The sequence below is a fragment of the Sturnira hondurensis genome, unplaced genomic scaffold (assembly GCF_014824575.4).
Source record: "Sturnira hondurensis isolate 20B ecotype Veracruz unplaced genomic scaffold, ASM1482457v3 Scaffold0020601, whole genome shotgun sequence".
NCBI classification, from domain to species: Eukaryota; Metazoa; Chordata; class Mammalia; order Chiroptera; family Phyllostomidae; genus Sturnira; species Sturnira hondurensis.
Genome location: NW_028093232.1, coordinates 2,746,694 through 2,882,481, shown reverse-complemented (window position 1 = coordinate 2,882,481; position 135,788 = coordinate 2,746,694). Strand labels below are relative to the sequence as shown.

At 56.8% G+C, this 135,788-nt stretch overlaps 5 protein-coding genes and 1 pseudogene across 11 annotated transcripts in view; 3 read left to right on the top strand and 3 right to left on the bottom strand.

Annotated features, from left to right (window-relative positions):
* The window catches only part of STAT6 (signal transducer and activator of transcription 6), a 14,376-nt gene extending 788 nt beyond the window's left edge, over positions 1-13,588 (bottom strand). Inside the window, exons 1-22 of one of the 7 annotated variants that reach the window (XM_037029997.1) lie at positions 13,395-13,588; positions 9,851-9,987; positions 9,311-9,449; positions 8,916-8,999; positions 8,370-8,508; positions 8,191-8,243; positions 7,831-8,033; positions 7,106-7,237; positions 6,804-6,992; positions 6,414-6,501; positions 6,164-6,286; positions 5,203-5,295; positions 4,671-4,877; positions 3,119-3,213; positions 2,886-3,022; positions 2,420-2,566; positions 2,148-2,211; positions 1,937-2,044; positions 1,650-1,742; positions 793-858; positions 571-699; positions 1-480 (exon numbers count right to left, since the gene is read on the bottom strand). The exon at positions 1-480 is cut by the window's left edge and continues 788 nt beyond it. In XM_037029997.1, coding sequence (XP_036885892.1) covers positions 291-480; positions 571-699; positions 793-858; positions 1,650-1,742; positions 1,937-2,044; positions 2,148-2,211; positions 2,420-2,566; positions 2,886-3,022; positions 3,119-3,213; positions 4,671-4,877; positions 5,203-5,295; positions 6,164-6,286; positions 6,414-6,501; positions 6,804-6,992; positions 7,106-7,237; positions 7,831-8,033; positions 8,191-8,243; positions 8,370-8,508; positions 8,916-8,999; positions 9,311-9,449; positions 9,851-9,987 — 2,616 coding nt within the window. In that variant the 5' untranslated portion in view covers positions 13,395-13,588 and the 3' untranslated portion in view covers positions 1-290. The other 6 variants (XM_037029994.1, XM_037029991.1, XM_037029992.1 and 3 more) reach the window with 6 other exon arrangements.
* A 10,049-nt stretch (positions 13,589-23,637) lies between these two features.
* Positions 23,638-25,261, bottom strand: LOC118975857 (ubiquitin-40S ribosomal protein S27a-like; annotated as a pseudogene).
* A 3,566-nt stretch (positions 25,262-28,827) lies between these two features.
* On the top strand, positions 28,828-108,395 carry LRP1 (LDL receptor related protein 1). The gene is made up of 89 exons (XM_037030030.1): positions 28,828-28,894; positions 37,428-37,550; positions 40,192-40,329; positions 42,048-42,167; positions 43,558-43,686; positions 43,810-44,073; positions 52,640-52,802; positions 52,912-53,134; positions 54,996-55,185; positions 55,636-55,779; positions 56,907-57,143; positions 58,814-58,994; positions 59,849-60,071; positions 61,002-61,203; positions 61,598-61,723; positions 64,159-64,299; positions 64,395-64,520; positions 64,978-65,094; positions 65,840-65,920; positions 67,602-67,769; positions 70,755-70,937; positions 71,346-71,546; positions 72,688-72,933; positions 73,813-74,010; positions 75,381-75,585; positions 75,766-75,930; positions 76,567-76,811; positions 77,060-77,191; positions 77,453-77,680; positions 77,904-78,078; positions 78,170-78,264; positions 78,409-78,558; positions 78,733-78,873; positions 79,224-79,358; positions 81,079-81,210; positions 81,425-81,559; positions 81,750-81,879; positions 82,018-82,144; positions 82,487-82,638; positions 82,733-82,857; positions 83,191-83,568; positions 85,209-85,398; positions 87,347-87,551; positions 87,948-88,140; positions 88,669-88,794; positions 88,997-89,125; positions 89,425-89,544; positions 89,714-89,827; positions 90,155-90,304; positions 90,381-90,503; positions 90,832-90,948; positions 91,095-91,223; positions 91,465-91,587; positions 91,678-91,818; positions 91,900-92,090; positions 92,851-93,034; positions 93,163-93,248; positions 93,443-93,562; positions 94,035-94,222; positions 94,323-94,528; positions 94,996-95,184; positions 95,804-95,952; positions 96,391-96,484; positions 96,612-96,728; positions 96,960-97,079; positions 97,627-97,749; positions 97,952-98,077; positions 98,337-98,453; positions 99,070-99,176; positions 99,262-99,394; positions 99,931-100,050; positions 100,154-100,276; positions 100,584-100,724; positions 100,816-100,950; positions 101,043-101,162; positions 102,235-102,503; positions 103,068-103,246; positions 103,927-104,033; positions 104,229-104,345; positions 104,729-104,905; positions 105,025-105,165; positions 105,275-105,448; positions 105,702-105,863; positions 106,236-106,410; positions 106,573-106,674; positions 106,791-106,855; positions 106,957-107,047; positions 107,141-107,285; positions 107,452-108,395. The coding sequence occupies exons 1-89, from the start codon at positions 28,828-28,830 to the stop codon at positions 107,590-107,592; spliced, it is 13,635 nt and encodes a 4,544-aa protein (XP_036885925.1). The 3' UTR covers positions 107,593-108,395.
* A 3,515-nt stretch (positions 108,396-111,910) lies between these two features.
* Positions 111,911-121,582, top strand: NXPH4 (neurexophilin 4). Its single transcript, XM_037030093.1, has 2 exons — positions 111,911-111,990; positions 120,040-121,582. Exons 1-2 carry the CDS (start codon positions 111,934-111,936, stop codon positions 120,901-120,903), a joined length of 921 nt encoding a protein of 306 aa, XP_036885988.1. The 5' UTR covers positions 111,911-111,933; the 3' UTR covers positions 120,904-121,582.
* Positions 121,583-124,324: 2,742 nt separating this feature from the next.
* SHMT2 (serine hydroxymethyltransferase 2) lies at positions 124,325-129,318 on the top strand. Its single transcript, XM_037030153.1, has 12 exons — positions 124,325-124,446; positions 125,448-125,645; positions 126,144-126,223; positions 126,402-126,602; positions 126,909-126,990; positions 127,143-127,265; positions 127,393-127,532; positions 127,872-128,037; positions 128,218-128,317; positions 128,402-128,557; positions 128,640-128,747; positions 128,846-129,318. Exons 1-12 carry the CDS (start codon positions 124,414-124,416, stop codon positions 128,971-128,973), a joined length of 1,515 nt encoding a protein of 504 aa, XP_036886048.1. The 5' UTR covers positions 124,325-124,413; the 3' UTR covers positions 128,974-129,318.
* A 167-nt stretch (positions 129,319-129,485) lies between these two features.
* Positions 129,486-131,857, bottom strand: COXFA4L2 (cytochrome c oxidase hypoxia associated subunit FA4L2). The gene is made up of 4 exons (XM_037030154.1): positions 131,727-131,857; positions 131,262-131,350; positions 130,357-130,417; positions 129,486-130,239 (listed from the first exon to the last, which is right to left on the bottom strand). The coding sequence occupies exons 1-4, from the start codon at positions 131,781-131,783 to the stop codon at positions 130,183-130,185; spliced, it is 264 nt and encodes an 87-aa protein (XP_036886049.1). The 5' UTR covers positions 131,784-131,857; the 3' UTR covers positions 129,486-130,182.
* Positions 131,858-135,788: the final 3,931 nt, after the last annotated feature.

Here is a 135,788-nt window from a genome sequence, read left to right as displayed (position 1 = left end):
GCTATGTGTGCATTCTGTGTGTTCGGGCATGCTGGGGCGTGTCTCACTTTGGAACCCGAATTTCTCTTCCAGTACTGGAAGGGAGAGGGAAGGGGTGTGTGGCAGGAGAAGGAGTGGATAGGCTCCACCCACTGTGCCTTCTCCTGGCGAAGTCTTCCTCTTCATGAGGGAGCAGGTGGGGGTAGCAGGACACCCTCCCCAACCGCTGCTTGGCAGCAGCACAGGCAAGCTCCAGAGCAGGTCCATTGGGGTAGAAAAGCTGACTCGCTGAGCTCCCCCTCCAGCTGGGATTACCAACTGGGGTTGGGCCTTAGGTCCAGATGGGACATGGAGATCACAGACTGCCCATAGGGGGAGGGCTGTGGGAGGGGCTGGGCTCCCAGAGACTCTCTTCCTGATTCTACCTGCCCCTCCAGGATAAGCTTAGTGAGGTCCTGTTCAGTGGGAGGCAGCAGAGGCGGGAACATGTCTTCACCGACCCTGCCAGGAGGAAGGAGGGAAGCTGTGGGATAGGCTGGGCACCCACCCCTGTAGCCCACCCTCAACCGCCACCTCCAGGCTGCTGCTCACCAGGTGCCTTGAGGGAACCCTCCCACTTGCTGGCTCAAGCAGCTGTCCTCCATGGTCACATCCGGGCAGAGCAGGGGCTCAGGGCTGGACATGGCATGCTCCTGAGGCTGGCACAGCAGCAGGCCCCTGCTGGGACCAGGAAAGCAAATAAGATGTTGGTGGGTGGAGGTGAAGCTGGGAGTGAGCAGGGCCCAGGGGGTCAGGATGGGGAATGCCACTTACTGGGGGTGAGGCTGGTCAAAGGGCAGGTGTATCCGGTTCTGGTTGGAGGACATCGGCAGGCAAGGTCTGCAAACGGGAAGGAAGGCAGTCTGAGAAAGGAAGGCTGGGCAAGAGCTGGGTGTTGCAAAGTCAAGACCACTGAACAAGGGAACAAAACTTTCAGCTACTCATCTCGACTGCATAGCCTAGTGCAAGCCATGTCTATGGCGGCGTAAGCTAGGTCTTCCATCCGTAAAGTGTGTGTTGGGGACTGGGAAGGGATGGGGACTGGATTAGCTAATTTCTGATGTTTATTTGGACTCTGAACTTTGGTGGCTCTAAGTCCCCCACCTCAACTCCTGGGAGGGAGTTGTCACACCTGGCTTAAGAGTTAATAAGTGCTTGAGTGTTACCCAGGAAACAGAAGTGTCTATATCGCTTCAAGGCCGAAACAGATGAATAAATGAAAGTGAAGACAGCAGATAAGTGACTGTGGATACCAGGGGCAGGAGAGAGAATACTGATCCTTACATACATAGCTCTTGCTATAAGCCAGGACTTCACTCAGCTTTACACATATTATTAACTTAAGTTAGCCTTCATAGTAATCCTGTGAGGAAGATATTCTTCTTCTCCATTTCACAGATGAGGCACCAGAGTTAAGTAACTTGCCCTAAGTCAGTTTAGTAGCAGAGCTGGAAGCTGAGCCCAGGGAAGTCTGGGTCTTAACCCCTGAGCCTCAGTGAAGAGAACAAAAGAGACAAAGAAAGCTTTTTGCTGCCCATTTCTCACAGTAAAGGCTCTCCTAACAAATTTGAATGCCCATCCCCCTTGCAGCTGAGCATTCCAACCCCATTCCCAAGAGGTTCTTCACTTACTCTTGGAAGGCTGGCAACACGTTGACTGATTCTTCCCGGGGGAGGGCTTGAAATGAGGGGATGGAGTGAGAGTGTGGTGGGTACACCTGGGGCCTGGGGAAAGAAAGCAGAACCCTCTGATGCCAGCCCTTCTCCTGGACACCCCCACCCCCTGCCTAAGAATGAAGACTCCCTTTTATGGAAGGGAAAATTCCCTCTTTCAGCCCCCAGCGCCAGCTCTCTCAGCTGCCCGTGCTGAAAGCCCGCCTGCACAGACCGTTCCCATGCCCGTCTCTCATGCTCCTTACACCATGTCTGGGCTGAGCTGCATGTTCATGGAGTCAGGGGCTATTCTAAGGTCGTAAGAGGGCACCATGGTAGGCATTTGGGGCTCTGGGGTGGACAGTGGCTGGTCCCTGGAGGAGGGAAGGAGATATGTGTGACTGACCCATCGTTAATGCCACCACCCCTACTTGCAAGTAAGTACCGGGCCTGGCCCGTCATCCTCACCACACTTACCTTTCCACAGTCATCTTGATGGTAGCTGGGACGTAACCCCTGCCGTCCTTACCTATCTGTTCATCTGTCGTAGAGAAGAAAGGAGAGCTATGGAGTGCTCCAGGGTGAGGGAGGAGGGGAGGTGGGAATAGCGAGCATGGCAAGTAGGAGAAGTGGGGCTACAAAAATGGGGGGAGAAGACAGGGATGGTGCACAGTGGGCAGGGGGCAGCAACAGGGACCAGGGAGGAGGTGGGCAGCAGGAGGGAGTCAGAATGGCCAGCTCCAGCTCACGCTTGTAGTGGCTCCGGAAAGCTTCATCCTTGGGCTTCTTGGGGTAGAGGTTTTTCAGCTGAGAAAGGTCCCGGATTCGGTCCCCCAGGGAGCGAATGGACAGGTCTTTGGCAGAGAATGGCTGGATGTTCTCTATCTGTGGGGAGCCTACAACAAGAATGAGACCCTGAGTCCCCTCTGTCCAGATGTCCCTTCCCTTTCCCAGCCCCCACACAGAACTCATTCTCAATCTATCAAGCAAGGAGGAGAGAACCTCGGGTGGGGTTCTGGGGAGGGGGACCTACTGGTCTCCATCCCCACAGAGCTTACAGTGAGAAAGTGGAAATTTATACCACAGAAGGGAAAAGTTAGACCTAAGAAAGGACTTTCTGAAGATCAGAGTTGGCACCAAGGAAGCCAAAATATTTCCTTCCCAAAAGAAACCTCAAAGGGCACAGGCACAGAGTCAGAGGACTGCCTGCCTCACCATCCTGGCCCCGGATGACATGGGCAATGGTGATGCCTCCGATCTCGGAGTCGCTGAAGCGAAGAAGGAATGTTCCATCGGGCTCATTGAGAAGAAGGTTGGTGACGTACTGTTTGCTGATGAAGCCAATGATCAGCCTGGCCAGGATGAAGAAGAGGATGGTGATGGAGGCTTTGGACGTGGTGAGGGAGCTGGAGGTACAGCTGCTCACGCCACCTGGGGCAGGGACTCACCTGTCTGACCAGTAGCTCTTGAGACAGCGTTTGGTGAGGTCCAGGACACCATCAAACCACTGCCAAAAGGTGAAGCCACGACCCAGCAGGATCTCCTGTGGGGGGTGGGGGCAGAGTGAGTGTGAAAGGGCCAGAGCTGGAGCCAGGACGGGGCAGGCACTGGGCTGTGAGTACCCACAGGACAGAGTCACAAGGCAGAAGGACCAAACTGGACCTAAGACCCTATCGATGAAAACAGCCAACACTCATTTACCACGCACCAAGCATTATTCTAAGCCCTTTCCATAAATGAAGTTATCTGATGTTCACAAGGCCACAAAGGGAGGTCTTATAACTATCCCACCTTACAGATAAAGAATGGAAGCCCCAAAAGTCAAGTAAGTTGCCCAGGTCCACACAGCTGATGAGAGGCAAAGCTGGGATTTATCTCAAGAAGTCTGGGCCAGAGGCCCTCATAACCACTGTGCCCCATCGCCTCCAGCCCTCCCCCACAGTGAGGCCTGAGGCCTGGTGGAGGAGGAGTCCAGAGAAGGCGTCCGCCTGGTGGGAGTGTCCTGCTCGCTTTGCTAACACATCCCCTGGTCGTGTGGGCTTTTCCTTCTTCCTTTTTTTCTAAGAGAGCGGCACATGACTGCATTTACCCAGCAGGTGGTCAACCAAAACACCCAGATCTTTTTCCCTGTTCTTTTAACACACTCAGTTCTGAGCCATTTTATTTTGAAGGGCATAAAATATGGTAGCTAAGAGCAAGAGTCAGAAATATGGGGTTGCATCCCAGCCATGACACTCTCCCACTGGGAGGCCTTAGACAAAGTAAGTACTTAACCCCTCGGAGCATCAGATTCCTGGTCTACAAAGCAATAATAATAATACCCACCTCGGATGTTGGGAGAAATAAATGAGGTAAATATGTAAGGTGCTAAGCACAGTGCCCCACACATAGTAACTAACCTATCAACATACGGGTGCTGATATTATTATCGCATGTCCCTGCGGGATTTCATCCCGGTTTTTTCTTTTTCCTCTTCACCTGAGGACATGCCCATGATTTTAGAGAGAGGGGAAGGGAGGGAGAGGGACAGGGAGAGAAACATCACCCCAACCAGGGACCAAACCCACAACCTAGGCATGTTCCCTGACTGGGAATCGAACCCATGACCTTTTGGTCTGTGGGATGACACTCTAACCAACTGAGCCACACTGGCCACAGCTCACCCTGGTTTTTGCAATAGGAACTATTTTCCCAATGGAGCAAAGTTATTTTGAGCTGTGTTTACACACAATCTGGGTGAGTCATGCAAGGCACTGGTAAAGAGAGGGAAGACAGAGGCCGCCATTCCAAAACCTGAGAGATGCCAGAGAACGCATCCCCTGGGCTGACCCCTGAGCTGAGGGGCTTTCCTGCCTGGGCCATGACAAGGCCCTCCTGATGGACATGATGGGGCATGGTGCAGATCCCAGCAATCAGTCCCCAGGCAGAGAGTGAGGAGTCCCCGAGTACCCCAGGGATGAACCGTTTGGGGGTAGGCAGTCCAAAGGGCAGGGGAATGACCTTGTTGAACTGTGACCAGGACACAGAACGGTGCTGGAAGGCCTCTATACTGAGGCTGTTGTCATTGAAGATCTTCTGGGCCAGGAATAGGAAGTGCTCTGGTAGTAGTCCCTGGTTGGTTCCCACCTCAGCCATGAACTTGAGGTTCAGAGTCTCACACATCTTCTCCCAAGGCACCCGCTCGGCCACCACAAAGGGTACACGGTCCTGGGGGGAAGGAGAAAGGAAAAGGTTCCTCAGACTATCACTGCCATTCTCCCTCAGGAGGGGCCTTTATTCTTCCCACCTTCCCAAGGCTGCCCCTTCTGGACATGGTTCCCCAGAGCTCGCTCACAAAGATGGTGCTTCTCCAGTAGTTTAGGGTGCTACAACATGGTAGTCAAGACTGGTATGAAAAGAGGCTAGAAGTACGAGAGCGGGTCCATAAGAAGGTAAGGGTACTCCATTTGAACATGCCTGTTAACCCACCAGCCTGTACTTCACCCCCCATTAGAGCCCACCCTGCCTCCCCTTGATTCCAGGTCTTTCTCACCATCTCAGAGAAGGCATTGTCCCACAAGATGGTGGCTTTGGCATTGTTGTCTTGGTTGCCATGGACGATGACCACCAGGGGCAGAGATAGAGCCTAAAGTGGATGAGGAGCAGAGGTTCTTCTCAGTGCGGCCACGGGCTTCCTTAGGGGGCTGACTCTGAGGGGGAAACTGTGGGACTCACACAACATAGTTAAAAGCTCATGGTATGTTATCAAACGCTTTATTTTTTTGATTTTTTAAAAACTTTTAATTTATTTATCTTTAGAGGGGAAGAGAAGGAGAGAGGGAGAGAAATATTAATATATGGTTGCCTCTCATGCATCCCCTGCTGGGAACTGGCCTGCAACCCAGGTCCTGGTCCTGACCAGGTAGCTGTTGGTTAGAGCATTGTCCCAATAAGCCAAGGTTGTAGGTTCGATCCCTGGTCAGGGCACACATAAGACTCAACCAATGAATGTACAAATAAGCGGTACAACAAACTGATGTTTCTCTGTCTTTCTCTGACTCTCTCTCTCTAATAAAAATAAATTAAAAAGTCCAGCCCTGGCTGGTGTGGCTGGTTGAGCACCAGCCTGAAAATCAAAGGGTCGCTGATTCAATTCCCACTCAGGACACATGCCTGGGTTGTGGGCCAGGTCCCCACTAGGCAACCACACACTGATGTTTCTATCTCTCTCTTTTTTCCGTCCCTTCCCCTCTAAAAAAATAAATAAATAAAATATTTTAAAAATTTAAATAATAAATAAAACTGTGCCCCGGCCTATAAAAAGGTGCTAAGTGCTTCCCCCCATCGCTCCCTGCATGTGCACTCTTGCTTTTGCTTCTCCCTGCTCATCCTGGCATGAGCGCCAGGCACAAACGGTGTGGGGCCATCACGAAGGAGGGAGGACCCAGGGCCCCGTGTGTGGCACGGGGAGGCCCTGGGGCCCCAGACTGGGCAGAAGTGGGGCCTGGGTTCACCTGGAGCTGGATGGGGAGTTTGTTGGGGCCGAGCATGAAGCTGGTAGAGAAGAGCACAGCACACTTCTCCTCAGTGACTGATTCGGTGCCCTTCCGCTCACACCGCTTGATTTTCTTCAGAAGCTGCAGGATGGGGTGAGGGAGAGCAGGAGCGAGGACTGAAAACCCTGGGCTCCCAACACCCCTTCCAAGGAGAGCCCCGCAGTCTGAGGACCACTCCCGCCTGCCCAGTGCTCCCTGAAGCCCTCACCAGGTTCTTGAACAGGGCAGAGCAGCAGTTCCCGGAGCCCATGTTTTCGAAGGGCACAGTGTTGTTGGTGATTTCCCCAGTGCTTTCTCTGCGGGGGGAGGTCAGACAGTGAGTGGGCCCGGCCAGGTGTGGGGAGGAGCTCGAGTCCACAGGTCAGTGGCGTGGACGTCTGGCTCCACATCCCCATCTCCACTTTCCCTGCTGGGTTCTTAGGCGAGGCACCCACCTTGGCCAGGTCAAGATGTCCTGCCCACTCCAACACCGATGGGAGCCCCCCTTCTTCAGCCTTGATCACGCATCCCTCGGCCCTCCCTCCCTCCTGAAGGGGTCACTCCCCCAGGCTTCTTTGGCCTTCACCACCCCCAGAGGCCTTCTCCAGCCCCAGCTTACACTCCAGCCCCAGGCCCTTGGGGGCTGCTCAGCTCCCTCGCCTGCTTCTCGGTCACCATGTCAGCCCTGACCAGTGGAAACTTGGCTGGGGTCCCCAGGAATCGTGGGCCTAGCAGGAATCGAACTCCTGCCTGAAATTTGGTCTGAGTTTTCAGAACCTGGGGGGGCTGCTTCTCCACCAGGAAAGAGCTGAGAGTGAGGAAAACACAGGGGAATTAGTGGCTGGTGCCCTCCTCACAACTCTAACCCTCTTTCTCCTTTGGGATCTGCTCTGAGCCAGGCTGGGGGTTCACAGGGCATACCTTGTGACCAGGGTTTGCAGGACTTCATCCAGCCGGCTAATCAGGGTTGCCCGGGTCTTGGGCTCAAGCTCCCCACCAGCTGCCCCCACTTCCTGCTGCAGCTGGAAATAAATGTCCACCAGGCTTTCACACCTGGGGGCAAGACAGGGGTCAGGAGGCACAGGATTCAGGCTACCTGCTCTAGCCCAGATGCCCGGCCCTAGACCCAGGAAGAAAACAAGACAGTGTGTGTGGAAGGGTGGGATGGGCAGTGGGTGTGGCCACAAGGCACCTGGGCTGACAGGGTTCTGGGACGTGCCTTAGTTTTGGATGGGAGGTTCCTTCTCAGTGCCTGCTGTCCCTACGGAAACCCAGCTGCCTCTCCCCCTGGGCCTCTGACACGCAGGTCAGCTGCCAGTATGCAGCTGCCATGTATGCATGGTGCTTTTGCTCAAATTAAATGGTGCTCTGCCCAACGAGCCAAATAGAAACAGATTCCCATTCCTCTGGGTGTGGGGCTTGCAGAGAAAAGCGTGGGTTGGATGAACTCCCACTTGCACCCCCTTGGCCGGGCACCCTTGCACAAGACACGGCCTGAACAACGGTTCAGCTGGTACTGGCTTCTGAATTGTGGCCCACTGCAAGGTCCTATCTCCTGGCTTCTTCTCTCTCACTCCTGTGGGTCCTCCAGCAGAAACAGTGGGTGCCTCCCAGCCCATTCCCTTCCCTGTCAGCCCTGCCCCAACCTCTCCTGTAGTTGGGTCAGATTCTCATCAAACGGTGCGCCATTCCCTGCCAGTTGCTGCTGCCGTTTCCAAATCTGGATCCTCTTCAGCACCAGGGCCTGGGCCGCCTCCAGCTCTCCAACAGTCTCCTGCAGCAATGTGGCCAGGGCCTGCGGGCAGGGAAGGCCTGAGCCAGGGCCACACACTGCCTTCTCACCCAGCTCCTGGGGATAGGACTGTCTGTCTCCTCTCTGGCATTCCCTTACCACACCTCAGTCTGTCTCTCTGAGATCGAATCTCTATCACGGAGATTAGATTTTAGATCCCTTAAAGACTGCACTTTCAGCTCAGTCTCCACCTCTCTCTCAGTCCTTTACTCACCTCACTTGACCCAGTTCCATTGGCAGGAGTTTCTATCAAGCTGTGCAGAGACACTGAGGGTTGGAGCAGAAATCAGGAGTGAAGAAAGATTTGAGGTTCAGTCAAGGGTGAGACTCGAGAGGGAATCGCTCCCACATACTACCCAGAAACCTCTTAGGGCCCCAGGCCCAGGTCCCCACCTTGGCCGGCCTCGGCCTTCTGCTGCCACGCTTCTCGGAGAAGGCGGCTTTCCCCCACTCGGTGTCGTAGCCTCTGCAGGGCTGTGTTAAACTTGAGCTCCTCCTGTTTCCAGTGGAAGGACATTGGCAAGTGGCGGAACTGCACAAGAGGGACAGACATTAAGAGTTGTGACACTGCCCACTTCTCACTACTCCGCATCCACTCCCTAAAGGGGCGCCGGCTGCCACACTCCGCAGAAAAGGAGACAGGCCACTTGCCTTGCCTCCCCTTCAACAGTTCTTCCTCACCTTTTTGAATCTCCCAAAGACAAGCAGACTCAGCTTCCTACTCCCTGCTCTTCTCCTGAGGCCTCACTACCTCCAGTCCCTCATTTGAAGCTTCCCTGAGCTTGTCTTGGGTTTCACTCTGACCATAAGAACTACTTGAGTCGTCCTGAGCCTAGAACACTGAGGCTTTCCTGAAGTTCACATTCTTTCTAGTTTCTCATGGCTCAGGCTAAAGCTCCAGAGAATTGAGTTGGGGTGGGAAGTGGAATATCACAGTACCTGCTCCATAACAGCTTTTTTCTCCCCTTGAAGTATTTGTCTGAAAATCGCTACCAGCTTCAGAGGGTCCCTCTGATATATGCTCTATAGAAATGAAGGGTGATAGGCAGAGTTAGCCCGGTTCTTACCCACGTCAGTCTCCCCCTCCAAACCACTACCCCCAGACCAGGCCTCAGTTCACACGCACGCACACACTGAAAGGCAACACAACTGTAGACTCCAGTTTTCATGCATTTGCATGCTTTTAAAATCTAATTTGCATACTAGCTAACAGCTAACCACAGGAACACCAATTTGTTTCCCCGTGCCCAACCAATTTTCTTACAGCATCCAACGCTCACCCCAGCTCCACTCTAGCCCCACTGCAGCCTTGTCCCCTCTCCTCCTGCCCCCACCTCCAGGGTGTTGATGTGCTGCAAGATGGCACTGCCCTCCCCTGGCTTCCTGGCTGAGGCCTGAAGGTGCTGGACGGTGGCAGAAAGTAGAGTGCTGGCCATGTTGCAGCAGAAGGCATCTGAGCCAACCAGGAACTCCCTGTGGGAAAATCATGGTGGGCGGCTTTGGGTGAGGGCTTCACCAGCTCTACTAACTCTTCACCCCACAGTAAACAGCTCAGCGGCTCCTTTGTCTACAACTCTCCATCCAGGCTCTCTGCAGCCCTCATCTTGCCCCTTGTTCACCAATCTCCTGGCTGTGATGGGAAGTGCCCTTGCCCCAGCTCTGACCTCCCTCCTCTCTGGTTCAGCCTTCTAAAGGATAGGGGACTCCACATGTCAACACAAAATAGTCTGGTTACACAGACTCTCTGCTAAATCTAGGCTACTGCATGTCAAATAATGGGTCCCAAGTCCTGAAATAGTGCAGAGAAAATCTAATTAAAGGGAAAGTGGGTGGAGAAGGACCTGGGGGATTAGCATGGGGCAGAGGGAACTCACCAGGGTTGGTTCTCCAGCCAGTCACCCAGGAGATGCCGCAGGTGATGGGGAAAGTCAACATAGAGCCGCTGCAGTTTTTCTGGGGGCATCTGGGAGACCAGCCCCCACAGAGACATGATCTGGGGCTTGGAGGGCATCTGGAGGAAAGGAACAGGCCACTATGAGAGGTGCTCAAGAAAGGTGGCCTATGTTCTGGGGCAGCCAGGGACCTCCTGAGGACAATCCTCCCAGAGACTGTCCCCACCACTCACACCAGGGACATTTTGGGTCAGTGCCTGAAACAAAGTGAATCTTCAGTGGTAGACACGGGTGATAGAGTATGAAGAGCTGAGCTACAGTCAGAGGAGTGGGGAGGCAGGGGACGGGGGGGCACTGGGGAAAGCTCTCCGGAAAAAGGCAGAGGACTTGGGTTGCAGCTTGAGACCTGGCTCTGGTTCTGTGGGCAAGGAACCTCCGCTCTGTGGACCTCAATCTTTTCATCTATAAAATATGATGCTTGGAGAGGGGCAGAAATTTCCCAACTATTTATTTATTTATTTAAAAAGATTTTGGCCCTGGCTGGTGTGTCTCAGCAGATTGTGCACTGGCCTGCAAACCAAAGGGTCACTGGTTCGATTCCCACTCAGGGCACAGGCCTGGCTTGCAGGCCAGGATCCCAGTATGGGGTGGGGGGAGGGGAGTGTGAGAGGCAACCATGCATTGATGTTTCTCTCTCTCTCTTCCCCTCTCTAAAAATAAATAAATAAAGTCTAAAAATTTTATTTATTTATTTATTTATATTTAAAGAGAGGGGGTGGAGGGAGAAAGAAAAGGAGAGAAGCAGCCACTTGAGAAAAACACTGATAGGTCACCTTTTGTACACACCCCAACCAGAGACAGAATCTGCAAACCAGGCATGTGCCCTGACCAGGAATTGAACCACTGACATTTCACTTTGCAGGACGACGCCCAACCAACTGAGCTACACTGGTCAGGGCAACTTTCCAAACTTTTTAAAGCAATAGTGTTAATCTGTGGAATCCCAATTTACATAACAGGTATGAAATTGGAGTTTCTCCATCGAAAGCTAGTGTGGTAGACTTGTAATTCGACTGCTTCTATTTGCCTCTCTCCACCTCTGACCCCCCAGGTGTCCCTGAGAAATCTTTCAGAATTCCAGGATCACATGAGATAATTTCAAAACTAGCCAGCTAGATGGTGAAGAAGAGGCTGGCAGAGCAGTAACAGCTACCATTTATTGAGCACTTACCATGTACAAGGCGTTACACTAAGCACACGATCTCATAGAGCCTCACACAGTGTTTTAATATCATTATCTCCTTTCTGAGATGAAGAAACTGAGTCTCAGGGGGGGTTCTCTAACTTGCCAAGGCCACTCAGCAAGCAAGTTCAGAAACCAGGATTTGACTCCAAGTGGGGATTAACCACCCACTGTGCTCAGGAAGAAGGTGAGGGTGGGGGGCAGGGGAGTGGGGCTGATGAGCCTGTAGCAAAGAATCTAGAAGACAAGGAGACAGAGGCTTGACTACAAGGCCAAGGACAGAGAAGAAAATAGGGAGAGGGGAAATGAGGACATGGGAGAAGTAGGGCAGAAGGTTATGACCCCATTTCTGAGTGGGCTGCAGAGTGGGATAAGTAAAGCAGTGGTTTCCCAGGGGTCTCTCAGTTCATGTTTCTGGCAGTGTACTTCTCCCAGACAGGAGGGAGAGGAAGGTATGGAAACTCCCTGGGTCTCCCCCAACTCAGTAACCCCAAATCCTCCTGTTGGGCTTTTAGCATCTCCTTCCTCCTGGGACGAGAGCAGAGGGGCCCCTTCTGTTCTCCCCCCGCCCCCAGTCCTTTTCCCCCCAAATAGAATCCTCTTGCTTCTTGCCCCTAACCCCGCTCCCAACCCCCGCTATTTTCTCCCCAAAGCAGAATCCTCTTCCCTCCTGCTCAGTGTCTTCCAACAGGCCTTTTTAAACCCCACTTTGGGGTGGGGCACATTTGGGTCTGTGTTTCAAATTCAAGGGAGGACTCCATTCCTTCTCTCTCCCTCTCTTGTTTCCCACGGAGCTAAGAATTTGAGCCCCCACCCCATCCTACTGAGAACTGAGGCTATTCCTAAGTCATAGGCAGTCCCCTCTGGTTTATAACCCCGTGTTGCGTGACCAGCCTCCTAGCCCTCCCTGGTTTCGAACCGCCGCCCCCGCTCCGTCCCCAGACGTCAGGAGGCCACGCTTTCCCCCACCCCCACCCAACGACAAAGCTGGTCGATCGGCTGGTCGGTACAGGAGCACCGTCTGCGGAACGCACTCGAGAGACCTGCAAGGACGCGGGAGCCGCGGCGTGAGGGGGTGGGGCCCGTGCTCCCTTCCCTCCCGGGAAGAGAAAACCCAACGCGGAGTTCTCATCACCTGCTTCCCGGCCCAAACCTGATCTCCTCCGCCCCTCCATTCCCGCGTCCTCTGACCGGGGGACCAAAAGATCAAAAGTCAAAAGAGCTTCCCAGAGTTGCCCAACGTGTGCGTGTGTGCGGCCGTGGGGGCGGGAGGGGCGCGGGGAGGCGGAGCCAGCGGCACGCGGAGGGTTAACCCCGGGCCGCCGGGAAATCTCCGCGTCTGCAGCAGCCGAGCGCAGAGCAGTTTGGAGGGGGAAATTCCCCCTCTTCTGGGGCACCATGAGGTCTGCATCTGGAGCTCGCCCATCGCTCGGTTCCTGAGCAGGAACCTTCGCGGGAGAAAAGGGCAGGGGCTGGTCGGCCCACTTAGCCTCTGGCGGCAACCTTCTAGGGAGGGGCAGCCACTTCCCCTGACACAACACCCACCTCGCCCTCCTTCCCCAGTCTTTAGAGGCTCTGGGGGCACGGCGGTGTGGAAAAAGTGACCCAGGCAGGGGGGTGGAGGTGGTAGTGCTGGCCCTGTACCCATCACCCCCCCCCCATTCCTCTGAGATTCGAAACTGCCAAAACCCAGTAGGACCAGCTATCAACACCAGTTGAAACAGTTTCTGGGGGGCCATCTGCCCCACCATGGGAGGATCCCGAGAGGCCCCGGGCTAATCCCCCCCAACCCGTGGCGCACACACACCTGATAGTCAGGAGGCCCCCACCCTCCCATCCTCGGAGGTATCCCCTCACCTTGGCAACCCCTCTGCTGTCTTCTCCCTCTTTCAGCAAGCACTGCAAGGCCATGGGCTTGTAGCTCTGTCCAGTGAGTTCAGGGCTGAGGGGGAGCGCCCGCCCCCCAACACCACCACCACCAAAAAGAAAAAGTACACACACATACACACAATTCTCTCCCTGTCCTTCCTTCTCAGTGTAAGCAGTCGCGGCCCCAGCCCGCTGTTTCCGGCTTCTCTGTCTACCCAGGTCCCTCCCTGGAGCTCTGACGACACAGAGAAGAGAAAGTAGGCTGGAGGAGGAAGAGGAAGAAAGTGTGTCTCCTGTGCCAAGTGGTGGGGAGACAGGACTGGGGCTCAGAGCCCTGGGGCCTGGATGGAGGGGAGATTGATCCCCATCTACTCTTTTCCCCCAAAGTGATAAAACTTTTCTCCAGAAAGTCACCTAGCGCTTAACAGAGACGTGCAGTCCCTAACTGCCTTTCCCATACTCCAAATCCACAGAGGTCCCAGCATTTGGGCTCAAGAGAGGCCCGGGCTCCTTGGTAGCTCTAGGAAAGCAAATCCCTCTGGGCTCCGCACTCCCTCCAGCGGAGGACCCTGAAAAGTAGCTGGGGAGCTCGATGCCCTCTGGAATGCCTAGGTCCCCGTGTCCCTTCTTGGTAGGGAACGCCTTAGAGATCTCGTGACCACTGATGGGAGGGAGAGGGAGAGGGAGGGAGAGGGAGGGAGGGGATCCCGGGCTCGGATTTCTGGAAGACTGCAGGGTTCGTCAGAGCCTGTGGGAGTGGGTACTAGCTGGATGGAGTTTCTGCCTGCGGATTCCCAAGCGACAAGCTGGAATATGAATCTGCGAATCTGCCAGGCAGCCTTGGTGAAGTTCCTGTTTCTGGGGTAAACACTGAGACACACCCAGAAACAAACACACATGCACAACTTCCCCAGCCACAAGACCACACACACACACACACACACACACACACACACACACACACACTTACACATGTGCAGGCAAGCTCAGACGTGTCAGCACTCAGCCACATGCGGCCACAGGGAGACACATACACGTATAACAAGGCTTGCTCGCCTTCTGAATGATCATTGTAACTAATGAATAGTTTCTGCAGCTTTTTCTGGCGGAGGCCACGAGACCCAGAGAGGGCTTCATACCCCCTGAGAGACCTGGTGTGGGAAGGGTGGTTCCTGGGGGAACAGGGTGGTGGGAGGAGGTTTCTACTCTCCTCCGGTGTTCCTAAACAGGGCAGAGCTGAGGGGGCCAAAGCTAGGCCTATGCTGCCCTCTGGTGTCTGGACTGATTCCCAGAACCCAGTTCCTCCCCCTTCCCCCCACGTGGATGGACATGTGTGTGCAAGAATGCACGGATGTGTGGACCCAGCCAGACAACAGAGGGTAGTAATTAAGAACTGGGACTCTGGAGACAGGCTGCTTGGGTTCAAATCCTGCCAACACTACTAACTGCACGATCTGGGCAATTTATTCTTTGTGCTTCAGTTTTTGTCATCTGTAAAATGGAACAAATAATAGTCTTAATTAAGGTTATGTGAGTAAAATGTGATAATACATATGAAGGTTTAGAACAGTACCGGGCACATAGTAAACACTAGGCACTATTCTTATGGCCCAGAATAAACCAGAAGTAAGAAAAGCAGAAGAGCCTCCATTCTACATAGGAATCCCTGGTTTGGGGGGTAGTATTAGCCCCACTAAGACAAAACCTATTAGAGGTATGTGTGTTTATGCCTTTACTATGTCTGGAAGGCAGGGAATAGAAGAGGAGGGAAAGTGGGTGTGGAGATGGCCAGCAGGAAATCTGTCCTAGGGTTGCGGTGTGTGCACACAAGTACCCACAACACACACAGTTTGTATGTGCTCCCAGGTGCCCACACTGCCTGTAGACATTTACAGACAGTGGCTGAATTTGGGCTTCGTCATCTAAGGGTCTCAGAAGGTCCAAGTTCCCCTGAACTTTTGCAAGAGAAGGGGAGGAGTGAATGCAGTCTCAAATTTTGCCTCTTTTTAGGGATAGGTAGGTAAGGAACAAATACTGGTAGGAGAACAGTATTTATTGTCATCCTCTCCAACGGATTGCACTGATGGGGATGTTACAATGTCATGGAAAGAACCCAGAATTTATAGGCAAGTCTGGCTTGTGCCTGATTCTATTTTGTGTCCACCCCTTTAAATGGAGACAACAGTTACAAGTACTTTACACAACCTAGGCTAGGGAGGTATCTAGGGTGCAAAACTTATGGAGGTACTCATCTTCAGGCTGTGAAATTGCAGGGTTAGCTAGACTTTGAGTAACGACACCCCCACTCGCATGGCCCTGTGAGTGAGTGCCATGATCGCCTCGCCTCTTCCAGGTCCTACCATCCCACCAAGTGGCTGTTAAGATTGCGCAAGAGAAAGCGTAGGGAAAAGAGCCCCACTGCAGGCTGTAACCCAACTGAGTCACCAAACCAATTTGGTGAGTGTATTCGTTTGCTGGGGCTGCCGTAACAGAGCACCATAAGCTGGGTGGTTTAAGCAAAAGAAATTTAGTGTCTCACAGTACTAGAGGCTAGAAGTCCAAGATCGAGGTGTTAGCAGGGATGGTCTCATCAAAGGGCTGTGAGGGAGAGTCTGCTCCAGGCCTCCCCCCTTGGCTTGTGGATGGCTGTCTTCATGCTCACACGGTGCACCCCCTGTATCTGAGCTTCTCTCCAAATTTCCTCCTTTTTTCTAAGGGCACCAGTCAGATTGGATTAAGGCCCAACCTAACAACCTTATTTCAACTTAATTACCTCTGTAAAGACCCTATCTCCAAATAAGGTCACATTCTGATGTGCTGGGGGTACCTCATATAAATCTGAATTTTTGAGGAACATAAGAATTCAACATGTTAGTATATGAATGTTCAAGAGACACAGTTCAACCCCTAACAGTGAACATTGATCATAACTTCTTTATTTTTTATTATTTTATATATTTATTGATTTGAGAGAGAGAGAGAGAATCATTGATTGGTTGCCTCCCATACATGTCCTGACTGGAAACTGAACCCACAACCTAGGTGTGCATCCTGACTGGGAATCCAGCCTCCCACTTCTTGGCATATGGAACTGCGCTCTGACCACCTGAGTCACGCCAGCCAGGGCTGGGTTAAATGATCGCCACTGTTTAAAAACCAAGTAGAATAGAGCAGAATAGAATAGAATAGAACAGAACAGAATAGAATAAAAAATACCAGAAGGCATCACACAAAGAAGTAAGGATGAGTAATGTCTGAGTTCCAGGTCTTGATGTAAAAGACATTTTAGTGAAGGTTTGTGATTTTTTAAGGCATTATTTAGATGTTGGTTAACATCACAAATCACTTTGCATTTCTTTTGTAACTGTTTTAGGGGTTAACCCTTCTACTCCAACAGGAACATAAGCTCCCGGAGGACAGGGAGTCACATCACCCTGTAAACACTACTGTGGGGCTAGAAGAGACTTTTTTTCTTGCTAGTAAATACAAGAACTGCCATTTACTGAGTGTTTATTGTGTACCTGACACTGGGCTAAATATTTGTTTTTTAAAGGATTTTATGTATTTATTTTCATAGATAGGGGAAGGGAGGGAGAAAGAGAGGGAGAGAAACATCAGTATATGAGAGACACATCATCGATTGCCTCACACACACCCCTCAACCGGGGACCTGGTCTGAAAACCAGGCATGTGCCCTGATCAGGAATCAAACTGGTGACCTTTTGGTTCGCAGGCCAGTGCCCAGTCCCCTGAGCCACACGAGCCAGGGCTGGGCTAAAGGTTTCACATACACTAAACTCAGAGATCCATTGATGGCAGGCGCTCAGTACATTTCACAGACAAGAGACAAGATGAGTGGGCCATACTCAGGAACGCTAGGCAGTGGGCTGGGATTTGTGGAGGGCTGAGGGATACGAGGGAAAGGTCACAGAAATGTGGGAAGAGGCCATGGGCCCTGGCCAGTTTTGTCTCTCAGACCTTTGCCATTGTCCCAGAATTTCCATCCACCTTGACACCAACCCACCCACCACCAAGATCAGAGGAAAAAGAGGCCCTCAGTTGTAAACTCCCCAGTTTACTTCTAGTTTCCTTCTCCCTGAACCAACAGACATATTCATCCGCACCTGCACCCTCCCCCGTCAGGCTCAGAGGAGAGGATGTGTGTGTCTCTGCCCCGTACCCAAGGTATGTTCCTCCACCTGTGCTCAGGGACCCTCCATTCTACTTCCCCAGGCACTGTTCCATTTATTATGCCCTTGATCCCCCAGATCTGCAATATCTCATTTCTAATTATTACAGCTCTTAAACCTCAGCATTTAAACATGTTCAAATCTCCCCCACCTTCCAAAAAGTGAAGTCAAGTTGATATCAAACAAGCAAAACCAATCTGCCCATAATCTATGTCCAGTTAATTCTACAAAAATGTGTTGGGTGTCTGTTTTTAGGTCTTACAGCTGAGAGGGGAAGCCTGATTAGTTAACAAAAAATGATACTACAAGATAATCAGGGATATGACTCCAGTGAAGCACAAGATGCCATGAGAGTACACAGAAGAGGCATGTAGAGTAGGTAGAAGATAGGGGAGACCAGGGAGGTCTTCCTGGAGGAGGTGATGCCCAAACTAAATCTTGAAGGAAAAATATAAATTATTTAGGCAAAGAACAAGAGAAGAGCTAAACTAGAAAGAGGATCTAGTCTATGCAAAAGCATGTATACTATGGGATTATGGTACCTTCTGGAAATGGGTAGTAGTTGGCAATGGGAGCATTAGAAGATTTAGGCCTGGTGAATAGTATCACAAGATTTAGTAGAGAGCCCACCCTAGCTGTAGTTTAGAGGAGAAACTTAAGGTATAAGTCTGAAGCCAGGAAAAAAATTCAAATGGAGGAGGAGACCATTTGGTGGAGGAGTAGAGGTAAAGTAGTGTGGAATTGAGGCTGGTTTACAAAGAGAAATAAAGACATGAGGAGCCAGTGGACAAGGAAGAAATAGAGTCAAGGAACTGGAGGTCTCAATAGACCTAAAGACCAGCCTGCCTGGGAGCAAGAGAGAGAAAGAGCTCGAGAGCTGGAATGCTGTGGTCAGAGACAGGGGCTGAGGTTTCAGCCCAGCTCTCCTGGGAGGTGCAGGCTGTGGCTACCGGAGTGAGTGGCTACGGTAACATGGAGGTGAGTCATTAGAGTTCAGAAAGGCAAGAAACCATGGGGCCAAGGGGCTGCCAGACTACCTGCATGAACACTGAAGCTATCTGGCTTTGCAAAAGACCTGAAGGTAGACAGGAAAACAGTGAGTCCGACGCCGAAGTCCTCAAGGGGTGTGGGTAAGTGACCCGGACATCAGTGGATGACAGCAGAAAAAATAAGGAAGATTTAGTTAGGCTTGATGTATTACTTCAATTCCTACTTTAAAAACATCTAGGCTCTGTACATTTTATCATACAATACTATGAGATAAAACTATATGCCCAACGTGGTAGCCACTAACCATATGTGGCTATTTAATTTTAATTAAAAAATTCAATTTCTCAGCTGCACGAGCCACATTTCAAATGATCAATAGTCACATACGGCTAATGGCTACTATATTAGCACAGATACAGGACACTTCCATCTGCGCAGAAAGTTCTACTGCATAGTGCATTGGTGGTCCTCATTTTACAGATGAGTAGGCTGCAGTATGAAAAGATTAAGTTACCCACCCAAGACCAAAGACCTAGCAAGTAAACTGGGATTTGAATCCAGTTAATCTAACATAATCACGATTGCCCTTAAGCTGCACGCCACACATTTTCTCAATAGAAGGTGAAATAGCTGGTCCTTATAAAGGAAGAGGAATCTATATGACTATTGGGGCAAACACTGGTGGTACCTACTCAGCAGCAAGCCTTTCTCCCCTGTAGGCAAAGTCTAGATTTTACACAGGTGTTCCCTTCCATGAGGGAATGAATCTCACTGGTCTAACCAATCACAGTATTTCCATTCCCCTGGCCAATAGGACCATAAGGGGCTCTTCAGAAAGATTTTGTTCTTCTTTAATACCAAGTCCACCACAGGTGAGACTGGAACAGCTGCAACCATGTTGTAACTGTGAAGAGAGATACTACCAATACTGAGGACAGAGTAGCAGTGCAAAGAGGTAAAACATTCTCCAAGAATTAACCAGCCTTAACCTGCTTTGGACTTCCTCATTGTTCAATCTGCTTTAGTCAGGTTTTCTGTTACTTGCTGCTAGATGCATCCCTAACTGAACTCTTGGTCAAGCCATACTAATTATAGGAAATGGAGAGCCCAGAAAGGGCTGATTGCCCCAGCTTCCAACATCACTCACTTTGTGCACTTGGAAGAATAAGTGATATCTCTTTAAAGGAAGAGCGTCCTCAGACAAGCAAAGAAGAGTAAGGACAGTCTAAGTCAAAGGTGGCCCAAGGCTTTGTGCAAGGATAGGGGTAGGGAGGAATACAAGGGTGGTCAGGAAGAGGAAGCCCTGGGCTGAGTGGAGAGGCGTAGACGCCCAGTGAGGCCTGCCAAGGATGACAGGATGTGAGCAATGGCAGGGTCAGCTGATCTTAAGGTTCCAAATGAGGCCCTGGGCTGTCAGAGGCATGCTGTGGCCAACAGACCTTCACCTCCCAGAAGGACAAGTAGCCCTGGTGGGTGGGCAAAGTCAAACATCTCTGAATGGAGCTGACTGTGGTCAGGATTGAGCCTCTGCAAGGAAATTTCAGCCTTCTAACTAGCACTGTAATTACTGTCTTCCCTCCAACCCCCCAACCCCCCAACCTTCTCTTCCCCTGTACAGCCAAGGTTCTTGGGAAAGTTATCCACACTGGCTTCCCTCCCTTTCCTCCTTGGTACACTGCCAGCTGGCCCTTGTCTCTACCAGCCCAATGAAACTGTTCTGGCCTATGTCACCACACGCCCTCCTAAGGTCAAGGACAATGTCCTGCCCCTGCCCTTCCCCCACTGGACTCTCAGCAGTATTCCACATTGTTAGTCACTCTTGATTAAGCTCTACCCCTGTTGGGGTTTTTGTTGTTGTTGTTGTTTTTAAAGATTTTATTTATTTATCTTTAATCTTAGAGGGGAAGGGAAGGAGAGAGAGAGAAAGAGAGAGAAATATCAATGTATGGTTGCCTCTCATTCGTTCCCTGCCGGGAACCCGGAACTGGCCTGCAACCCAAGCATGTGCCCTGACTGGGAATCGAACCGTGATCGTGTGGTTCACAGGCCCACGCTCAATCCACTGAGCTACACCAGCCAGGGCCCCTGTTGGTTTTTATGATCCCTTTCTCCTGGTCTTCCTCCTTCCTCTCTGGGTGCCCCATCTCAGTCTCCTGTCTTCACAGACGACTCTTCCTGTGTAATCTCTTCCAGACCCAAGGCTGGAGCATCCTGGGGGCAAAGCAATGTAATATTGTTACAGAACAGACACACAGGGGCCCAGACTCTGGAGGACTGTATATAATACCGTCCAGACTCCCTACTGGACTCAACTGTCTGCTACCAATCTGCTAATCGGAAAGACATCTCTCAATGCCAGAGATTGGTGAAAAGGAAAGGAAAGGTTTATTTAAAGCTATACAGACTTAAAGTAGTGACCCAATGTCCCCCATTAAAATATCAAAGCCCTTTCAGATATCCACAGATGCCCACAGTGCTTCCTTCTCCCCCTGCCCTAATTCTGGGTGCCCTATCTCCAGGAAAGAAGCACATGTCCAGGATCCAGGCTCCTGCCACCATCCGGTGGCTCGCCATCCAGGAAGGATCTCTAATTAATCCAAAGCCATGTGGCACCTTCTCATGGTCTACTGGCAAGAGTTCTTTGTACCCATTTTTCTAGGCAAAGTCTCTTCTTTCCTTCACCAGAGCTGCAGGGGTCTGCACCCTGGCCAAAACCATGTGGCTCTCCCTGCAAAGCTGTGGAGAGGGTAGGATCACCACTCTGGCAAAGCCAAGTGGCAATTCTCTGCTAAAGCCACATGGTGATTCTCTCTACCCCCAGCTGCGGGGGTCCCCACTCTGTCCAAAAGCACGTGGCTCTCTCTCTGCACTGCCACAGCTGCATGGTTCATTCTCCCTACGTGGCTGCCATGTCTGGGTTTAAATCCCTGCACCAGTCCTCCTTTGCAGCCCCATTTCCGACTCCTCCTACAATCAGCTACACTTGCCAGCATTCCTATATTATTCCAAGTCTATTGGGCTGCCCCCATGAGTCTGGGCAGGTATGGCCCCATGTCCTGGAGCCAATCTTCTCCAAACTCTCATGCACGCAGGTGCTGCAACTCAGGGGACCTGCCCCCAGTTATGTCTTGGGTGGAAGTGACTTGCCTCCCCCTGGCTCCAAGCATGGCCACAGCTATTTAACACATTTAAGTGACCCGCCAAAGGCTATATATATGTTAAATGACCATGCCATGGGTTAGCTGCAAGGCTGTGGCTGTACAAAACAGCCCTGCATGTTCCTGCTTCATGTGTCCCTTCCCCCAACTCACACCTGTTGGGGGTGGGAACGGGTGAGGAGAGCTTAATATTTCCTGGACACCTTGAGTTCTGGATCNCAAGCATGGCCACAGCTATTTAACACATTTAAGTGACCCCAAAAGGCTATATATATGTTAAATGACCATGCCATGGGTTAGCTGCAAGGCTGTGGCTGTACAAAACAGCCCTGCATGTTCCTGCTTCATGTGTCCCTTCCCCCAACTCACACCTGTTGGGGGTGGGAACGGGTGAGGAGAGCTTAATATTTCCTGGACACCTTGAGTTCTGGATCCCACTCCAAATCCCTTTTGGGGGCTCCCCTCTTGGCTACACCCTGTTACAATATGGTGCATAAAACCATAGCCTCTGGGGTCAGGTCACCAGGTTCAAATCCCTGCCCTACTAATTGGTTGATGTCTGACATCCAAATCCCTATCAAGATAAAAATTATTATTTTTGCCAGCTCTCCCCACCCCAAGAGAACCACTGTTCTTATTTTTTCCCCACCATTAATTAGTTTTGTCTGAGAATTCATACAAACAGAATAAAACAATGTGCTTTTGTGTCTGGCTTCTTTTACTCACCATGTTTTGAGATTCATCCATGTTCTGTGTATCCATAGTTTGTCCATTTTTATTACTAAGCAATATTTCATTGTAGAAATATACCACAATTTGTTTATCCTTTTTCTTTTTTCTCTTAATTATAGACAATGGGGCTATAGCTAGTTTCTGGCTATTGTGGAGAAAACTGGTATGGACATTCTTCTTCCAATCTTTGTGTGATTATGTTTTCATTTCTCTTGAATAACTAGTATAATTGCTGGGTAATAGGGTAGGTATAGGCTTAGTTTTAGAAGGAACTTCTACATGTTGCTCTAAATAGAGAGCACATTTTACATTCCCAACACTGTATGAGAGTTCCAGTTGCCCTACATTTTTAGTTACATTTGGTGTTGTCAGTTATTTAAAGTTTAACCATTTAGTGAGTGTGAATAATTATCTCATTGTGGTCTTAACTTGCATTTTCTTTTTTAAAAATATTTATTTTTTAGAGAGAGAGGAAGGGAGGAAGAATGAGAGGGAGAGAAACATTGGTGTGAGAGAGAAATGTTGATTGACCACCTCTCACACATCCCCGATGGGGATCAAACCTCACCCAGGCATGCACCCCAGAGGAGAATTGAACCTGGAGAACTTTCACTTTGCAAGAGGATGCCCAGCCAACTGAGCCATGTGGGTCAGGGCTTAATTTGCATTTTCTGGATGACTAAAAATACTGAACACTTTTTATAGGTTTATTGGTCATTAATATATGTTCTTTTGTGAAGTATCTGCTCAGGTCTTTTGTCCGTTTGTTTTTAAAAATTTGAATCTTTTTATTACTGTGTTATAGGAACTATACACACACACACACACACACACACACACACTCTGGATACCAGTCCTTTTTCTTAATGGTGTCTTTTGATGAGCAAAAGCTTTAAGTTTTGATGTTTCTTTTATCAATTTATGTGACCTAAGAAATTTTTGCCTACTTCCCAATCATGAAAATATTGTTTTCACCTAAAAGCTTTATGATTTTAGTTTTTTTAAAATATTTTATTCATTTATCTTTAGAGGGGAAGGGAAGGAGAGAGGAAGAGAAACATCAATGTATGGTTGCTTCTTGTACATCCCCTGCTGGGAACTGGCCCACAACCCAGGCATGTGCCCTGACTGGGAATCGAACCACAATTGTCTGGTTCACAGGCCCGTGCTCAATCCACTGATTTTAGTTTTTATAGCTTAGATCTATGATCCATTCTGAATGAATTTTTGTATATGGTGTAAGGTAGGAGGTCAAGTTCACTTATTTCTCCCATATGGATATTCAGTTGTTCCAGCGCTATTTGTTGAAAAGACATACCCTTTCCCCAGTATATCACTTTGATGCTTTTGTCAAAAATCAAGTGATTTTTGCCCTGGCTGGTGTGGCTCAGTGGTTGAGTGCTGGCCTGAAAAACAGGGGGTCACTGGTGGCCCCCCCCAGTGGGGGGCACGTGAGAGGTGGCCACACGTCGATGTTTCCCTCACTCTCTTTCTCCTTCCCTTCCCCTCTCTAAAAATAGAGTCTTTTAAAAAATCAAGCAACTTCTAAGTGTGAGTCTGTCACTCTGTCACTGAGTCTGTCCCGGTTCTGTTCCATGGGTCTGTTGACCCTGGTGTTAGTACCACACTTGATGACCATAACCTACAAGTTTTAAAGTGAAGTAGTGTAAATCTTCCAGTTTTTCTTAGCATTGAGATTTTAAAAGCTCCCCCAGGTGATTCTAGTGTGCTGCCCAAACTTGAGAACTTTGAGAATATTCTAATGTGAACCAAAGTTTCCAGACCGTTTCCTCTGTCCCGATCCTCTAGGGAGACATGCTAATCTAATTAGTAAACTTGATCCTAACTCCTTAGTCTGGAATCCTCTTCCTTTTTAACTTTGATGCATTAAGGACTTCATCATCTTCATCTGACTCCCCACCACTTCTAGAAAAAAAGTCTAAGTCCTTAATGTGGCTAAAATCACCCTTTGTGGTTAGGCTCCCTAATATTTCATCCATCATCCTCCCTAACAAGAACCTTGAACTTCAGCCGTATCATATTAGTCATTCCTCGAGATTGTTTTACTGTTAGTTCATGTCTTTTATTAACCCACATACAATTACTTGTATTTCAGTTTGTTGAAGTAGTAGGTCAGACATCTGCCACAGCGCCTGTCACAGAGGCTGGCCATGAAAACTCCAGCACCCCATTCACCTGAAGGGCCTCCAGATGACGGCAACGGATTTTGCCTTTATCACCCACCTTACACTATTTTAGAACAGCCAGCTTAAGCTTTTTTCTCTGTGCTTATTCTTCTTGGGAGTGGTGTAAGACTTCTTCCTTTTCTTAGCACCACCACGAAGTCTCAATGCACGGTGAAGAGTGGTCTCCTTTTGAATGTTGTACTCAGACAAACCACATCCATCTTCCAGGTGCTTACCAGCAAAGATCAGTCTTTGGCAACCATGAGGAATTCCTTCCTTATCCTGGATCTTGGCCTTTACATTTTCTGTTGTATCCAAAGGTTCATCCTGGAGAGTGACGATGGTCTTCCTCATAAGGGTTTTCACAAAAATCTGCATATTGGCAGCAGGTACACCACAGACAGCATATCAGAAAGCTTCCTTGAGTGTCTTAAACTTCCCCATTCTCCCATGCCTTTGCTTGCCCACCAGCCTAAAACACTTTCCTCCTGTCATAGCCTGTCATTTTCTTCTTCTCTTTCAACATGTAGCCGGGCATCATCTACACTGATGTGCTTTGACCCCCTTATACGGAATAAGCATCCTGCCCTGGTTCCCATGGCCCTCTGCGCTGTCCTTTATCACAGACATAAAGGTACCGTGTTATAACTATTAATCATCTTGTTGCATGAACCCACTCATCTGTGTGCTTCCTGAAGACTGAGACTGTGTTGTTTCCATCTCTTGTCCCTAGTGCCTACCAATGTGCTCAGCACATATGAGGTACCGAATACATGTCTGTTAAGTGTATGAAAACTGGACTCCAATCTACATTGTGATTTGGGGCAAATTTCCTTAATCTCTTTGAGCCTCTTTCTACAAACTGGCTATAAGACCTATGCCACAAGGTGCTTGTGAGTCTCAAGTGAGCTAATTCATGTAAAATCCACTGTGTGACTTGGTACATGGTAAGCACTAGCTCAATACATCTTGGTTCTCTTCCCACCTTCCACTAGACCCTTCACAAACACCCTTCCTATTTACACTTCTTTAGCGGACCACTAGGTGGTGTCAGTCTCTGGCCTGACATTCACTCCCAGGGGAGCGCCCCCTAATGCCCCAACCCTAGTTACTATTACACTCAGACAGGAAAAGATGATTAATCATTTGCTGGGAGATCCAAAAAAGAAGATATCCTCTCTCATACCAACTTCTTTGCCTACTGTCGCTATTCTAGGTATCCTGATTATGGATTGCAGAAAATTCCAGTTTGATTTCCCACTATTTTGGTTATAATTCCAACCCAAGGATTTGAAGTTGGAAAGCGCTCCTTAAAAATAGAAGTGGGGAGAGGAGAAAAAGCTAAGGCAGAGAGGGATTGCATAATCAGAGCTACGGGAGAAATACAGAGAGGATGCTCACAGCCACAGCCGTTAGAAAGGAATTAATTATGACTGTCTCCTCCACCAGCACAGGCATCCCATCAATCAATCGAGAACTCCTAACAGTGGGTGGATCGAAAGAAACAAAACACATCCTTGCCCTTAAGGAGTTTATGGTCTGGTGGTAGACATGGAACCCTCCCAATGAAGTGTTAATATCTAGGCACTGAGACTCTCTTGAGTGTCAGTTCGGAACAGGGGAGATGGGCAAAGGGAGAATAACAGGAGAGCTCTTCTGAGGAGTCTGAGGAGGGGAGGGAGGAGCTAGGGGAACAGATGATTAAAGGCTCAGGTAGAAATATGCATTCTCTCATCTTCCAGAGGCACACTCAGCAGTTCCCACACTGGAAATAACCCAAGTATCCGACAACCCCAACAGATCGTGGAGAATCCAAGCAAGGAGATTCCAAATAGCCAATGTAAAAAGAGGGTTAGAAGTGTGTACAGTGTGGAAAGGGTTCAAGATAAGTTAACTGAAAAAAGCAAGCTATAAAATAGGATATATTACATGAGCTCATGTGTGGTTTTAAAGGATGTTTATGTATACCTGTGTATCTTTTAAAAAAACCAACAACAACCTCTTGGAAGGAGACCCACAAAACTCTCAGTAGCGGTTATTCCGAGGGTGGACCTGAAGAAAGGGAGTGTGGAGAACAGCAAGCTTACTTTTTATCATGTACCTTCCTATACTCTGAATTTTTTTAAACCACTATATATTACCATTTTTATAATATAAAGTTAAAAATAAGTATACATTCATATTCAGGAGTTAATAGGTGTTGGGAGGTAGCCAATAAGAAGTGCTGGCATGCTGGCTGAGGCCAGACTTTGGAAGTCCATGATGGCGAGAACAGTTCATATGTGATTTAGTTGTCCGTGGTCACCCAGGAGAGGTTTCCCAGCCAGGAAGAGACTAAACAGGGGAAGCAGACTTAGAAAGATTCACCTGTGTAATAAGGCAGCTGGCAGGGAGAGGAATGAGACTGCTCCCTCACAAGCTACATATGGTCACTCCATCTAGCTTTTTCCTCTCAGAGGTCTGAAATCCGTTTCAATCTGATTTCACTTGGACGTAATATTGGTAGAGGATCCTAAGAGAGGAAGGAATCTAGCAAGCACTCAACAGAAACACTCGGTGTGTCCCTGCCATGTGCCCGTCATAGTGTTAGCCCACGAGGGTTGCATAGAAGGATGAGTATGATCCACCTCAGTGTGAGAACCTGTGACAGTGGAAATGGAAGAAATCTGAGGAAGGAGGAGAGGGAGAAGAAAACAGGCCTTGAGCACAGACTTGCAAGATTAGACATAACTGGCAGAGAGTCTGAGATTTCTGGCCTGGGAGACTAAATGTAGATGGCCTTGAACTGGAGCAAACCTAGCCCAGAAGGAGCTCTGGTTTGGGGAAAAAGTCTAGTTCCCTCTGGATTCTTCTGGCACTCTCACTGCCAGCAACGGACTAGTCCTCCATGCTGCTCTGCTTTCTGCCAGGGACAGACTGGAGGACTCGGGGCTCTTCCTTGACTAGAATTTTAAAAGGGATACGTGTGGTGAAACCCTCTCTCATCTCTAACGTCAATTTCTGGCAGTCAAAGTCGCCTGCTGTCTCCCTGAACTCTGAATTCCAGACACCAGAAGAGCAGACACCCAGGGTACAGCCTTTAAACACCGCCCAGAAGGGGGCAGTGGCCAGAAGCACATTCAAGGGGCGCTGGAAACTGCCCCAGAGCCTCTGGATTCAAAGCAACATTCCAGTACCAGCTCTGAGCCGGGACAAAGGTCCAGCACTCAGCAGACACCTCCTTAAAATTCGAGTCCAGAGTCCCTCATCTTATTCCAAATCTAAAACCCAACTTGGTGGGAAGCCCAGTCAGAAGGTATAAAACACCAAACAAAAAAAAAATAAATGAGCCCCGAACTCTTGGGGCGCAGGGGGTGGCCCCACCCGCTGGTGACTCACCTCCCTTCAAACCAGAGCCTGCCCCTCCCGCGCCCGGTGCCAAGCGCGCAGGGCGGGGCGGGTACTAAGGTGGGCTCCATCCCCAAGCCCCAGGCGGGCGGACAAGCACCGGCGTGTCCCCGCGGGTGTCCCTGTTTACTCCAAACCCTGGAGCGAGGTGGGGGAGGGCCCTGGCCGTCCCCCCCCCCCCCCCCGCCCCGCCACAGGCCCCAGTCCTGGTCCCAGTCTTACAGTCTCGCAATCAAAGCTCAGCCTTTCCCCGTATCTTCCCGGAGGACTGGCCCTGCCCCCACCCCAGGCAGGCGGGGCACAGTCAGGTTACCTCGAGGAAATCAGGCCTCTGCCCAGACCTCGGGTCTTGGATCCCCAGACCCGTCCCGAAATCCTAGGGCACTGATACGGAGTTTCAGAGAGAAGCCGCTCCGCGCTCCTCGCCCACTGCCCAACCACCCCTAGTCCGCTCAGCAATTTGCAGCGAGGGGGAGCAAGGCCGGGTCGCGGGAGAGGACGCTCCAGGCCCCAAACAAGCCGCGACGCCACGGGACCCCCATTCTCGAGCCTCTGGCCACAGCTCCAAATCTCCTAGCTGCCCTGATTCCCCCCAACCCAGGGCAGCGCGCCAAATCGGCGCATGCGCAGTCACAGGACTGCCGCGTAGCTCGTTCTCCCCCCCCCCTTTTTTTCTTTCCCCGCCCCTTCTCTCCCTCCCTCCTTTCCCGTTCCCCTCCCTCTCTTCCCTTCAGCCCGCCCCGCGGCACCTCAGTCCGAGGAACAGTGGTGCGAGCTCAAGGCCCGTGCACTAAGGAGGCTGAAACGTGGGGAGCCCGAAGAGCTCCATCAGGCCCCTTCCAAGGGCTCCCCCACCCGGTCCACGCCCCCACCCCCCACCCCGCCTCCTCCCAATTGTGCATTTTTGTAGCCGGAGGCGGCTCGGAGATGGGGCTGTGAGCTAGGGAGGGGAAAGAGGAGGGAAGAGAAAAGCCGGGGGTGAAGGGTTTGGATTTGGGTGCAGGGGGCGTACCCTCGTCAGCAGACCCTCTACAAGGGGCTCCGAACTCTACCTCTTCACGCACGGCCCTGGTGCGTTGCCGAAAGATAGGATAAGAATAGAAGAGGAAAGGAGGAAAAAGGGGGACCCCCCAATTGGGGGGGGCGACTGCGAGAAGTAGCAGGACCAGAGAGTAGGGGGCTGCTGCTTGCATCAGCCCACACCATGCTGACCTCGCCGCAGCTGCTGTTGCTGCCCCTGCTCTCAGCTCTGGTCGCCGCCGCTATCGACGGTAAGTGAGATTCCGCGGCCCCCTTGGATCCCTGGGGACACTCACTCCCCAGCCCCCACTCCTGTGTTCGGATGGGGAAGGGAGATGCGGGAGGGGGTGCCTTTTGTTATCCCAGTCCAGCTGACACAGCAGCGGCCCTACTGGGGGTGGGGATGGGGGTCCGATTTGGAGGATGTGGCCCTGGGCAAATGATGCTTCTGGGGGGGCCCCAGCCCAAACAAAGGCCAGAGGCCTGGGAAGAGAGAGGAGGGTTCCCCCTTTTTCTGATCCGAGGATTCAGAGGCCTTCTCTTCCTATGTCTGGTTGGGGAGGGCCTCCACCTCCCTTACATCTTCCACCCCTCAAACCTCATCTGAATTGTGAAGGAATCTGGATTTGCAATATAGGGCTGCAAAGGGGGGGGGGCGGCTTTTGCAGTGGCCTCTGTATCTGGAATGGTGAGCAGAGACTGGGGTTCCCTGCTGGGCAGAGGGCAGGCAGGCCTGAGATGGCTGTGGGTGGAGAGGGAGGGCCACCAAAAGCCCCCTGTTTGGGTGTGGAATCTGGGCCTGGGAGACCAGGCTTGGAGGCCTGGGTCCAGGATCCAGCCAGCTGCCAGCCTGGGTCCCGAAGTGAGCACTTCCCCCTCTCAGGGCCTCTGTCAGTAGTCTGGATAGGGCTGTATCTGGGGGGTGGAAGAGAAGCAGGCGATGCTATATGACTTTGAATTTTCCTTCTTAATTCCTGGGAGCTTTGAAAGGAAAAACGTCAGATGTCATGGTTGGGGAAGGGGACTGGAGAATGGCCTGGAATGCTGAGGTGGGAGGATGGAAGAAGGCTGCTTTCTCTCTGACTTCTGGCTTGATCACAGTTTGGACTAGGAGGAGGGTTGGAGGTTGGATGTGGGTTATGGCTATGCCCCCACTCCCCAATTACCTGCTTCTTTGGTAAATGTGTTTATTTCTCTCCGCCGTTTCCTTTCCATGCTGCACCCCACCCCCGCTGCACACACACACATGCACACCACTCTATATAGACACTTTATATACTGCAGGTAGGCTTGGGCTAGAACTATGTCCTTTGGGGGGAATGGGGTGCCCTTCCCCTTTATATGTCAGCTATTTTTTTCAGATACTTGTGAATCACTGGTTCAAGTCTTGCCTAAGTTTTGAGCTGGACTGGGCTGGGCCCCTGATTTGAGAAGGGGTGGGGTCTTACCGCTTCCCGTCATTTTAGCCCTGTCATCCGGAAAACACTGAGCCCAATACCATTACGCACCCCTCCTCCACCTTCTAAATTTTGCCAGATTGGGATTGGGAAAGTTTTTCTCTGAAACCAGATTATCTCTCCCTGTCCTCCTCTACCCCAAATTGCTTCACTTGGGAGAGGGAGGTTAGGGGGTCAGGAAGTAGCTGTGCCCAGAAAACAGTACATTCAGTGGCCCTCAATTATGCCCTTGTGGGGACCATCTGTATGTTCCTCCGGCTCACCCCCAGCCTCCTCAATTATCTCTGTCCGAGAGGAGTGAAGAGGACCTGCCCTGATATCCTCCAGACCAGTCGGCACAGCAAACCTTGCCCATGGCTTCCACTCATACATCTTCTTTCCTCTGTCATCAGCCTTGTGGGAGGGACTGAGGCAGAGAAGTTTGTGTGTAGCAGTTTCTGGGGTGGGGGTGGGGGGATAGAAAAAACAATTTAAGAGAGCAAGAGGCCATCAGGAGCCACAAGCTGGAGGGTGGATGGTGTTAGAAGGAAGCAATGGGTGGGTTTCTGCGAAGAGCAGAAAAGTTTCCTGGCCCAGCAGGAGTGGCCCAGGTAGCATGGCCCCCGGGGTTCTAGAGCAGTTCTGCATGCTGCACCGAGTTGGCTGGTGGCGAGTGGAAGAGGGAGACTGGACACGTTCTCCCTAACTGTCTCCCTACCCATTCTTAAAGTTTTCACTCAGCCCTCAGCAGTAACCCCAGCTCAAACCGAACTATATCCTAAGTCCCAGGGAAAGGACCCCTCCCTAAAACACTACCTTGTTCTTACCTTGGGAATGGGAATATGAATCATGGGTCCCACTCACTCTGGGTCAGATAGGGGCATTGCACAGGCCAATAGGGCCAGTACTATCCAGGCAGCCTAAGGCATCCTCTTCTCCCTACCTTTGCTCTCATTTCCAGACATAGGACTTCCTCCTTCTCGGTTAGGGGAACCTCCCTGTCCCAGCTTACCCAACTTAGGGTCTAACCTTCCTTCTCACTGCTCCCACAGGCCTTGATGCTCTTCTTGCAAGGGAGCAGCCCTCGCGTCTTCCGCGCTTCTTCTGCCTTCTCTGTGATGCCCGAGCCCACCCCAGGGTCCCCATTTTTTTAAGGAGCAGTGTCACTGCCTGCTAGTAGATGAGTTTACTTGCTACAGGGCAGATGGGGAAACAGATAGAGGGGGAATGGGAAGAAGGGCTGTTGAGGATCCTGCTGAGATTAGGAACATTTTGTAGTGGCTGGTATGACTCAGTGGATTGAGGCCTGTGAACCAAAAAGTTGCAGGTTCAATTCCCCAGTCAGGGCACATGCCTGGCTTGCTGGCCAGGACCCCAGCTGGGGGCTTGTGAGAGGTAACTGATCAATGGTATCTCTCGAACGTCGATGTTTCTCTCCTTCTCTTTCTCCCTTCCTTTCCCTCTCTAAAAATAAATAAAATAAAATCTTTTTTAAAAAAAAGAGAGAAAAAAGAACACTTTGTAGTGGGAAGCGCAACCCCAGGCAGATCCGGCTCAGAAGGCTGACTGCTTCCCTCCCCTACCCCGCTCCACACACACCCTTGAGTTATCAGACAAGCTGGACAGTTGAAGTCAGTTATGAAGCTGAGACGTGTCCCCTTGGCTCTGTGAGAGAAGGTTCCAAACTCCTTTCTCCCCTGGTCAGACCCAGGTCCTTGAACACCGCCCCCCCCTTACCCTCCTCCTTCAGAGCAGGGACACATGAGACATTGATTTTTGGATGCAGATATTTTGGTGTTTGAGGCTGTTTCACAAGACTTCCTTTTCTTCCAGTCTTGCTCCCCCTTCCTCCATTTTCTCCACCCTGTTTTGTCCCCAACCTCTTCCCCATTGCTGGGCCTCCTAAGGATGTCAGTCAGGGTCCTGGCTGGAGCCAGATCTTGTCCAAATGCTCCAACTCTTCACAACTTCTTCCTTCCTTCCCCAAGTCGAACTCCCTTTCCTCCTGCTGCAGTCTCGGTCTTGCACATCAGAACCCCAAACCCAGCTTATTCCCCCTCAGTAGTCTCTTTTCAGTACCCCTCCCCCCCAGTCGGCCAACTCGCAGACTCCAGCCTTCAAGCCCTCCAGCTCTGGGCAGGGGCACTCATCGCCCAGGTGAGTGGGACTGCACCAGGGTCCCTGACCTGATGGAGCTAACTGTGGTGGGTGAGCATTTGGAGAAGCTCATCTCACCCCATTGTGTTCAGTCCCAGATTCCAGCCCAGTTAGCAGGATACCGTGTTGTTTGGAGAAGGAAGCAGTTGGCTCTGGAGTGCTTCCCGTGTGGTGGCCCGGCACCAGTGTCCGAGTTCCCTCGGAGAGAGGTGGGGGCCAGTGGGGGAGAGGCATTTGGCCCTCTTGCTCCTCCCACTGAGACGAGTCTCCCCAGGCCTTGGCGTCCCCATTCGGAGAGCCTTCTCTTCCTCCCTCCCACTGTCCCAGCCCTGTGGGAGGCAGTGGTCCTTATTCGAGGTCTCTCTGGGGTCAGACATTGCTAGGGCAGGGACTCTGTCTCCTTCAATCAGGGGTGTTTATTTTCCATGTTCATCCCGAGATTACTGTGCCATTGTCTTGGTGACTCTGGGCTGAGACCCTGTCCTGTCTGTTTTGCCTCTGTCTGTCTGTCATTGGTGTGTGCCCTCTTAGCCTTTCCGAAATGGTTTCTCACCCCCTTGATTCATCTCTCTCATTGCCCATCCTTCATGGCATTCCCTTCTCTCCCAGTCTCTGTTGCTCGCTTTGTCTCTGCCTGTCTCCATCCGCCTCCGTCCAGGCCTCGTGGTGTCCTGAAGGCTACCCTGGCGCAGGCATCTCCCCTGGGCTTTCTCACGTGCTCCTTAGCTCCCACCTCAACATTTTGTAGTTTTCTTCCCCTCCCAGGCCAGATTGGGAATACCCAGGACTGCAGTGAAAGTTCTTCCCCACTTTCCTTCAAGTTCCTCTCCTTCACTAATTTTGGAAATGGATTTTGGAGAGAATGTTTCTGCAAGAAGGGAATGTGATACCCTTTGTGGGCTGAACAAGTGAGATATTTCAGAAGGGAGGAGGGAGGTTAGACTTCTGGCAGAACTTCCTCATGCCCTGAGAACCAGAGAAAGGTGTGGGGGAATGGGTCAGGAGCTTACAGCTCTTACTTCTGCTGAGGATAAGCCCTGTGTGTGTGCCGGGGTAGGCGCGGAGGGCTTATGAAGGCCTGGTGAGAGATAGCATGACTTCTGGAGAGTGTGAAGGGTCCAAATTTTACTTGTGGGGAAAGGAAAAGATGGTGGGGAGGTGCTTGTCAGGCTAATGTTCTGCTGAGTCAATATTGACTCAAGATGGGGGGGAGTCCCTTCTCCTCCCCTAGCAGTCCAGGCCATCCTGTCTGTCTGTCTGTCTGTCTGTCTGTCCAGGCCGCAAAGCAGAGGCCCAGACTCAGGAATGACAAAAATGTATCTGAGCCTCACTGAGCTGCGGGAAGGAGCCACCGGGTAACACCCAAAATACATAAAATTCAATGAAAAGCTCTCGGTTTGGGTTTGGGAGGCCCTTGCTGCCCCACCCCCGTATGTTTGAAAGTTTAGATTCCCGCAGGCTCTGCCCCCCATCCCTGGGCTGCCCCTGGCTCCTCTGTTCCCTGACACATATCGTGTGCTTCCCTTTAGAAGACGTCCCTCCACACGCATTCTGTGTATCTCCCTCTGCTGTGTCTGCTCCTGAAAAGGGCCCCAAGGGTTTTTCCTGAGTTTCCTGCCTCAGGTGTCCAGGCCCTGCAGAGAGAAGCACCACTGAGTCTCACCTCTCCTCCTCTCCCTCACTGCTCCCAAGGGGATCAGCGAACAGGTCCCCTTCTCTGGAGAAGACTCCCCCAGGGCCTGTACTTTCCTCACCCTCTCTTCTCCGGCCAGACACTCTTATCCTCCTTCCCCACCCACCCTCAAGGTCCTGGAACGGGAGAGGACGACAGCCAAGGCTCCGGCGGGGGAGCGCAGTCCGTGTTGTGCACGGACACACAGCCAACCCTACACCTCCTGTCCTGGCCCAGCTTGGTGGCCCTGGGGGCCACGGCTGGGCCTGGTGCCTGGATTTGAGGGGGGGCAGGGTTGTTGGCCAGAGTTAGCATGGCGGTCACATTCATCTCCAGGCGAAGCCGAGAACAGACGGCCCCTGTGTCCTGGTGTTCTCTCTGCAGCCTCACTCGCTCTCCTCCCTTTTTAGTCCTCTCCTCCTTCGTCTCCCTCCTCTCTCTTCCCTCTTCTGTTCTGTTCTCGTCCCTCTCCTCTCCTCCCCTCCTCTCTGACACCCCCCCCTCCCCAAGATCCTGCTCCCCACTCCCAGCTTCGGAGGACCAAACTATTCCCCTGCCATTTCGTTTCTTCATCCTTCTCCATCGTCAAGGCCAATGAGGAAACCACCTATTCAGTTACTGATCGCTCTGTGCCTCAGTGTCTTCAAATGTATGATGGGGATTGCGACATACCCACCTCACAGGGTTGTGAAGGTTTAAGGTCGGTTGGTGGCTGACTCATCACAGTGACCCTGTCCTGGAGTGTCAGCCCTTATCATTAAGAAGCCCTAATTATCAGGAGGGGCAGGAGGCAGGGGAGGCTGGTAGTTAATCCTAGATTGAGGACTGAATTTAGGGCCACGTTGTTCCCTCACCCACAAGGCAGGCCACAAAAATGGGTGTTCTGGGTGCTGGTATCAGGTGCAGAAGGCCCGGCAGAGGGAAGCGGGTTGGCTGGAGGCTCCAAGCAGATCACCAGTCCCACCCCCCCCACCTCGCTCCCTCCCACCTCAGAGCAGGGCTTACCCTGGCTGCGTAGACTGCCCCAAAGTAGGTTATTTGTTTCTTTCCTCCCCTCTTCCCCTGAAGGAAATCAAAGACAGGCCTCAGCCTTCGAACTGCAGATTCCTGGGTCTTTCTCCACCATCCTCTGACAGGAAGTCCTTTCACTTATCTCTCCACGATCCTTGGGGCCGCCCTGGCTCTTGGGTGATGTGCGCCCCCTGTCCCCCGTCCTGAAGAGATGCTGCTGGGGAATGGAGGCCCTGAAGGCTCCTCTTCTTTCACTTTCCCATCCCCCACTCCCCCTCTGCAAGAGCACATCTGGTTTGTGAATCTCTCTCATTCCTGCTTTCGGAGTTTGCCAGCTGCTGTTTCCTCTGTTGAGTTCAGGCCAAAAATGGGGGTGGGGGACAGCAAGGGGGACAAAGTAAGGGCCAAAGAAGGGGGGATTGTGGCTGGGACGCAGAACGGAGGGGAGTTTGGAGTGACCAACCAGCGACCTCAGGCCCAGGGCTGTGAGTTCTGGCCCAGGAGGCGTGGGGGTGTGGACTAAGTCCAGGTGGGGGGGGCATGGGGGTGGCACAGGGGCCATTTCTGGGCTCCAAAGAGCCCATCTGCCTCTGAGTCCCATTCCAGCCCCCTGTGCCTCCCCCCGAGACAGTCCCTGGCTGGCCAGTGGAAGAGGACCATTCTCCGGCATGCTAACTAGGCTGGCGGGCTGTTTCTCCGGGAAGACCTCACAGCTGGCCCAGTGGGGCAATGAACTCAGCATTATCCACCTCCTCAAGGGGCCTTTATTCCCTGCTCTGGGTGGGGGGTAATGAAGGGGGGCTGGGGGCGGGGGCTGGCCCGGCTATCCTTGATGTGTTTCCTGAACTCAGCACTCACCCTGGCCAGGGGCCTGAGTGTGGTCCCCTCTGCCAGAGATGGAGATGAGGGAGGGAGGGCGTCTTCTCCCTGTGGCTCCCCTGGACTCTGCCCCCCTTGCTCAGAGCCCTGACATACTGGACTTGTACTCCATCCCAGCCCTGAGCTCACTCTGCCCCGCATTGAGGTAGTGGCGTGCAGCTGTCTTCCCAGGAGGCTGAGTCTCCTGAGGGGGCAGTTTGCTCCTCCTTGGCACCCCAGCCCCCGGTGCAGTACCTGGTGCAGAACTGGTCTCCAGTGCATGCCGGCTGAATAGAAATGGAATCGATACAAGCCGAGGAAAAGGCGATAAAGAGCTGGGAGACTGGGAACCCAGCCCTCGGGGGAGGAAGTGAAGGAGAGACTTGGGCCCTCTTGTTCGCATGGACGGCATGGCGATGGGGCTGCAGGAGCATCTCAGTGGGAACGGGGAAGGCCGGCATAGACCGCACTGGTTAGCAGCTTGAAGTCAGCTTGAAACTGAGTGGTCCCCGGTTTTGTCTGTTGCCTACCCTGTGACCCCACCCCCTGTGAGGCTCATCTTCCTCACCTCTAAAATGGTGGTATTGTAGGGTACCTACTTGGTCATAATGTGGACAGGATTAATAAGATAATACATGGAAAGAACTGGTTTACCACAGTTCTTAGCACATACTAAGCCCACAATAAGAGTTAGTGTTGCCATTTTTAATTCCTCCTTAGAGCATGAGGTATGAGAATGGTGTGGAGCAGACGAAAGCTGGAGAGGGGTAAGGGACAGGGCAGAGAGACCCTGGATGTGGTGACATCACCAGTCGGCTGGGCCGAAATCCGCTCCCACTGGTCACCGCAGCTGTCCTCCTGCCTTGGCTTTCCAGTTCCATGAGCAATCTTTAGGTGCCTCTTACTACTGGGGACATCTGCTAGAAGTCCTCCCTGAGATTAGACCTCAGGGAGGCTGTGTCTTTAGAGAATGGAGGTGGAGGTGGGCTCTCCGCCTTGCCCCTCCCTGGCCCCTTGCACAGCCTTGCCCTCCAGTACCTCTGCTGATACCATCTCCAGCTCACCTTTGTACCAAGGGCACCCCCCCACACACACTTCCCGTCTGTGAACTCGGTGATTAGTTAGGAGTTGGAGGTGGGTGGGGTGATGGGTTCCAAGGACCAGCAGTGCCCCAGAGGGCAGAGGAGCAGAGAGGTTAGGAAAGACCAGCTCTGGGCTGCTAGTGGGAGGGAGAGGAAGATAAAGAGAAAACATGTCAATGCCCCCTAAATGCCCCATCCTTCACTCTCAGTCAGCAAAACCAGAGGTGTTGGTGCATGGCCAGAATAAACGAGACAGCGAAGGCTCTGACCCTGAGGGCTGGAGGAGGGGCGCAGTGCACAGGCAGCCTGCAGGGGTGGGGGGCAGTAAAATATGCTTCCTGTATCCTCCCCCATGACAGGTACGTAGTGTTCCAGGAATGACGAACAGCCACCTGCCCTCCCCCTCCCCCATCCTCCCCCACCCCGGGCTCATGGACTATGGCTCTGAGAGTCTGAGCCGATTGGGAACTGATGCAGGGAAGGAGGAGAAGCCTTATGGGGGGTCTTTAGGGCCATAGAATTGGCTTCCAGCCTTCATCTACACCCTGTTTTCTTTTCTCACTCTTAGTGCCCAAGACTTGCAGCCCCAAGCAGTTTGCCTGTAGAGACCAGATCACCTGTATCTCGAAGGGCTGGAGGTGTGATGGTGAGAGGGACTGCCCGGATGGATCCGATGAGGCCCCTGAGATCTGTAAGTCCTTTTCTGGGTCCCTCCCCGAAAACCCCTGCCTTATCTTTTTTTCCTTTTGGCCCAGGCAGTTTGGGATGAGGACAGCTGATCTCTAGCCTGGTGTAGACCATGCTCTGTGATGATTTGTTCATGATGCAGCTGAAACTGTCCTCTCCCTTCAATGTGCCCGCTGTGGTGCCTGATGTGCTTAGAAGTGGTGCATCAGACTGCTCTCTCAGCTGCTGCACCCAGGCTTGCCAGAGGCTGTGCTCTCTGCACTCACGGCTTTGCTGGGAGAAGCCCCAACCTCCCTCTTCTCTTGCTTGTCTCTCTACTTCCTACCTTAGAGCCTTCTGACCCTTGCTGAATGCTCACAGGTCTAGCCAGGTCCCCTTTCTCTCCTCAGGCTCCCAGGCCAAAGGCCACCAACTCTTGCTCGGTCACTGTACCATAAGTCCCACCCCTGTGCGTTTCCCACCACCCCCGCCTTCCCCTGCCCCCAGTAAGTGGTGTAATCAGAGGCAGCTGTTTAAACTGGGAGAAAGGTCCCCGCCCAGTCTTTACCCTGCCAGTGTGTGTGTGAGGGGGGTGGGGTGCGGAGGACTTGTTGGCTGGACCCCAGAGTCCTGGGCAGCTGGCAGAGTTCTGGGGTCTCCACCTTCAGCCTCTCCGCTGCTCAGTGAGTCTGGGCCAGGGTCTAGGTGCCCATGTGTTCCTAGGTGGGTCTCTGTTTTCTCTCCTGGGTTTATCCTGTTCCAGCCCCATCCAGCTTTCCCCACACTCTCACCCATAATTATCGGGGTAATTTTAGGGCCGGAAAGGGAGCCACTGGTTCTCTCAGTCTCACCCCCATACCCTGCCCTGGAGGAGTGGGGGTCAGGGACATTCTACAAGTGTTCTTATGGTGGGGATTCAGCCTGGAGCGTCTTCTTGTCTGATGCCACCCTTACGTCTCACATTTCCGACCTGATGCTTTGTGTTAAGGGTAAAGAAAGCCTTGCAGAGGGCTTGGATCTGGCTCTTTTTATCCATTCACCTTTGATGCAAGCCCCACATTAGATGCATCCCCACTCTTACACAGTCTCAGACCCATCACAGGCAGCCCCTCCTGGGCACTGACTCCCCCCCTGCCCCCCACCCTGATATACACAGAAGCAGACACCTGCATAGACATGTTCTTACAGCAACATGGATTCAACACTCAAATGGGGGGTGCAGAAGCACAACCTGTACGCAGACCAGTGTCCCCAGACACACACGCAGACCCAGATTTACTCCCCAAAGTATGTGGAAATGCACGTTTGAGGCAAAGCACATAGAAACACACAAAAATACCTGCACTAACGCCACTCACTTCCCTCACCTGTACGTGCAGACTCCTGCCCAGGCCCACGAGTTGGGTTGCCCGCATGCAGACCGTCTCTCACTCACACATCCTGTCCGGGTTTGGGGGCCAGTGGCAGTAGTCTGTCTGTCAGCTCCTGGCCTGTACGGCCTCCTGAGGGTCCCCTGAGGAGCTGGACCCCCACCCCAAGCCCATCTTCTTGGGCAACAAAGGAAGTGCCAGAGACACCGTCGGTGGGCCACCACATTTGACCCTTTCCAAACCCTTCTCTCAGGCAAGCTGCACTGAGGCTTAGGGTCTAGAATAGTGCTATCCAAGAGAAATACAGTGCAAGCCACGTCAGTAACTCAAAATGTTCTAGTAGCCACATTTTAAAAGGAAAAAATAGCGCTGGCCTGTGTGGCTCAGCTGGTTGAAGTGTCATCCCCTAAAACTGAAAGGTCGCAGCTTGGAGTCTCAGTCAGGGCACAGGCCTGGGCTGTGGGTCCAGCCCCAGTCAGGGTGCGTTCGAGAGGCATCCCATCAGTGTTTCCCACACCGATGTTTCTCTCCTTCTCTTCCCCACCTTCCCCTCTCTCTAAAATCAATGAGCACGTCCTTGGGTGAGGAATAAGAAAAAAAGCTCTCTAAAAAATAAGAAGGAAAAAAATAACCAGATGAAATTAATTTTAATTTTATTTTACTGAATGTATCCAAATTTTTATCATTTCAGTATAATACCCGTATAAAGTGTCAATGAAATCTTCCACATCGTTTTCTGTGTGTGCTAGTAAGTCTCCAAAAGCCAGAGTGTTTTTATACTTAGACTTTGAACGAGTCGCGGTTTGCGTGCTCAGCTGCTGCCTGTGCCCGGTGCTGCCTACTGGACAGTGTGGTTCCAGAAGACCTGGTCTGACGCTTGGCTGGGGCTCCGTGGCCCGGGAAGCTGTGGGAAGGAGATCCTCTTTACCACTGGAGCTTCTCTGCCCTGGACTCTATTTTCCTTAGCTCACCCCAACCTTTTGCTTCTAACCTCAGCTGGCTCCTGACTATAGAATGTGGTGCACTGGGTCCATAGCAGGCATGGGCATTTGGAGAGTGGGCTCTTGGCTGAGCGCCTAGCTCTCTTCTCCATCTGACCACTCCCAGGTGTGTGATTCCCACTGGGAATGGTGAAGAAGAGTAGCTGTACGTGGAAGAGTCTAACCACCCCTGAGGCCTCCTCACATCTAAAAAATGCAGATGTCTAAAACACAAGTCTCAGTTCCTCACCTCCTCTCCCTGGTCTGACAGCTGCTATAACCTGTTTGGTCGTGCTAACCTTTCCATCTGCCCCAGGCCCACAGAGCAAGACCCAACGATGTCAGCCGAATGAACACAATTGCCTGGGCACTGAGCTGTGTGTTCCCATGTCCCGCCTCTGCAATGGGGTCCAGGACTGCTTGGATGGTTCAGACGAGGGGTCCCACTGCCGAGGTAAGGTCTCCTCTATGTCTCCTCTCCCAGGTGGGTGCGGTGAGTTCTCAGCAGGCGGGGCACCTGATGGGTTTGGAGCCTCGCCACCCGAGGACTGTCCTTGAACCTCCGGTGGAGATAAGGCCTTGTCCTCCACCCCTATAGAGAATTGCCACCAGATAGTGGCCCAAATCCATGGGCCCTTCGGGCTCGGAGCTTGGTCAACCAGCTGCAAGTACGGGCTCTGGCCCCGGCATTTCTCTCCGTGTGTGCTCGGACAGGTCGCTGCCCCCGCCTCAGACTCCTGTCTCCCGCCTGGAGAAGGAAAGCTTTACACTAGTTCAGTGTTGTTTTCATATTTGGGGGGGGTCAGTGGTGAGGTTCTTTCTCCAAATGGTTTCTTATCTGAAACATGAATGTGGACAGAGAAGAGCAGGCGCCGTGATGAAGGCTGGGGGTCTGGAGTTACGCTCACCTGCTTCCCGGGCCTGTGAGAGGAGACACATCCGCATGCTGCCCCCTGAGAGCAGGGAGTGTGCAACGGGGGGGGGGTTGTTGCATTTTTGTCCTCTCCTTTGGTTGATTTTGTATGTTTTTATATGAAGCTCCTAGGATGCGATGCAGAGTGTGGGCCCAGGAGTTGGTTTCAGTGACCACGCACATCCATCTTATTAGAAGGCGCATGTTCAAGTTTACTTCCTTTTGAATACCTTGAATTCCTTTTCGGCTCCAAAAGTGACAAAGAACCTCAAAAACCTAGGGACTGAACTTCCTTCTCTGATATTACAGAAGTTGATTCTCCTCATCCTCCCCACCCTTATATCAAGAAGAGGAACTCTGTTCTAGATTTTCCAGAACCAACAATACTTACTGCTTTCGTGGTGGAAGGCTGGCCAGGCAGCCCGTTTGGGCTCACGGGTGGAGGTGGGGTGGAAACAGAAGAACTGGGGTCCGACCCCCATCCCAGCTCCTTCCTGGCAGGCTTAGAGCTTCTGAACGTCTTAGCATCTGGGGCAGCCCTCGCTCCGAGGTGGGGGCATGAAGCAGCTGGACAAAGGGGTCTTTGTGGCAGGCCCCACGCAAAGCCATTAATTGGGTCGCTGGTTTGGGGGGGCAGCTGCTCCTACCTCTCCCCCTTCCTTTTTCATTCCCTTCTGTCTCCCCTGTGGAAGTGGGTCAGTGGCAGGAAAAAGATTAGAGAAGGATCCTGAGGGAACCAGTTTTTTTCCTCCTGCTGTCCTCCACCTGGGCTTCACTTTGCCTTCTCCCAGAGGCCTCTGGGGCTTACAGGAGAAGTTTGAGGGGTGCTTCCAAGCCAGAGCTGGGATCCTGTGGGGGAAGTCTCGATTCTAGGTCTGCTCTTCACCCTCAGCCCTGGAGCCCACATTGTAGTCCCTGGGCAGTGCAAGGGGATAAGACTCACTGTCCACATTCCCTTTGAGCCCAACAAACTGCCACACCTCTCTCCATGGGGACAGAGGGAGGTCAGGGAAGCCAGAGCTGGGAGATGGTTCTAAGCCGTAATGGGTTATGTGACCTTGGGCCTGTCTTATACCCTCTCTGGCCTCATTTTCCCCACTTGCAAAATATAGTACATGCTTCCTAAATCCCTTTTATCTCCAACACTGCAGGCCTTAAATGTGGTTTCTGAAGGGTTGACAGGAATGGGGTGAAAGTTACAGTCTGGGGGTGGCTGCCAGGCCTCAGGGCCTGAATGTGCATCTCCCGCCCTCTCACAGAGCTGCTAAGCAACTGTTCTCAGCTGGGATGTCAGCACCACTGTGTCCCCACACTCAGCGGGCCCACCTGCTACTGCAATAGCAGCTTCCAGCTGCAGACAGATGGCAAGACCTGCAAAGGTAAGTGAGCACATGCACCTGTATGCTTCTGGGGGACGAGGGAGGCTGGGCCAATGGGCCTGGCTGGGGTAGGAGAAAGTTAGATGGAAGGTCCCAGAGAGGAGGCATGGCTATCTGTTCTGTATCGCCTCCGGGCGTGACCGTGAGCCCACTCGATATTACCAGACTTTTAAAAATTCATCTTCAAATTATATAGGTCGTATGAGAGTTTTCTAATAAAAAAAATTACAGCACTACAGATAAAACTTTGCCCTGCCTGGTGTGGCTCAGCGGACTGAGTGCTGGCCTGTGAACCAAAGGGTTGCTGGTCTGATTCCCAGTCAGGGCACATGCCTGGGTCTTGGGCCAGGTCCCCAGTAGGGGGCACACAAGAGGCAATCACCCATTGATAAGAATTTCTCTCCCTCTCTTTCTCCTTCCCTTCCCCTCTGTCTAAAAATAAATAAATAAAATCTTTAAAAAAGACACTGAAATCCACTTTGACAAATCCTCTTTGTTTCTGGCCCTTTTCTCGTCTCTGTTATCTGTTTGCTGTCTCTTTCCCGGCTGCTCTGTGCGCCTGTGTGCATGTGTCCCAGGAAAACCTCAGCGAGTATGCTGTGTGTGTGCATGCACTCTTTGACGTGAAGTTATTCTGTACATGTCCATTTTCAGTTATTTCACTCAGTAGGTCCAGAAGGTTTTTCCACGTCGATGTGTAGAGACAGATCTACCTTGTTCTTTTAAAAACCGCTGTGGTGTCTGACTGTCACCACAGTTTACTTGGCCGTCACCCATTGATGAGAAGGATGCTCCCAATTTCCCTCCGTTACCAACAATGCAAACTTTTCTGTTTTAAATCTGCCTCCCTTGAATCATTGCACAAGTGCCACCTTCTCAGTGAGGCCACGCCTGGCCATTCGAAAAAATCCCACCCCCCCTGCTTGCATTCTCTTTCCCCTTCTCTGCTTGATATTATTCTGTGATACCAGTCATTTTCCAGTGCACTAGCACCTCAAAAAATAGAATTTATCTTTGTGTTGTATTTATTATTATAATAAGCAGTATGTCATTTATTATCAGAATTTTAAGCTTTACGAGGAAAGCAGTTGGAATTTATTTTATTCACTGATGCATCCCCAGTGCCTGGGATAGTACTGGCACCTAGTAGGTACTAAACAACTATTTTCTGAATGAATGGATGATGTGCACAAAGGTGGATGTTTCTCTTCGGTAGATATCAAGTCTGGACTTGCTGGGTGACTTTGCACATTTCTTGTTAATATATTATGTCAAGTTGTCCCCTGAAGTAGCTGTAGGGAGGGACACATCCCGTGGTGGTGTCTGAGGGCACACTCTTCCCAGCCCTCATCACCTGGAAATGACCACATCCTCGCCCTTTTCCCCTCAGACTTTGACGAGTGCTCAGTGTACGGCACCTGCAGCCAGCTCTGCACCAACACAGACGGCTCCTTCACGTGTGGCTGCGTGGAAGGCTATCTGCTGCAGCCAGACAACCGCTCCTGCAAGGCCAAGAATGGTGAGTGGGGGGGTCACGTGTGGCCTCCATGCTGGAGGCTCTCAGCGCTGCTCCCTGATGGAGAATGGCTTGTGAGGTCCTAGAATCCCTTGCTATGTTGACCTTCCTCTCCTCCATCTGCAGAGCCGGTGGACCGGCCCCCTGTGCTGCTGATTGCCAACTCTCAGAACATCCTGGCCACGTACCTGAATGGGGCCCAGGTGTCTACCATCACACCCACCAGCACACGGCAGACCACAGCCATGGACTTCAGCTACGCCAATGAGACTGTGTGCTGGGTGCACGTTGGGGACAGTGCTGCCCAGACGCAGCTCAAATGTGCCCGCATGCCTGGACTGAAGGGCTTCGTGGATGAGCATACCATCAACATCTCCCTTAGCCTACACCGTGAGTTTCCTGCGCCTGGCTTGAAGGGCACAGGGGTGGTGGGCAGGGGAGGTGGGGCCTGACTATGACAGAGGCAAAGTCAGACAGGACGACCCCTGTCTGGAGCAGGAGGCCCTGCTGGAGGCCAGGGCAGGGGGTTGCACAGGCTGACACCTGTTTGGGGCAGGGGCTGTGCTTCTCTGGCTCAGATCTGAGGAAGCTCTCAGAGGAGAAATGACTGGTCAGTCTCCAAAGACCAGGGACCATCTCTCCTCAAAAAGAGGACGTGTTGATGAGACCGGCAAGGGGCTCTCCCGAGGTGGGAGGCATTGCCAGGGAAAGATGGGCCTAAGGCCTGGGGAGCCTTGCTAGGTTGTGGCCGAGGGCAAAGCAGCCAGGGCCTGGCTGGGTCTGTCTTCATGTCCCATCATTTCCCTTGGGGATGTCATCGAACTAGACCTCCTGTTGCATCATGGGTGTAGGGATCCTGGGCTCTTTCTGGGGGACTTTGTGGCAGTGTATAAGACCAAAGGAGAAGCAGTGAGTGCCGGGGCCACCTGAATGTTTTAAGATACCCTGTGTGTTCTTATTTGGCCTCCCGCCCTAGGCTGTACTTCACTGTGTTCGGAGTAGAGGAGGGAGGGGTGTCACTGGGGATGGGACCAGGGCACAGATACACTGTTTGGAACAGTCCTGCTTGGCTCAGATGCCGTTGTAAAAACAAATAAAACATCTGGCATCATCTCATTCCCAGGAAATGCACCACAGGGCTGAGGGAAAGATGGGGCCTGTGGTTGATCTGACCCCCTGGGGAGAGTAACTTGATCTGTGACCCTGCGTAAACCAGAATTCCCTGTCTCTGCTTTGGTTTCTAATCTGCAAAATGGGTTTGAGGTTGTCTGATCCGATCAGATAACTCGAGTGACAGCCAGAGGTGACCGGAGGATGGCACACAAGGGATTTAGGATCGTGAACCTCGGGCCCGTCTAGGTCTTGAAGTTCCTTTGTTGGGTTCCAGTGTGATGATCCCCACAGAAGACAGAGACCCAGGAGGACAGCGGCGTAGTTCTGGGGGAGCAGGGTTCCTTCTGAGAGCCCCTGCCCTCTGCGGCCTCATCCTGCGGCCAGCGCCTCGGCTCCGGCTTCTCCAGAGCATCTCATGGTGCCCTTGGGCTGTTGGGGACACAGCTCCCCTGTGATCAGACGCATGTCCTCCTTGGAGTGCCTGGCTGGGGGCCGCCCCACATGGTTGGCTGAGCCCTTGGGGGTGGGCAGCTCAGGGAGCCCCGTGGCAGACAGGGTAGGATTGGGGCAAGACCTCACCAGACGTCTGCCCTCTCCCCACCCCCTGACGGTGGCCCCACCCAACAGGCCTGTCTGGGCAAACAGCTCCGACAGTTCCTTCGCTGGCCCTGAGGCCAGACCCTGGTACCCCGGTGGGAACCTTCTTAGCTTTTGCTCTGGCCTGCCCCCTCTCCTCTCCAGGAGAAGCAGGAAATAATCTCAGGCGAGTATCCCTCCCTTGGCAAACATAGCCTTGCCTCCCAGTCTGCTAGATTCATTGGGCCCCTCTGGGGCAGAGTCCAAGTGGCCAGAAGAGATCAGGGTTCTGGGGAGAAATGCTAGTGGGGTGAAGAAGTGGGTTCCTCTTACCCCAGCCTCTGTGCCTTCCTCCCTGCGCCGACCCCACACCCCATGCCGCCTAAATGTCTGGCTGTCACCCCGAGGATGGTTGTTTTGCTCTTATCCCACAGACTAATTATGGGCCCTGAGCTGAGGATGTAGGAAGCATTGCTCCCCTAGCGCCCTCCCCTCATCCCCAGTTTATCCCTGCTTCCCAGGCAGGGGGGGCTGAATGGCCTGCCCTGGTGTACAGGGTGGCTGGTCCCAGGCATTCACCTGTGCAGTGGGCTGCTGGCTTGTAATTAGCTTCCCAACGGGATGAAGAAGAAAGGTTGCTACTTTCTCTTGCTTTCTCTCTGCCCTCCAAGGGAGCCATCCCTGCAATCATCCCTTTCTTGGCTATGACTGTGACCTCCATCAGACCCCTGGGCTTAGCCCCACGCAGGAAGGAGGAGTCTGACAATTGAGAGGTGCTGGAGCCCAGAGGTCAGGAGAAGCCCATCTGCTGGTGTGAGAAGAAGGGGGAGCCTGCCCCAAAGAAAACTCTGGATACAGAAATAGAATAGAAAGAAGGAAGGAGGCCAGGAAATGAGCCTGTTTCACATGGGTCCCGGGTGTGTATGAGCCAGACCTGCTCAGAGTCCTGAGAGGCCTAGAGGCCCCTCCAAAGCCCTGGGGTGGCCCGTGCAGCTTCTCGAAGAGGCTTGTGGAACAGGCTCAGGCCTGAAGCTCCTGCTTTTTCCTGTCTGGACTCCTAGCTCTTTCCCTTTGTGCTCAGACAAAAAGGGAAATCAGTTGGGCATCCACTGACCAACAGCCCCAGCATTCTGAAAGGTGTGCATGCCCACTTTCTTCCCTTACCCAAGTCCAGGCTGCTGGCCCTCCTCCCCCAGCCCCAGTGCCTCAGTGCCCTAGATTGGGGTGACCCCTTCCCCACCCCCCTGGGATGTCTCCCCAGGGCCCACCCTCCCCCCCGCCAGTGTCCCAGCAGGACAGGAGGAGTCTGGTTCCATGATCGAGAACATGACAGTGAGGGCCTCAGAACTCGGACTCTTAGAGAGGCCCGAGGCCTGCCCCTCAGCCTTGAATGTTGCCTTCCCCAGAACAGGGATGCCTTGATTTCAGGTTGCACGTAGATGTGCCTTTTTGAAAAAATTATTCTAGTAATTTTTTAAAATTTTTATTTATTTAATTTTTAGAGAGAGGGAAAGGGAAGGAGAAAGAGAGGGAGAGAAACATCAAATGGTTACCTCTCACATGCCCCCACTGGGGACCTGGCCCAAAACCCAGGCACCTGCCCTGATAGGGAATTGAACCGGTGACCTTTCAGTTTGTGGGATGACGCCCAACCAACTGAGCCACACCAATTAGGACTCAAATCTATGATTTTGTAGATTGTTTAGGATGAGGCAAAAAAGTAAGTTGATTTAAAGAAATAGTAGGTAAGTAGTAGTACAACTGTACGTAAACATGGTGAGCATTTTGAAAGTGATACACAAAAGACTGAAGTTCTGGAATCTGAGGCCCAGAGGGGTCAACAAGCCTGAAAGCACCAGAGCCAGGCCTGGCCTACCACCCTACCGCCCACCTGTGGGACCTCAGGCCCTGCAGGGCTGCCACCGGCCTGGGCCCAAGGTCAAGTCTCCCATTCTACCCCCAGCCCTGCATTGCCTAAGCTGAGCTCCTCTGACCTGCCCTCCCTTCAGCTCTGAGGATATTTCCACTGCAGGAAAAAATGAGGCCAGACTGCAGGAGTGTGGTCCTGAGAAGGTGTGTGTGTGGGGGGGGGGGGCTAGCGAGGGTGAGGGGAGGTCCTGAGGTTGTAAATAGAGGCCTTGAAGGAAACAAAGTTTACTAAAGTCACTTCGTTTCTGACTATGGGTGAGAGGATGCTCTGGAGGGGCCCTCGGGAGTCCTGGGGTTTCCTCCCGCGCAGCGCTGCACGGGGAAGAAAGAGGTAGGTGGGGAGGCACAGAAAAGGCCCCCTAGGCTGCAGGCAGCAAGGTTGCGAAATGGGTCCCCAATTCCAGCTGGCCAGCTTCACTTTTCCTTTCCCTCCCTCTTGCGTGTGTGTGTGTGTGTGTGTGCACGCGTGCTCGAGCGCAGTTAAAATCACAACAGGAAATGGGGCAGGATTTGTCTACAGGGAGGGCAAAGAGGGGGCAAAGAGTCCTCTGACTCTGTGATGAACCCCGGCTGGGGCAGCCAGAGGGGAGCTGTCTTCCTGCCGAACTGGGCACCCCCAGCTCTCTCAGCATCCCACCCCACATCCATAGAACACTTACAGACTTGATGTGTTTAAGCCGGCCACCCCCTTCCATGGCCTTTCCTACCCACAGGGTGTCAGAATATTAAGGGGCTCTAGCCACCCCTCTCTTTGACCTCGGGCTCCCCACAGCCTGGTGCTTTGGCTTCCCATTCTGGTTCTGAATTTTCTAATCCTTTAACAGTCCTCCTCTCCTCTCACAGGCCAGGGACAGCCCTGTGTCTCTGGCACAACCCCAGCCCTGTCCTCTTCTCCTGTACCGTCTCCTTGAAGTTGCCTCTCCACCCAGCCTGCTCCCAAGTACACCCCCCCCCACTGTTTTCAAGCCAAAGGAAGTAACTTATGCAAGAGAGATGTGTTTTAGAGTCCAGCAAGGGTTTCTCCACAGCAGGAGAGACCCTGGTTCTGATTCTGAGTCAGAGCTGCAGAGTCCAGGCATCTCACCCCTGGGACCAGGACCGAACACTTTGTGGACATGGGCCAGGCAGGGGAAGGAAGGGGGGCCCAGGGGACAGAGGCGGCACTGTGTGGCTGAGCCCCAAAATTGTTGGTGGAACAAGAAGAGGCGAAGTCAGGCCTTGGCAGGGAACAGGAGCACGAGGCCACACCACTGAGCAGCGTCCCTGCCGGGCCCCAGACTCCTGATCGTCTCCCCAGCCCTCTCCCCACCCTCCCAAGCACGATGATTACCAGACAGATGTCTTCTCCCACTGTCTTGGGCATCCAGAGGCCAGAGAAGGAGGAGTCTGGCAGTAAAAGGAAGGGAAAAAATGATGTCCTGACTTTAGGACAACCGAGTGAGGACTCAACACTCAACAAATATTTGTTGAATGAATCAGTGCATGTGTGTCAGGAGCCGGGGACACAGATGAAAGACAGAACGCTGGCCTCTTCATATTTGTAGTCAGGTGAATAGGCTGAGATAGAAGGAACTGCTGGGGCTGTAGGAGCCTGTGAACTGCCCGCCTGGAGGGTCCACCTTTAATCAGGAGGCCGCAGGGCTCTGGCTGGAGGCACAGATGGTAACTGGGTGGAGGAGGTGGGGACAGGTAGGGTGGAGGTGCAGGAGGACCATGGTACAAACCGTAGCTCCCGTTTGTGGCTTGTTTATTGTCTGCCAGGCCCTGTGCTGTGTGCTGCTCATGCACCATCCCATTTTACAGATGAACAAACTGAGACTCAGAGCCGTTAAGTAACTTGCCCACAGTCCCAGAGAAGGTGATACAATGGTGATTCAAACCCAGGCTGACCCCAGGGAAGAGCAGAGTGAAGTGTGAGGTGGGGAGGTTCCTGAAATAAGGTCCAGATGCAGTGTGTTCCCTGAGGTTACAGTTATGGTTACTGAGATTCTTCTTCCTCACGCAGGGCCCTCGCACCCTGGCCCACAATATTTGGGTGTGTGAATGTGTTAGGGGTATTTCCTCAGGTCACAGGGCCTCCCTTCCTTCCCCAGATTTATTTTAGGGAGAGTGACTGGACTCCTGCAGCCAAAGCTTGGGTCTTCTGGGGAACTGGGAGCTTGTTGTTTCTGGAGAAGCAGCCACTCTTTGGGAAAATGCCTCTTGAACATTGTGAATGACGGAGAAGTTGCAAAAAACTGAAGTTGTGGGAAGCGCAGAGTGCTGAGCGCAGGGGTCGGGTGCGAGGAGGGCTCAGCCCTTACAAACAAACACACACTCTGGGTCTATTTTGGGGCCTGGAACTGAAAGTCCTTTGCGACATCACAGGGAGGCTGCGGTCCATCTTCCGACTGTCTCATCTCCCCCCCAGCTCCCTATAGGTGTGGCCTCCTGTGTGCTGGGGTCCCTAACTCCTAGGGCTGCAGACGCCTCCCCCTCCTCCCTCAACACAGCCTCTCCACCTGGGTTTACCTGAGACTCGTTGCACTGGGATGAGCCAGCCCCGAGCCAGTGAAGAAGCAGCTACCTACCCTCTGAGCTCCTGGGGCCAGAATGCTCTGGTCCTGTGGGCCCAACTCCAGGCTCGGCTTGCCCCTCACCCCCATGCCACGGGCAGAGGGAAGTGGCCCAGACACTGCCTGTGGGGGAGCCCGGGAAAGGAGCCTCCCTCTCCCAATCTGAGTCCATCTCCGTGCTGGCCTTGGAGTGGTGCGAGTGGCCAAGTGTGTGTGTGTGCACATGCGAACATGTGCATATGTGTGGTGGGGCGGGCAGAGGAATCTGGACTTTAGGGGAGAGGAAAATAATGTGGTGGAGGGGGTTGGAAAACAAAGGATTTTTGCTCGCAACTAATAGTCTCCAGCTGCAAAAATACCAAAGGGGAGGCCAGGCCGGGCTGGGGACTCTAATTCTTGCCAAGTCCTTACCGGCCTGCTGAGTGGGGCCCTGCCTGGCCTTCGGGAGGTGGAAGGAGAGACCAGCCAAGGATAAATATCTGAGAGCAGGATGGTTCCTTTGCCTTTCTTCCTGGAACTGGGGGGAAACACAGGCCAGGAGGGAGGCCTGAAGGTCGGTCACCTCCTGAGGCTGGGGGTGGGGGGGAATGGTTGTGGACCTGCACCTGGATGGGGGGGGCGGGCATTAGATCTCTTCAGGTCTCTCCCTCCTCCCCTCGGGGCTGAGTGAAGGGCGGGTGGGGAGCAGGGCAGGGTGTTGCCAGCCCTGGAGCAGGGCAGTGACTCAGGCAAGCCTCAGGAAGTTGGAGAGGAAGACACCACTGCACCAGCTGGTACTGGGAAAACAGCTTCAAATGATGGAGTTTGTCTGTGTGCCAGCAGTCCCCCGACCCCCACAGTGTCCACCAAGTAAAGGGCACACAGCCCTGTCTGCCTTTCAACTGCCCTGTTAGCTGTCTGGGGCTGTGGGCAGGCCCCTCCCCTTTGGGACTTTGGCTTCCTCTGGAGGTGGCCCAACAGCATTCATTTTGATCTGTTTTCTCTGTGGTAACAGTGTGTGGGGGGTGCATTTTGATCACCTTACCCCTGCACTGGGTCTTCTTCCCACTTGGCCTGGGACTCATGTCCCCAGGCTGCTCTGTGCCTCTGTCCTCCCCTGTCCGCTCCAGGTGCAGAGGAGAGAGCGGCTGGGCTGGGGTGCATCAGCACTGACAGAGGTAGCTCGTGCGTGTGACCTTCTCTAGTCACCTTGGAGTGAGGTTCAACAGGGGGGACCTGAAGAGGAGACTAGTTTGATGGGAGCCTTAAATTGGCTCTTCCTCCCCAACCTCCCCTCCTCCGCCTGGCCCGCCCGGCTCAGCCTAAGTCCTGTGACCGTGAGTCAGTGTCGGGGCTCAGCCAAGTTCCTTGGGAGCCATGTGCCTGTTCCCTTGGCCCCCCACCCCCACCCACTGTTAGGAAACAGTCCCTGAGTCTCTGTGGGGAGGGGAAGGTTTGTGGAGGGCTTGAGCTGAATGCCCAGTCATCACACCTAAAGCTGCGTGGGGGCAGAATAATTTCCACTGTGAAGAGCGTGAGTAGTGGTGGTACGTTTCAGCCACAGGCAGGTCATCCAGAGACTTCTTTTCCTGTTGGGGAAATTGATGGAGGTGGAATGCAAGGCAGAGGTCCCAGGGGGTCCCCGTTTTGGGAATGTCCCAGTTTGCAAGAAACAGCAGTGCTGAGGGTGGTAGTTGGCGGAGGCAGAGGTGGTCCAGAGCCAGTGGGTCCTGGAGAGGAGGGGCCCAGAGGAGGCCTGCAGGGTCCCTGCTCGAAGATTTCCTGCCTTCTAGACCTCCAGCTGCCCTCGTCCCACCCCTCCAGCTGCCCTCGTCCCACCCCGCCTCTCTTCGGCTCTTTTTGGCCCCTTGCATCCTCTCCAGACCTGTGACGTGGACTGAGTTTGTGCCTGATCTCCATCTTCCTCCCACACACCCACCCTTCCAAAGGTCCCCCCCTTGTTCGGCCATGCCCCTCTTTGCCCTCAGAGCCCTTTGACCGCCCCTCTCAGGTGCTGTCTCCCCTCCACCCTCCCTATGGAAACTGAGCGACAGGGACGTGGAGGGAATGGGAATGGGAGTGAACAGAGGAAGTTGGCCCATGTCACCGGTTCCAACCTCTGGCCACCGTGGGCCTTCCTTTTTCCATCCATATGGACCCCATATTTTGGCATTCTTTTTTCTCAGCTTGGATTTGTTGATAATTGCCTTGCATTTTCATTTTTAAAAGTCACGCAACAAGTAATAGCTTCTAGTCAGTCCTCTGGCTGGCATGGGCTAACTCAACTTAGCACATATGAAAGTCCAGCCAAAAATAAAGATGTGTGATGCTTTCATTAGCCTGACTGCTCTTATCTCAAGTAAAAGCAGATTTAAAAAAAAAAACCAACAACTGAAATGAACTAGTAAACCTGTCCTCACTGTTTTTGGGGACTCCAAGATTGGCTTCAAGAAGGGGCTGGAGCTAGGGAAGCTTGTCAATCAACCCACCAGCCAACACTTACCCAGGACCTGCCACGTCCCTACCCTGACTCGGCATGGGGAGTGGGGCTGTGGGGGAAAATGCTCAGAGACCTCTCCTTGGAGACACCAGATAGGTGGAAAGATGGCAAAGATCACAAGGCAAAGTGTGCCACTGCTGGTAACTCCCATAAGAGCTCAGGGAAGAGAGACGGCTAGAGCCTGGGCAGTGAAGGAGGGCACCCCAGAGGAAGTGGGTGTCCAGCAGCGAGTTCTGCAGCAGCAAAGGATAGGGGTGTGGCGGGGAGGACTGCCCCCGTAAGCTCTTTCGTTTGCACTCTCCAGACGTAGAGCAGATGGCCATCGACTGGCTGACGGGCAACTTCTACTTCGTGGACGACATCGATGATAGGATCTTCGTCTGCAACCGAAATGGGGACACCTGTGTCACTTTGCTAGACCTGGAGCTCTACAACCCCAAGGGCATTGCGCTGGACCCTGCCATGGGGTAAGAGGGGCAGACAGGGGCTCTGTCCTGGAAGGGGCGAGACAGAGACTACTGTGGAGGGGTGGGTGCCCAACGTCCAGAACCCTTTTAACGTGCCGTCTGCCCGTAGGAAAGTGTTTTTCACCGACTACGGGCAGATCCCGAAGGTGGAGCGCTGCGACATGGATGGGCAGAACCGCACCAAGCTCGTCGATAGCAAGATTGTGTTTCCTCATGGCATCACGCTGGACCTGGTCAGCCGCCTTGTCTACTGGGCTGACGCCTACCTGGACTACATTGAAGTGGTGGACTACGAGGGCAAGGGCCGGCAGACCATCATCCAGGGCATCCTGGTGAGGGGGGCGCTTCACAGGGGAGTCCCTGGGGAGGGCAGTGTGGCTCCTGGGTGGCCCTGAGCCCTCCAGGGGTCAGCGGAGGGGTGGTCAGAGCACTTAGGGGAAAGGACAGGATATGGCTTCCACCCTGATTGGGACAGTCATTTTAGAGACACGTTTTACTTCCTTTTTCTCATTTGATCCTTACAATAGCCCCTCAGTGATGAGCAGACAGGTGACTCAGTTCCCATTTGGCAGATGAAATATCCAGGTTTAAGAGGTTAAGTGATCTGCCTGAGGTGACACAGCTAGGAAATAGTACTGAAGTCTAGAAGCCCCACCAGCTCAGAGATGGCACTCCATTCTGGGACTAAAAGGGCGACCAGCCATTTTGGTTTGCCTGGGACTGTGCTGGTGTTAGCCCAGAAAGACCAATGAACCAGCAGACCCATTATACTCAGGCAAACATGGGCAGTCGGTTACCTTAGATGAGTTAGTTATGTGGGCAGTGGGGGCTGTTGCAGGGCTTGCGTAGGGCCAGTCTGTCCTCTGCACACTCCCCAAGCTGGGGGCTGGACTCAGGCTAAGTATGCTCTCTTGACACGGATCCCAGCTCCTGGGGTCCATGGCATTATGGGTGAGACAAGACAAATTCACATGGACTACCGAGTCCTGTGGAGGAAAAGGGACGGTGCACCTTCTCTCTCAAGAGGAGAACGTCTCAACCCTTGCCTTGACAAGCTTTTATTGGGTTCAATTTGCACAGGAATACAGGGTGCATACGTAAAGCTCATCAGTTATTGTCAGGCAGAAATGATTAAACAATAGATAACATTCAAAGAACTCTGACAGCTTATTTTGAGTCAGGGTCAGATAGTTAAAGGGTCCTAAAACTTTGGGGAACAAACTCACTTCCTAGTTGGACCCTTATCATTTAAATTGAGGGTATCAACAAAGTAGATTTTATAGAATTTTATGCATTTTTTCTTAGGCCTGATCGCCCTAGGGAACCCGCCCTTTCCAGCACAGGGCTGCACCCCCCTTCAGCATTGTTTCAGGCTTAAGTCAGGCAGGGGAAGTAAGGTAGCCAAGAGATTAGGAAACTTCTTGCAGACAGAATGAGGACTCAGACTATGTCAAAGCCAAGGGGTGAGGGTCCATCCCCCCTTTTTCTATAGCTCCCCAAGTCCTTTCCTGGGGGGCCCTTTGCGACTATGCCTGTCTTAGGTCATCCCTCTTTTGAGAAATCTTACCCATCATTGGCTAACCAGTCATCCGCCCGGGGCCAAGCAGGGTGAAGAGAAAAGGGACAGAGGTGGTGCCCCTACAAAGAAGATAAGCTTTGTCTCCTAAGTGACTTATGGTTCCAAGGTCCTTTACTCAGCCTTAGCCATGGGGGATTACAGCTTCTTAAACCAGGCAGGGCAGTTCCCAACACTCTCTGTGGACAGAGTTTAGGTCCCAAGTCCAGTTTAGTCCAGAATCATGCGGTCACCTACTATGTGTCTGATCCCGTGGGGGATGTGGTTCCTGCCCTCGAGGGGCTCGCACAGAGTAGGTGGAGCCAGTCAACAAATCACCAGACAGGGCACAACAGCCAGACAGATGGAGCGTGGAAGGAAAAACCATGTCTGGTTAGATTCCAGAAGCTCTTCAAAGAGGTGCTGTGTGAAGGATGAGTGGGATTTCGACACGCGAAGATCACAAGCACAGGATAGTCCAGCCAGAGGAGAGGGAGAAGAGCATGAAGTTAGACAACTACAGAGTGAATTTGGGAATGCAGCCAGTGGAATTCGGGTGGGAAGCTGGGGGGGGCCTCTCCGCAGCAGGGGAGGGTTTTTTTTTCTCTCATGTTGACCATTCCTCCCACCTGTCTTAGATTGAGCATCTCTATGGCCTGACCGTATTTGAGAATTACCTCTACGCCACCAACTCGGACAATGCCAATGCCCAGCAGAAGACCAGCGTGATCCGTGTGAACCGCTTCAATAGCACTGACTACCAGGTCGTCACCCGTGTGGACAAGGGTGGCGCCCTCCACATCTACCACCAGCGGCGTCAGCCCCAAGGTGAGCAGGGCTCCACGGCCCTTCCAGGGGCCCTCCTGCAGGAACCCCAGGTTCTCTCCCATCCAGACAGCTTCTCCCAACCATCCACTCCAGACTCTACATCCCCTGGCCCCTCAGCTTCTCTGCCAGCCCCTCCCTGCTGCTTAGCCTCCAGGTCCCACCGCCAGGGAGGACACAGAATGCTGGCCCCTCCCAGTCCTCCGGCTGGTCTAGAGGACAAACACCTGGCCGTGGGCAACTGTGTGACCCTCCCTGACCACAGCAGCCTCCACCCGAGCGGCTAGGTTGTGGTGGGGCAGGGGAGTTCCGGTCTTGTGGCTTCTAAATCCTCCAATGGGACTATAGGTGCAGAGACCACAGCGGGAGGGTGGGCAGACTTCAGGAAGCCTTCTCAAGGCTGAGGCACAGGGGCTCCAAGGGGCCCTGACCAGCTCTCCACTCCGCCCCTAGTGAGGAGCCACGCCTGTGAAAATGACCAGTACGGGAAGCCAGGTGGCTGCTCCGACATCTGCTTGCTGGCCAACAGCCACAAGGCGCGGACCTGCCGCTGCCGCTCCGGCTTCAGCCTGGGAAGTGATGGGAAGTCCTGCAAGAGTGAGTGATGGGGCAGGCCGTGCGTGCCTGCTGGGGTGGGGTGGGAAGACGTCCTTATCTATCTCCCATAGCCCTGCCACTTCTGTCCGAGATGCAGAGAAGTAAAGGAACTTACCCAAAGTTTCACCACTAGTAACTGTCACTGACAGAACTTAAACCCACATCTGAAAGCAAGGCTCTTCCCACTCTCCTTCTCCAGCTTCATTGAAAACTGTGAACTGGCCCTTTCCTCCCTTCCTTCCTTCCTTCCCTCCTTCCGTCCACAAGGAAGTACTGAGCATGTACTATGTGTCTGGCACTGTCCTAAAATAAGAATTCAGGAGCGAACAGGTAGATGTCATCCCTGTCCTCCAGGGGCATACGGTCTGGCAAGGGAGACAGACAAACAAGTAAGTATAAAACTCCAGGTGTTGGTAGGTGTTAGGAAGAAAATAAATGGAGAACAGTTAGTGAGGACATAAGGGCTCCGGCTGAGACAGCGCAGTCAGGGAAGGCTTCTCTGCAGAGATGAAATTTGCGCCTAGCAATCTGAAGGGTGGAGGAGGAGCTACCTGAAGGAAGAGCATTTCTGACAAAAGGGAACGGAAGTGCCAAGGCTCGGGGCCAGTGTGAACTTGGCGACTCTCAAGCAGAGAGACGACAGGATTTGATTCCTGTTTGTAAACACATCGTGCTGGCTGCTAGGTGGGTGGAGGACAGGCAGCAGGGGTGTGGCAAGAGGCCGTGTCCGTGGTGCAGGCAGTAAGTGAGGTGGCGTAGGTTAGGGTGGTAGCAGAGGAAGTGGTCGAAAGTGGTCCGATTCCAACGCCTTTTGAAGGTGCTCCCTTTGGGCCACTAATTTCACTACTGAGCATTTCGCTTAAACGGAAAACATGCCCCTTGCTACACTTGCCCCATTTCCCACCGCTGGAGGACAGTGGATCCAACCCCCCAGCATCGTGCCCTGGACTATATGTCTATGTGTCTGTCCACCTGGCCCAGAGCCTCTGCTGCCCCTACAGCCCCTGCCCAGGTTAGCTGGGACATCACAGCCCCTGGGCCACTGCCCCGAGGCTAGGTGGTGGCCGTGTGTGGGTGCGTACGCACACGTGTGTGACTGACTCTGTGCCTGTCTGTCCCCGCCCTAGAGCCGGAACACGAGCTGTTCCTTGTGTATGGCAAGGGCCGGCCAGGCATCATCCGGGGCATGGACATGGGGGCCAAGGTTCCAGACGAGCACATGATCCCCATCGAGAACCTCATGAACCCCCGGGCGCTGGACTTCCACGCTGAGACCGGCTTCATCTACTTTGCTGACACCACCAGCTACCTCATCGGCCGCCAGAAGATTGATGGCACTGAGCGGGAGACCATCTTAAAGGATGGTGAGAGCCCTGGAATGGGGACGCACCCGGGATGGGAAGTGATCTGGGGCTTAGGCCTTTCTCTCCTGGTGCCCTCTCAGCATGGACAGTCCTACTGACTGGCTGGCTGGGCTGGTTGGCATGGAGATGAGAGGATGACAGATTGACCCCTGTGTGACCCCTTCTTGGCTGAGCCAACAAGAGGCAGGAAGATGGATAGATTAGGCAGTGTGGGCTGTCCTTGCCAGCCCTTGGGAAAACTCAGGGTCTCTCAGCCATTGGCTGCTAGCCCTGGAGCTGTGTATTGCGCACGACCTGGGAGAGGCCCGAGGCCTCGAATCAGAGCGAGCACGCCAGCACCCGTGCGCGCATGCAGGGTGTGTGCCACCGAAAGCTGCGTGCTTCCAAATTCTGAGAAAATCGTGGGGTTTTTAAAAAGATTTTATGTATTTATGTTTAGAGAGACAGGAAGAGAGGGAGAGGGAAAGGGAGAAAAACATCAACGATATTTGAAAGAAATATGGATCGGTCGCCTGTCGCACACCCCCAGCCGAGGACCTGGCTACCACCCAGGCATGCGCCCTGACCGGGAGTGGAAACAGCAACCTCTCAGTTCGCAGGCTGGCACTCAGTCCACTGAGCTGCAGCAGCCAGGGCAGTGCAGCGTCTTCTGAATGTCCATCTGCATGGAGGCTCTGAGCCGAGCTCCCCTGTGCCCTGCCCGTGTTGGGAATCCCCACACCTACACTCAGGCCCCCAGGGTGGGGCTCCCTGCCGGATCAGTATGGCTGACACCGGCTGCCACACTTTGCCCTGCTTCCCCCACCCCCACCCCGAGTCAGAGAACATTGGCAGTCAGCAATCATAAGACTTTGCAGAAATCAAAAGTAACTCCTCATCAGGAGAAACATTAGGGNCAGCGTCTTCTGAATGTCCATCTGCATGGAGGCTCTGAGCCGAGCTCCCCTGTGCCCTGCCCCTGTTGGGAATCCCCACACCTACACTCAGGCCCCCAGGGTGGGGCTCCCTGCCGGATCAGTATGGCTGACACCGCTGCCACACTTTGCCCTGCTTCCCCCACCCCCACCCCGAGTCAGAGAACATTGGCAGTCAGCAATCATAAGACTTTGCAGAAATCAAAAGTAACTCCTCATCAGGAGAAACATTAGGGTTCCCTATGCCAGGGGGAACTGCTATTTAAAGGCCGCCAGGGATGAAGCCTTTAGCTGAGTAAAAAAGTCACTTCCCGATTTATTCATTTTGTTAGCTCAGGACTTTCAGGCCTTGGGATGTGACGTCACACCTGCACCCAGAGCACGTTGCTCCAGCTGCCCCCCAGCTCAGGCCCAGACACGCCCTCCCCTGAGAGCCACGCCCTCCCCCTGAGAGCCACGCCCTCCCCCTGAGAGCCACGCCCTCCCCTGAGAGCCACGCCTGCCCCAAGGTGTGCTGGCTGCCCACGTGCAGTGTTGAGAGGCTCCGTGCCTCAACGCAGATTGGCAACACAAATGATCTTCCAGCTCCTTCCTCCATCCTCCCATCCCTATCACCCCCACTGTCCTGCACACAAAAGGCTCCCAGCCCTCCCTACGGCTGAGTTGCTCAAAGGTGCATGCATCCCTCCAGGCGGGGATAGGCAGTTTGGGGCTTTCCCCGAGGCTCTCCATGGTTGCCCCCTTCACTCCCTGCAGGCATCCACAATGTGGAGGGTGTGGCCGTGGACTGGATGGGAGACAATTTGTACTGGACGGATGATGGGCCCAAGAAGACCATCAGTGTGGCCAGGCTGGAGAAGGCAGCTCAGACCCGCAAGACCTTGATCGAGGGCAAAATGACACACCCCAGGGCCATTGTGGTGGATCCACTCAATGGGTGAGTCCTCCCAGGGCCTTGGGTTGGGTGGGCCAGGCACCCTGCGGGTCTCCGAAGTGGCCGGTGAGACAGAGAGTAAATGGGAGGGCAGCCAGGTGGGAGGCTTAGACAGCAACAGGAAGCTGAAAGGGGATGCGTCCCTGTCTGTCTTCAGGGAGTGATGCCTTGAATGCAGACAGAGAAATCAGATCCTGTCATTGGCACCTCGGAGCCCTCCCCTGGCTCCCTCGCCCTGAGAGTGAGATACACATTCCTTATCAGGGCTGGGGTCCCACGGGGTCTTCCTGCAGCTCTTTTGACCTCTTCCGCACCTCACTTCCTGCCCTTGGAAGTTCTGTTTCCACTGCCCCGTGTCTGTGCCGCAGACAGACACCCCAGCTGTTTCTGCCTCAGGGCGTCTGCTCTGGGAGTGCCCTGCCTGGAATTCCCGAGCTCCTTCTCATCATTCACACCTCAGCTCAAATGCCGCCTCCTAGAGCGGCCTTCCTCACCTGCTGCCCAGTCCTTCTCCATGCTGTCACCTGCTCATGTTCTTCCTAGCTCCTCCTGGCTTTCATCGTTCTCCAGTGTGTGAGACCTTGTTGGCTGATCTGGGTGGGACATGAGCCTCAGAAGAGAAGGACCCTTGGCTGCCTTGGTCTGGTCTGGCCCCCAAGTGCCAGACTGTGCCCAGCTCGCAGGAGGCACTCATCAAAATTTGTGGAGTGAAAGAATGAATGAATGAAATGTGTGGGCCAGGGTCGAGCAGTGCAGGAAGACCCCGGTGGTGGCCTCTGGGACAGCACATGTGAATCGGGGTCACAGGGAGGCTGTTGGCGGCAGCTCGTGGGGTGCTGACCCATTGCTGCCCACAGGTGGATGTACTGGACAGACTGGGAGGAGGACCCTAAGGACAGTCGGCGAGGGCGGCTGGAGAGGGCCTGGATGGATGGCTCACACCGAGACATCTTTGTCACCTCCAAGACTGTGCTGTGGCCCAATGGGCTGAGCCTGGACATCCCAGCCGGGCGTCTCTACTGGGTGGACGCCTTCTATGACCGCATTGAGACCATACTGCTCAATGGCACAGACCGGAAGGTAGGCAGGCATGCACCTGTGTGTGGGTGTTCGTAAGCTGGATCACTTGTGTGTGTGAATGAGGCTCTGCGTGTGTGACTGTGTGGGCATCTGTGTGCGGCTCAGCCTGTGGGCTTCCTGTGTGTTTGCCTCTGTCCCATGGGTGTGTACAGCTGTGTGCTTGTGTGTCTTAGGCATGTTGTTAGAGGATGGCCTCTGTCAGGGTGTCCCCGTGACTGCGTGCTCTCCGCGGGCTTGCCCACAGCTTGTCATTCCCAGCACATCGCCGCATTCTTCTCCCACAGTTCTTTCTGCCTCCGCCCCAGCCCCCCTCCCTCCGCCTGCTGCTTGGGGCCACCTCCCCCAGCGTCTTGTCTTCGTCCCCTCTCCCACCCTGGATTGCCACATCATTTTCATTTCTTAGTGCCTCCCGCAGGTTGGCCGTTAGTAAATCCTGGCAAGTGTCTGTTGGATGAAGAAATGAGCAAATGAGAGCTCTGGCTGCCTGTTCAGTATTGTGTGCGTGTGTGCGCATGTGCGTGTTGGAGGGATGTGGAGGATGTGAGTGGGCCCAAGAGAAGGCCGCGTGGGCAAGCTCGCCGTTGGCCTCCTGCTGGGTTCAGGATCTGGCACCTCGCTCCATGCAAAGCTGTCACCAGCCTTTGGGGCTCCCAAGCTAATGGAGGAAAATGACCTACACCCAGACTCTGGATAAAGATCAGTGATGTCTCTGGACTTTCCCGAGTCCACCTGTTTCATCCGGCCTGGCACCTGGTTTCTACCCGGCGGCCATGCTGAGCTGTCGTGTAACGGTTAAGGAGCCGTTACATGTACACAGTCCTGAAGTTACATTCGGCCCTTCGAAGGCAACCTCGAGGCTGATGTGGCCCCTGGGGAAATGAGTTTGACACCCCTGCCCTAGCCCCTTAGTAACCTCCCCTCCGTTGCTAGATTGTGTATGAGGGCCCTGAGCTGAATCATGCCTTTGGCCTGTGTCACCACGGCAACTACCTCTTCTGGACCGAGTACCGGAGTGGCAGTGTCTACCGCTTGGAGCGGGGCACAGGAGGTGCACCCCCCACCGTGACCCTCCTGCGTAGTGAGCGACCCCCCATCTTTGAGATCCGAATGTATGACGCCCAGCAGCAGCAAGGTACCCCCTGGGGCTCGGGCTGGTGATGGGTGGGACCCAGATGGGGGGTGAGGCTCCCAGGAGGGTGAAAGCACTCTCCCTGGGGTCCCAGGCTCTGACTTTAGAGGCTCTCAAAAAGAGAGACCCCCAACCCTTGCCCTTAGAGTGAGACTCACATTCCTCATCAGGCTGAGTGTCCTGTGAGGTCTACCAGCAGCTTGTTTGACCTCATCTGCACCTTCCTGCCCTTCCTTCCTTATCTTCCGCCCTGCCCCGTGCCCGCGTCTGCTTTTCTTCAACACGCTCACGGTCCTCTCCATGCTTCTTCCCTATCTCTCTCCTCACTGTAATGCATCTCCCCTGTGTCCTCCCCATCCTCCTCCTCCCCCCACCCCTCTGCGGCCCTCCATCACAGTGGGCACCAACAAATGCCGGGTGAACAACGGCGGCTGCAGCAGCCTGTGCCTGGCCACCCCTGGGAGCCGCCAGTGCGCCTGTGCCGAGGACCAGGTGTTGGACGCAGACGGAGTCACCTGCTTGGGTACGAGGGGCCCAGCTGGGGTGGGAGGCAGGCAGGCGGGCCCCAACAGGAGGGGGCCACAGGGACCACTCGGAGATGAAGGAGGCAAAGAGGGCCCTGTTGGGGCAATAGCGGGTGAGGGATGGGCAAGAGAAGGCTCTGGGGACCCAGGGGAGGAGGGGGACGCTTGAGGGCACACAGATGAGGGCAGACTTAGAGCAAGGCAGCTATGGAAAGAAGAAAACAGTCTTTTACATTTATTTCCCTATTGTTAAAGTAATGTAACAATAGTTCTAAGTATTAGAAATTAAAGAGAAAAGAAAAGCCCAGATCTGACCACCGAGCCCCACTGTGCCGTTGGCCTGTCGGGTGGGTTCCGTGGGTAGATGTCGCGTACCTGTCGTCACTCTGCGCGTAAAACGTCTCCTGCCTTTAGGTGTCCGCACGTGTCAAAGCATCTTCTGTGTCATTGTTACATTATTTTAAATAGCGTCATTTAAAAAATAAACGTAGGGATCAATCATTACAAAAAGAAATAAACATCATGGAAAATGGCGAAAGTATAAGTCACCCCAAACACCCCCACCCACTGATACCACTGTTACCACCCGAGAGACCACTCTCCCAAGCATTTCTCCGTGCGTTCAGCTCCCTTACACGGAAGCTTGCCGCACGCACTGTTCCGTGTCTTGCTGTTTTCATATGACAGGATGTCATGAATACATAAGTGGAATCTTAAAAATATTTTATTTATTTACTTTTAGGGAGGGGAAGGGAGGGTGAGAGAGAGGGAGAGAAGCATCGATGTGTGAGAGATACATTGATTGTCCTGGTATGTGCTCCATCTGGGGACCAAACCTGCAACCCAGTCCTCCGTGCTGACCCAGAGTCAAACCAGTGACCTTTCCGTTGGTGGGATGATGCCCAACCCACTGAGCCACACCAGTCAGGGCTAGATCCCATTTCTTTCTCTTTTTTTCTTTTAAAGATATTATTTTATTTTTAGAGAAAGGGGCGGAGAGGGAGAGAAACATCCACTGGTTGCCTCTAGTGGGTGCCCGGACCGGGGACTGGGCCCACAACCCAGGCATGTACCCTGACCAGGAATCGAACCAGCGACCTTCGCTTTGCAGGACAGCACTCAGCCAACTGAGCCATGGCAGTCAGGGCTAGATCCCATCTCTGCTATCTCTCACACCTTCACGCCTTCCCATATTCTGGTGGGGTTCCTTACAACGGACTCCCAGAAGTGCGCACGGGGCGCGAGGCCTTAGTGCCCAGCTGAGAGCGAGTGGCGGAGGCCAGGCGCAGGCAAGAGCACTGGCAGGGAGAGGAACCGAGTGGCCAGGGGAATGGAAGGGTCCTCTACATGGACGTTGAAATCACTAAGACTTAAAGCAGGAGTGATTTCGGAGGAAGGGACCCTGAGTCGGGATCTAAAGACCCTTGGGGATGACGGGGAGTGGCTGGGGGCGGACATCGGGGTTGGGATGCCCGATCTGATCCCATGAAAGTCAGCACGGGCGTTTCAGAGAGGAGGGAGGGAGAAGCGTGGGGAGCGGCAGTGAGCAGCAAGGCGAACACCTCCAGGCCCAGTGGTCCGTGGGCCGTGGGAGAGAAAGTAGCCGCCCACGGGCCCATGGGGAGGTTCAAGGAGTAGAGTGGGGGTGAGAGACGGGTCAGAAAGGGGTGCACAGAGCCAGAAGGTCCGGGACAAGTCTGATGTGGGCGTCCTGGGCTGCGTGACGTCACTGACACGGACACGAAGGACCTGGTGAGTTTACCTCTAATGGCCCAAGGCAGATGGCAGTGTGGGGGGTGAGTGCAGGGAGCAGAAGCCTGGAGCCTGCAGGGTTCTGGGGCCCGTTTTCACTCCTGCTGGTGCAGTGGGTGCGTCTGTGAGGGAAGAAGTCCAGGGACCAGGTCCTGAAGGTCCCGGCGACAGCTTTCAAGGAACAATTTATAGAAATGGCAGGGAGCGGGGAGGGCTCTGCTCAGCAGGCACTGAAGTGTGGGGGTGCTCTGCATTCTCGAAGTAGCTGCTTCTTCTCAGGGCATGCTGAAGTATGGGACATGTCAGAATAAACGTCACCCTGTGGCTTCCACCCAGATAATTTGTTCATCAGGGGTTACATACTATGCCCTGGCTGGTGTGGCTCAGTGGGTTGAGTGCTGGCCTGCGAACCAAAGGGTCACTGGTTCGATTCCCAGTCAAGGCACATGCCTGGGTCACAAGCCAGGTCTCCAGTTGGGGGTGCGTGAGAGGCAACCACACATTAATGTTTCCTTCTTTTTCTCCCTCCCTTCCCCTCTGTCTAAAAATAAATAAAATAAAATCTTTTAAAAAAATGACATACTAGGAAACCTGTGTCTTAGTTTTAAATAAGAAAATGGGCTTAGCCCCAGCCCATGATCTGGGCCTGACTTTCCCCCTCACGCCCCTGTGGTGCCCGCAGCGAACCCATCCTACGTGCCCCCACCCCAGTGCCAGCCGGGCGAGTTTGCCTGTGCCAACAGCCGCTGCATCCAGGAGCGCTGGAAGTGTGACGGAGACAACGACTGCCTGGACAACAGTGACGAGGCCCCAGCCCTCTGCCGTGAGTCACCTGCCCCCTCTGTCCGGCGATGGGCCTGCAAGGTGGCCGGGTGGGAGAGCAGGGGCCCACCATCTCAACGACCCGTTCTCTCCCAGATCAGCACACCTGCCCCTCAGACCGCTTCAAGTGTGAGAACAACCGGTGCATCCCCAACCGCTGGCTCTGTGATGGCGACAACGACTGCGGGAACAGCGAAGACGAGTCCAATGCCACTTGTTCAGGTGTGGGATAGTGGGCTGGGCCACACTGGGCGCCCCTCAGGGAGGCCAGATAGCGGGAACCAGGCTCGGGAAGGCAGAGGGGCCTGAGGGGGAAGACGAGAGTGCGGGGCGTCGGGCAGAGAGGGTGGAGCCCCAGCGGGGGGGAGGGCTGCTGTCCCCCTGCCTCTGAAGGACATGTTGGCGGGAGGACGGAGCCAGCAGGAAACAGAGCTCAGCTCTGGGTGGGAGGCAAGAGCAGGGCAGGTGGATCTTCTGGGAGGAACCGGAGGCCCCTCGAGAGGTGAGGTGACACAGCCACCGCCAGGCCACACAGGTGGTTTTGAATTTCTCTGAGAGAAATGGAAATGGCTTTGAAACCCTCAGAAAGACTTCCTATTACACAGAGAATAATAGAAAAGGAAAGGAAAATTAAGAAAGGGGGCCAGGACTCAGCACTCACACCCATTCCTGCCCCCAGCCCGCACCTGCCCACCCAACCAGTTCTCCTGTGCCAGCGGCCGCTGCATCCCCATCTCCTGGACCTGTGACCTGGACGATGACTGCGGGGACCGCTCCGATGAGTCAGCCTCATGCGGTAAGAGGGACAACAGGATGGCCAGGCTGGCACGAAGAAGGTGACCCATGAGAACACCCCAGGGGGCAGGGGGTTAGAAAGACCCTGCCGGTTAGTACCATGTGGTCTTGAGCAAGTTACTCAGTCTCAGTGGCCTCTGTGCGTTTTCACCTGCCAAGTGGGGATGATAATAGCACCTGTCTCACAGCACCGATGTGGGGGCTTGGTGAGACCAGGTGTGGAAAACACTCTGCACAGGGCCCATGTTTGGTGACTGCCAGCTTTCAAAGAGGATGCTCAGCGAGCTCTCCCTCCCAAGGCCACACCCACACCTTTCCCCTCCTCTTCCTCTTCCCCCACAGGCATGCATCTCCTAAACTCTAAGGGTTGCCACGAGACCTGCAACGAGGGGAGCAATGGGCAGTGGCAGCTCATCCCATGCTAAACCCCTGAGCCTGCCTCCAAGGCCCCCTTTTCTCTGACTCCCCAGTGAGCTGACAGCAGCCCCACCTGGGTCCTCCCCTGTGGCTTCTCCTATCCTGAGCCCTTTAATAAACACACTGTCCAAATAAATAAAAAGGGTGCTCAGAGAGGTAGGGATCTGTGGGCAGAGTTTCAGGCTGAGGCATTGCTGCTCAGCCTCCTCCCCTGTCTGGCTGCACGAAGGGCCCTTGGTTACAGGAGGCCCCTGCACCTTACCTGCTTTTGGTGCTATGATGCCGTGGAATTTTCAGGGCCCGACTCAGTTACACTTTCTCCCTGACAGCCTATCCCACCTGCTTCCCCCTGACTCAGTTTACCTGCAACAACGGCAGATGCATCAACATCAACTGGCGATGTGACAATGGTGAGAGCCTGCCTCCCTTCACCTGCCCTGATTCCCAGGAAAGCCAGAAGCTGCAGCCAGGCCCCGGGGCTGTGAGGCCAGAGGTTTGAGAATCAAGCTAGGGCCTCCCTCCAGTTCACTGAAGCCCCACCGGCTTGGCTGGGAGAGAGGAGGATGAGCCAGAAATGTGTGAGGGAACCAAGATGAGGGGGACCCTGCCCATCGCCTGTCTGTGCCATTCCTTCTCAGGAAGGGCCTGCGCTGTCTACCCTCCAGCAGAAGCTCAGGGCCCAGGGAGAGCTAAGCAAGGAGGGCTGGGGGGAGGGGGGGAGGCCGGGTGGGTGCACAGCAACAAGAACCCAGTGCCCGACTCCCTTCTCCCTGCAAACCCCATCTCCTGAAGTCCTTGGTGAGTCCAGGCTCTGGCTCTAGGCTCAGGAGCCCGCCTGGCGGTCAGCCAGGGACCAGGCGATGCCAGCCCTGAGCCACAGGAGCCGGTGGATCATCGTGTGTACGCTGTCTCAGGGCTCTGCTTGTGTCTGTGTATTGTGACGTGTTGTACCAGAGGCTCCAGCCCTGGCTCGCATGTGAGAGGTTGGACTGGGTCAGCGCCGTGTTGCCCCTTGTCTTTGCCGTGTCTCGTGTGCCAATGGTTGCCCTGGCGGTTTCTGTGTTTCAGAGAAGGATTGTGGGGACGGCTCTGACGAAAAGACCTGTCCTGAGCCTGCCGGTCAGTGCATAGAAGCACATGCACCATCACCCCCAGAGCCGAGCTGGCCTCTGGTTGCCTCTCAGGACTCCCAGGCAGCTCCCCACCCAGAGCTCCTAGGGTGTGAAGGAAAAGCTAAAGAGAGGAGCAAGAGAGAGGAGTCAACAGGAGGAGAAGGCAAACAGTGGAGAGGAAAGAAGCAGAGTGGGCAGAGTGAACCTCTCAGAGGAGAGGAGAGGACAGAGAGGAGGGGACAAGGAGACCAGGAAAGAGGGGGAGGGGAGAATTAGAGAAGCAGATCCAAGTGGAAAAGAGGCAGGAACATTCCCGAAAGAAAGAGCCAAACCCCAGGTTTGCCGATTGTCCTGAAAGTGTGGAGGGATGTCCGCAAGCCCCCACCCTCAGAGGACATCATTCTGTCTCACCCAGGTGCCTCCAGGTGGCCTCGACCCTTCCCAGCTGTAGGCAGTGCCCCTAGTGAGCTGGGCGCATGGGTCTCAGCAATGCCCAAGTTCACTTCAGTGTGGGGCCTGAGCAAGCCCTTCCCTTTCCAGCAGAGAGGCCTCACCTACACTCCACCTATGTCTCCCCCTCCAAAACCAGGGAAATCCCCGCCCTTCCCCACACCCCCCCCCCCCCCCCCCCCCCCAACNCCGCACCCCCCCCCCCCCCCCCGCCAAGCAAACAGGCCCCTGTCCCCACACCCTGCCCAAACCAAAGGAACACGTCCTGTGTCCCTCCTGGCCATCCTCCCAGGACTCAGGGAAGGGCCCGCCTGGAGCCCCCTCCCGCCCCCTCCCCACGTGTGGGCCATGGTGCATGCTGCAGTCTATGCAGTTTCTGTGTCTTTTCCGTTTGTTTTTTTCTCAGTGGGGGCAGGGGGGCCGGGGTGGGAATGAGGAGGAGGTGGGAGTGGGGGCCCCAAGCTGGGGTCACAGAGAAGCCTGCCTGCTGACCTGCTCCGTGCTTCTTCCCTTCTTGCCCCCCCACCAGACAATGACTGTGGGGACAACAGTGACGAGGCTGGCTGCAGCCACTCCTGCTCCAGCACCCAGTTCAAGTGCAACAGCGGGCGCTGCATCCCAGAGCACTGGACCTGCGATGGGGACAACGACTGTGGGGACTACAGCGATGAGACACACGCCAACTGCACCAACCAGGGTAGGCGCCGGGGCCAGCTGGGCGGGGTGAGATTGTTCATGTGTCAGTCACTCAGCCGTCCATCTGTCTGTCCTCCTCCCTGCATGTCGCTGCCACCTGGGAGCCAGAGATAGCCCAGACGTGGCTCTTATCCTGCAGGAGTCTCCAGCCCCGTGGGAGAGGGAGATTGCTGACAAGTCATTGTCACACACTGTTAAGATCACACGCTTTGCAGCTGGGTGGCCTTGGGTTTGAGCTCCAGCCCTGCTACTTCCTCTCTGGGTGGCCTTGAGCAAGTTACTTAATCTCGATGGCCTCTGTGCATTTCATCTGCAAAGTGGGGGTAATAATGGCGCCGACATCACGGCGCCGATATGGGGGTTCAGGGAGATCACACACAGAAAAACATTCAGCACAGAGCTCGTGTTTGGGACCCAGTCGCTTGGAGAGGGGCTGCTCAGGGGTGTAGGGGTGAATGAGTCCCGTGGGAACGAAAGGAGGGGGGGTGGCTCTGTGAGGGTCCCAGTGCCTGGGCCTCCAGGACACAGCCAGAGGGCAGAGGGGCTGAGTTCACTGAGGGACAGAGACCCGCAGAGGATGTTGGTATCTCGGCTCTGGCCGGTCGCTACTACGGAAGCATGCAGACCCAGGATCGTCCTGACTTCCAGAGCCGGCAGCAGTGCAGATTTTCACCTGGAGTCTGCCCATTTTTAAATGTGCGTGTTAGTGCCCTAGAGCTGCCCCAACAGTTCCGGGGGGGCGCTGCAGGTTCCAGGCCTAAGTGAGCAGTGTCGGCGTCTCGTGGCGCAGTCAGGGAGAATGTGCCCCAGCCTGTCTCCTCGCCTCTGGGCTCGCTGGCGGCCTCTGGCCTTCCACAGCTGGTCCCCACGGCACCCGACGGCTGGCTGCCGTCACCTCCACGCGGCGTTCTCTCTGCGTGCGTGTCTGCCTGTGCCCACATTTTCTCTTCTCGGGCGGACACCCTAATGCTTCATCTGAAATCAGCCACCAGTAAAGACCTGTTTCCAAATAAGGTCGCCTTCCCAGGTACTGTGAGTTTGAACTTCGGCATCTTTTTCGGGGAACACAAATCAAACCGTAACAACCAGCACTCGGTTTGAAGAGTTTTGAAAGCACTGAAGGCCAGAATGTTTCCACAGGCTTAAGTGGCCCCAGGCCACGGGCTCACAGCCCCTGCCTTGCCGATCAGGATGCACACAGTGGGGACAGTACTGAGCCCTGAGCGCTCACGAGGGCCCGGCTCTGAGAGGGAGGATGGGGAGACTCACCCACGCCTGGGAGGCAGTTGCTGAGTCTCCAGGGCCGCCACTGACAGAGGCTGGGTGAGGAGAATGGGTAACAGTGCCTCGGGTACTGAGAAGGGGTCCCTGGAGGCCTGAGGCTGGCCTGGTGGGAAGGGCTTCCAAGTCCCGCACTTACAAGCTGGGCGAACTTGGGCAAGTTGCTTCCCTAGCCTCGGCCTCCTACTCCAGGACATGGGAAGAGATGGTGTGGGGCGCATGAGCACAGGCATGTCATGGTTGGTAGCGATTGTCAGCTATGGTTGTGAACTGAAATGGTCTGGGACCATTGAGGAGGAGGTGGGATTTGAACTGAGCCCTAATGAGGGATTAGACTGTGGGTAAGTGGACGAGCAGGAGGGTCTGTAGCATGGGGGTGGGGTGGCCTGGATAACCCAGTGATGAGGCTTAGAGGGCGAAACTGAGTGCTCTGTCAGGGGTGCGTGGAGCTAGGTGGGGCCCCTAAGACCCGAGGAATGAGGCTGTGTCAAAGGGGGCAGATTACAGCAGGTAAAAGGCAGGCATGGGGGACCTTCAAAGGATTTGGAAGCTGAAGGGTGACATGATATAGGAGGTCTTTTGGAAGATAATCCTGGAAGGGGATTAGGTTAGAAATAGGTTCAGGAGCTCTGAGGAAGGAAACTCAGCTTGGAGTCTGCTGCTGAAGTCCAGGCACAAGAGGAGAGCCTCGGTCATGTTCATGGCCAGATGGGTGGGAATGCGGGGCCTGCAGCAGCAGCAGCAGCAGCGTGTGTGTAGTCGGGCTGGTGCGCCCTCAGCAGGCGCTGTTCCTGTGCCTTCTGTGGCCTCCTGAGTCAGATCTCGGTGTAGCAGCCTCTGTGGTCCCACAGAGCCTAAGTCAGCCTATACCCCAGCCCTGCCCTGCAGCCTGCACTTAGAATTAATACCAATGTCACTCCATGGCCTTCAAGGCCCCCCCTCACCTCTCTGACCTAGGCTCCTGCCTCGTGTCTCCTTCACTCTGCTCCAGCCGAGTGCAGCCTCAAACGCACCCTGGGCATTTTCCCCGTACGTCCTGGATACTCCTGTCTCCGACTTTGCACTGGCTGTTCCCTGTGCCTGGAATACGTTTCCAGGTATTCCTGTGGCTCATGCCATCCAGGCCTCTGCTCAAACGCCTCCTGCTCAGAGGCCTTCCCTGGTCATCTCACGTGAAGTAGCATCTCTACCCTTCTCTGGCCATGAACTTGGTGTTGTGTCCATAGCTCTGGTCAGGACCTGCAGTTCCATGCTGGGTGTCTGCATCACATTTTCATTGTCCGTCTTCCCCACTAGAATTTCAGTTCCATGAAGATGAGGGCTTTGTCTGGTTCATGCTGGCAAACAGTGCCTGGCACACAGTAGGCAACCAATAAGTGTCTGTGGAGTGAATGAATGAAACATAAGCTAGGCTAAGGTGGGGGGCATTTGAGTTCTGGCCAGCAAATTTCGTGTCCGATTGAGCTCTCGAGTGTAAAATAAGGAGGTTACATGAGACGGTCTTTGGGGACCTGGAAGGTGGAACATCCCTGACTCTCAGTTAGTGCTTCCAAGGAGCATCGGCGGTGCCCAGAGAGCTCCTTGTCCCCGTCTCTGCTCACAGCCTCAGGCTGGGCATAACAGGAGAGGGATTGGGAAGGCAGCCAGGGGGACGGCTGCCCTGGAGCCCCTACACCCACCCGGTGCCCTGCCTGTCCCCCTGCAGCCACAAGACCTCCTGGTGGCTGCCACAGTGATGAGTTCCAGTGCCGGCTGGATGGCCTGTGCATCCCCCTTCGGTGGCGCTGTGACGGGGACACTGACTGTATGGACTCCAGTGACGAGAAGAGCTGCGAGGGAGTGACCCACGTCTGTGACCCCAACGTCAAGTTTGGCTGCAAGGACTCTGGTAAAAACAAGTATTGCACAGAGCTTGGCACAGGCAGCAGGGTCAGGAGAAAGCCGTGCTGAGAGCAGAGCCCAGGCGAGGGCCATGGCACTGTACTGTGAGGGGTGGGTGTGGGGACACCGAGGCAAGCGGCTGCACAGAAAAAGCTCTGCCTGACGTGTGGGGGGCCAGGGGCTGCCCCAAGGGCCCTGGGAACCAAACCCCCCACCAGAGTTGAGTCCCAGCACCTCCTGCAGATCCTTGCCTTCTCCACTGCCTATGTGAATTTGACAGGAAAAGCCTCAAGGTTCCTAGTGGACCCTAAGGCATCGCAGTTGTGAGCCTATTAGAGAACTCTGCTGAGTCTGGGAAGGACGTGGGGAGCCCTGCTGCCCAGGCCTGGCCCCTCACACTACACCCACCCCTCAGCTCGGTGCATCAGCAAAGCATGGGTGTGTGATGGAGACAGCGACTGTGAGGATAACTCGGACGAGGAGAACTGTGAGTCCCTGGTCTGCAGGCCACCTTCGCACCCCTGTGCCAACAACACCTCCATCTGCCTGCCCCCCGACAAGCTGTGCGATGGCAACGATGACTGCAGCGATGGCTCCGACGAGGGAGAGCTCTGCGGTGAGGCCTGGGGAGGGCGGGGGTGGGCGGCCGGGGAAGGAGTCCGGGCCCCAGCCAGGGCCAGTGGGGCAGGGTGGGCTGTGCGGGAAGAGGTCTGAGACCAGGGAAGGGCAGCCCTGGCTTTGGAGCATGTAGTACCCAGAGCAGTTGCCCACAACCCCTGTTGATTTACAACTCACTTTAGCAAGAGGCTGTGCTGAGCGCATCACACCATTACAGCATGTGACCTGTAGAGCAGCCAGCCCTGTGAGGCAGATACTATCGTCATTCCCACTTTACAGATGAGAAAACTGAGGTACAGAGAGGTTAACAACCAGTCCAGGGTCACCCAGCTCCCAAAGTACTGTGGAGACAGTGCAGCACAGCCCCCCGCTGCAGGCACAGACCCCTCGCCCACACTCATGCCTCTGAGCAGTGTGGAGCTGGCTTTCAAGAGAAAGGCAGCGGCTTGAGTGTTGGATGTGGTCAGGGCAGGCTTCCAGGAGGAGGTGGAGATTTAATTGGGTTCTCAAAGATGGGCAGATCTTTCAGAGTGAGTGAGGACGTTGGGGGAGGAGGGTGTGCTTTCAAGATCAAAAGAAGCGGGGGTCAGCGGGGGCCACATGGTGTGACTTAGGGATGCGGAGCAGCCTTATCTCCTGTGAGCCAGGCAGACAGAGCGTCAGGTTCCTGAAAGGAGAGGAGTGAGAGATAAGGTGGGTTGAGACAGGCCTTGGGAGCTGCCAATGGGGCATCTGTCAGTGCTGGCAGATCCCAGGGTGTGTCAGGACCCGGGGTGGGACATTCCATGCTGCACCTCACCCTATATCAGGAGGGATCGAGGAAAAGGGAATGGGTTTCCAATCCTCCCAGGGAGAGACAAAAAGCTGGGGCCCCCACCATGGGCTCAAGGAGCAACAAGTAGAGACCAGAGAGACGTACTTGTGGTGGGGTGGGGAGGGGTGCTCCAGGAGGTGGGTGCTGGGGTCCCAGCCCCAGTCCTGAGAAAGGCCGGGAGGCAGCGGAGCAGAGGGCTGGCCAGAACGGAAAAGAAGGATGACGTGGGCAGGGTGCCAGGGTTCTTTCTGGGCTGCCCTGGACTCGGGGCCCAGCAAAGCCGTGGTGACCCCAGGCCTGCTCCCACCCCCATCCCGGCCCCCAGACCAGTGCTCCCTGAATAACGGAGGCTGCAGCCACAACTGCTCCGTGGCACCTGGTGAAGGCATCGTCTGTTCATGCCCTCTGGGTATGGAGCTGGGGCCTGACAACCACACCTGTCAGATCCAGAGCTACTGTGCCAAGCACCTCAAGTGCAGCCAGAAGTGCGACCAGAACAAGTTCAGCGTGAAGTGCTCCTGCTACGAGGGATGGGTGCTGGAGCCAGATGGCGAGAGCTGCCGCAGCCTGGGTAAGGCACTGGAGGGCAGTTGGGCGGTGCCTGGGGAACTGGGCAGGCCGAGGCAGGCTCCCGACGGCTGGTTGGCTGGGCTCGGGCAGCTGAATGCCAAAGGCTAAGGTTTCCATCCAGGCCCAGCCCCAGAGCAAACAGAGACCCTGCCTGCCTCTCACAGTCAAAAGAAACATCCAAACCTGTAGAGAATTTTTTGAGTTTCAGTCAGACCGTCAGCAATGGCCAGGAAGCAGACTCTCAACAGATTGAGAAAAGTGCTCCAGAGAATGGCGGTTTTGCATCTTATTTTATATGTCGGCATCAAAGGAATAGACATAAGGAGGGTTACATGAAATCCGCTGGTGGTAGATTAAGGGGGCAGGGAAATCGGGGGATCGGATACAGAGTAAAACGGAGAGGCACATACTTCTCAATGGGGGTGAGTACAGGATAGTTTGTAAAATTTACGGCAAGTAGAGGTGGTGTGCTGGGAACGGTGGAACAACAAGGGGCTCTGTGGTCTCTTCCGGGGGTGAGGCTGTGCTCTGAGGGGTCTGGAAAAGATCACTGTGACATTTCGAGGGTCAGTTTACCTTAGATGCAAAGAGAAAATGCACAGACTCAACCGTGAGGTAAAGGTTGACCTTTGTCAGGGAAGCTACAGGCCTAGGAGTGACTACCTGCTATGACTCGCTCTTCGTCAAGAAATCTCATGTTCAAGCCCTCCCGTGTGGTTACTTTCTGTCTCTAACTGCGGAGGGGTGGGGGCGCCCACTAGGCCGGCCTCCCCTGAGCTTGCCACATTCATCATATGTGTTTCCTCTTTCGTCCATACACTGGACCGGGTGGCATAGAGGCAGTAAGTCTTTTTCTGACCCCTACCTCAACCCCCCTCAGACCCCTTCAAGCCGTTCATCATCTTCTCCAACCGCCATGAAATCCGGCGCATTGACCTTCACAAAGGGGACTACAGCGTCCTGGTGCCTGGCCTGCGCAACACCATCGCCCTGGACTTCCACCTCAGCCAGAGCGCCCTCTACTGGACGGACGTGGTGGAGGACAAGATCTACCGCGGGAAGCTGCTGGACAATGGAGGTGACGGCACTGATGCGGGGTGAAAGTGCGGCCTGGGGCCACCTGGGTGCTCAGCCCAAAGCAGAGCCCTTCACTCCCCCATCCCCCACACTAGCGTTAATTAGGTTAGATTTTGCTGTGGTCTCAGTGCCTGACGCCCCGTAATTATCGTCAGCAAAGCTGCCAGCCTGGTAATTAACAAAATGATCACCCTTTCTTTGAGAGGGCCGGGAGCTCAGCTCCCCAAATCCTAGAATTATAGGCTTGAAAGTAAAAAAGTCATTTCAGGTTGGGGGTACCTGAACTCTGCCTATGTTCCAAGGCGGCCTGGCCTGTCACAGACTTCTCCATTCAGTCCACACCGCTGTGCACACTGGGCCATGGGGGTCAGCAGCGATCAAGTCAGGCCACAGTGTCCTCAGGGAGCGTCCGTGCCAGTGGGAACACCAGCCCAAAAAAGCTGGTGCCCTGTGCGGTGGGACAGAAGAGGGTATCGCTGTGGATCGAAAGAAAGGAGGCAAGGCTGGTGGGGAAAATGGGGGTTGACATTTTAAATCAGATGGTTAAAGAAGGCTCCCTGCAAAGGTGACATCCGAGCAAAGACTTGAAAGAAGCACATCTTACTGTAGGAGTTTGTATCAATTGTAGTAAGCACCTCAAGTGTCAAATGTCAAATGTTCATCAGCAAGGCAATGGCTAAGTGGACCGGGATTATGTTCACACTGCAACAGTTTCTAAAATAATGAGGTCCAGCCCTGGCTGGTGTAGCTGGGTGGATTGAGCACAGGCTGTGAACTAAAGGGTTGCAGGTTCGATTCCCAGTCAAGGCACATGCCTAGGTTGTGGGCCAAGTCCCCAATGGGGCCGTGTAAGAGGCAACCACACATTGATGTTTCTCTCCCTTTCTTTCTCCCTCCCTTCCCCTCTCTCTAAAAATAAATAAATAAAATTGTTTTAAAACATTATTAATAGTGAGGTCCATATAAATACATTTTTTTCATAAGAAAACCTCCAAGACAGTTTATGGAGTGACTTCTGGAAAGTCTGTCATCCTTATATTGGGTCAAGGCCTGTCCGCCAAAGCCTCCACCCTCTGCTCTGACCTCCTTGCATGGGTCAGCCTTCCAGAGAGCTGCAAGCAGAGATGGTAGCCACATCCCCTCCTCCGTGGTTCTGGAAGCCAGGCTTCTCTCCTGCTTGACCTCCTGGTGGAGTGGGGGACCTGGGTGAGGAGAGTGGGGTTCTAGGAACCCCAGTTGAATCTGGGGCTCATCAGAGGTATTGACAGGTGTGAGAGTTGGGGGTGGGTCACAGAGGGTCCCTAGGATGTACCAACTTCAGTCCAGCCCACCCCATGGGACTCTAACCTCCCACAACCCTCTCTTCTCCAGCCCTGACCAGTTTCGAGGTGGTGATTCAGTATGGCCTGGCCACACCTGAGGGCCTGGCAGTAGACTGGATTGCTGGCAACATTTACTGGGTCGAAAGTAACCTGGACCAGATTGAGGTGGCCAAGCTGGATGGTACCCTCCGGACCACCCTGCTGGCTGGTGACATTGAGCACCCAAGGGCAATTGCACTGGATCCCCGGGACGGGTGAGGACCCTGCCTAGCCCTGTGCTGGCCCATGGCTCCCCAAAGCCTCGTTCAGCCCGGCCAGAGACCCCCATCTCCTCAGTGCTACTCGACCCCCTCAGCCCTTTCCCCAGGATGGCACCACAACCCGTCCCCCAGGCCCCTGACCCTGGCCCTCCTGACCTGCTCCCCACTCCCCAGGATCCTGTTTTGGACAGACTGGGATGCCAGCCTGCCCCGAATTGAGGCAGCCTCCATGAGTGGGGCTGGACGCCGCACCATCCACCGGGAGACCGGCTCAGGCGGCTGGCCCAACGGGCTCACTGTGGACTACCTAGAGAAGCGCATCCTCTGGATCGACGCCAGGTCAGTGCCCCCCACCAGCCCTGGGAGGTCTTCATCTGCCCCTCCCTTCCAGGGCCGGGGGGGGGAGCCTGGGTCCCAGAACCTGGCAGTGGGGAGGGTGATAAGAAGGCTTGAAGGAGTTAGATCCAGAACCAGGGCAGCCAAGGGCGGGACTACAGGGCTGCAAGGAAGAGAGAGACAGGGCTAGGGGACAGGTGGCGATGGAAGAAGGTAGAGGCCAGCAGTCAGGCTGCTCCGAGGGCTGAAGTGCAACCTCCTGCCCTCACGGATCCGTGCACTCTCCTGCGGGGCTCTGTCTGCCCGGGGAAAGGGGGAACTTTCTCTAATTGGCCTCCGCAGAGAGGGGTGCCTCTTTCTAACCTTCGCCAAAGCACTGTGCGCTAGTGGCTGCCCTGGGGAGAAGTGCCAGGAGTGTGGGAGTTGGTGACTGGGGGTTGGGGCCCTAGATCGGGCCCCACACGGTCCCGCTGCTCCGTCATTCTGTTTGCCTTCTCTGGCCAGGAGGGTTGGCGGGAGGGTTGGCAGTGTGCTGAGGTGGGGGCTGTGGGCCAGGGCCCGGGCGGGGTGCCCTGGGCAGGGCGCCCTGAGGCTGCCATCCCTACCAGCACCCTCACTCTGCCCTGACCACGCTCTCAGGTCAGATGCCATCTACTCAGCCCGTTACGACGGCTCCGGCCACATGGAGGTGCTGCGGGGACACGAGTTCCTGTCGCACCCGTTTGCAGTGACACTGTACGGGGGGGAGGTATACTGGACAGACTGGCGAACGAACACGCTGGCCAAGGCCAACAAGTGGACTGGCCACAATGTCACCGTGGTGCAGAGAACCAATACCCAGCCCTTTGACCTGCAGGTGTACCACCCCTCCCGACAGCCCATGGGTAAGGGCCCGGAGGAGCCCTCGGCCTCGTTTGAGGCCCTTAGGAGAGGAGAGGGTGATGGGAACACGTGGGGGTCTGAGCTGGAACGGGGTGGGGGGGCAGCCTGCTTACAGAGAAGGGCTGGCAGCAGGTGGCACTGAAACAGGGATGATGAAAAGGGGTGAAGAAGGGGTGTTCAGGTGAGAAAGGCCAGGGAGGGGCCTGGAAGTCATAGGCTGTTCTCGTATCTCCTCGCCCCCCACACCCAGCTCCCAACCCCTGTGAGGCCAATGGGGGCCGTGGCCCCTGCTCCCACCTGTGTCTTATCAACTACAACCGGACAGTGTCCTGCGCCTGTCCCCACCTCATGAAGCTCCACAAGGACAACACCACCTGCTATGGTAGGAGGTCCCCCCTGCAGGGCCAGGGGTAGGTTGAGGCTGCAGAGGAGGGGTCAGTGCCCAGGCTTCAGTCTGTCGGGGAGCCTCCAGGGCCCACCTCTAGGGCGGGGAAGGCTGGGGCTCCGGCAGGGGGCCATACCCTGGGGGGCACTTCTTGATTGCCAAGGGTCAGCAGCGAATGGCAGGAACAGGAGGGGCCCTCCTCTGGGTGGGAAGCACGGAGGCAGGGGCTGCCCGCAGTGACCTGCCCGTGCTCCACAGAGTTTAAGAAGTTCCTGCTGTACGCACGTCAGATGGAGATCCGGGGAGTGGACCTGGACGCCCCCTACTACAACTACATCATCTCCTTCACGGTGCCCGACATCGACAACGTCACGGCGCTGGACTACGATGCCCGCGAGCAGCGCGTGTACTGGTCCGACGTGCGGACACAGGCCATCAAGAGGGCCTTCATCAACGGCACTGGCGTGGAGACCGTCGTCTCTGCAGGTTCCGTCTGGACCCTGCCAGGCCCCTGTGGGAGGGAGCACTCCTCCCCCCCCGCCCTCGCTCCCTACCCTGCCCACCCCCGTGCCCACTTCCCGTGTCCCCCTGGGTCCTCGAAGCACTCCAGCCCAGTTTTCTGATCCCTGTTCCCGCAGAAATCAGGCTGCCCCCACCCCCGACCTCTGCCCTGCAAACCCCAACCACTGCCTCCCCACTGTGCCCCCAGACCTGCCAAATGCCCATGGGCTGGCTGTGGACTGGGTGTCCCGGAACCTGTTCTGGACGAGCTATGACACCAACAAGAAGCAGATTAACGTGGCCCGGCTGGACGGCTCCTTCAAGAACGCGGTGGTACAGGGCCTGGAGCAGCCCCACGGTGTGGTCGTCCACCCGCTTCGTGGGTGGGTTTCAGGCCGGGGTTCGGGAGTGTGGGTGCGGGTGGGGAAGAAGAGGACTCTGAGCCTCCCCTGCCCACACCCCTCCCTCCCCCAGGAAGCTCTACTGGACGGATGGCGACAACATCAGCATGGCCAATATGGACGGCAGCAACCGCACCCTGCTCTTCAGTGGCCAGAAGGGCCCTGTGGGTATGCACTTGCCCCTCTGCCCCCCGCACTCCTAGCTTAGTGCGTGTCCTTGCCACCCTCCCGCCCAAACCACATGCCCCTCGCACGTTCCTGGGCGAGCAGTGGCTGGGGCCGGTGTCATACTCCCCACCCGCCCTCTTCCAGGCCTGGCTATTGACTTCCCTGAGAGCAAACTGTACTGGATCAGCTCCGGGAACCACACCATCAACCGCTGCAATCTGGATGGGAGTGGGCTCGAGGTCATTGACACCATGCGGAACCAGCTGGGCAAGGCCACGGCGCTGGCCATCATGGGTGAGGGCCACTGGTTGGGAGCAGGGACAGGAGCAGGCCAGGCGAGGCTGGGCTGGCTGGGAAGGTGGGAGCTGGCCCGGGGGAAGCCTGCTCAACCTGCCAGGCCCTTCGGGAAAACTGGGCGGGGTAGGTGGAGGGCCTTTCCCAGGGTCTCATTGCCCCCTGCTGCTCCAGGGGACAAGCTGTGGTGGGCAGATCAGGTGTCGGAGAAAATGGGCACATGCAACAAGGCTGACGGCTCGGGCTCCGTGGTTCTGCGGAACAGCACCACCCTCGTGATGCACATGAAGGTCTATGATGAGAGCATCCAGCTGGGTGAGCCAGGGGCAAGGGGCAGAGGGTGTGGGATGGGAGTCAGAGGTCAAGGCTGCAGCCAGCAGTGGCTGCAGGAGCCCCTGGGCAAGCTAGTGTGCGGGAACGAAAATGGGATGGGCTCCGCTCGCTGTGCAAAGGGGCTCCCCTTTCTGATTCTCACTGAAGCACCATGTAGGCTCACAGCCACCCTGACCACTGCACTGGGGCCGAGACAGCAGGGTTGGGTGGTGACTCCCACAAGGTCCTTTGGGACAGTGAGACAGGGTGAGACAGTGTCTCCCTGTGCAGCACGAGCCGGACACTGAGGTCCCAAGGAGGGCTGCTAACCCTTTTATGCTGCCCCCCCTCAGGGCACGAGAGCACCAACCCCTGCAGTGTCAACAACGGGGACTGCTCCCAGCTCTGCCTGCCCACATCGGAGTCCACCCGCTCCTGCATGTGCACGGCCGGCTACAGCCTCCGGAGTGGCCAGCAGGCCTGTGAAGGTCAGTGCCTCTGCCCCCCTCCCCACTTTGTCCCAGGTCCCCGGCACCCATTGGTCCTGCTCCGTAGCCCCGCTCCTGTCCTCACCGTGCCAGTAGGACTGCTCTGGTCTTGTGTTATTAAGGGCCTCTGAGTTGGATGCTTAGTAAGTAAGCCCTTCTGTGCTGGGTGCTGCGGGGGCAGCCAGGGGACAACAGTCCCTGTCCCTGTGCTCTGCAGCCTCAACCACAAGGGGGGCTGATATGTAGGTGACACTGGATCACGAAGTAGCTCCTATTTCAGTAGGATTTTGGAGAAACAGACGTCAAAAGGCAGTGCCAGGGCCGCCTCCATGGAATGGGTGTGCTGTGGGCTAGGTTGTCTTGGACGAGTGGGGTGCGAGTGTGTGGCTCAAAGGAGAAAGGCTGACATACCAGGCACACGGTCCAGCAGCAAGAGGGTGTGTGGGGGGCCCTGAGGTGACAGGCCCAGATGGCGAGCAGGGTGTAGGGGAGTCATGGTGATGGGCTGTGTAGGAGGGCAGGACAGGCAGGACCACGGGGTCTCAGCCAGGTCTGCCTGGAAAGCCCAGTTTGGGGCAGATTAACCTGGCTGCACAGAGCCAGCTGAATGGGGGAGGGAGACACTGAGGCAGTTAGACCTGTTAGGAGACTGTCAGAGTAACCCTGGTATTAGGAGATGGGGCCTGGGCTGGGACCAAAGAGAAGGGATAGAACCCGGAGACGTTTCACAAAAACTCGTGGCTTCTGTGAGAGCCTGCCCCCGACAGCGTTTCCCAAAGTGCATTCCTGGGCACCTGCCTCTTTGATGTGGGTGGATGTTTCAGAAACTAACACGGGACTGAACAAAATGTTAAAAGTTGGGTTTCTTGCTATAGAATGTCTGAGAGCCTTGAATCTGCTCATCTGCACTGAACATTTTTCAAGAAAAGACTAGTGGAGTTTCCCCCAACTCACTCAACCATGAATCTTTTTTTTTTCATGGAGCCTAAGCAACCTGGCCCATTTGGGGATTCATTTGAGGACACACTGTATCAAGTGATAAAGGCAACAGAGGGTTCTGGAATGCGTGAATATGACGCCTCGTAAGAAATGGGAAACCAGCGTGAGGCTGGCTCAGGAGCAAGCTGTTGGGAATGTTGAGTTTCGGGTGTTAGAGATAGGAGAGGACAAAGAGGAAACTTGGGCGGAAATCTAAATTTGGGAGTCCTGCAGTATGATTACCTTGTCTGAAACTTCCCAGATCCTCCGTAATGCTTCGAGGGGTGCAGGGTTTTATCAAGGGTAGCAGGACCCCAGGTCGGAGCATAGGGAGAGACAGCCAGGCCTCTGCTGCCCTCTGGTGGGACGCTAGAGGTCTTGCAGGTAGTTTCCCAGCGCATGTTCCTTTCCTGACTCCCAGCCCAGGCTGGGGGGTGTGTGTGTCTGTGTGTGTGTGTGTGTGTGTGTCTGTGTGTCTGTGTGTGTGTGTGTCTGTGTGTGTGTCTGTGTGTGTCTGTGTGTGTGTGTCTGTGTGTGTGTGTGTCTGTGTGTGTGTGTCTGTGTGTGTGTGTGTGTGTCTATGTGTCTGTGTGTGTGTGTGTGTGTGTATGGAGAGGGAAGAATGATAGCTGGGAGAAAGATATCAAAGGGGATGCAAAGGAGGGATGCAGGTTTGAGAATGACAGAAGCCATTCTCAAAGAGGTGTCCATGAGGCCCATGCCTGAAGGATTCTTGTTTCAGGTGTGGGCTCTTTTCTCCTGTACTCTGTGCATGAGGGAATCCGAGGAATCCCCCTGGATCCCAATGACAAGTCAGACGCGCTGGTCCCCGTGTCGGGGACTTCCCTGGCTGTCGGCATCGACTTCCATGCAGGTGAGCCATTTGGTGGCAGGGCATGACCTTTGAGGGTGCTGTGCTCTTGGGGGTCCAGTGTCAGGTGGCCTGACCTCAGCTGGACAGGGCACTCACACACAGCTGCCCCCACCCCTCTCTAGCTGCCTTTCCAAGCCCCCTGTGCCCCAGCACTCACTCACCTCTGTCCCGACCTGACACGAGTTTGATCCCATATTGGCTTCTTCACCTCCAGAAAATGACACCATTTACTGGGTGGACATGGGCCTCAGCACCATCAGCCGAGCTAAGCGAGATCAGACGTGGCGCGAGGATGTGGTGACCAATGGCATTGGGCGTGTGGAGGGCATCGCAGTGGACTGGATTGCAGGTGAGCCATGGCAGAATGTGGGGCTCCAGGTGAGGCAGAGGATGGTGGGAAGTGGGTGCAGAAGGAGGGATCTGAGGAGAAGGGGCAGGCACAAGCAGATAGGGGGCAGCAGGGGCAACGGAGGGCTGGGAGGGGACCAGGTATTCGTGCCCCCACCCCACCCACCAAGTGCCCACCTCCTCCTCCTCAGGCAACATCTACTGGACAGACCAGGGCTTCGACGTCATCGAGGTCGCCCGGCTCAATGGCTCTTTCCGCTACGTGGTCATCTCCCAGGGTCTGGACAAGCCCCGGGCTATCACTGTCCACCCAGAGAAGGGGTGAGGAGCTGGACAGTCGGCCAGTCCCCATTCCTGGCTCTGGTCTGGTCTGGTCACTCTGGCCACAGCCCACATGGACAAGGGTCTCTCTCCTCCACATTTTGGTGATGGAGCCCCATGTCTTCCTCCGCCCCACAGGTACTTATTCTGGACTGAGTGGGGCCAGTACCCGCGTATCGAGCGGTCTCGGCTGGATGGCACCGAGCGGGTGGTGCTGGTTAACGTCAGCATCAGCTGGCCCAACGGCATCTCGGTGGACTACCAGGTTCGGAACCGGCTTGGCCCAGCGGTCGAGGGGTAGACCCTGTGCCCTGGGTGAAAACTCCCCTGACCCCATGCCCTGCCCTCTGTGAGTCTCCCTGCAGTGGCTCCCCATTGGGTAGGAAGATGTGGACACAGGGAGTTATGGGGTCTTCTGGCCCAGCCCCCATCCAGAGTAGGACTCCTGCCGACCCAGATATGGTGGGGGAGGGTCACTTAGAAGTGGGAACTGGCAGGAACTCTGGAGGTCGGCAGGTCAGAGATTGGGAGGAAATGGAGGAAGGAGGAGGAGGCATGAGTAGGGGGTCAGGGCCCTGGAAGTGAGGTGGGTGCCTCCGGCCCGTAGGACGGGAAGCTGTACTGGTGTGACGCCCGGACAGACAAGATCGAGCGGATTGACCTGGAGACAGGAGAGAACCGAGAGGTGGTTCTGTCCAGCAATAACATGGACATGTTCTCCGTGTCTGTGTTTGAGGATTTCATCTACTGGAGTGACAGGTGAGGCCTCCTGTCCCGGCCTGCCCCTCTGCTCTCCGTCCCCTCCCTCCTGACCCCAGCAGAGGTCTGGATCACGGCCCCTCCCTTCCACCAGGACTCACGCCAATGGCTCCATCAAACGTGGGAGCAAAGACAATGCCACCGACTCTGTGCCCCTGCGGACAGGCATCGGCGTCCAGCTCAAAGACATCAAGGTCTTCAACCGGGATCGGCAGAAAGGTGAGGCCGGGCTCTGGGCTTGGCGGGAGAGGCCAGAAGGGCCCAGGCCTCCGAATGTGCACCCTGGAGAACCCAGAGTGAGGGGGGCTGGGGGAGAAGTAAGACCCAGAGGGGCACTTTCCAGCGGCCCCAGGGACCCAAGGGTGGAGAGCAGGAGCTGAGGAGCCCTAGGACCGACCTGGCGCTTGCGGTAGGGCCTGGAGCGCCGTCTGAACTGGGGATCCCAAGGCAGAGCAGGGTGCCACCCAGCGGAGATGACAGAGCACCAGAGAGCCTTTCCCCAAGGCAGGCCTGTCCCCCGTGACCCCTCCTTCCCCTGTGTCCTCCCCCCAGGCACCAACGTCTGTGCAGCGGCCAACGGCGGGTGCCAGCAGCTGTGCCTGTACCGGGGCAACGGGCAGCGGGCCTGCGCCTGTGCCCACGGGATGCTGGCAGAAGACGGTGCGTCCTGCCGCGAGTACGCCGGCTACCTGCTCTACTCAGAGCGCACGATCCTCAAGAGCATCCACCTGTCGGATGAGCGCAACCTCAACGCGCCTGTGCAGCCCTTCGAGGACCCCGAGCACATGAAGAACGTCATCGCCCTGGCCTTCGACTACCGAGCAGGCACCTCCCCAGGCACCCCCAACCGCATCTTCTTCAGTGACATCCACTTTGGGAACATCCAGCAGATCAACGACGATGGCACAGGGAGGGTCACCATCGTGGAGAGTAAGCCCAGATTCTGAATCTTCCCAGGGAGGGGCGCGGGGTGAAGGAGGAGCAGCCCAGACTCTGGGTAGAAGAGCTGGCAGCCCTCAGCCAGCCCGCCCTTGCCCCTCTGACTCGCGTCTGCCTCGGGTCCCTGCCAGCAGTGACAGGCTGCCAGCGGGTCACACCATGCCCACTGTAGTTCCTGAAACATTTCTTCTCCTTTGGATGCAGCCTTGGTCCCCTTCTGCATCCCCCTCTGGTCCTGGTTCGCCCCCTGGCCGCACAGAAATGGCCCCAGCTGTTCTCTGTGTGTCCAGCACTCACCACATGGGCTGCAGAGCTGGGCCAGGTTCACGCCTGGACACAGGGTTTCTGTCACCTGGGCAGGCGGCCTGTGCTCCCCAGGCCTCCATCCCTTGCCTGTAGAGAGACAGGAACACCTGAGGCAGCAGGTTTGGACGCATAGCTCAGCACAGGACACATGGTGCCTGTTCTGGAAAGGGTGGTGGGCACCACAACTGTCGTCCCAGGACAGCCTTTCAGCTGTTTGAAAACTATTTGTTCCCCTGTGGTCTTGTCTTCTCCAGGCTGGGACCCCACCCTCCCCCAGGTCCTTCGACTCATTCATTTGTTCATTTATTCGCTCATTCGTTTCTTCATTCACCCCACCCATAAAGACCTGCCAGACACTGAACTAGGTGTCGGGTATACGGTGGTGATAAGAACAGACCTGTCTTTTCAGCCTCCCCTGGAAACTTTCTGCTTCACGTAGTCCAGTCCACATGTCTGTGTAAAAATGTAGTATCCGAAACGGAACTCGATACTCTGCAATCTGGGCTGGATCGGGAGAGACTGGCAGAGCATTCCCTCCCTTCGGGCCATTGTTCAGGCTACAGTGCTTCCATTAAGGAGGCCTTCTGGCAACCGTGCGGTCACACAGCGTGAGGCCCCTAAAACCCCAAAGTCTTTTTCTCTTAAAGACTAGTGCACTGTCTCTCTCTCACTGTGCACTTCATTCTTTAACCTGAGCCCTGGATGGTGTGGCTCAGTGGATTGAGCGCTGGCCTGTGAATCAAAAGGTCTCTGGTTCGATTCACGGTCAGGATGCATGCCTGAATTGCAGGCCAAGTCCCCTGTTGGGGGCGTGTGAGGGGCAACTGATCGCACGTCAATGTTTCTCTCCTCTCCCTTTCTCCCTCCCTTCTTCTCTCTCTAAAAATAACGTCTTAAATTTTTTTTAAAATCCTTTCACCTGAGTTTAAGATGTCTACAAAATGATCTAGTTCAGGGTCTTTTTTAATTAAGAAGCTCCCCAGTCCTGCCCAAGTAGGATTTGATTTACTGAAACCCAGTTCACACCCAACACGGCAGAACCCGAGCTCCAGGGAGGTCTGGCTGCAGCTTGGAATCGGGCATGCCCAGCAGTGGGGGGTGCAGGAAGAAGGGTCCTGCAGGCAGCCTGTGCATCATTCGGGTGGGAAACAGCGATCCCACGGGGTTTGGGGGCACCAGGGGCTGTGCCCCCACCAGCTCCCCAGGTCCTACACATCTCTTCCAACATAAGGCAGGGACATGGATGCCCCAGGCTATCTGTGCGCACCCCTTGGCCCCGCATTCTGGCCCCATCCCAACTCATGGCTCTTCCTTTCTCCTCATAGATGTGGGCTCGGTGGAAGGCCTGGCCTATCACCGTGGCTGGGACACTCTCTACTGGACAAGTTACACAACGTCCACCATCACCCGCCACACGGTGGACCAGACCCGCACAGGGGCCTTCGAGCGGGAGACAGTCATCACCATGTCGGGAGACGACCATCCGAGGGCCTTTGTGCTGGACGAATGCCAGAAGTGAGTTAGTTCCGAGGCATGAGGGGGGCACTCACAGAGGGGCAGAAACTGCCCCATGCGGGCCTGGGCAGGAGGGGCAGAAGAGGGGGGCTCTAACCTGAACTCAGCCGCTTCCTTGCTATGTGAACTTGGACCAGCTACCTGACCTCTCGAGCTTCAGTTTCCTCCTCTGTCATATGAGGATGATGGTATTTCAAGAGCCTGAACCCTGGGGAGGATCAGAACGGGGGCTGTGGAGGGCCTTCTGACTGGCTGATTGTTTGATTCGTTCATCAGAGAGCCATGTTCAGGCATGTAGTTGGCCCTGTGCGTTTCTCAGACTCCCAGCTTCAGGCAAAAGCTGTTCACTGAGCACCTTTTGTGTGGACACCTTGACTTGGGCCCATTCAAGCCCCCTGGCCAGGGACAGAAACCCTGCCTGTGGGAAGCACTGAGCAGCGGCTCAGGGCTGCTGTGATGACGGAGAGGCGCTGTGGAGGCGGCGGGCTGGCACAGGGCCTACGGGTGGAAAGGCCAGGGAAGGGCAGAACAGAAGGGGGTGCTCTGGGAAAGAGCCACAGGCGGGGGAGCTCCAGGCAGAGACAGGCCTTAAGGGACTTCCCACACCTCATCAAAAAATCCCAGTGCGGCCCTGACTGGTGTGGCTCAAAGTACGAAGTTGCCAGTTTGATTCCCAGTCAGGGCACACACCTGGGTTGCGGGTTCAGTCCCCAGTTGGCGCACATACATAAGGCAGCTGTTTCTTACATCCATGTTTTGCTCCTTTCCTTCCTTCCTCCCTTCCCCCCTCTCTAAAAAATAGATAAATAAAACCTTAAAAAGAAATCGTTCCCATGGGGGTGGGGCAGGTGGTGCAGGCCTGAGGACGGCCTAGGAGGCTGGGCTGAGGTTGCCAAGGAGTCCAGAACACGAGCTCTATAAGCCCACCGGTCGAACACAACTCCGTGGCCAGAACATCAGAGATGTCCCGCCTGGGCAGAGAGAGGAGCTGCCCAGAGGCCCTGGGGGAGGAGCATGGCAGGTGCTCAGCAAGCTGGAGACGGGACTGGCTGCTGTGCAGCTTGGTGGTTCTCAAACTCCAGGCGGCACGAGGCCGCCCTGGGGATCGCTGGTTCCCCGGCCCCACCCCAGGCCTAAGCCATCAGTCCCTGGTACTGAGGACCTGGAATCACAATCCAGTGCAGGTGGTGTGGGGACCACACTGTCACACCCGCTGGAGTGCTTCACCAGCCCTGAGGTCTTCCACATCCATCTCTGGAGCCTTACCACCCTGGAGGGGAGCGCCGCAGGGCCGACCCGCCCCACCGCCTTCTCTCCTGAAAGCAGGCAAAGAGGCTCGTTTGAGGGCAGGCTCAGAACCAAATACGCAAAGGCCTGAAATTATGGAGAAGGTCGTTCAGAAGACTTCTTGAGGGCAGGATCCATGCCTCCCTAGGACCTAGGACAAAATAGACACTCAACAGGGGTCTCCTGGATACGAGGAGAGACCATCAATAAAATAATAGAAAACAGTGGTGGAGCACTTACCGGGTGCCTTTAGGAAGAATATTAACTCACTCACTCAGTCCTCAAACCACCCTATGGGACCGGCAGCAGTGTCCGACATCACAGAGGAGGAAACTGAGGCACGGAGAAGTTGGGTCCCCAGGTGGTCAGTGGCGGAGCCGGGACAGGAACTGATGTGGCTGCTTGGCTGCGCCGTCTCAGTGAAGGCCAGTGCTCGTTCCGCAGACGCAGCGGAATGTGTGTGAGCAGACTGTGGCGGCCGGACCCTCCCCAGGAGCGGGGGCTGTGTTGGCCTTAGCAACTGGAAAGTCTCCTTTGGACATGGGGTCCAGTTCACACCCTGGACGACCCCTGGGTTCAGATCGTCTGCATGCCCTGGCTGGGCCCTCCACTCAGACCCCTTGGCCTTGACCCTCATCTGCGTGTCCCTCTCCTCCCCCAGCTTGATGTTCTGGACCAACTGGAACGAGCAGCACCCCAGCATCATGCGAGCGGCCCTGTCGGGAGCCAACGCCCTGACTCTCATCGAGAAGGACATCCGCACACCCAACGGCCTGGCCATCGACCACCGGGCAGAGAAGCTCTACTTCTCCGACGCCACCCTGGACAAGATCGAGCGGTGCGAGTACGACGGTTCCCACCGCTATGTGAGTCTCTAGGGCGGGGGGGGGGGGGGGGGGGGGGCGGGGGGGCCAGGGAGGGCGGGACCAGGGAGGTGGGGCCCGGGGTGGTTGGTCAGCCAAGGAGACCAGCTAGGCAGAGCGGCAGAAAGGGAGGCCACATGGCAGGAAGACCAGGAGAACCCGAGGAGTCCCATCCAGGCCTTCATGCTGCCACTTGGCGGTGTGGCCCTGCGCAGTTCTCCCCTTCCAGGCTAGGCTTCCTCATCAGTTAAGTGAGGGACATGGCAAGATGCCTCTGCAGGTCCTTGCCATTCTGTGACTGGGTCTAGGGGCCTGGGCCAGGGAGCCAGCTGCAGGGAGGCGGCGGCGGCGGAGACGCCCGAGCAACATCTGCGACATCTGTGACACCTGTTTCCACAGGTGATCCTGAAGTCGGAGCCAGTCCACCCGTTCGGCCTGGCTGTGTATGGCGAGCACATCTTCTGGACAGACTGGGTGAGGCGGGCTGTGCAGCGGGCCAACAAGTACGTGGGCAGCGACATGAAGATGCTGCGCGTGGACATCCCCCAACAGCCCATGGGCATCATCGCTGTGGCCAATGACACCAACAGCTGTGAGTGGGCCGCTGCCTCCAGCCTTGCCCTCCTGTCCATCCTGCCAGCACCCACGCACACGCACACTCACACCACCCTCTTCTGGTCTCACCTGAGTCTGTGGACGTCTCAGCACACATTTTCATCACTCCTCCTCCCCAGAATCAGTATTCCCCGGAGCCTGATCACACACTCGCAGCCCAGGCTTCACCTGCACCTCCCTCTGCGTCACATGCAGACATCCCCACAGTGGGCCTGGCTGACAGGGTGTCCGCTGTGCAGATCTGCAGCCTTCCCCGGCCTCCCTCACAGGCCCTGGGCCCCGCTACCACCCACGTGATCGGACCGCTCCATAGAGGTGACTCGCCGCACCTGCAATTCCATATCACTCCGCCTCAGGCGTCCCAAACTCAGGGTGCCTGGCGCTGCACCACATGCAGGTCACAGCCAGTGCCTGGAAGCCCAGTGAAGCCCTGGGATTGGGCGTGGCGTTCCGTCTGTGCCTGGCAGGCAGCTCTCTTAGCCCTCGTCCTCCCTCCCTGCCCCAGGTGAACTCTCCCCTTGCCGCCTCAACAACGAGGGCTGCCAGGACCTGTGTCTGCTCACCCACCAAGGCCACGTCAACTGCTCCTGCCGAGGAGGCCGCATCCTCCAGGAGGACTTCACCTGCCGGGGTGAGACAGGGAGTGAGGGAGGAGGGCCCCTGCGGGGGACCCTGGGCGCATGCTGGAGACCAGCTCCTCCCCAACAGCCCAGCCCCTGAACCTTTCATTAAGGAGAAACTGAGGGTGATCTCAGTTCTGGTGGGGAGAGAGGGACGGGGTGCTTGGGGCCCCAGGGCCCTGGCTCAGGAAGCTTCTCCGCCTCCCTCCGCAGCGGTGAACTCCTCTTGCCGAGCACAAGACGAGTTCGAGTGCGCCAACGGCGAGTGCATCAACTTCAGCCTGACGTGCGACGGCGTCTCCCACTGCAAGGACAAGTCAGACGAGAAGCCCTCCTACTGCAGTAAGGAGCCACCCCACCCCCCACCCCCCCCCACCCCCGCGCAGCCCCCGGCCTCCGGCCAGCAGGGCAGGGCATGGGAGTGAAAGGAGCAAAAGCTTCACGACCCAGCGCCATGGCCAAGGAGTTCTGGGAGCTCATGGAGGGCAGAGCCATTGCCCTGTGCCAGGCCCCGAGCAGGGAAACTGTTTCCGTAGAGCACACAGTTTCTCGAGGGAAACAGTGCAGGATGTCCCATCAGACGCAGACGCAGCCCTCCCCTGTAGCTCCTACCGACTCGTGGCCCCGCCCCCTACCCTCAGACTCCCGCCGCTGCAAGAAGACTTTTCGCCCGTGCAACAATGGACGCTGTGTGTCCAACATGCTGTGGTGCAACGGAGTGGATGACTGCGGGGACGGCTCTGATGAGATTCTCTGCAACAGTGAGTGGGGCGCTGCCCGGCCTTGGACCTTGCACCTCTGCCCCGCCCCCACCTGGCCGAGCTTCGGGCCCCAGGCGCGGAGGGGTCTGGTTCAGGGCACTCTGGCTGGGCCATCCTGGACCCCGCGGGGAGGACCTAGTGTGACGGCGCGTGGTGGGCACTGTTCTAGAGACGGCCTGCAGTGCGGGCGAGTTCCGCTGCCGGGATGGCACCTGCATTGGGAACTCCAGTCGCTGCAACCAGTTCGTGGACTGTGATGACGCCTCCGACGAGATGAACTGCAGTGAGTCCTTACCCCTTCCCGGGGCCTCCCTGGCTCCTGCCGTGCTGCTCCCCCATCCTGCCCAGCATCCCTCTCTGCCTCCCTCAGGCCCACAGGGGCGGCCTCAGCCCCCTCACAGCCTGCCTGTTCCCACCTGTCCTCTGCCCCCAGGCCTGAGCTCCCCTGGGATTCCGGGGGCGGGCAGTTAAGTGGAAGGCGTGGACAGCCCCCCACCTGAAGGACACCATTCCACTTTCCAAAGCACACAAAGACCTTGTGTGGCCAGCAGCAGCCTGGGATGGTGTTTGGAGGGAACTGGTGTCACCCCCTATCCCCTACCCTCGCCAGGTGCCACCGACTGCAGCAGCTACTTCCGCCTGGGGGTGAAGGGCGTGCGCTTCCAGCCCTGTGAACGGACCTCACTCTGCTATGCCCCCAGCTGGGTGTGCGATGGTGCTAACGACTGTGGGGACTACAGTGATGAGCGGGACTGCCCAGGTCCGACAGCAGTCAGTTGCACGGTGGACAGCGGGGGCTCCGAGGGAGCGGCGCCCTCATGCCTCTCTCACCCCAGGTGTGAAGCGCCCCAGATGCCCCCTGAACTACTTCGCCTGCTCCAGTGGGCGCTGCATCCCCATGAGCTGGACATGTGATAAGGAGGACGACTGTGAACGTGGAGAGGATGAGACCCATTGCAGTGAGTTACCACAGTACCCCAGTACCTGAGCGGGGCACCCAGAAGAACCACCAGGGTCCAGGGCTTCCCCAGAGCCACTGAGACCTGTCCAGGACCCTCCTCTCAGCTCCCACCCGAAAATGTCCTCCTGGGAAGAGGGCACCCAGGGCCTTCCCCACTGGGCCCCCAACTCAGACCCTCAAGAGAGAGGGGTCATCTTCCTAGCTCCTGTTGAGCCCCCACAGAGGGTGCTGTGGGTCCCTCTCCCATCCACCCTGTGGTACCTGCCTGCCCCGATGCATGACCTACTGCCCCTCCCCCATCTAACTGTGGCCCCTGACCGCCCCAGACAAGTTCTGCTCAGAGGCCCAGTTTGAGTGCCAGAACCATCGCTGCATCTCCAAGCAGTGGCTGTGTGACGGCAGTGATGACTGCGGGGACGGCTCAGACGAGGCAGCTCACTGTGGTGAGGGGGGCCTGGTGCTGGCTGGGGAGGTGCCTGGGAGGGACAGGCCCCCGCCCCACACACACGGCCTCTCGCAGGAGGGACAGCACAGCAGCAGGACGACCCCCAGCTGCTCCTGAGTCAGCAGTTCCCTGTTCCTTCCACAGAAGGCAAGACGTGCGGCCCCAACTCCTTCTCCTGCCCGGGCACCCACGTGTGCGTCCCAGAGCGCTGGCTCTGTGACGGAGACAAGGACTGCGCGGATGGCGCCGATGAGAGCGTCACAGCCGGCTGCTGTGAGTCAGCGGGGGGGTGGACAGCAAGTAGCACTGTCTCACTTTGCACAAGGGGACCCCCAGGCCAAGAAGAGGAAGTGCGGCAGCAGGGGTCCCCCAGGTGGTTAGTGGCACAGCCCTGTCTGCGTGGAACCCTCCAGGGCCCTGCCTATTCTACCACCTGGGCCACAGGGAGGTCTGGGGGCTGACGATCAGTGGCTGGCCCGGGGCACTGAGGGGCCGTGTCCACCTCCTTCCACAGTGTACAACAGCACCTGCGACGACCGCGAGTTCATGTGCCAGAACCGCCAGTGCATCCCCAAGCACTTCGTGTGCGACCACGACCGAGACTGCGCCGACGGCTCCGACGAGTCCCCCGAGTGCGGTGAGCCGGGGCTGTGGGGGGGCATAGGTCCTGCCTGCGCTGGGACAGGCTGTGCCCAGGCCGCCGCCTCACCCGCCCCTGCTCCCCCAGAGTACCCGACCTGCGGCCCCAACGAGTTCCGCTGCGCCAACGGCCGCTGCCTGAGCTCCCGCCAGTGGGAGTGCGACGGGGAAAACGACTGCCATGACCAGAGCGATGAGGCTCCCGCGAACCCGCACTGCACCAGCCCAGGTGGGCTGGCGCCCGCTCCCCGCTCCCCGCCCACATCCGTCCCCGGGACCCCGCTGACCCGCCGCCTCTGCCCCTCCCCAGAGCACAAGTGCTACGCCCCTTCGCAGTTCCTGTGCAGCAGCGGGCGCTGCGTGGCCGAGGCGCTGCTGTGCAATGGCCAGGACGACTGTGGCGACGGCTCGGACGAGCGGGGCTGCCATGTCAACGAGTGTCTCAGCCCCAAGCTCAGCGGCTGCAGCCAGGAGTGCGAAGACCTCAAGATCGGCTTCAAGGTGTGCCCGCCCCCATTCGCTCATTGGTTTGTTCAGCGAGGGCCTGGACCACAGGCAGCATTCCGGGCTGTGGGGACCAGCCGTGAGCAAAACGGGACTCTGTTTGGGTGGGTTCTGCATCCGTCTGGAAGGTGGAGCTGGCAGGCTTTGCTGGCATGTGGGGGCAGGGCTGTGAGAGAACAAAGGCTGCAGGTGTCAAGTAGGTGAGGTATGTACAGGGCTGTGGTTCAAGGGAGGATCCAGGTGGGAGAGCGAAATCTGGGAGTTATCACCACAGGGACCACATTGAAGTCCATGAGCCTGAACCCCCAAGGGAGTAAGTGTAGAGGGAAAATCAGGAAAGCCCAGGGCCTGAACCCTGCCCTCCACCACCCTGTTGGGGACAAGGGGAGGGGAGGGGCAGGAGGCACCTGAGAAGGGGCAGCAGCTGGGGCTGGAGAACAGCAAGTGAAGAAAGCACTGGAGAGGAGCATGGTCAGCTCTGTCAAGTGATGCCCTCGGGTCACATGAGATGAAGCCTGAGCACCACCCTGTGGACGTGGAAACTCGGTGGCTGTTGGGGACTCACTCGAGTGTTGGTGGGGTGACGGCCAGCTGACTAGCACCCGTCAACTCCACCCTGTGTGCCACCTGCCTCCCCTGGCAAGTCCAGGCTTTGCTGGTGGCGGGAACCAGAGTCCCACAAGGGCTCCCGACCCCAGGTCCTGAGGGCGGGAGGCCGTCAGATCCAGTCCCCAACCAAGGCCCCCTGTGCCCGCAGTGCCGCTGCCGCCCTGGCTTCCGGCTGAAGGATGATGGCCGCACCTGTGCGGATGTGGACGAATGCAGCACCACCTTCCCCTGCAGCCAGCTCTGCATCAACACCCACGGCAGCTACAAGTGCCTGTGCGTGGAGGGCTATGCCCCCCGCAGTGGCGACCCCCACAGCTGCAAGGCTGTGACCGGTGAGACAGGGTGTGGAGAGTGTGGGAGGGCCTCGGCAGCTGGGCACTGTAGAGGCAGGGCTGGGGACCTGGGAGGCGGCTAGAATGTGCCCCCAGCTAGTGGCTGAGCCAGGACCCTCTGTCTGCAGACGAGGAGCCGTTTCTGATCTTCGCCAACCGGTACTACCTGCGCAGGCTCAACCTGGACGGCTCCAACTACACACTGCTCAAGCAGGTAGCAGACCCAGCCTCCTGTGCCCGCTGGCGCCCAGGCCCAGTGGGACTGCCGGCTCCTGCAGCCCCACGTCCCCACCCCCACCCCCCCACCCCCCCACCCCAGCTGGGCCCACATCTTCACACTGCACGGCCTTCTCCAGCTGCTGCTGCCTCTTGGCTCTGCAGTCAGACCCGGCCCCACCCCCCATCCAGGGCCTGAACAACGCAGTCGCCTTGGACTTCGACTACCGGGAGCAGATGATCTACTGGACAGACGTGACGACGCAGGGCAGCATGATCCGCAGGATGCACCTCAACGGGAGCAGCGTGCAGGTGAGGCTGGCGGCTGGCTCCCAGCCCACAAGGGGTGTGGAGACCCAGCCCCTTGGCCCCACCCCAAGGGTGCTCTCTGTTTCCAGGCCAACTCCCTTGCTCCCCACCCACCTGCCCCAATTATTCCCCTCCCCACTTCCTTGCTGAGTCACTGCAGGACTCTGCTTGTCCTCACCTGTCCCTCTCCTCGAAGCCCAAAGAAAAGTCCAGGAGATCCCTTTCCCTAGTTCTCAGTAAGTTTCTCTTTATATCTGACCCCCCTTCAATCGATGTGCCCAGGTGCTGTGGAGTTGGGGGGTGGCCTCTCATCTAGAGACCCCTTTCCTAGAGCCTCAGCTGCACCAGACCCATGGCCGGTCTTTTCCACTATCCTCGCGGGCGAGCTCCCCACTTTTCACCTAGGGGAGCCGAGCCCCGGAGAGGCGGAGGGTCCTCTCCCAGGGCTCTCAGGCCCTTCCCTCCCTGTCTGAAGGTGCTGCACCGGACCGGCCTCAGCAACCCCGACGGGCTGGCGGTGGACTGGGTGGGCGGCAACCTGTACTGGTGTGACAAAGGCCGGGACACCATCGAAGTGTCCAAGCTCAATGGGGCCTATCGGACGGTGCTGGTCAGCTCTGGCCTCCGTGAACCCAGGGCTCTGGTGGTGGATGTGCAGAATGGGTAAGCAAGCGAGGATGGTTGGGGGAGCCTGTGGAAGCAGCTGCCACTGGAGGGGCCAGTCACTGGATCTTTCTGGGCTCATGGCCCACACTCCTTCCAGGTATCTGTACTGGACGGACTGGGGTGACCACTCCCTGATCGGCCGGATCGGCATGGATGGGTCTGGCCGCAGCGTCATTGTGGACACCAAGATCACTTGGCCCAATGGTCTGACCCTGGACTACGTCACTGAGCGCATCTACTGGGCGGATGCCCGGGAGGACTACATCGAGTTTGCCAGCTTGGATGGCTCCAACCGCCACGTCGGTCAGTCCCGGCTCACGGGCCTGATGGGGCTGCAGCTCTAAGGGGTCAGGCCTTTGGGGTGGGAGTGGGCGTAAAATCCAGGGGGCATGGTCCAGGGGTGTGTGGGTCCAGCGCACTGCAGGGTGCACCCCTGGGGTCGGCCTGGGCATGAAGACCCCTCCCGAACACACCACCTGATGCCCAGGGCGAGGCAGATGGGTGTGGAAGGCCCTGGGCTGGCACACTTCCGCACCGCCCGCTTCCCAACCAGCGGCCCTAATGCCCTTGGGTGCGGGAGCCTGCTGTCAGCTGGACGGGGCTCCGAGCCCCAGCCCTGCCTCACATTAGCTGTGTGACCTGGGGAAGCCGCCTAACCATCTGGGACTGGGCAGCCCCGGCCTCACAGGGCTGCTGGGGGATTCAGGAGGTCCAGTCGGGAAGGTGTCCAGATGCTCTCGGTGCTGACCTGTCCCCTCCCCTGTCTGCAGTGCTGAACCAGGACATCCCGCACATCTTTGCCCTGACCTTGTTTGAGGACTATGTCTACTGGACTGACTGGGAGACCAAGTCCATCAACCGAGCCCACAAGACCACGGGCGCCAACAAGACCCTCCTCATAAGCACATTGCATCGGCCCATGGACCTGCATGTGTTTCACGCCCTGCGCCAGCCAGATGGTAGGTCACTGGGGGGGTGGGCCCTGGTGAAGTGTGAGCTGGCGTGAGGGGCCCCTGGATGGAGTGGGGCCCCTGGATGGAGTGGGGCCCCAGCAGGGTTGGGACCCTCACTGTCTCCCTGGGGCCTCCTGCCCAGCCCTTCTCCAGCGTGGACCGAGCAGTGCCTTCCAGACACTGGGGGATTCGAGAGGCTGTAGACAGGCTGTAGTCGGCTCTCAGGAACTCAGCCCAGCCTGGGAGCAGCCCTGGTGTCTCGTAGCAGCAAGTCCCTGAGGCCAGTCAGTAGGGTGGGCCTGGGTGCAGGGACCCTGAAGGCAGGCAGACAGGCTGGCCATAGCGAGGGAGGGCCCGGCTGAGGCAGCTTGGGCCCCAGTGTGGCCTGACCCTGGGGCCTCGAGAGGCTTTCCGGTCTCTGGCTCCAGCTCCCTCCTGAAACAGCAGGGTTCGGATGCATCTCACCTTGGTCCAGAGAGGGAGAGGGAGCCTCTGAAAGATGGCAGGAGGGTTGGTGGCGAGGGCTGCCCTCACTCTGCTGGGGGCCAGTGACCCGGGGGCAGGGGCAGGGTGGGGTCCATGAGCAGCCCAACCGGCCGCCCTTGAACTGCTTTTTCTGTGGCAGTGCCCAATCACCCCTGCAAGGTCAACAACGGTGGCTGCAGCAATCTCTGCCTACTGTCCCCCGGGGGCGGCCACAAATGTGCTTGTCCCACCAACTTCTACCTGGGCAGCGATGGACGCACCTGTGTGTCCAATTGCACAGCAAGCCAGGTGAGGCTCTTCTGCTGGACCCCATCTGCCAATGCCCTGCTCCCCCACCCCCTCACACCAGTCCCCCCACTCCTCCTTGGACCCCAGCCCCCTCTCTAATGTCCTCACGCATCTGGTTTTCCCACGCTAACACCCCCACATTTCTTGCCTACCTCTTGTCTCCCCACAGCAATACTTTTACACCCGTCACCTCACACAAACACCCCCACACCCTAACCCAGAGCCCCCCTCACCAGTGCTCCCACCCTGACCTCCACACCGATACCCCCTCACCTGGCCTCCCTCCACTGGCCACCTCCCAGCCTTCCATCCAGCCCAGCCTCCTCCTAAAGCACCCTGACCCTGCTTCTCCTTTGAAACATCCCAGCCCCTCAAAAGAACCGCCCCCCGAGTTCCCCAGACCCCCACCAACCCCTCTTGCCCCCACCTGCCCTCCAGTTTGTGTGCAAGAACGACAAGTGCATCCCCTTCTGGTGGAAGTGTGACACGGAGGACGACTGTGGGGACCACTCCGACGAGCCTCCAGACTGTCGTGAGTGCCTGGGGTGGGGATTCGGGGGGGCTCCCCTGCCCCGCCCACACAGGAGCCCCTGAATCTGAGGGCCTGCGTGGCCACGCCCAGCCACAGCCCCTCTGACACTCGGCTCCCCTCCCCGCAGATGAGTTCAAATGCCGCCCCGGACAGTTTCAGTGCTCGACGGGCATCTGCACGAACCCTGCCTTCATCTGTGACGGGGACAACGACTGCCAGGACAACAGTGATGAGGCCAACTGCGGTAAAGGGCTGCCCCTGCCCCCGGCTGCTCTTCTTTCGTCCTGTGTCCCTCCTTGGGATCTGGGAGTGTCATACTGTGCCTCCGGGGTGAGGAAGCACAGCCCACAACAGACTGCTCTCCAGGCTGGTACCCTGCCGCTCCAGGACCTGAGCCCACACCTCCCCCTCCACCCACCCCCTGCCCCTGCCCCACCATCCACCATTCCTTACCCTGCTCTCTCTCCACCTCCAGACATCCATGTCTGCTTGCCCAGTCAGTTCAAGTGCACCAACACCAACCGCTGTATCCCCGGCATCTTCCGTTGCAATGGGCAGGACAACTGCGGAGACGGGGAGGACGAAAGGGACTGCCGTGAGTGCCCCAGGCTCTGGGCAGGGCACGGGGTGGGGACAAACAATTCACATTGAAATCTACCCACCAGTAATTTTTTTTAAAGATTTTACTTCTTTTTAGAGAGGGGAAGGGAGGGAGAAAGGGAGAGAAACCTCAATGTGTGGTTGCCTTTGTGCTCCCCCTCCTGGGGACCTGGCCCACAACCCAGGCATGTGCCCTGACTGGGAATCGAACCGGCAACCCTTTAGTTCACAGGCTGCCATTCAATCCACTGAGCCACACCAGCCAGGGCCCACCAGTAATGTTACTAGGGGGGAATATACGTTATATGGGGTGTTACTTGGTTTGCTCATAAAATCACCATTGTGCTCGACAGAGAGATAGATGTGCTATGCAGATCTTGCAAACAAAAAGCACCAAAATCGGAGATAAACTCTTCCTTCCTCCCAAGAAATTGCTGGCAGGAAGCAGGGAGGGGCAGGGCTGGGAAGAGGAGGAAGATAGTGATTTGAACTGTGGTGGGAGGCAGAAAGGGCAAGTCCTCATTCTGTCCCGGACCCCACAGCTGAGGTGACCTGTGCCCCCAACCAATTCCAATGCTCCATCACCAAGCGCTGCATCCCCCGAGTCTGGGTCTGTGACCGGGACAACGACTGCGTGGATGGCAGCGACGAGCCTGCCAATTGCAGTGAGTTGCCTGGTGCTCCTGAAGCCCGAAGCCCACCTTCTGCAAAGAACTGCCCCCGCCCCCAAGCCTCTGCAGCGCCATGGTGTCTGCCGCTCGTACCAGCCCCACATTCGACCCCCTCAGGAGCCCCACCCCGCCTCCCCCTGCCACAGCCCATCCATGGAAGTGGCCTCTGATCACCACTGGTACCTCCCTCCTGCAGCCCAGATGACCTGCGGGGTTGATGAGTTCCGCTGTAAGGACTCTGGCCGCTGCATCCCAGCACGCTGGAAGTGTGATGGAGAGGACGACTGTGGGGACGGCTCCGATGAGCCCAAGGAAGAGTGTGGTGAGCTTCCTGGGCCCCGACTCCCAGGGGAGGGCGTCCTGCCCGGGTAAGGGGGAGGTGGCATCGGCTGCAGGCGGCAGAGCTGGGCAGCGGCTGACTGGGTCCCGGCGTGGCCTGCCGCCTGGAACACTGCCGCCTGCTGTTTCGGGCTGGGCTCCCCCACTCCCCCACTCTTGGACACCCTGGCCACGCACGTGTGAGCCCCTGACATCTGCTCCCGACTCTGTCCCTGACTGTCCCCCGACCTTGCCTCCCCTAGATGAGCGCACCTGTGAGCCCTACCAGTTCCGCTGCAAGAACAACCGCTGCGTGCCGGGCCGCTGGCAGTGCGACTACGACAACGACTGTGGGGACAACTCCGACGAGGAGAGCTGCAGTATGTGCCCCACCACCGCCCAGCCAGGGCCTTCCCCAGGAGACGCCCTTCTCAACACCCCTGCCCACACCCACACCCAGCTGCACCAGGGCTGGGGGGCAGGAACCCCTCCCGCCTCACCCCACCCCACTCCATGTTGTGTATTTGAGTCTGTACCATTTCACCTCATCTCATGTTTCTCTCCATTTCCACACTGTCCTCTCGGGGCTGCAGAGGTAGGTGTCTCTGGCGTGCCACGTTCCCACCACACCCCTGCCTCTGCCCGGAGCCCACCCGTCCCGCACTGTGCCTCAGCCCATCGCCCTTTACTGGCCGCTTCCTGAACCCTGGTGCTTGTCTTAGTGGTCTTGTCCCGCCCCTCCCTGCCCCGCACACAGTGCCCTCTCTTGTGCGTCTGTCCCAGAGGGGTAGGCGAGCGCCCTCTGTGTCCGGCTGGTCCCACGACGGCAGCCAGTGGCGGCCCGGGATTGGCTGAGCGTTTTGGTCCTCACGCACAGTCACCTGTGGCCCTCAGAAACCCAGCAGTGGGTGACATTACTCTGCCCAGGGCTGCGGTGGCCCTTGAGGGTTGAGTGCCCATGCCCACCCTCCTGCGGCCTGTCTCATCCTTCCCCAGCCCCTCGGCCCTGCTCGGAGAGTGAGTTTTCCTGTGCCAATGGCCGCTGCATCGCTGGGCGCTGGAAATGCGATGGGGACCACGACTGTGCGGATGGCTCAGACGAGGTGGGTGAGGAAACCGGAGGAGGGGGTCGCAGCCGGTCGGTGAGGGCCCCCAGGCCTGACCTGCAGGCCCGCCCCCATCCCACAGAAAGACTGCACTCCCCGCTGCGACATGGACCAGTTCCAGTGCAGGAGCGGCCACTGCATCCCCCTGCGCTGGCGCTGCGACGCCGACGCTGACTGCATGGACGGCAGCGATGAGGAAGCCTGTGGCACTGGGGGTAAGCCCCTCCTGCCACTCCTCACTGCTGGCACTCCGCCCAGGGGCCCATTGGCCCCGCCCCTGCCCCCGCCCCCAACCCCCAGAGCAGGGCAGCGCCTGCCCAGCTCTCCTGCCTGTCCTCAGAGCCAGCGTGTGAAGCTAGGGTGAGAGTAGGTTGGGGCTTGGGACAGGGACCCCGACAGTGAGGACAGGCATGCTGGTTCTGCCCTGTGGGGCGAGGACAGGGACTCCCAGCCCAGTGCTCCTCCGCTGGATCTGCGGTTGAACTACACAGTAGGCTCCCGCGTCGTGCCACGACCACCAGAGAAATAGGACAGTCTAGGCCCTCTGGACACTCTTCCCAAAAAGGCCTCCTCTCCCCTAAATACCAGAGGAGGCCGCTCCCCGCCCCAGCCATCAGCTGGTAGAAAATCCCCCTGGGTGTGATCTTGCCTGGCCGCTGCTCTGGGAGGGAGAGGTCTGGGTAGGGTCCTGCCGCCTGCTCCCTGCGTGCGGCTCAGCGCCCGTGCTGTGCTCTCTGCCCCTGGCGAGCAGTGCGGACGTGCCCCCTGGACGAGTTCCAGTGCAACAACACCCTGTGCAAGCCCCTGGCCTGGAAGTGTGACGGCGAGGACGACTGTGGGGACAACTCAGATGAAAACCCTGAGGAGTGTGGTGAGCCTCCAGGATGGAGCAGAGCGGGGCTCCCAGGCTCTGGGGGACAGGTGGCTGCCCCTCCACCCCCACCCCGGGGCTGACTTCGGCTCTGCTCCCTCAGCCCGGTTTGTGTGCCCTCCGAACCGGCCCTTCCGCTGCAAGAATGACCGCGTCTGCCTGTGGATCGGTCGCCAGTGTGACGGCACCGACAACTGCGGGGATGGAACAGATGAGGAGGACTGTGGTGAGCGAGGGCCCCAGGGGGAGAGCTCAGAGGCCTGCAGTGAGGTAGGAGGTGGGGCGGGCCACGTGGGAGCTGTGTCCGCGAAACGGGCTCGTTAGGAGAGCGAAGGCTCCGTGGCCGAGAGCCTGGGGGCCTTACCTGATGGGCCTCCATGTAGAGGTAGAGAATGAACGTCTGACCTGCTTCCCCTGCAAGCCTGAGAGATGGCAGGCTTGGGTCCTGCCCTCACCCACAACTGACCTGGACCCCTCAGGGGGGAGGGGTGGGGTGGTGAATGCCCAGGACCTGAAGCCCCCACCCTCTCCAGAGCCCCCCACGGCTCAGACCCCCCACTGCAAAGACAAGAAGGAGTTTCTGTGCCGGAACCAGCGCTGTCTGTCCTTCTCCCTGCGATGCAACATGTTTGATGACTGCGGGGACGGCTCGGACGAGGAGGACTGCAGCACCGGTGAGGGGGCTTTCGGGCCACTGGGGGCCGGAGACCCAATGCTTGGCCTGGGGCAGCTCAGGGGAGAGGCTGCACTCTTTGTCCCCCACAGACCCCAAGCTGACCAGCTGCGCCACCAACGCCAGCATCTGTGGGGACGAGGCACGCTGTGTGCACACAGAGAAAGCCGCCTACTGCGCCTGCCGCCCGGGCTTCCACACAGTGCCAGGCCAGCCCGGGTGCCAGGGTAAGACAGCAGGATAGAGCAGGGTGGGGGTGGGGCAGGCAGAAAGCCCAGCCACATGGGGTGCCTCCGCAACCCTCCCGTGTAACCCCCAGACATCAACGAGTGCCTGCGCTTCGGCACCTGCTCGCAGCTCTGCAACAACACCAAGGGCAGCCACCTCTGCAGCTGTGCTCGCAACTTCATGAAGACACACAACACCTGCAAGGCCGAAGGTACTGGCCCAAGCAGAGAGGGGACAGGAAGAGCAGGCTGGGCTATGCAACACCTGGACATAGGCTGTGCCCAAAATGGGGGTTTTCCTCCTTGCACCCTCGCCCCAGGGTGGAGCCCCAGGCCCACAGGTGGGGTTGTGGTGCACAGAGGGTGTGGCCCCAGGCTGGCTCACCCGAGGAAGTCAGGGCTGGGGCCACACACGCACACCCCATCTGTGCCTCCTCCCCCCACTCCCACTCCCGGGGCGGGCGGCACAGATGCACACTGCCACACTTAGAGTCACACGTGCCCCGCTGGCGTACTCCCTTTGTGCTTTTCCGTTTCAGCTTTACTGAGATGTGCTGACAACACTGTCAGATGTCTGATGTGGGGCTGGGCGGGCATGCATGCAGCTTGTGAACAGGTTGTCCCGTCGCGTTGATTAACACGTCCACCACCTCACGTGGTCTACCTTTTTGCCTTTGAACATTAAGTTCTTGCCTGTATGCTCCGACACACACCTGCAGCTCCCTCGTGGGTGTTCGGGAACACGCCCACACGCCGCTCACACACACCCCCCATGCACACTTGGAGGCACGCCTATCCACATGACCCCACCCACACACCCAAGTGCACTCTCATGCACATGCATGCCTGCATCCCCAGTGTCCAAGCACAAAAGCCCACGTGTGTGTGTGTGTGCCCCGAGCACACAGCAGACAGTATGTAGCAGAGTGCCTGGTGATGCCAGCCCCAGGCTGTGAGGAGGCGGAAGCCCTGGGGCGGGAGGAGCGGAGATGGCTTTCTGGAGCAGCAGGCCCCACTGCATAGGCTCTGGGGAGGAGAGGAAGACATCAGTTCAAAAGTTCGAGGGCTGGGGCAGCACTGGAATGGCGGGATGAGCAGAGGCTCCTGACGGCTGGGGGAGGGGGGGTGATCAGGAGGGACTCATTAGTGTGCAGGGGGCCAGGCTGTGTCCAGCGTGCACCTCAGGCGTGCTCTTTTGGGCGGGCACTAGGCCCACCAGCCCTGGCCCCAGCCTCCTGCCCTTGCCTTTCCCCGGACACCCGCTCTGGCCTCTTGCCCCTCCAGGCTCGGAGTACCAGGTCCTGTACATCGCTGATGACAATGAGATCCGCAGCCTGTTCCCCAGCCACCCCCATTCAGCTTATGAGCAGGCTTTCCAGGGGGACGAGAGTGTCCGCATTGACGCTATGGACGTCCATGTCAAGGCTGGCCGTGTCTATTGGACCAACTGGCACACGGGCACCATCTCCTACCGAAGTTTGCCCCCTGCTGCGCCGCCCACCACTTCCAATCGCCACCGGCGAGAGATCGACCGGGGTGTCACCCACCTTAATGTGAGCGCCCGGCCGGGGGCGGGGTCTGCGTGAACTTAGTGGAGAGACACCAAAGAGCAGTTGGTTCTGAGCAGAGCTTGGAAAGGACAGTGGAGGGGCAGAGGGTGAGACTGGAGGGCAAGGGCCGTCAGGGTTACCGCGCGGCGGAGGCGGCGCCGGCCGCAGGTGGGCGGAGCCGGGAGGACCAGCCATTGGCTCTGCCACGTGGCAGCCTCAGAGCAAGGCCCGGCGGGGGGGGGGGGGGGGGGGGGACCCCCCCGGGGCGCCCCCCCCCCCCCGCGCCCCCGGGGGGGGGGCGNGGGGGGGGGGGGGGGCAACCTGTTTGGTGTCTTTGGGCCTCACTTTGTGCCTTTGTAAAGCAGGGTGATAATATCTAATCCAGCAAAATATGTGAAAGCTGTAAGGGTGGCCCACAAGATAAGTGTCCATAGAATCTCTTCCAAGCCAGGGGATTAGCTCTCGGTCTGGGATGAGTTTTTAGCAGAGATGGGCTGGTGAGCTGGGGGTGGGTAATGGGCAGGAAGACGTAAGGTGGTAGCTCCTGACAGTGTGATCCCCATTCAGATTTCAGGGCTCAAGATGCCAAGGGGCATTGCCATCGATTGGGTGGCTGGGAATGTGTACTGGACTGACTCGGGCCGAGACGTGATAGAGGTGGCGCAAATGAAGGGCGAGAACCGGAAGACACTCATCTCCGGCATGATTGACGAGCCCCACGCCATTGTGGTGGACCCGCTGAGGGGGTGGGCAGGGCTCTGGGGGAGGTGTCTGGGCGCGGGGGGGTGGGGGGGGCTAGCACCCCAGGTGCGCTCTCCCTCCCAGACCAGCCTGAGGTTGAGTCTCCCTCAGCCTCGGGCCTTCCCGCTCCAGCCGCTCTGCCCAGGACTCCCAGCTGGCCTGCTCCGACAGGGGCCTGGCTTCCACTTGGCAGGCTGGCCTGGGCAGCCAGGGTGCTGGCCACTCCTCTCCTGCAGGGGGCAGCTCTGTCCACATAGCTGACTCCGGATCAGCACACTGTGGTTTTAGAGTGAAAGATTCTTTTTTTAAAGGTTTTATTTATTTATTTTTAGAAAGAGAGGAAGGGAAAGAGAAAGAAAGTTAGAAAAACATCAATGTGTGGTTGCCTCTCATGTGTCCCCCACTGGGGACCTAGCCCACAACCCAGGCATGTGCCCTGACTGGGAATCAAACCAGTGACACTTTGATCCTCAGCCCGTGCTCAATCCACTGAGCTACACCCGCCAGGGAAAGATTCTTAACCTGGCCAAGAAACTGACTCCCCCCGACTCTCTCTGGAGGAGACAGATAGATTACCCTTGTTCTAAGACCCAGAAGTCCCTGTGCCTAGGCCAGCAATCTGGTCTTCATTGGCCTCCTCTGGAAGCCTCGGGTCCTAACCATACCCACCCCTCTGCATCCCCAGCACCATGTACTGGTCAGACTGGGGGAACCACCCCAAGATTGAAACGGCAGCGATGGATGGGACCCTGCGGGAAACACTGGTAGAAGACAACATCCAGTGGCCCACAGGTCTGAGGCAGCCGGGGACAGAGGGTGTGGAAGGGATAGGTTCACAGGGAGGAGAGGGAGCCTGGACTGGGGTGGAGCAGATGGATTGTGGAAAGCCATTGGCACAGCAAGCCATTGGCAGTGGTTCTGGGAATTAGGTGGGGCCGACAGGTGTGGAGAGAGCTCTGTCTACCCCATGCTCTCTGTGTTCCTCAGGCCTGGCCGTGGACTATCACAACGAACGGCTCTACTGGGCAGATGCCAAACTCTCCGTCATTGGCAGCATCCGGCTCAACGGCACTGACCCCATTGTGGCCGCTGACAGCAAACGAGGTCAGCCCTGACTTCGTCCCCCCAGCTGGGCCTCTCTCCACTGGGCTCCCCGTGTGCCAGCCCTGCAGGCCTGAGGCCCACCCCGGCCCTCGGACCCCCTTGTCCATGTGTTTGTTATGCCAATGAATATTGAGCTGGGTGGAGGTGACAGAGGTGGCAATAGGAACTTAGCAAAGGTGGGGAGAGGCAGCAGAAGTTGGTACTGGCTCCAGAATCTCAGGGTGGTCAGTCCTTGTGCTGGTAGCAGCCACTGGAGGACAAGGTTGTCGGGGAGGAGATTTGGTTTTGGACACGTCGGACTTGGGGCGCCTGGGAGCCATGGAGAAGTCAGAATGAATCCTGGAGAGCGTGACCCTGGCCTGAGTCCCCTCCTGTCCCTCTAGGCCTCAGTCACCCCTTCAGCATTGATGTCTTTGAGGACTACATCTATGGCGTCACATACATCAATAATCGTGTCTTCAAGATTCATAAGTTCGGACACAGCCCGTTGACCAACCTGACAGGCGGCCTGAGCCACGCCTCCGACGTGGTTTTGTACCACCAGCACAAGCAGCCTGAAGGTGGGCAGCGAGGGCACCCGGGCTAGGGCACTGGGTCTCCAGGCTGTGGCCTGGGCTCCTGGCAGGCAGGGAAGGTTCTGGGTCCACAGAGCTCAGCCTCCTCCGCTCCACACCCACAGTGACCAACCCTTGTGACCGGAAGAAGTGTGAGTGGCTCTGCCTGCTGAGCCCCAGTGGGCCTGTCTGCACCTGTCCCAACGGGAAGCGCCTGGACAATGGCACCTGTGTGGCCGTGCCCTCACCAACACCCCCACCGGACGGTATGCTCACACCGCTCCCCTGGTCCCCCTCATGGCCCAGGACCCTCCTACCTGCAGCCCTGAATTCCCCTCTCCCTGGCTTGGCCACCACGGCCTGTCCTTCCCATAGCTCCTCGGCCGGGAACCTGTAGCCTGCAGTGCTTCAACGGCGGTAGCTGCTTCCTGAACGCACGGAGGCAGCCCAAGTGCCGCTGCCAGCCCCGCTACACGGGTGACAAGTGTGAGCTGGACCAGTGCTGGGAACACTGTCAGAACGGGGGCACCTGCGCTGCCTCCCCCTCCGGTGCGCCCTTTGGTTCTCTCCACAGGACTACTCCAGCCCCTGGGCTCACCACCACCCCCCCCATGGGCCCCGCCTCCGGCCAGCCTGAGCCCCACCCTGCCTTGCTTCACCTCTGCCTCCCCTGAAGCCTCCTGCCCACAGCCCAGTGTCCCATTCCTCTGCTGTCTCCCTCCCACCTCGGAGCCCTGCCCCTCTGCAGTGAGGGTGGGTGGTTCAGTGGGTCACGGGCCGCTCACACATCCTCTCCCACCAGGCATGCCCACGTGCCGCTGCCCCACGGGCTTCACGGGCCCCAAGTGCACCCAGCAGGTGTGTGCGGGCTACTGTGCCAACAACAGCACGTGCACGGTCAACCAGGGCAACCAGCCTCAGTGCCGATGCCTGCCCGGCTTCCTGGGTGACCGCTGCCAGTACCGTGAGTCAGCCATTTCTGGGCCCCGGGGATGGTGAGGGGAGCCTGGGGTGGTAGCCACAGCGGTGAGTTCTGGGGAGGGGGGCCATTCATAGCTCAACCAGGCCTGGGTTGCTGGCATTCCCTGGCAGAAGTGTCGGCCCTTCCCCTGAGGAATTGAGCTGTCTGGCCTCAGGATTATTCGAGCAAAAGCAGTGCCCTGTCAGGATGCTCAAGGATGTCCTCCTACCCTGGAGCCTGTGAGGTGGGGCAGCTGGGGGCTCAGGAGGAGGTGGGGGTCACCTAGAAGACCTAGGGCTCCACTCAGGTGTCCAGCTCCCCACTACACAACCCGTGGAGGACCCTCATGCATCTCCTCACCCCCCCAAACCACAGGGCAGTGCTCTGACTACTGTGAGAACCTCGGCACGTGCCAAATGGCGGCTGACGGCTCCCGGCAGTGCCGCTGCACCCCCTACTTTGAAGGGCCCAGGTGCCGCGTGGATAAATGCAGCCGCTGCCTAGACGGGACCTGCATGATCAACAAGCAGAGTGGGGATGTCACCTGCAAGTGAGTGGGGCCCTGCCCCCACAGCGGTGCCTAGCAAGACCCTGCCCTGTCCCAACTTTATGCCCCCGATCTTCTCCCAGCCCTGCCCTGCCCCTCCCTCAGTGTCTCAGGCACCCCTCTGCCAGCCCTGCCCCAGCACCCAGTACCCCACTTCTTCCGCAGCTGCTCTGATGGCCGGGTGGCCCCCAGCTGCCTGACCTGCGTTGGCCACTGCACCAATGGCGGATCCTGCACCATGAACAGCAAGATGATGCCTGAGTGCCAGTGAGTTGGGCCTTAGCCTCACTGAGGCCTGAATCACCCCCCTTCCCCAAATCTCAGTCCCCGGTAGCCATGGCTCTGGAAGTCATGCCTGCTCAGCTCTGCCCTCCTATCTGCAGGTGCCCACCCCACATGGCAGGACCCCGGTGTGAAGAGCAGGTGGTCAGCCAACAGCAGCCTGGACGTAGGTGGCAGCGGGTGGGGAGGCAGGGCCGCCAGGACCTGGGATGGGAGGGGCTGCGCCTCCTGTGCCTTTCGAACCATTTCCCACCTCCTCCCTCCTAGACATGGCCTCCATCCTAATCCCTCTGCTGTTGGGGCTGCTGCTCCTTCTGGTAGCCGGAGTGGTGTTCTGGTATAAGTGGCGAGTCCGGGGGTGAGTGATAAGGAGTCTGGAAAATTCTCATCATTACCACCCTGGCCTTACCCTGAGAGACCCCCTGATCCCTGTACCTCTGCCTCTCCCCAGGGCAAAGGGCTTCCAGCACCAGCGGATGACCAACGGGGCCATGAACGTGGAGATTGGGAATCCCACCTATAAGATGTACGAAGGCGGGGAGCCTGATGATGTAGGGGGCCTGCTGGACGCTGACTTTGCCCTGGACCCTGACAAGGTGGGCTGGGAAGACAAAGGAGGCGGCTTCCAGGGCAGGGACAAGAGGCTGTGGATGGGGTGTCTAAGGGTCTTGAGTTGGACGATGGAACAGAGGTGGGGAGTGGGGTTCCGGGGCCATGGATCCCAGCCTCTGAGTCCCACCTGAACCCTCTATCACCTTGCAGCCCACCAACTTCACCAACCCAGTATACGCCACACTCTACATGGGTGGTCACGGCAGCCGCCACTCCCTGGCCAGCACGGATGAGAAGCGAGAACTCCTGGGCCGGGGTCCCGAGGACGAGATAGGGGACCCTTTGGCATAGGTCCCGTCTCAGTGGACTTCCCCTAGAGAGCCTCCTGCCCCTGCCAGAGAAGTCCTTCAGTGAGCCCCCTTCTGCCCAGCCAGCCCTCCCCGGCCCTGCCGGGATGTATAAATGTAAAAATGAAGGAATTACTTTTTATATGTGAGTGAGCAAGCGAGCAAGCGAGCACAGTATTATCTCTCTCCGTTCTCCTTCCTGCCCGCTCCTCAGCACCCCCCATGCTGCCTTCAGGGAGGGGAGACATGGGGGGCTCGGGGGGCTCCTTTGGCTTACAGGTATGAGGGGCCCCTGCCTCCCACCTTCCCACCAAAATGCACCCCCACTTGAAGAGCTGGTTGTGCCATTTCCCCCTCTCTGTACAAGACACTTTGCCAGGGCTCTCCCGTCTAGTTCACCCCACCCCCTCCCAGCTTCCTGAGGGCTACTTCTGGGGAGCAGAGTCCTGTGCTGCCCCTGTCTGGAAGATTTGGCTCTGGCTGAGGTAGCAAAGAAAGGATGGAGTTTTTTACTTCTTGGGGTGTCCATCCCATGCCCCAGCCCCCATTCTAGGGGCGCCGTTGACATGGCCACACTCAGAACCTTTCCCAGACAGGTATCCCCTCTCCAGTGCCCCCACGTGGCCCCCAGGGCTGGAGACTTTCTTTGGTACGCAGAACCCCAGCTTCCCCTCCCCCCTGGGGAAGAGGTGGGGCACACCAAGGAAGGGCAAAATGGGCAGCCCCGCTTTGGGGACACGAAGGTTTTAATAATTTTTGCTGAATTCCTTTACAACTAAATAACACAGATATTGTTATAAATAAAATTGTAAAAAAAAGAAAAAGAAAAAGAAAAAGAAAAAAAGCCACTTGTGTCTACCTTTGAGTGGGAGACTCTGGGAGCTGGGCGGTACTTGCCAGCTGCAGCCACCAGAGGGAGCCCTGCTCCGTGCTGGAGGTAGGCTTGAGAGTGATCTAGAGTGCCCCTCTCCCCCAGCTCTCTCCCTCTCCATCTCGCGTTGGCGGGAGAAGGGGTAGCACGGGACTTGACAAGAAAGCTCTGTTTCTCCTGGGCGTGTGGCCTCGGGCAGGGGACTTCACCTCTGGATCTTATTTCCCTCTGGCTCTAAGATACTAACTCCAAGATCTGTTTCTCTGCATTGCTGCTTTCGTGGGACACCACCGCCACCCCTACCCAAATTATCTCCCACAGCAAGAAATCTCGCCATGAGAAATGAATACACTGGGTTTGTGAAGGGATTTCTAATCCTTCAGGGTGGTCCCATACAGCTATATCTGCCTGATGTTCTCAAAGCACCAAAATCTCACATTTCATAAAGATGAATTAACCAGATGCCAAGAGTAGAACCCTGGATTCAGGAGAAAGGAGGGCCCTGGAGTGAAAGACAGCAGGGAAAACCAGTTTGCCTGGTCCTACGGCTATCAACAGACCCCGTTCACCAATCATTTTAGACATCCCAGGGACGGACAGGGAAGGACAGCTACAAGCAAAGGTATCCCAGGTATACTTCAAGCCCTGCCGAGAGAGGGGAACCTCCTGAAGGTCACACAGCTTTATGCTGACAGAGGGTTTGAGCCTCACTGTCCCCTCATCAGAAAATACAAGCTTAGAGAGGGCAGCTGCAAAAAAAACCCAAACCCAACTCCCAAAGCGGGAGCACTGCCTCACATCCCCTTTCCTCCCTAGTTCAGGCACCTCTAGAAACAAGAGCCGTCCCCTTCCCTCTGACCCCTGAGATCCCATCTCCAAGCCAGCTCTGAGATCCTCCGCTGCCTCGTTCTCCCCAAAGCCACCTCCAACCCCGGGACTGAAAGACCCTACTGACAGAAAGGGGGAGTCGATTGTTGAGAGGGAGGCCTGTGTACCCATCCGTCCACCAGGTGGCGTATGCGCTCCTGCAGCGCTGCTCCTCCTGTAGCCCAGCACAGCCCGCTCCCCAACGTGCACTAATTATGCACCTGCGGGCAGACCCCAGCCCAGCCTCTCACTTTCTTCCCTCGGGCTATTCCGCCACAACCCCTCCACCCTCAGCCAGCCCGCTACTCTCCCTCCCCCAGCGCCCGCCTGCTCCCCCACCACACTATCACCAGCCCCACCCCCTCGCTCTCCCTCTGCCAGCCGTGCATCTGGCGCCCCCGGGGAGCCACTGATTCTCTGCCTGTCGCCTCAAGATCCTGGGCAAAGCGAGAGGGGCCCCCAGCTGCGGCTTGGAATGTACACCCCTCCAGTCAGCATCCTCTCTCTGCCCTCCAGGAACAGCCAGGAAAGGGTCTACCAGGAGGCCGTCCTCGAAAACTCCCCACTTGGCAAGCATGACAGAGAAGGCCTAAAACAGAGATGGAGAAGGGACGGACAGAACCAGGGGCAGAGGCGATATAGACAGAAAGAAATAAGAGATACAAAGACCAGAGATACGGGGACAGAGACAAGACAGGGGAAGTGGGGTGTGTGTGGGGGGGTGTCTGGAGAGAGAAGGGGGTGACCTGGATGGTAGCAAAAGGAGAGATGGGGTGGGTCAAGGCTCCAGACGATCAAGACCCTAGTGATGAGCATTTGTCCTGGGCACCTGAGGCCTGGGGGCGGGGGGCGCCACTGCCCCCACCCACTCTTGCAGCAGCTTGTGAGCTTGGGACCTGGGTGGAGCCTTGACATGTAGGGCCTAGCCACTCCTGCCCCTTCCTGCCTTTCTCCTCTCTGCCCCACTTGCACCGGGATCCTGCCTCCCGGCTACTGTCTGTCTTTGCTTCATCTTCCCTACATCCCTAATCTTTTGTGTGCACGTCCATCACCTCCCTCTATCTATCTGTACACGCCTGGGCTTGCCTTTTGGGCTGCCAGTGCCAGCGTACACCTGCGTGTGTGTGTCCATCTCTGTCTGGAGGTTTGCCTCTCTGCCCAGGCAAGGAAGCTGGGTGGGATCTGAGTACCTGGTTGGGTGTACTTGTCTAGTGGTGCAACTGTGCATTTGTCTGTCTCTATGTGTACTCCTGTGTGTGTGTAAACCAAGTGTGTCCATCTGTGTGTCAGTGTGCCTCTAGTGTGTGCTGATCTCTGTGAATGCGTCTCCCTCTGCCTTCTTGCTCACCTCTATGGTAGGATCCACCTCTGTGAAGGCATCTGTGTGCACACCTGGGGGGCAGTGTTGGTGTCAGGGTGTGCGCCTGTCTCTGTCCCTATCTCTACCTGTCTAGGTGTCGGTCATACCGCCACCTCAGCCACAGCCTCAGTGCATAGCAACAGCTGACAGCTGAGGACTCCCTGGGCAGAAAGAGAGAGCGAGAGACAGAGAGAGAGAGGTGACAGAGAGAGAGAGTGGGAGAGAGAGAGAGACTGACTGGGGGGAGGAGGGAGTGGTGAAGAAACAGCCAAGAGGATAGGGACAGAGAGGAAGCTGGGGACAGAGACAAGGACAGAGACAGAGGAGGAAGGGGACGAGGGTGGAAAGGAGTTCCTGGTGAAAGATGGGACACCGGGAGGGAAGGGATAGACACTGCACCAATAGGCCAGGCAAGGCGGCTCTGAGAGGGACTTCCTGCCCAACCCCCACGCAGGGACGCTCCGGGACACGCGGGGTGGGGGTCGGCGGTTGGGGGCGAGGGGCAGAGGTGAAGGGCCAGTCTAGCAGAGGAGTCCTGAGGCCGTGGAGGTGGCCCGGGGGCAGGGGTGCGGGCGGCGGGCGCCGTTTGTCAGCCCTATTGACAGACGTGATGGGGTTTCCGTCCGTGATCAATGATTCTCATCTCCCGGCCGAATGAGCCGCGGGGCGCCCATCCATCCCCGTCAGCGCCGCGCGGCGGCAGACGCCCGAGGCTCCACCCGCCTTCACCTCGGCCCTGACCGGGTCTTGCTCCGGGACCCACCTTGGCCTGGAGCACCGAGGGGCCCTGGCCGCGCGGGGCCCTCCTGGGACCCGGTCCCAGGGCTCCAGCCCCGCGCCCTGCCCCTTCCTCCTCGTCGGCGCGCGCAGCCCCTCAGGCCCGCGGCCCCCAGTCCCGCCGCCCACCCCGCTTCACACCTGGGCCAGGGGCGTGTCCGGGGCGTGACCGGGTGAAAGTCACCTTCGGCGCCCCCGCCGGGCGGGAGGGGGCGCACAGGGCGCGGCCGGGATTGGAGCGCCGTGGAGCCCCGCCCCCCCGCCGCCCGCCGCGGGTCCGACCCAACTTTCTCCCCCGCCCGCGCCCCGCCCCCAGCGCCGCGCTCGCTCTGCGCGCTCGGCCCGCCGCCTGGCCGCCACTCCGCGGCTCCCGCAGCCACCCCCGCGCGCCAGCCCGGAGCCCCTCGCCCTCGGCCAGGCAGCGGCCTTTCCCCCAGCCCACCCACCCTCCCCGCTCGTCGCCTGGGAAGATGCGGCTGCTCCCGGAATGGCTTCTCTTGCTCTTTGGCCCGTGGCTCCTGAAGAAGGTAAGGGCAGCGGGGCTGCAACACGAGCTCGGGGGTCCGGGGCGCGAAGGTCCCAGAGTGCGAGGGGCTCCGTGAACCTTCGCTGTCCCCAGCCCTGAGCGTCCCAACTTTGTGCGGCGTGGGGGACGCCGCACACAGACTCCCCGATCCAGGACAGGCGCTCTCCCCGCGCAAGTTGGCTGAGGGGCTGGGGCTGGGGCAAGGGCAGGGGCAGGGTTGGGGGCCCGACTCGGATCTGGCTCCAGGAGCGGCGGGGGAGGGGACGAAACAAGACCTGTGAGTGCGCCAGACGGAGCGGGAGTGCGAGACAGACAGACAAGCCAGCAGGGTGTCAGCCTTGCCGCCTTGCCGCGCCAACCTCGCTCGCCACCCTTGCTGTCTGTCCTTCCATCCCTCCACTCACGCATTCGCATTTCTCTTCTCCGCACTTGTTACCATGCCAGGTGGGCACTGTGTTCCGAACACACACCGCACGAACACACGCGCGCACACTCGGACGCGCACAGATGCGGCCGAACAGGGCTACGACCTCCCATCACATTTCCCGCGGAGTCACGGGCTCCCCTGCACAGCCTCACAGACACACCCCTCTCTGGCGCCGGCTGATAGCGGGTAGGGGCTGTCTGGAAGGGGAGCCTCTCCTCCCGGCCCCTCCACGTCCCCACCTCCTTCGGCCGACTCTTTCCTGGAGGATCCTGGGCGAGGACCCAGAGACTAAGGGGCCCAGACTTGATCTGCTTCTCTCTTGACTTGGAGGCTTCAACTCGTGTACATGGTGTGCTCACTTGTGCTGGTGTAATGTGTGGGGCGGTGTGTGTTCACCTGTGTACGTGTATGTGTCGGGACAGCCAGGCTTGAGGGTCTAGTGCTGGGGACCAAGGTGCGTGTGTGCGCTGGTGTGGTGTGTGGTGTTGGCTCTGAGGGGTGAGTGCAAGTGCCTGCTGCACAGTGCCGCCATCTGCGCCCCGCTGTGTGTCCCACAGTGGGACCTAGGCCCTGGCCCTCTGTCTCCTTCAGCCAGCTCCCCTGGCGGTGGCTTCCCTGTTTCCTGCACCCCAACTGTGACCTAGCTAGTCTGGGGGCCGGCAGGTGGCTTCCTAAACCCTACTCCCTGCACTCACCCTGCAGCCCCTGAAGAGTCTGGAAGGGGTGTAGCTCTGCCCCTCACACTTGGACCCACACTTCTCAGCCAAATCACACTTAGCTGCTCCAGCAGGGCAGGGGTGCCCAGTGAAGCTGGCAGTTCAACTCCCTGACTCTCTCAAACCAGCCTGATGACCTTGAGGGGCTGGAAGATGGGCTTAGGAGCCCCTGCCCCAGAAACTGCGTCCACTAGCTGGAACTTCTTTTGTACTTGCTGCCCAGCTCTGCCCTTAGAGGACTGCAAGGAGGCCTGTGCCCCATAGCCCACTGTCTGGGGGGGGGGGCGGGAGGAGGAACGGGGCTCCCCTGCCCCTTCCTGTCTGTTTCCTTCTGCTCTCCTCCCCACTCTCCCTGTCACACACACTCCCCTGTGGATGGATCTGGTTTAATTTCCTTTGCCCCCTGAAGGGGAATGAAACATCTGGTAGAGACTTGACGGAGCACGAGCGAGAGGACGGGGATCTAGCTGAGTGTGTGAGAGCTGCAGCCCTGGGTCTCCCTGCGGGAGTCGGGGGTGGGAGTGTGCGGCTGCCATTTAGTCCAGCTCACGTGCGTGAGAGAAGGGGGTTACCTGTGTGCACAGGCTGTGGGTGTGAGGATATGTACAACTGTGTGTGGGGACTGTGTGTAAAAAAGCGTTTGTGTGTCAGAGTATCTGTGTCCTTGTGTGTACCTGTGTGACCCATGCACGTGTGTGCACCCCAAGGTGGGGCTCCAGTGCACCTGTGTGCTGCAGCCCATGTGTGAGTCTCTGAGGTCTGTGACTGTGTATCAGTGTGTTTGTGGTTTTGAGTGCACTCAAGTGTGGATATTGGGCTGTGAGCCTCAGGATGTGTTAGTGTATCTGAGCGTGTGTGTGCGCGCGCGTGCTCGCGCGCACGAGGTCAGGGCTGCCTCAGTGCCAGGGCTGGCAGTGGGTGGGTGCTGGGTAAGTGGCTGATGGGGAGCAGTTTACAGGGCAGCCCTTTGGGAAACCCAAACGGTCCCCACAACGACCCTGCGTCCTCCCATCCGGTCACTGGCCCCCCTGCCAGGAGCCCTTTCTCCCCCCTCGACGCTGCAGGGTCCATGTCTCCTCACAAGACTTGGAAGCCCTGGCTTCCACTGACCCTGGGGCCCTGCCCCCTGGGCCAGGTGTTCTTCGGGATCTTTCTAATACCGCCCGGTCTCTCTTTCTCGCCCTCTGTCTTCCCCACTCCTGGCCAAAGCATCTGCCTGCTGGGAGAAGCAGCAGGCGATCAATAGTTACTAATCACTAATCACTAATTACTAATTAGCTGGGGGAGGGCGAGGGTGGGGCCCTGTGGGACCTTCCAGCTCCATGTTGCCTGGGGGAAGGATTAAGCCCAAGCGAGCTTCAGTTCCCTAGCCAGCCAGCCTCAGCCACACGCCCAGTTTACTCCTCCCGCCTCCACAACCCTCTCTAGCCCCCACCTAATCTCTGGCTGGGCCACTTAGGCACGTGCAGCCTGGGATGGGGCCCAGAGATGTTGGTAGGGATTTGGGGGTAATCAGGGCGCAGGTGGGCTAGGGACACAGAAGGGGGCGGTCACTGTGACAGCTACGTTGGGCCAAAGGCTGAGTATGGGAGAGGCACCCACTGGAGAAAACCTAGAGTGTCAGTGGGTGAGAGCCAGGGAGGAGCTGGAGATCCTGGACCGGGTGACTGAAGATGTGAGGTAACTGAGGGACAGAAGCAAGGTGAAAAAGGTCCCCAGGGTCAGAGACAGTATCACTGGGAAGGGGTGAGATAACATTGAAAGAGACCAGGTAAGTGAAGAGGGCATTGCAGGGGTCAGAGAGAAGTAAGTCCTTGGCAAGGAGATGGAGAACTCTGGACAGGGCCCTGCAACTTCAGCTGGGTGGGGTCCTGGAGGGGGACAGATAACAGAGAAAGAGCAGGGTCAGGTCGGGGGCGGTGAGGGTCCCAGGGCTCAGGCGATTCAGGGGCACAGCGGGGAGTTCCCGGGTGTGGGGTGGAAATGAGCTGAGGGGTGGGGATGGAGAGCAGGGAATGCAGCCTCGAGCGCTGGAAATTGGCGAGTCTCCCCCCGCCTCTCCCTCACCTACCCCTCCTCCATCTGCACCCCGCCCACTCCCCCTCCGGCTTCGGCTTCGGGAAATTACATCCCCGCTCTGCGGCTCCCGCCTGCCCCCACCCCACCGCGCCCCGGAGCCCGCGCCTTTATAGGCACATTTATTGCAATAATAAAGTGAGGCGCGGGGCGGGGGGCGGGGGGCGCTGTTCCCGGGGGGACCGTGCCGGCTCTAGGAAGCAGGGAAATAAAATAAAATAAAATAAAATCAAAATTCAGATAACGGTGAGCCTTGCGCTGCAGGCCGAGAGCAGGCGGGCAGGAGGGGCTGAGGGGGAGGCGGTAGCCGGCCCAAGGGCAGAGCTGGCCCCACCAGCGGACCCCACCCCCTCACACTCTAACACAGTGGGGAGGGAGGTGTCTGCACCTCCACCTGCCTGTCCCCACCCCCAGCCTAGTCCTTCCCTTCGGCCTTTTCCTCTGACTAGTCTCCCACACCTGTCCTCAGCTCCTGCCTCTGTCCCTTTTGTCCCCTCCCTTACTTATCCCGGGTTTCTCATTCCAGTCCCCATTCATATTCCTGTCCCCATCCCCATCCCCATCCCCTGGGTGCCTCCGCATCCCTGTTTCTGCCCAAGGACCATTCCCACCCACCTCCATGTCTGTGCCCACCCGCACCCCATCCCCATCCCGCAACCCCTGTCCCTTCCTCATTCCTGCCTGTCCCCAGTGCCCAGCCCTCACCCGCCATCCCTGTCCTCCCCATCCTCATTTGGGTTCCCATCCCATTCTGTCCCGTCTTCCTTCCCCTGGTCCCTACCCTGCCAACATCCCTGTCTGCCCAATGCCTGTCCACCGTGTCTGATTTCCTGTTCATCCCCACTCCGTGCTTCATCCCTGCCCCTACCCTCGCTCCATCCTCATCTGTGCACCCAGTGCCCGTGCCTTCCAGGTCAGCACTCCCAGTCCCCCTCCATTTCTGTCCCAGCCCTCACCCTGGCCTGGCCTGTCCACCCCACTTCTGTCCTCACTCTGGTCTCCATCCCTCGTTCCAGCCAGACCCCAGCTACCCCACCCGGCCCTGACTGCAGTGCCCCTGCCTATTGCTGTGTGCAAGGGCTCAGGACACTCTTCCCTCCTCGTCCCCAACCCAGGCTGGAGCACTGTTCCCTCCCCAAGCACAGGGTGCCTCCCCTCCCCCACAGGAATCTTGAACAGCCCCACCTGACCCACACAGCAGGAGAGAAGCTACCGACCAGTCTGGAGGCCCGGGGGAGGTGCGCCCTGCAATGCGGCTGGGGGGGCCGACAGTCTGATCCTCCCCCCATTCCTAGCAGTCCCATCCCAAAACAGCACCCCCCCGCCCCCCCCCACCGGCAGAGTTTGTTCAGCAGCAAGAGGCAGCCTCAACTCCCCTCCAGTGCGTGGGCTTGCTGCCTTGGGGGCAAATTGCTCCTGGCTCTGCTCCCACCCTGCTTGGGCCTGGAGGCGCTTGGTGAAGCGCACCCCCCACCCACCCCTCATCCCTTTCTGCCACCGAACACTTCCCCCCGGCCCCCCCCACCCCACTGCAGCCAACAGCCTGGCTAGCCTCTCCCCTCTGCAAATGTCACTGCGCTCAATTAGCTTAATTAAACCAGCTCTGGATAGAGAAGGACCCCTCCTCGGACAACACCCTGCTCTCGTGTTGGTCCTAGAAGGTGGGGGTGGGCAGTACCATGGATTCTGGGCAAAGAGGGGCTCCCCTGTCACCCTATTTTCCCCTCACTTCCACCCCCACCTACAGTCGGAGAGAGAGAGACAATCTGAGAGAGGAAAAGACTCACAGTTAGAGGCAGAAACGGGGAGAAAAACATAATCGTAAAAGGAAAATTAGAGACGGAGTGAGGAAGAGACCGAGAGACAAAGAGAGAGACCGAAGAGAGAGATGGAGAAACAGTGAAAGGAGCGCTGGAGCGGGAGCGGGCAGGCAAGGGAGCCAGAGGGGGGATTCGATTTTATTTTATTCCATGTTCCCATTTCTCGGCTCGTTTCCTCGCAGGCTCTAGCCCTTCTCTGTCCGAGCTCCCACCCCCACTGTGAGATTGCTTTGGCTGCCCCCCAACTCTTTCCTCTTATTTTGGCTGTCTCCTATGGGCCAGGGGGGTGTGGGTGCCCAAAGCCCCAGGATCTGCCAGGACCAGAGAAGCACAGACAGCAATTTGTCTGGGATCAGAGGCCGAACACCTGGCACCCCCACTGCCCAGCCAGACCTGCTTCCCTGGCATAGCCCCTGCCTGGGAGCGGTTGCTAGACAGAATCAGCCTCCACGGTTTCTAGGCAGGGTGCAGGACTTTGGGTGCTATTGGGGTGTTCTTGGGGTGGGGTGGCTCAGCGGCATTTGGGGTCTGCAGCAGCATGCTTCAGGGACTGATGGAAGTCCCTGGAAAATGCAGTGGTTAGGCCCAGAGGGGTGAGGAGATGATGAGGTGTCAGAGTTCAAATGGACCCCCGCCCCCCTTCCACCTTCCTTCAGAGCTTCACACACTCCTTCCTCCAAAGCCCTTTCTGGGGCTCCAGCTCTGCCCTCTCCAAGCCCACTTCCTGGAGCCTTGGTCCTTCCTTTTAGGAGGCCCTTCCCCCTCCTGCTGTGACCTAGGACCCCTTTCCTCCAGCCCCTCTCAGGCCCACCCTCAGGGTTTAGCTGCCAGCACGTCTGTCTGAGTCAATCACTCACTCACTCGGCCCCCCGCACCCCTCACCTGAGCTGGGAGGAGGTATGGATGGGAGGAGGACTGAGGGGGGCGATAAATATGTATGATGATCCAGTGGCGGCTGCATTAATAACCCAGGATCGCAGCGCTGCAGGGATGAGGACCAGGCGGTGGAGATTCTAGCCCAGCAGCCTGACTCTGCCATCCCTGTCCCCGGTGGACGCATGGTGTATACACATGGGTGTCAACAACCCAGAGGGGGACACCCGTATTGTCAGGGCTCTTCACCTACCCACAGCTCAGTCAGCAGACTGTTCACAGACAGCTCACACACATGCGGCCCCTCCTAGGGGGACAGTGAGAGAGTGTTGTTTCATTGTTGTGGATGTACTGACACATACCCTTCAGAAGGAGCTGGACACAGGGACGCAGAATGCCAGGAACTCACACAGGAAAAGTGACACACCCAGAGAATCACACACAGCCAACCCGGGCATACAACTAATACCAGCCACACAGATGCAACTACCACCAACTGATACACAGCTTCACTCAGATTCACACACACAGCCCACCCAGGCCCGCAGGCAACGCAGGCACACATACCACCCGGGCACGCACACAGACTGACACAGCCGGCAGGCAGCTGCACACACATACACACATCCTCCACAGACTGATACACATGGGCACAGACACACAGGCACATGCAGTCACCTGGGCCACATGCACAACCACCAGTACAGCCACCCTGGGCCGACATACATTCAGCACCACAGCTGCACACAGACAATGACTCCAGGTAGACAGACACACAATACAGCCATCCTAGGCTAACAGAGTCACAACCACCACGCCAAAGTGACACAGGCACTGCGCCCTCCCCCCACTCCGAACCCACAGGCAGTAAAGGCCATCCTAACAGCCACAGCTAGCACAGTCTGACTGACACACTCTGACAAGCACAGCTTCTCTCCCTCCCAGTCCCTTGCTGGAGCAGCATCTCCATATTTCTTCCTCTCGCTCTGACCGCCTGTCTCCTTCACTCCCGGCCACCCCTACACCCCCACCCCCAGATAATTGATAGCCTGGGCCTGGCCCCGCTGCTCCCGCCTCTCTATCCATCTTGTACTCTCGCCAGTGCTGTCTCCCAGATCGCCACCACCTGAGACACAAGAAGACGGGTGGAGGCGAGCTAGGGCGGCTCCTCCTGCCACCTCCAAACCCAGGGAAGAACCACCAGGCAGCCTCCCCCAGGGAGCAGGAACACTGAAGTGAGGAAGAGTGTGAGGAGGAGTATGAGGAAGAGTACCCCAGTATTCCCCCAAGCCTTAACCCACAGCTCCCAGACTCTCTGCTGCTCTTCTCCTCAGTTCTACCAGTTTCCCACGCTCCTCCTCATAAAGGAGTAGAGGGTGAGGCACAGGTGGGGGCTGTGGTCTCCATAGGGCCATCTGGAGGTCTTCACCTCTTTCTTGATGCTGGATGTTGACAGGGGTCATGGCCTCACTTGCCTGAGTCGAGCTCCTCCCTGGCCCATTGCTCTGAACCAGTGATTTTCAACCCACGTGCCAGGGCACACCGGCATGTCCAAGAATTTTTGAAATAGGCACTACCTGACTATTCAGTCAGGGGCACGGACCTCTTTTCCCTTAGGTTGTCAAATTAAAAAATGGCAACAGCCATCTGGTATAATAGCAAAATTATACCTATTTAGGGGGGGTCAGATTGGCAAAAAAATATATGTTTTGGTGTGCCGCAGAATTTTAGTAATTAGTTTATATGTGCCACAAGATGAAAAATGTTGAAAAACTGCTGCTCTGAACTAACTAGGCTCCAGGCTGGAGGAGACGGAGAGCCAGTACCCCTATTCAAGCCCCCACTGGCTTGGGCTTTCTCAGCTGCACTGGCGAGCATAAGGATCCTCAGTGTCATTTTACAGGTGTAGAAACTGAGGCCTAGATGGGTGAAGTGACTTGACCAAGACCACGGTGCTTTAAAGGCTGCAGGTCCGCTCCAATGCACACTCCCTGCACCACTGGCTGGGGGCTGACAGATTCCATTGGGTCTCCTAGTGGCTGTGGAAAGGGGCTGGTGTGGGTAAAGCCCTGGTGTGGTGGCCAGGGACAACTCCGGCATCCCCCTCCTTCTTTTTTTTAATCTTTCTTTGCCCACAGGCCGTCAGTGCCCAGATACCGGAGTCCGGGAGGTCGCAGTACTTGGAGCTGCCCTCCCCTGCGGCCGAAGGGGGCGCCCCTGGCCAACGGCTCCAGGCGGCAAAGTCTTCCCACGGCCTGGGCACCACCCGCGCCTGGAGCTGGGCCTGGCCGACTAACCACACCGGGGCGCTGTCCCGGGTGGGGGCTGCGGGCGCGCTTCCGGTGCAGCGCACCAAGAGAAAGCCGTCTATCAAAGCGGCCCGCGCCAAAAAGATCTTCGGCTGGGGGGACTTCTACTTCCGGGTGCACACCCTCAAATTCTCCCTGCTGGTGACCGGCAAGATCGTGGACCACGTGAATGGGACTTTCAGCGTGTACTTCCGCCACAATTCGTCCAGCCTGGGAAACCTCAGTGTTAGTATCGTGCCGCCCTCCAAACGTGTGGAGTTCGGTGGCCTGTGGCTGCCGAGTCACGCCCCCCACCCTCTGCAGTCTGCTCTGGCCTTGGAAGGGGTCCTCCCTGGGCTGGGGCCCCCGCTGGGGCTCACGGCCGCAGGGGCGGGGTTAGGAGGCACCCTGGGGGGCGCTCTGGCCGGCCCACTCGGGGGCGCGCTGGGAGTGCCCGGGGCCAAAGAGTCGCGCGCTTTCAATTGTCACGTGGAGTATGAGAAGACGAACCGCGCGCGCAAGCACCGCCCGTGCCTGTACGACCCATCGCAGGTGTGCTTCACCGAGCACACGCAGAGTCAGGCGGCCTGGCTCTGTGCCAAGCCCTTCAAAGTCATTTGCATCTTCGTCTCCTTCCTCAGCTTTGACTACAAACTGGTGCAGAAGGTGTGCCCAGACTATAACTTCCAGAGCGAGCACCCCTACTTCGGATAGTGCACTTTGCCCTCGCCCCAGCCCTGAGCTTCCCCCCAAATCCCACCTCCCTAAGTGAGACTCCTCCTTGTGCCCCGAAACTCTTGTGGCCGCATCCACCCTTCATTCTGGGAGTGGAGAGGAACAGCCTTTCCGGGGACTATCAGCTGGCGTGTGTCCCCTTGTCCTTACGGGGAGTGCCTTTGCTGCCCCCTCAGCTACGCCCCAAAGTGGAGGAACTAGAGCGCAGCCCCAGAATAGACGGTCCCAGCGTCCTTACGTCCACGTTGGGTCCCCTTTATGCGCTCCCCCACCCCCGCGCTGGGTTGGACACTCCCTTTGCCCGCAGCTTTAATAACGCCTGGCCTGACATCCTCGCCCCACCCCAACTTTCTCACCCCCAGGCTCTTGTTCTCCTGCTCCACCCTGTCCCCACGTAAAGACTGTAAAGACGTGTGAGCCGCGGCCTGTCCCCATTCCTTTCTGCCTGCCATATGCCTGTTCCTCTTCCCCCAAACCCCTATTTAGGGTAGTGGAAGCAGACTCCCGGGCATAGGCGGCGACTCTGGCCCCAGCCCTCTCTGCCTGTCTTCCTCCGGTCCCTGCAGTCCTGCTGCACCTGCCCCTTTCCGGCTGCTTCCTCTCGGTGGTATTTTTTTTTTCTACTCCAAAACAGATGGGAAAGGGAACAAAAAATAAAGTGAAATCCAATACGAGTCTGTGTGAGACCTTTGTAAGGTAGCGGAGGAGAGTGTGGATTTCGGTGTCTCGCAGAGACCTGGTCAAGGCCTCCTCATCCGGTGGCTCGTAGGGTAACCAAGGCAAATGTTGATGGAGCTAGCACCTCGGAGGTCATCCAAAACCAGATCAGATAGACATGAGGGCGACCCTTGGGTAGGAGCCCTCCATGAGGTGGGATTTTCCTCCCAAAGGTGGGCGGAAAACTGCAGCAGATAGGATGGAGATTAAATTAAACTTGAGAGGGGACCATTAGTGAGCTATTTGGGACGATTTGGGGAGGAGGTATAAAGGCCTTGAATTCCCATTTAAGGAGATGCAGGGACATCACAAGCAGAGCGCTGACAACCTGCTAAGCTCCGCGGGGCTGCCCGGAGGCGGCAGGTGGGGGAAGGGGAACGGTGTTTGCGGCATCTGGAGTCATCGATCTTCCTTTTCCTTCCTAATTTCGTGGGCGCTGAGTTTGCAGACGGATGACGGAGAGAGGGAGTGAAGCCTGAGAAGGGGGCGGGGGGAGGGACAAGAGAGAGTTTGGAAGGCCGGGCTTCGTCGCCGCTGCAAGCCTCTGGCAAACCAGGCCCCCTTCAGCCAGCTGCCCACCCTCCCCACCCCCGCCTCCAGCTCACTCCAGCATCCGCGGCTGCTAATTTTAACCGCCCCCAACCCTGGCCCGGGCGTTAATTGGCTGCGGCTTCATTAGCAGTTCTCAAACTCAGCCGCCCCCTTCCCTCGGGACCCCTGACCCGGAGTAGGGAGGGGGGTACAGACAAGCTGCCGCACTGAGCGGCGCCTTGTCTTCAGCCTTCCTTCATTTTTAGTCCTGGGTCAAGGTACGGACTCAGAGAGAGCCCTGGTCTTCAGGGGATTGCTCACGGGCTCCAGTGGGAAACTGAGTCAAAGGTGAGTGTGACCCAGACATGCCTGGGAGTGAAAAGTCAGTAAGGAGAAAATATCTGATGGATAGATGCAGGGATGGACAGGTGAATGGATGAACAACAGGATCAGCTGAAAGGAGGAGAGAAGTGGGAAGGGGTTCAGAGCCTGGAGGAAGAAGAAGCAGTGGACTCCTAATACCGGGCCTATTGCTGGAAAGGCCTGAGAACAGGTCGGGGAGGGGGGGCGGGGGAGGTTAGAGCTAAGGGGGAACTAATGAGGCCTGGTATGAGAGTCAAGTGGGAATGCTTGGAATTAGCTAGTTAACCCATCTGGGCCTTAGTTTCCTCACTTGTAAAGCAATAATAAAATAGTGTGAATAAAATGAGATTTTGCATGTGAACTTACTTTGAACTTCTCTTCCTCACAAACCTGCCTCTTCCAAGACTATCCTCTCCTCCTCCAACCACCCTCTTCTTCCCACCTGTGGGAGCAGAGTGAGGTGCCCCTGCCTATAACTGTGCAAGGTATATTTTGTTACCCGTTCACTGCTTCATGTCCCAGCAGTCAGTCATCTGCTCATCTCGCCAAGGCTATGGCATGCTGGGCACAGAGTAGGGGCTCAATTGAATGAATGAATGAATGAGTAATATTGTTGTGTGAAGCAATGGTTCTCAAAATCACTGCTTATTCAAATCATGAGGAAAGGTTTTGTTGTGTTAGCATGAGTGGGTATATGCCCACTACTTTTTAAGATCCACTGAACTAGAACCTCTAAGAAGAGGCTCCACACTCATATATTTATATTGTATTTCCCAGCTACTTCTGATGACCAGGTTTGGGAACCTCCTGGAAGGGTCAATGAGTCCCACCTGCAAAGGATGAGGCCAGAGAAAGTCAGTCTAAAAGCAAGATCGATTCCTGTTTTAGAACAGGAACTTATAGCCCTGAGAAATCAAGGGAGCTCACTGATTGCTAGGGTGGCACGAGGTGAACAGTTAACGAAATTCAGCAAGTGCAACGACTGCTCTGGGACATCCCAGGAGGAGACGGTTGAGGAGGAGGCAGGTTAGTAGGTCAGAGGAGGAAGGGAGGACAATTCCTTCCAGAGATGTTTACATAAAGTCTCATTTAAACCTCACTGCATGTTATTTTTAAAAAGATTTTATTTATTTATTTTTAGAAAGGGGAAGGGAGGGAGAAAGGGAGAGAAATATGATGTGTGAGAGAAACGCCGATTGGTTGCCTGAAGCATCCCCCCAACTAGGGACCTGGCCAGAAACCCAGGCATGTGCCCTGACCAGGAATTGAATCTGCAACACTTTGATCTGCAGGCTGGCACTCAGTTCACTGAGGCACACCAGCCAGGGCCCCACCACATGTTATTTTATCATTGATTTACAAGTGAGGAAACTGAGGCCCATGTGGGTTAATTTGCTAGTTAGTCCCAGAGCTGGAACTTGAACTCATATCTCTCACCCTTCCATACTAGGTACCTTCCAGAGCACCATGGCTCCCTAGCTTGTACAGGAATAGTTGTATTTTCCAGTGAGCCTAATAAATCTAGGTATTCAGTAGGCATCTAATAAATGGTTGTCTGGACGACAGAGGGGGGAAAAAGAAAGAAAAAAGAAACCCTAAAACTCTCTACTACAGTGAGGAGAGGAGGCAGCAGTAGATCTCCTTACTTTCAGGTTACAGCCTCTGACCCTGTGGCTACAGAAAAGAAGCGGAAGAAAGGTGGAAAAAACTACAATTCCCAGAAAACCATAATTGGGTCGCCTCACGCATGCGTAGGCTTCTACTCTGAAATCCTGTGCCTTCTCCCGCTAGCTCTTGTTGCGCGTGCGCTCTCGGTTCCGACCCCTTGATTTCTCAGGCTAGAGTTGGTGGCTCTACCTCCGGCGACTTCGGTTTAGGATGCTGCCCTTGTCTTTGCTCTGGGCAACTCGGGTAAGAATGGGGCTCCGGAGCCTGGGTGACCAGTAGAAAGAAAGCTGCCCTCCTACCGCAGTACCCATTCACAAACTACGGGGTTCTCCTGGCTTTTCCGCGCACATGGTCTGGGCCCCCTGGAAGCGGACTCGTAACTGGGGGAATCCCCGAGACCTGTGGGTGTGCACCCGAGACCCTCAGGTGTGCGCTATATAATTGGGGCTACTCCCCATTCCGGTAATTACAAGCCCCAGGGCCATGTGACCGTTCCTTTCACATGGTATTGGGGAAGAGGACTGCATCGGATGCCCTGTAGATCCTGTGCTGGCGGACAGCGGGGTTCTCAGCCTGGAAAAGACAAGCCGAGTCTTTCCTCTAAGCTCTGAACCCTGCAGATGATGCAACGGAGCCCCGCTGCTTGCATCAGGGGTCCTGCGGCTCTGTGGGCTGGAAGGAGGTGGAAAAGGAGCAGGGCAGAGGCCTGGCTGTGGTTTTTGGCTTCCCTGCCATCAGAACCCCCACCCCTCTTGCCCTGGGACTACTAAAGATCTACCCTGCTACCTCCATTGATCTGAAAGCCACCTCTAACTAAGCCTATTGTCTTAGTCCCTTGTAATTTGCCCTCTTCCCTGCCACCCCCCACTGGGATATCAGTTTATGGAGGCCCTACCTAGGGAAGACTCTTTTGTTCCTGTGGGTGGCAAGGTTCTGGAACCGCTGGCTTCTAGAAGACAAACTTTAAACTTCACCCTGTAGCTTTGCAGAGTGTTTCATGGGTTGAGGTGGAGAAAGATTCTGAGGTAAGCTGAATGGACCAGCTCAGAATCAACCCCTGGACATTGATCTCAACCTTGGCTCTAGAACTGGCTTTTGGAGATGGGGGTGGTGAAAACTGGAACAGGCAGGCTGGAAAGCTGGCTGTTGGGTTTGAAGCCAGGGGGTCCACTAAACATCACTGATGATTGTCGGGAGACTGTTTATCTGATGCTTTTATTTGACCCTGGCTTTTCTTCCCCTAGCCTCTGCAGAGATGTGGTCAGCTGGTCAGGATGGCCATACGGTGCCAGCACAGTGAGGCAGCCCAGACCCAGAGTGGAGAAGCAACCAGGGGCTGGACAGGCCAGGAGAGTCTGTCAGACAGTGACCCTGAGATGTGGGAACTGCTGCAGAGGGAGAAGGACAGGCAGTGTCGCGGCCTGGAACTCATTGCCTCAGAGGTGGGGCCTGGGCAGAGGGGCCGGAGGCTGGGGCCACCCTGGGTGCAGGAAGTGACAGGTCATCTTACTGCTATTTCTACAGATCTCCCTTTCAGACTCAGGGTCTTCCTGCTGGGCCTTATCTCCCTCTCTTCTTACTGTCCTCTGAAGCAAAGGCAGAGCCATTCTGGGTTATGGGATGGGGGCATTAGCAAGCTTCCAGAGCCTTCCAGGGCCCCTACAGTCAAGTCTGGTCCCTCCTCCCTCCCAAGAGAAAAGAGGAGTCTGGAAGCACAGGTATGAGTGGAAGGCGGCCTTGCTGGGGACGCCTATCCTGGCAGCCGGGATTCTGAGGATGCCACCTCTGGCCGTGCCCCAAGCCTGGCAAGGAACTCTGAGTGAACAGAGCTTTCTGTAGAGCTCAGCTCCTTGCAGCCCGGGACTCTGGCAGGGTGGGCTCTGGGGATCCAGGGAAAGGGGCTCAGTACCTTCTGACATTGCCCCCACCCCTCACCCCAGAACTTCTGCAGCCGAGCTGCGCTGGAGGCCCTGGGGTCCTGTCTGAACAACAAGTACTCGGAGGGTTATCCTGGCAAGAGGTGAGGGTGAGGCACCAGAGGGCTGGAGGGCAGCCTCAGGGATGCTGCTCCCGCTGGGGGGCACCTGCCTGCACTCTCCCACTGCGTTTAGAGGAGTAGCCTTCCTGGTCCTTTGCCATTGGTCAAGGGACACGGTGGAAACCCTTCTCTGTGCCCTGATACGCCCCCTCCTGTGCAGATATTATGGGGGAGCAGAGGTAGTGGATGAAATCGAGCTGCTGTGTCAGCGCCGGGCCTTGGAGGCCTTTGACCTGGATCCTGCACAGTGGGGAGTCAATGTCCAGCCTTATTCGGGGTCTCCGGCTAATCTGGCTGCCTACACAGCCCTTCTGCAGCCTCACGACCGAATCATGGGGCTGGACCTGCCCGATGGGGGCCAGTGAGTATGGATGGGGTGGCTGATGGGCTCAGTGGGTAGCATGGGAATAAGAGAGGAGTTATTTATTGAACACCTAATATGTGCAATGCAGATGGAACAGGCCTCCCCCGTCCTTCAAGTTATGGTGCAGGAAGAAGATGAGACCCCAGTAACAGCGCTCAGCACAGAGTGGACAGAGCAATGAGGGTGGTACATGCTAGGAGCAGTTTTCCAGAGAAAGAGGCCCTTGAAGCAGACCAGGAAAGGAGTGGTTAAGTCTGGGTGTTACTCTACTCAGAAACCTTACTTCCTCTCCTCCCCTCCCAGTCTTACCCATGGCTATATGTCTGATGTCAAGCGGATCTCGGCCACATCCATCTTCTTTGAGTCTATGCCTTACAAACTGAACGTGAGTGCTCTAGTGTGTGGGGAGCAAGGTGCTCAGGGCCTGGGAATCCTCTCCTGGGAAAAGGGAGGGGCAGAGCCCTGGACAGCCTTTAGGGTCAAGGAGGAGAGCCCTGTTTCCTTCTAAGGGCTTTAGTTTTTTGTCTCTCTGTCTAGTCCCAAACTGGCCTCATTGACTATGACCAGCTGGCAGTCACTGCTCGGCTTTTCCGACCAAGGCTCATCATAGCTGGCACCAGCGCCTATGCCCGCCTCATTGATTACGCCCGCATGAGAGAGGTCAGTGGAGGCTGGAGTACCTGCCACTCCCCGAGGGGTGGTGGGGACACTGGGGGGAAGAGGGACCGCTTCAGGTGGGTCTGTCTGGGCCCCACCCAGACTGAGGCCTGTTTCTGTACCTGCCCAGGTGTGTGATGAGGTCAAGGCATACCTGCTGGCAGACATGGCCCACATAAGTGGCCTGGTGGCTGGCAAGGTGATCCCCTCACCTTTCAAGCATGCGGATGTTGTCACCACTACCACTCACAAGACCCTTCGAGGGGCCAGGTCAGGCTCCCCTGAGACCAGGCCTTGCCTTTCCCTGTCTTCATGCCCTGTTTCCAGGGCACCACTGGGCTGGATCTGAGGAGAACTCATTCTGCCTAAAGAGTTCTACCCAGTCTGTGGATTCTCCTTCTCTTGCCTTTGGTGGCAGTTCCCCAACAGGGGGCTCTGGGGGTCGGAGGGACGGTCTGCTTCCCTGGACCACTGGCATCAGGCACACCCAGCACAACTGAGGTGGACTCTGAGAGCCCTCAGGGGCCCAGGCCGGCCAGCTTCCTTTGCTCTTCCCATTCCTTACCCTTTCTCTTCAGCTTAGATTCTGACCATCCTCCTCCCATGCAGGTCAGGACTCATCTTTTACCGGAAGGGGGTACGGTCTGTGGACCCCAAGACTGGCCGGGAGATCCCTTATACCTTTGAGGACAGAATCAACTTCGCTGTGTTCCCGTCCCTGCAGGGGGGCCCCCACAACCATGCCATTGCTGCAGTGGCCGTGGCCCTGAAGCAGGTGGGGAAGTCTCCTCTTGTGGGGAGGCACCTGGTTGCTCAGGCCCTATACCTTGCTGACTGGAGTTGGAGCCTGTGGGAAGGGGAGGGGAGAGGTCATGGCTGGGGTCACAACAATGCCAGAGGTGGAAGAGTAGGAGGGCAGGACTTGGGGTCTCAGGTGCCACTGTCTCATCTCCAGGCCAACACCCCCATGTTCCGGGAGTATTCCCTGCAGGTTCTGAAGAATGCTCGGGCCATGGCTGATGCCCTGCTGGATCGAGGCTACTCGCTGGTGTCTGGTGAGCCTCGGGGTTGGGTGAGAGTCTCTGTAGCCTCAGGCAGAGGCCCAGGGCTCACCATCCGTGTACTGTCCCCCCCCTTAGGTGGTACTGACAACCACCTAGTGCTGGTGGACCTACGGCCCAAGGGCCTGGATGGGGCTCGGGCTGAGCGGGTGCTGGAGCTTGTGTCCATCACAGCCAACAAGAACACCTGTCCTGGGGATCGCAGTGCCATCACCCCAGGGGGCCTTCGGCTTGGTGAGACCCCCCACGTTCCAGGAGTAAAGGTGGCTGCCAGGTGGGCTTGGACCATGCTGATCCTCTTCTGCCTCTCTCTCAGGTGCCCCAGCCTTGACCTCTCGACAGTTTCGTGAGGATGACTTTCGGAGAGTTGTGGACTTCATAGATGAAGGGGTCAAAATCGGTTTGGAGGTGAAGGGCAAGACTGGTGAGCAGGCTGGACGCCCCCTGTACCAGCCCAGCGGGTTGTGCTCCCTGCCCGCCCTTCCCCCAGTGGTCTGACCGCCTTTCCTTACCCCTCTCTAGCCAAACTGCAGGATTTCAAATCCTTCCTGCTCAGTGACCCAGAGACAAGACGGCGGCTGGCTGATCTCAGACAACGGGTGGAACAGTTCGCCAGGGCCTTCCCCATGCCTGGCTTTGATGAACACTGAAGACACCAAGGCAATGAGGCACACAGACTGAAATTAGTCTCTTCCTCTGCCCGGACCAGTGGAGGGGGGCACCTATCTTCCAATTTTTTGCTGGAGGAAGGAAGGCCTCTTACTTAGGGGAAGAGCCAGGCATAGTTCCTTCCCCAGAATTTGTAGCCAAAATTTCTTTTTGTAAGAAGACTTAGAAGAAGGAGGCTGGGGGGCTTTCTGTCCCCAGTATTCCCATTATCTCAGTGTTACGTCCCCCTGCCCTTTCTCGAGAATGGGGGAGTTACCCCGCAAGCCAGAGGAAGGTTAGGTAGGCACCTTTTTTTCTGTTTTTAATCTAATAAAATGCTAACCTGACCCAAGCTTCTGTTACTGTGGGAGGGCCCCCTGGGCCGGGCGGTGATTCGTCCCCCTCCATGTGTTCCTGTCTTCCCTCCCACCACCACCACAAGGGCCCCGGAGGCTGCAGCCTCCTCCGTCTCTGATCAGAGCCGACACCAGACGTGATTAGCAGGCGCAGCAAATTCAATTTGTTAAATGAAATTGTATTTTGCCCACGGCTGCTTCTGTTTGATCCCAGGGGACAGAGGGGAGCAAGGAGGGGAGGGATGGCAGGGGGAGGCCCAGGTGTGAGGATAGAGGGGGCGCTGGTTGGCTGCACAAGCACAGGGGAGGAGCGCACTGCTCCTCTCTGGGCATAGGGGTACCTCATCCAGAGCAGGCTGGGCGACAGGCAACGAGCCCAGTCGAGCTAGAGTCGAGCTAGAGCGGCGCTTCCCTGGGATGGAGCCCAGAATCTGGGCTAACGTGGGGCCAGCCACGTAGCTTGGCACTCAGAGGCCCCTGCTTGCTCTTGGCTCACCTCTGCCACGCTCAGCACGTAGCCTGTGCCACACCCTACAAGGCATCCGTAGCCCAGCGGAGGGGCCAGCTTGAGCATTTTGGGTCCACCCAGCTGCTGCCCCACCTCTCAATCCACCCCAGCTGCGTGGGACTCAAGCTGAGGGTCAGAGGTGCTTCCGCTGCAGGGAGCAAGGGAAGAGGGTGGGGGTGGAGCTGCACCCCCTCCTCGTGGGAACCGGGCCTTTGTACTCAGGGGATGGATAGGGTGGCCAGAGTGGTGCCCCGGGGGTGGGGGTGGGGGTGGGGGTGGAGGCATCGGGCAGTGGAAGAAATAAGAAGGCTGGCTGAAGTATGTACATCGATGTGTCCCAGCCAGGCTCAGAAATCTGGCCGGTCCTTCTTCAGCTTCTTATAGTCCGTGGAAACTGCAAGGAACTATGGAAGTGGGAGGGGGTTGCAATGAGTACCCCAGGCCTCTCTGGGTGCTGAGGGGCCATCCCGGGGACCAAGAGTTGAGAGGGGAGGTGCAACCCTAGAACCAGCCACGGGTACCTTGTATTGGTCGTTCGGGCTCAGGCGGTTCCAGGGCTCCGGGTTGTTCTTTCTATCCCAGCTGTGAAGAGGGAGGGTTTGGGTTTCCTCTCTGGGAACTAGGGCTCTAGAGCCTATTGTAATGGCCAGAGTCTCTGCCTCTACCCCAGCACCCTCACCACCGCCCCCCCCCCTCCGTCCTACCCTGGGGGTGGGGGGGGGGGCGTCCATTTCCCTGAGACTGACAGGGAACGGGCGTGTTAGCAGTTGCTGACAAAACAAGAAGGCTGTCAACCATTTTCAGATGAGGACAGATGAAGGACTGACAGCCCGGCCCAGGGACTCTCACCTGCCCCTTGCCACCCTCGATCCAGCCGGCAGAGTACAGTAGTGGGAATCAGGCAAAGATCCCCAGGGGCTGGGGTTTCCGTGTTGGGCCTTGAATTCTGACAACGAAGGGCTGCTCCAGACAGGAGCCCCCCACCCCTCACTCCGCTGCCTCTGGCCTGGCAGTAGAGTCTCCTGGTCACCTCTCCGCCCCCCCCGCAGCGAAGGTGCCCCCAGACGCTCAGCTGGCTACACCCCCAGCACTCCAGGGTGGATATTGAGGTAGCCAAAGGCCGCCGGCCGCCGGCAGAGTGGCGTCGCCTTGGCAACCGGGCGGGGGAGTCGGGCTTGGTTGGCAGCCCGAAGTGGGCAGAGTCGGCAGCCACAGAGGCAAGTGGAGTCCGGTGGGCCGAAGGGGAAAGGGCTCTCGAAGGTTAGGAGGATGTTCCAACCCGATGATGGGGGGCGGCGCAGGGCAGGTGCGTTGCAGGGGGATCCCGGCCTAGCACCCATTCCCACCGTTCCTGAGAGGCCCACTCGTTCCTGACCCTTCTCGCCCCGTCCAGGACCCACGTGAGCACCCCGAGCCCAGCCTTTACCAGACGTCCGGGCTGCGCAGAGCCAGCCGCAGCAAGTAGAGAGCAGCGCTGCCCATGCCCAGGCCAATGAAGCCAATCATCGGGATGAGCTGCGGGGAAAGACCGAGGGCACTTTCAGAGTCAGCCCCCTCCCCGTAGTTTCCAGTTGCCGGTTACAAGATTTCCGGCCCAACTGCCCTAACCAGCCCCCCCCGCCCGGGGACTGGCAACCCCTCCCTTCTGGGAGAGGGGACCTGGCACCTCGTCCACCACATCTCCTGCCTTCGTCCCCCCTAACCCCACGGCGGGCCCGTCCGAGGGGGGCTTCAAGGGGCACGGGTGCATATTGCAGGGAGAGTGGAGGGCGCCCTGGAGAAGGTGAGCAGCTCTGGGGAAACTAGGCAGCGGGAGGGGACGAAGAGTCGGGCTGCTTGGTCAGCGAAAAAGTTAAGGGCTAGAATCAGTGGCTTTGGGGGCCCAACTCACAGCGGGATGTCTCTTGATCTGCCGATAGAAGCGGGTCCCGAGACTGGTTCCCGCCATATCGCCTCCGCAGCGCTGAGTCCTCTCCCGCGAGCTCCACTCGGCTCCCTCGCTGCTCCTGGGGTCCCGCCCCCGGCTGGGGAGGGGTCAGCCCGGCCCGGCCCGCTGCACCGACTCACCCCGGCCCCACCCGTTTCTTTCCTCCCAAAGCTCCAGGCTCGGAGCGGGAAGGATTGTTGGGGACCCAAGGGATTCCTGTTCCTCCACTCTTCCCTACAAATGCCCGAATCCTGGCCCATGGGACACCATCACACTTGAGGCTTTAGGTTGGTCGGAGGGAGAGGCCTCCCAGGCTTTTGACCCAGATTGATTGACAGAGGATTCAACAGCTGGGTGGTGGTGGTCGGTGGCTGGGGCGGGGCGGGGGGGAACTCGCCATGAGACCGGCTGGCGGACAGACCTCCGGAAAGTGCAGATGTGGACGTTCACACGCGGCGCCAGGAGGCGGGGGGGGGGGGGGGGGGGGGGGGGCCGGGCCCGGGGGGGGTGCGCCCNGGGGAGCCAGGGCGTCTGAGCTGCCTCCCTGACGGCCCTGGAGCAGGGATGTTCAAACGAGGTGTTTGTGGCACGCTGGTGTGCCACATTTTTTTGTTTTTCTTTTCTTGTGTTTTTTTTTTTTTTGGTACTTCTGCTGCAAGAATCTTTAAAACATGCAATACCTGACTGGTTAGGGGGTTTGAGCTCTTTTCGCTTAGATTGTCAAGTGAAAACAATGACAACAGCCAACACAGCAATAGCCGTCTAGTGTGAATGAATCAAAATGGTACCTATTTTTTGGCAATAGGTAAAAATCTGTCAGATCAGCAAAAAATATATATTATTTGGTGCGCCGCAGAATTTTCGTAATTAGTTATGTGTGCCCTGAGATGTAAAGGTTGAAAAATAGCCATTCTAGACCATCCAGGAGCTAGCAGGTCCTGGTCTCCCTGGTCCTGTCCCCACCACAGTGCGGCGGAAGGAGGAGGGGGACAGGCAGCCCAACAGAACCGAAGCTGCCCCGGCCCCTGTCCTCCTGGGTGGTTTCGCCAAGTCGTGTTGTGGGTGACCTGGAGCAGCCGTTGGAGGCCAAGGGGACCCAGGGGTATCTTAAACCTGGCTTGGTACAGAGTAAATCTTGAGAAATTTGCTTGCCCTGCCTATCTTGGATAGGAATGAAGATGGAGCCACCCAAGAAGACCACTCTGCCTCTGGCTGTGATGGAAAGGGGGAGAATGGGGTGAGGAAAACAGTTGAGGTGGATGAGATGTTGAAGGAGGAAAGAACAAGACACACAGAAACAGGTGGGGAGCCAATGACTGATTGCCACCCTTTCTTCAGTGAAGTCAGTATGCAAGGCTGCCAGGGTGAGAAGGCTCACTGACTCGTCTTTGGGGACCTGGGTTCCGGGGACCAGGAGCCCCCCCCCCAACTACTTCTTCCTCTCCCATGCTCACCTCCCCACTATGTCTGCCGCCCCCTGGGCAGCCGGATTTTTCTGCTCCCCATTTCTCCCCTCCAGATCCTGCAGCTCCCCATTCCTCCCCTCCATAGCCCTGTGGCGGCTTGGGCAGGAGTGAACTGTGCACCCACCTCTGGGACACTCGGGGTACAGGGAGTGAAGGGGCCCTGCCTGGGGGGTTCCTTCCTTTCCCTGGCGCTGATATGAGCTTGGTCCCCTGCTCTGACAATTGCGGCTGTCATTAGGCTGCGGAATCCCAGGTTCTCCGCCTCCCTCCAGAGGATAATGAGATAAAGTGTCAGAGACAGGGCGAAAACAAAGAGACAGAGACTTGCTACAGGCGGGTGTGTGGGGCGGGGGAGAAGGACATAAGGGCTGTCAGAGCCCAGATCCCCGCAGAGCCGGGCCCTCCCTGAACACTAGCACTTCAGGGGCCATGGAGTGGCGTGTCCTATTACCGGTACACCCCAGAGCTCCTGACTCTGAAACTAAAAATCAATCCTGGAACTTGAGTTCGAGGGGCCACACAGTCGGGCCGCACATCTGGCTCTATATGGCACAGCTGGTGCACAAGGACCCTGACAGGGACGTCTGGCACCTGCGCCTCGGCCAGTTTGCTTCTCCGGCCCTCGCCTGCTGTCCTGTGTCCTTTCTTGTGAGTTCCGATCTAGCACGTCCCGGAGCCTCAGCCCCACTCCTTTCCTAGAGCCGCTGCCTCCGATCCTCCAGCCTCTGGCCTCAGCTCCACTCTCCGATGATTGCTTCTGCTCTGGCCTTTCTGGGGCTCCTTGACCTTTCACCTGCTCCTGGTGTCAGTCTCTGGTCCCTTCTTTGTGACCCTATTTCTAAGCCCCCTCCCATCCCCGGATCAAGGTCTCTAGGGCCGAGCTGGGACACAACTTTTGGGTTCCAGATCCCATCTCTCCCCTCACTTTCCCACCAGAAGGACTCAGGCCGAGCTGACCCAGCGGGTGAGGGACTGCAGAAGACATTAACTGTGAATTAGGCATGGCCAGGGTGGGCAGGCGTCCCACTGGAACCGGACTTTGAACGCTACACCGCGCAGGATACCACTCCGCGTGCAGTCGGCGCCTCTGGTTAAAGAAGCTGGAGTCGGCGCTGCGAGCTGACTGCAGGGGCCGTGGGCGCGGACGCCCCCTGAAGGCAGAGCGGCTCTTAAGCTCTCAGGGGGGATGCCTCGGTCGCCCCCTGTCGGGCTGCGTCGGCTCTGCGCCCCGCGGCTTTTCAGCAGGTAAGTCAGCGCCTAGAGTGTGGGTCCTCTCCGGATCCGCGTTCCCGCCGCTCCCGCGGCCAAGGCAGTGGGGCCCGCAGTGGGTCCCGCAGTGGGCCGGAGAGAAGATGCGGAACCTCGCCAGCCCCAGGCACCCGGGGTTCAGACTGAGTCCTCTGGTGAGGCTGGGCAGCCGCAGATGCCCAGGGCTCCATCTCCGCCCAGAGACTGCCCTCTGCCCTGCCTGTCCTAGTCTCTAGCTCTGTCCTGTCTTTTTCTTCCTCAGGCCCTGTCTGCCTCTGTCTATCGCTGTGTCTCTGTGTCTGTCTGTGTCTCTCTGTTCCTTATCACTCTGGCTGTGTCTGTCTCTCTCCCTCTGCAGCTCTCTACCTGGCTTTGTCCATCTCCATCTGTTTCTCTGTGTCTCTCCGTTGACTCTCCTTCACTCTACTACTCTGTCACTGCCTTTATCTGTCTCTTCCGCCTCCCATTCACCAGCTCTAGTCCTATTCTCCGCCTTGCTGCTCCTGGGGGGCTGTAGCAGTCCAACGGAACAGCCTGGGGACACCTCGGGGCATTGCCTGGTGTCCCCTTCCTGGTCACCTCCACATGCCCGTCACCTCGGCACGGCCTCCATCTTTCCTCTGCAGCTGTGGGGACCGGGTGGAGGATACTCAGGAGGGAAGACACAGTGCCCAGTATCTATCTGCTCGGGAGCCCTGGGGCCCCTGACCCTCTCTGCCGCTATTAAGGGCGCCGGGTCCCAAGGCTCTGAGATGATCATGATTGCATCAGCCAAACAGTCGAGGAGCCGGCAGCCGCTCAGAGAGCGAACGAGCGAGCAAGACAAAGACGCCCGTGCCATCTGTTTATGCAAAACGCTCTCCACCGGGAACCCTGGCGTCCCGATGCTTGGCCCGGCTCGGGGCACAGGGTCGTGAACCCGCTCCTGCCTGGCGCCCCCTCTGCTTCGCGGCTTACCCCCTCGCCGCACCCAGAGGGGCTGCGGGGCGAGCGGAACGAAAGGGGGGGCGGGGGTGTTGATGTGATTGGAGCGGACGCGGCTGTTTCTTCAATAATGGATGGAGATGATGCGGACGGCGGAGCCAAGCCCGCCCGGAGAGGAGAGAGGAATAGAAATCGGGAGAGGAAGTGGCGGGGGCGGGAAGCGCAGCCAGGCGCCGTGCACGCACACATACACACACCAGCGCGCGTGCGTCACACTGTCATTCGACTACACGCCGCTGTGCAGTTCACACCCAGGCACACGCCCACACACTGTCACAGAGACACACACCTGCAGGTGGAGATGCCAGAGCAACACACTCACCAGAGG

What these genes read in the sequence shown, in the direction of transcription:
- LRP1 (XM_037030030.1), top strand. Translation starts at nt 28,828, where the DNA reads ATGCTGACCTCGCCGCAGCTGCTGTTGCTGCCCCTGCTCTCAGCTCTG. An exon ending in CGAGAGCTGCCGCAGCCTGG is followed by an intron (nt 72,934 to 73,812) that starts GTAAGGCACTGG and finishes AACCCCCCTCAG; the next exon opens with ACCCCTTCAAGCCGTTCATC. An exon ending in ACTGTCCACCCAGAGAAGGG is followed by an intron (nt 81,880 to 82,017) that starts GTGAGGAGCTGG and finishes TCCGCCCCACAG; the next exon opens with GTACTTATTCTGGACTGAGT.
- NXPH4 (XM_037030093.1), top strand. Translation starts at nt 111,934, where the DNA reads ATGCGGCTGCTCCCGGAATGGCTTCTCTTGCTCTTTGGCCCGTGGCTC. An exon ending in GCCCGTGGCTCCTGAAGAAG is followed by an intron (nt 111,991 to 120,039) that starts GTAAGGGCAGCG and finishes CTTTGCCCACAG; the next exon opens with GCCGTCAGTGCCCAGATACC.
- SHMT2 (XM_037030153.1), top strand. Translation starts at nt 124,414, where the DNA reads ATGCTGCCCTTGTCTTTGCTCTGGGCAACTCGG. An exon ending in CTATGCCTTACAAACTGAAC is followed by an intron (nt 126,991 to 127,142) that starts GTGAGTGCTCTA and finishes CTCTCTGTCTAG; the next exon opens with TCCCAAACTGGCCTCATTGA. An exon ending in AGGCTACTCGCTGGTGTCTG is followed by an intron (nt 128,318 to 128,401) that starts GTGAGCCTCGGG and finishes CCCCCCCCTTAG; the next exon opens with GTGGTACTGACAACCACCTA.
- COXFA4L2 (XM_037030154.1), bottom strand. Translation starts at nt 131,783, where the DNA reads ATGGCGGGAACCAGTCTCGGGACCCGCTTCTATCGGCAGATCAAGAGA. An exon ending in AGATCAAGAGACATCCCGCT is followed by an intron (nt 131,351 to 131,726) that starts GTGAGTTGGGCC and finishes CTTTCCCCGCAG; the next exon opens with CTCATCCCGATGATTGGCTT. An exon ending in GCCCGAACGACCAATACAAG is followed by an intron (nt 130,240 to 130,356) that starts GTACCCGTGGCT and finishes CCACTTCCATAG; the next exon opens with TTCCTTGCAGTTTCCACGGA.